Below are 144,179 nucleotides of genomic sequence, written 5' to 3' on the forward strand. Positions count from 1 at the left end.
TTTTTCGCTCGGGAAAGTTTTTTAAAATTTACGTGAAGTAACGTAATTGCGCGCGCCTGATAATGTTTTGCTCCACCTTCATAAAAACCTGCAAAGGAGTTAACCCTTCCCACTGACAGCTGTTTAAGTTCACCAAGCAACAACTTTAGTATGAAATTTAAAGATATTGGACATTATTAAATTTAAGTTTCTTAATTTTAAGTTAATATTTCCCCACAGTGACAGAAGGAAAATTATGATTTGAGAAATTAACCCCTTGGGCTCTAAGCAGAGTCACAATGGATTCTCTTCTTTCTTTTGTTATATGGAAGTTACCTTGTAAACTAATTGTGGCACTTCTATCTCTAATGTTAAAACACTGTGCGAGCTACCTAGCCTGAGAATTACTTGTTTCTGAAATTGGAAATGGAGGATAAATTGATAGAAATGAAATTGAACATTGTCAGTTCAATAATACTACTGTTTGGATTTTGGGATAATTTTGAAATGACAAAATGAACTCAGGCACTATATATTTGGTTACTTTTGGGAAAATAAAAGATCCTCTAAAATAATGATAAATAAAAAAGTGTTAATAACTTGGATCAAGTGAGAACATTTGATCTATGTTTTCTATCTTAAATATTGTACTGGACAGTAAAGTTTTTCCAGGACTCATGAATGAGATATGAATGGTAATTAAAGGAAAGTGATTGAGAGTGTAAGATTGAAACAGGAGAATTACACTACTGAATGGGAATTTTCAACATTTTCTAGTGAAAGTCAGGAAAATGTAGTTAAGAATAGTAAATTGATTGCTTTCTCTTGGAGACATTTGTGTCCCTGCCTTTAATGAACTTTTAAGAAAACTGAATTTGATAGTCTGGCCACTATCCAAGACATCGGGACCATGCAGAGGAAGATGAGCAAAGATCTCCAGGCGACTACAATCTTTCGATAAGATACCTGAAAGCCCGAGAAAGGCTTGTATCGGATGGCACGTGTGGCATGATATTGAGATACCGGTATGAGTGTGCAAATGTGATTCGTTACGTATGAAGCAATTACCATCCAGGAATGTATGTTGAGTTTGCTCTGAAGAACGGGTTTCAGACATGCTCAGTTACTTGACAACAGCAAGACATGAAATGGTTAATGTGGCTCAGGAGAGCGAGACAACTTTTAAAGCATTGACACATACTCCATCGAGAAACTATCTAATTAATGAAACAATCAGAATAGAGTTAAACACACTGGTACCTGTTAGAGGGATTGAAGTTGAAGTGGAGAGTTACATGGAATCTGGATTGGTATAATCGAGGGCTAAGGAGAAATCATGATTAGTAAGAATTATCCACAAGATGGATACGAGCAAAAGAGAGATCTGGAGAATCTTTTAAGTCCATGATTTGTTGATTAGATGTTAAACTGTAATGTTGCTTGAAATGATTGTAAGACTGAATTTAACTGTGACTGTAATAATTGTGTTTTGTAGGTAACAGAGCGTGGGAAAAACCAGTACGAATCCAGTATGAAGTGATTTTAGTGGTGCCTCCTGTGTCACTACTACTGCAATTACCATGCTTTACGGGTCTAACAGGACCTGTCCCATCAAACAACACGTTTTTAAGTATGAGCTACACAATTATGTGGCACAATTCGGATACTCAGATACGACATTCCCCTGTTGTTTGTGGGTTTCAGTGAGCTCATAATGCGACTAAACTCCTCCCTAAAGCATTTTTATGTTTTGGAGCAAGACAACTCGAGAATAGATATTGAAATTGACAGCATAGGGGACAACTCACACTGGTGGGGTATTAGGCTTAATACATCAGCACACCATTAGGTTCGTATTATTTCACATGCCCTGGTAGTTATCCAACTTGTAATGATAGTGTATTTGATATATGTAATATATATACATAAGCCAATTGGGTACTCATGCCCATGACTAACCAGCACTAACAAATTAATTGAGCACACCGAAAGAGAAGATCCGAAGCAATGTAGAGGAGACCCCAGGCGAGGTAACATCAGGAAAGATAGAAGAAACAGAGGAAAGCCCCAGGCGGGGCAGAATTGGAAGACCGGAACAGTGAATTGAATTTGAGTAAGGGGTCAGAGGTTGCTCCTTCTCCTCAAAGGAATGGACTGTAAGGATGGGGGTAATCTTCATTTTCAAGACTCCCTACTAACTAACGCCCAAGTTGAGAGAGCAATAAGAGCTGGCTAGATTAGTCAAGAGCCGATTGTGAGAAGTCAATAAAGATATTTCCTTCTTAAAGAAGGGAATTGTAAGAAATAGCTGTTAGATTCAAAGATGGGTTTTAATTCTTAGAACAGAGGCTGACAACAGGCAAGTGGAAAAAGACAGCATAAATGTCAGCAAGGTTCAATATCAAGCATCAAAAGACAAATAGAAGTGATAAGGGAATTGTAAAATGCAAGGAAACAGGGAGGATAGCACCTGCTAGATAACAAGGAGCCACGAAGCCATAAAATGCCCTTGAAGAAACTTGACAAAACATTCCTCAGAAAGATAAGAGGGAGGCCTCGTCAGTCATGCAGAAAGGGACGGCGAGCGTTGCCTTCCCGCTTCACAATTGGACAATAGGTTGGGGGATCAAATGAGTGACACCAGGTGATTACCAGCCCACCGAAATAACTATAAATATAGACGACCGAGAGGGGAAATCAGGCAGTCAGGGGCGAAGGCTTCCCCGAGGTGGCTACGGCCTAACACCTTGGTTAAGAGCCTCTGAGGTGGCTGATGGCCTAACACTTCCAGCAGCTTGAGAGATGACCCAACGGAAGTGACCACTGCAGCAGACTGCAGGAATCCACCCAATCCGAGACCACCCTACTGCCTCCCCGTCCGTCTGGTCATGTCATTCCGCTTCGGGGAGTCGTAGATCGCTCCTACTGTCACGGGTTATATGTCTATTATACTCAGCTTAAACCATATGTAATATCTGATTGTGCTTTAAAGCTGTAGCTCTTTAATAAAAGCCTTGCAACTTCTAAAACCCTGTTGGGTAATCTGTGTGAGCCTGTGATCCTAAATCTTACTCTCTAAATCCTATTCTCTATAATATACACGGGCTGCTATTTTCTATAATATACACAAGGGCTGTTATTCTCTATAATATACACAGGGGCTGCTTTTCTATATAATATACACAGGGGCTGCTATTCTCTATAATATACACAGGGGCTGTTATTCTCTATAATATACACAGGGGCTGCTATTCTCTATAATATACACAGGGGCTGCTATTCTCTATAATATACACAGGGGCTGCTATTCCCTATAATATACGCAGGGGCTGCTATTCCCTATAATATACACAGGGGCTGCTATTCTCTATAATATACACAGGGGCTGCTATTCTCTGTAATATACACAGAGGCTGCTATTCCCTATAATATACACGGGCTGCTATTCTCTATAATATACACAGGGGCTGCTATTCCCTATAATATATGCAGGGGCTGCTATTCTCTATAGTATACACAGGGGCTGCTATTCCCTATAATATATGCAGGGGCTGCTATTCTCTATAATATACACAGGGGCTGCTATTCTCTATAATGTACACAGGAGCTGCTATTCTCTGTAATATACACAGGGGCTGCTATTCCCTATAATATACGCAGGGGCTGCTATTCCCTATAATATACACAGGGGCTGCTATTCTCTATAGTATACACAGGAACTGCTATTCTCTGTAATATACACAGGGGCTGCTATTCCCTGTAATATACACAGGGGCTGCTATTCTCTATAATATACACAGGGGCTGCTATTCCCTATAATCTACACAGTGGCTGCTATTCTCTATAATATAGACAGGGGATGCTATTCACTGTAATCAGGTTTACTAGTTTTCACTGACTGAATAGGTCATGTGTATTGTAATGGATTGCAGGATTTTTACTATTCTTTTGAGGATTGCAGCCTGCGATTCTCTCTGTCTTTCACCGAAAAACCAAAAACGGCGAGCAAAGAAGCTGCTTGTACCGATTCTTGTATCTGATTACCAGTGAAAGCTGACCTGAATCGTCCTGTTGGGAAGAGTCTAGCGTTTAAAGGTCACTGCTGCTCAAAGGCAAACATCTGTTTCTGAGAAGAACCTTTCTGAAGCAGAATTAGCAGCCACATTTTCGGCCTCTACCTTGTTTTACCACGAGCCACAATAAAAGAGTCAACAAGAATGAGCACGGCCTAGTTTCTGGTTTGAGAAACTCCTTAAGACGACTCTCTCTCCACCCTCCCCCTCCCTCAGCAAACATCTGTTCTTTTTATTTATTCATTTATGGGATGTGGGCATCGCTGGCAAGGCCAGCATTTATTGCCCATCCCTCGTTGCCCCTTGAGAAGGTGGTGGTGAGCCGCCTTCTTGAACCACTGCAGTCCGTGTGGTGAAGGTGCTCCCACAGTGCTGTTAGGGAGGGAGTTCCAGGATTTTGACCCAGCGACGATGGAAGGAACGGCCGATATATTTCCAAGTCAGGATGGTGTGTGACCTGAAGGGGAACTTGGAGGTGGTGGTGTTCCCATGCGCCAGCTGCCCTTGTCCTTTTAGGTGGAAACGGTCACGGGTTTGGGAGATGCTGCCGAAGAAGCCTTGGCGAGTTGCTGCATTGCATCGTGTAGATGGTACACACTGCAGCCACGGTACGCCAGTGGTGGAGGGAGTGAATGTTTAAGGTGGTGGTTTGGAGGCGTGCGCAACAGTCTTACCCTGAATGACCTACATTCATCACGCAGACCGACCCGTACATTATGCATTGCTGCTCACTGTGAAGGCACTAATAACTAATGCTAATGCTTTACAATCCCCCATCACCAGGTCAGGCGCCTGCTCCTCAACTTCTGCTGTGTGATCAATTTGAAACATCACCAACTGAATAAAATAGAGACCTGGGCTCGCTCTTAAAATGTAGGCCGGGAATGTTAGGCTGTGGTAAAGTTGGGTGACCGTACGTCCCCGTTTTCCAGTGACAGACCCTGGGACGAGGTCCTGTGTCCCTGGGCAAACAATGTGCTCGGAAGAGTCCCCGGTTCACGAAACTTGTCCCCGAATAGACTGGAGCCATAGTCATTGGAATATGTGCCTATCACACCGTTAGACAGAATCACAGTCTCAGGTCAATGGACCGAAGAGTGTGATTGTATTATTTATAACGGCGTTTGAATGCGCTTCAATAGGGTGACGTCACATCCGCAGTAATTATACCCACATTTGTTTTGTATTTGTAGTGTGTCTGCGCAACTGTTAAAATACAGGCTGCTAAAAAAAATTTGCCTCGCTACGCTGCGCAACTTTCCGTCCTGGCTACTTGCTGTGCTCCCACCCTGTGTGTCCCCGGGTTCGGGTTAGAAAATATGGTCAGCCTACGGTAAAATGCGGATTTTTTTTGGCTAGGTTCGTCGAAAGAAAAATTCCTCTCCCTCCCCTGACTGCATTGGAACAATGACGGACAGGTAAAGACCCTCTGGCCCATCCAGCCTGTCCCCCACAACTGCGATACCTCGTGTATCACAATAGATACTCTCCTCACCCCACCCGAAACCATGGGATCTCCTGGAAGGGGCGAAAATACAGATAATAAAAACCCAGGAAAAAATTCTGGGAAACTGCTCTCCGACCCATCTAGGCGATCGAAACTAGTCCGGGGGATCGCTCTAGCCCTGAATTTCTTGCAGTACCTGCCTTCTGTAAGAGGTGATCTCCGCCCCGGCCAGAAACAGGTCCAGCTCTCGCTCGAAGAAGCTCAGCGAGTCCGCGTCCACCACCAGAGCTTAGGGTTTCAGCAGCTGAAGGCACGGCCGCCAGTGGTCGGGCGAAGGAATTGGGGGATGCGCGAGAGGCTGGAATTGGAGGAACGAAGGGCTAGAAATTCAGTGCATTTGCCCCCAGGGGTCGCTAACGGGGTGCAAACGGCTTTTCGCCTGGGCGGTAACCAGTAGCGCCCCGCTCCGCTGTGCGGGCGAAGACGGCGTCGTCACCGTGCGCAGCGCCCCCTGTTTTCGCTCCGCCTGCAAAATTGGGCCTGCGCCCCCCCCCCCCGAATCTGCGCCGGGCGATGACAGCAGCCAATTCAGGGGGCGGGAACGGAGCAGCAGGTGGCTCACGGGGCACACAGTAAAGTGGAGGTGGCGGGCGAGGGGAAAAAAAAGCGACTGACTTACTTGAACGCGGGGTCCGTGCCGCGATCTGGCAGCCCGGCGCTCCTCTTGTGTGCCCGGTGCCCCCGCTCCCCTGTGGTCCAGGTGGGGCCCCGCAGAGTTGTGGGCTTTGGACCCTCCCCTTCAATGAGTGAGGAGAGCCCTTCCACGCGGCAGCACTACGCGGGCCAGTGCACAGCGCTGCAGAACGCACCACCCGATATACGGGGTTGGCGCTCTAAGAAAGAAGCGGAGCGCTTGAATTAACACTCCGCCTCCCTCTTGGGGGCGCTAAAACTGAAGTTGCCGATCGCCGGCGCTATTAGCGCCCCAGGCGATGTTAGCGGCCCAAATTGGTCGCTAACGAATGTTTCCCTTCGCAGAGATTTCGAAGAGCGGTCATGATGTGTGATGAACCTTAGCAATGTGTTTGTAAAGGATTCCTCTGTCAAGTGTTTCTGGAGAGATTGTTCCTTATAGATCTGGTGATGCTGATGCTAAAGACACTGAACTCTTCTCAAACCTCGTTACAATGTCACCCCACATAGCAACCGGGCAATCCCTTCACTCTTATTTTTCCTGTTTATCAAGTTGACGGACATTGGTGCTGGGAAAGGGAACACTTTCCATTTCAGCCAGCTAATATCAGTATCGACCACTTCCAGGTCAGATATAGCAATGTTTCAACGTAAAGTCCCTTTATACTGTCCCATCAAGCAAACCCAGGTCAAATATAGCACAGAGTTTATGTATGGAGTAATGGTCCCTTTACTCTGCCACATAGGCACTGCCAGGTTAAGTATAGAATGATTAAATACAGAATAAAGCTCCCTCTACACTGTCCCATCAAACATTCCCAGGGCAGGTACAGCACGGGTTAGATACAGAGTAAAGCTCCCTCTGTCCCATCAAACACTCCCAGGGCAGGTATAGCACGGGTTAGATACAGAGTAAAGCTCCCTCTACATTGCCCCATCAAACACTCCCGGGGCAGATACTGCACGGGTTAGATACAAAGTAAAGCTCCCTCTGCACTGTCCCATCAAACACTCCCAGGGCAGGTACAGCACGGGTTAGATACAGAGTAAAGCTCCCTCTACACTGTCCCATCAAACACTCTCAGGGCAGGTACAGCACGGGTTAGATACAGAGTAAAGCTCCCTCTACACTGTCCCATCAAACACGCCCAGGGCAGGTACAACACAGGTTAGATACAGAGTAAAGCTCCCTCTACATTGTCCCATCAAACACTCCCAGGGCAGGTACAGCGCCGGTTAGATACAGAGTAAAGCTCCTTCTACACTGTCCCATCAAACACTCCCAGGGCAGGTACAGCACGGGGTAGATACAGAGTAAATCTCCCTCTACACTGTCCCATCAAACACTCCCAGGGCAGGTACAGCACGGGTTAGATACAGAGTAAAGCTCCCTCTACACTGTCCCATCAAACACTCCCAGGGCAGGTACAGCACGGGTTAGATACAGAGTAAAGCTCCCTCTACACTGTCTCGTCAAACACTCCCAGGGCAGGTACAGCATGAGTTAGATACAGAGTAAAGCTCCCTCTACATGTCCCATCAAACACTCCCGGGACAGGGACAGTTAGATACAGAAGGTAGCATTCACCCTTCAGTGAACACAATCAAAACCAGATGAACAAGTCTTTCAACACATTACAGTTGCTGAGATTATGCTGTGTTATATTGTTGCCCTCATTACAACAACCATCTCACTTCAATATAATTCATCGCATGTAAAGTACTGAGAGACATGACAGGCCTCTGGATAAATGGAAATCTTTTCCCGTTCTTTTGTTTGAGGATTGCCTGGGACGTGCTAATGCAGCTTGACGATGACAGCCTGCTCTCACAGGCTCCCTTGGGCCTAGCGTGACGCCAAGCCTGACTGAACTTAAAAGGCAGCGGGTTGGAGAATGGGAAACAATGAATAAATAAAATCGGGAGGATGGAGAGAGCCGCATGAATAAAACATCAGGGGCGTCGACAGGGTTTGCCCTGTTCTGTTGGTTCCTCTGGATTCAGGAAGTTGTTTAAAGGTGAGTTGCTTTGAATTATATTGTGTGCGAAGATCAGAGCAACAACAGCAACTTCAGCGGAGAGGTTATAACTATCGGGAAAGGCTGAACGGGCTGGAGCTCTTTTCCCCTCGAAGAGAGAAGGCTGAGGGGTGACCCGATAGAGGTCTTTAAGATTAGGAAGTGCGTACAACAGGGTAGACGTAGAGAAGATGTTTTCACTTGTGGGGGAAACTGGAACAAGGGGCCATTGATATCAGATAGTCACTAATAAATCCACTAGGGGATTCAGGAGAAACTTCTTCACCCAGAGAGTGGTGAGAATGTGGAACTCGTTGCCACAGGGAGTGGTTGAGGTGAATAGCACAGATGCATTTAAGGGGAAACTAGATAGGTACATAAGTCCACAGATCCCTGAAGGTAGCAGGCCAGGTAGATAAGGTGGTTAAGAAGGCATACGGAATGCTTGCCTTTATTAGCCGAGGCATAGAATACAAGAGCAGGGAGGTTATGCTTCAACTGTATAAAACACTAGTTAGGCCTCAGCTAGAGTACTGCGTGCAGTTCTGGTCACCACATTACAGGAAAGATGTGATTGCACTAGAGAGGGTACAGAGGAGATTTACAAGGATGTTGCCAGGAGTAGAGAATCTTAGTTATGAGGAAAGACTGGATAGGCTGGGTCTGTTTTCCTTGGAACAGAGGAGGCTGAGGGGAGACCTTATTGAGGTGTATAAACTTATGAGGGACATAGATAAAGTGGATAGAAAGGACCTATTTCCCTTAGCAGAGGGGTCAAAAACCAGGGGGCACAGATTTAAAGTAATTCGTGGAAGGTTTAGAGGGGATTCGAGGGGAAATTTCTTCACCCAGAGGGCGGTGGGGGTCTGGAACTCACTGCCTGAAAGGGTGGTAGAGGTAGAAACTCTCGACACATTTAACAAGTACTTGGATGTGCACTTGAAGTGCCGTAACCTGCAGGGCTACGGACCAAGAGCTGGGAAGTGGGATTAGGGTGGAGAGCTCTTTGTTGGCTGGAGCGGACATGATGGGTCGAAATGGCCTCCTTCCGTGCTGTAACTTTCTATGATTCTATGATTCTACGATACATGAGGGAGAAAGGAATAGAAGGACAAAAAGAAAATACTGCAGGTGCTGGAAATCTGAAATAAAAACAGAAAATATTGGAGATACTCAGCAGGTCAGGCAGCATCTGTGGAGAGAGAAACAGAGTTAACGGGCTCAATTGTAACTCAGCCGTCAGGCAGGCTTTGAGGCGTGTGGGGGGTTAAAATTGCAAAACCTGGGTGTCAGGACCCCCCCCCGCCTGTTTCCCGACACCTAGCCATTTTAACCCAGGCGTGTCTGATGGTCCCGCATCAGTCCCGCCTGCAACAGGCGGGACTGGTCTTTAGAGCCCTTAAACAGCACTAATTGGCCTTTATAATCCCATTTTAACAGGCCTTTGCCTGTTTAACCCTTTTCCCACATAGAAACATAGACGATAGGAGCAGGAGTAGGCCATTCAGCTCCTCGAGCCTGCTCCGCCATTCAATGCGATCATAGCTTATCATCCAAATTCAGTACCCTGTCCCTGCTTTCTCCCCATATCCCTTGATCCCTTTAGCCTTAAGAATTATATCCAACTCCTTCTTGAATATATTTAATGTATTGGCCTCTACTGCCTTCTGTGGTAGAGAATTCCACAGGTTCACCACTCTCTGGGTGAAGAAATTCCTCCTCATTTCTGTCCTAAATGGCCTACCCCTTATCCTTAGACTGTGACCCCTAGTTCTGGACTCCCCGACGATCGGGAACATCCTTCCTGCATCTAGTCTGTCCAGTCCTGTCAGAATTTTATAAGTTTCAATGAGATCCCCTCTCATTCTTCTAAACTCCAGTGAGTATAAGCCCAATCGACCCAATCTCTCCTCATACGTCATTCCTGCCATCCCAGGTATCAGCCTGGTGAATCTTCGCTGGACTCCTTCCATGGCAAGAACATCCTTCCTCAGATAAGGCGACCAAAACTGCACACAATACTCAAGATGTGGTCTCACCAAGGCCCTGTATAACTGCAGCAAGACATCCTTGCTCTTGTACTCAAACCCTCTCGCTACGAAGGCCAAATGCCATTTGCCTTCTTAACTGCCTGCTGCACCTGCATGCTTACCTTCAGCGACTGGTGCACAAGGACACCCAGGTCTCGTTGCACTTCCCCTTCTCCCAATCTATTGCTATTCAGATAATAATCTGCCTTCCTGTTTTTGCCACCAAAGTGGATAACCTCGCATTTATCCACGTTATATTGCATCTGCCATGCTTTTGCCCAATCACCCAACCTATCCAAATCATCCTGGAGTTTCTCGGCATCCTCCTCACAGCACACACGCCCACCCAGCTTTGTGTCGTCTGCAAATTTGGAGATATTACATCTAGTTCCCTTGTCTAGATCATTAATATATATTGTGAATAGCTGGGTTCCAAGGACCGATCCCTGCGGTACCCCACTAGTCACTGCCTGCCACTCGGAAAAGGACTCGTTTATTCCAACTCTTTGCTTTCTGTCTGCCAACGAGTTCTCTATCCAAGTCAATACCTTGCCCCCCAATTCCATGTGTCTTAACTTTACACGCTAATCTCTTAGGCGGGACCTTATCGAAAGCCTTCTGAAAGTCCAAATACACCACATCCACTGGTTCTCCCTTATCTATTCTACCAGTTACATCCTCAAAAAATTCCAGTAGATTAGTCAAGCATGATTTACCTTTTGTAAATACATGTTGACTTTGTCCGATCCTGTCACTGTTTTCCAAGTGCACTGCTATTACATCTTTTATAATGGACTCTAGCATTTTCCCCACTACCGATGTCAGGCTTACCGGTCTGTAATTCCCCGTTTTCTCTCTACCACCTTTTTTGAATAGTGGGGTACCATTAGCTACCCTCCAATCCATGGGTACTGTTCCAGATTCCATCGAATGCTGGAAGATGATCAGCAAACATCAACTATTTCTAGGGCCACTTCCTTAAGTACCCTAGGATATAGATTATCAGGCCCTGGGGATTTATCGGCCTTCAATCCCATCAATTTCCCTAACACCATTTCCCTACAAATACTGATTTCTTTCAGTTCCTCCCTTTCATCAGACCCTATGTTCCCTGACATCTCTGGGAGGTTATTTGTGTCATCCTTTGTGAAGACAGAACCAAAATATGTATTTAATTGGTCTGCCATTTCTTTGTTCCCCATTATTATAAATTCCCCTGATTCTGACTGCAAGGGACCTACACTTGACTTCACCAATCTTTTTCTCTTCACATATCTATAAAAGCTTTTACAGTCAGTTTTTATGTTCCCTGCAAGCTTTCTCTCATATTCTATTTTCCCTTTCTTAATTAATCCCTTTGTCCTCCTTTGTTGAATCCTAAACTGCTCCCAATCCTCAGGTTTACTGCTTTTTCTGGCCAATTTATATGTCCTCTCCTTGGATCTTATGTTATCCCTAATTTCCCTTGTTAGCCACAGTTGAGTCACCTTTTTTGTTTTATTTTTATGCCAAACTGGGATGAACAAATTCTGTAGTTCATCCATGCGGTCTTTGAATGTTTGCCATTGTCTATCCACCATCAACCCTTTGAATGACATTCCCCAATCAATCCTACCCAACTCGCGCCTCAGACCATCGTAGTTTCCTTTATTTAAATTTAGGACCCTAGTCTCTAAGTCGACTACTTCATTCTCCATCTTAATGAAGAATTTGATCATATTATGGTCGCTCCGACCCAAGGGGCCTCGTACAACAAGATTGCTAATTAATCCTTTCTCGTTACATAATACCCAGTCTAAGATGGCCTGATCTCTGGTTGGTTCCTCGACATATTGGTCCAGGAAACCATCCCTTAAAAACTCCAGGAATTCCTCCTCCACAGTATTGTTACTAATTTGGTTAGCCCAATCTATATGTAGATTAAAGTCACCCATGATGACTGCTGTGCCTTTATTGCACACTTCTCTAATTTCCCTTTTAATGCCATCCCCAACCTCCGCATTACTGTTTGGGGGTCTATATACCACTCCCACTAAAGTTTTCTGCCCCTTGGTATTTCTCAGTTCTACCCATACAGATTCCACATCATCAGAGCTAATATCCTTCCTTACAATTGTGTTAATCCCTTCTTTAACCAGCAATGTTACCCCACCTCCCTTTCCTTTTTGCCTATCTTTCCTGAATATTGAATACCCCTGGATGTTGAGTTCCCAGCCTTGACCACCCTGGAGCCATGTTTCCGTAATCCCAATCAAAATACACCTGGTGGGGATCACGCCTGTGAAACCTGGCATGAGCACTATTGGCTTGCTGACTATCAGCTGCAGGTCAACCATTAAAGAGGAGATTTGATCAGTCATCATTTGCAGGTGGCAGGACTTTGTTGTCTCAGGTCTGGGGCAACTTTTACCAGGCTTAACCACACCTGTGGAAGGTTGGAGCCTCACACACTTCTCCAGTGTGACCTCCTGCAAAACCCCTCTCGCCATCCTCACTCAGCGCTTCCTCAACTGAGGCATGTACCAGAAGCATGGGAGGCCTTTTTTTCCTTCCCTTCTTGACATTAGAGGACATCCAGCACCAGGCACGGCAGCAGCAGAACCAGGAACAACAGCAGCACCAGCAACAGCAGCAGGAGCATGATCGACAGGCTGCTGTTCACCCACCTGAGGCAGCACAGGCCAGAAGGGGTCAGCGCATGGAAGCCCGTCGGCGCAGGAGATACCCTCCAAACAGGGTCTACAGACACAGGGTCAGCTACCTCAACATGACTGAGCAACAGTGCCAAAGGCGGCTCCGACTTTCGCGACAGGTAGTGACTGACATCTGTGCAATGATACAGCAAGACCTGCTGCCCAGAGGACCAGGTGGACACTCCTTACCAGTGGCCATCAAAGTCACCACCGCACTCAACTTTTTTGCCTCAGGCTCATTCCAGGGATCATCAGCAGACATCAGCGGCATCTCCCAGTCGGCCGCACACACTTGCATCATGCAGGTAACCGATGCCCTCTTTGCCCTCGCACACAATCACATCCATTTCACCAGGGATCGCGCAAATGTGACGGCGCGAGCGGTTGGATTAGCTCATCTGGCAGACTTTCCAAGGGTGCAGGGCATCATTGACTGCACACATGTGGCCCTTAGGGCACCCCATCGCAATCCAGGTATTTTTGTCAACCGCAAGGGCTTCCACTCCCTTAACGTTCAGCTGGTGTGTGACCACAAGAAGGAGATTTTGCATGTTTGTGCCAAGTAACCTGGCAGTTGCCATGACTCCTTCATACTACCTCCGCTATTCAGGCTGCCAGACAAAATTCACGGATGGCTACTTGGAGACAAGAGCTATCCCCTGAGCACTTGGCTAATGACGCCATTGAGGAGACCAGCCAACGAAGTGGAGTAGCGCTACAACTCCAGCCACATTTTGAGTAAATCGAGCAAACCATCGGCTTGCTGAAGATGCGCTTCAGATGCCTAGATAGATCAGGTGGAGCCCTACAATACTCAGCAGCCAGGGTCTCCAGAATCGGGGGGGAGGAGGAGGAGGAGGAGGAGGTGGTGGAGGAGGAGGAGGAGGAGGAAGGAGTTGAGACGTCTATCTCAGTTGGGTGTGGACTCCGGCGGGGCTCTGACCGAGGGCTCTGCAGTGGCATGGAAGTGTGAGCGCTTGGAGAGGAGCCCCCACTTCCTTGAGGTCTGCCACCAACCTCCCTCTCATGGGTCAGGTCCCCTTCAGTGCCTGCAAGTGGCTTGAGAGCAGCTTGTTGCACATCAGGGGGACCTTGGGGACCCGTATCTGCACCGGCAGTCCTACTCAGAAGGACTTCCATGAAGGTCTGGTTTCTCTGTTCAATAGATGCCCATCGCTCCTCAAGAGATGTCATTCTATTCTGAACACTCACCATGTTTTCCATGCCCTGGCGACTAACCTCCTTCATGGCCGTAGTCCTCCTCTCCTCTACTATAGCCCTTCTCTCCTCTACCGTAGTCAACCTCTCCTGTACGGTAGCCAGCCTTACCACGGAGGCAGCAATCATTTCCACGTAGGTAGCCATCCTTTCCGTGTTGATGCGTTCATGCGCCAATGACTCCACAAAGGCTCTGCTCATGTTCGCTATGGACTCCTCCATTCGCTCCACACTCGCAGCAACCCTGGAGACAAAACCTGCCAGAGACTCCTGCATCTGTGCATGGAGTTCCATCACCTCTGATCTTATGGATGGACCCAGAGGCAGAGGGTCGACATGCAGCTGAGCCGAGCTGGCAGAGTCCTGCGCCCTCCGACGAGGACTCTCCACTGCTGTCCCTGTCTCCACAATCTGCTGATGCTCACTTGTGAGCTGTGATACACCAGGTGACAACTCTACTCTATGTCCCGAAGGTCCCACTGAGGTGTGAATATCTGCGCTGGTGCTGGGTGCGCTTATTTCTGCTGACGCTGCGCCCTCAGAGGTTGCAGATTCCTCTGAGGAGTCTGGCATCTCAGGCTCTTCCTCCTGCACACTGGGGATGGGGGCTCTCAATGGTCCTGTGGGGGAGTCAAGGAAAAAGTTAGAGATGTGATGCCAAGGTTACATGCACATTGCATTTTGCAGATGATCATAAGTCCATATGATGTAGCTTCAGAATCATTATCAGCGACTCATGCAATGCCAATGAGAGAGATGGAAAACTATTCTGTCACCAGCTTGCGGGGATGCACCTGTCTGTCCTTCCCCAACTTCCGCATCTCTGTCAGCCCCGACAACCTCCAGGACGGCTTCCTCCCAGGGGGTGAGCTGGGCTAATGAGGGTGGCCCTCCTCCTGTCCTGGCTCGCTCCCTCCTGTTGTGAGCTCTCTTCTCCTGCAATGAGGGAGACAAGTGGAGGTTGAGTGAGAATGAAGGAGTGAGTGTAGAGATTGCATAGCATAGATACTTAGAAGGAGACAAAGATGGAGTGAGGTTGCAAGACCAAGGGCCCTCCCTGTGTGTTGTCAGTTGTGTTCAAAGCATCAGAGTGTTAGGGAGTGTGAGGGCTGCATGGTGGAATAGTTATGTGAATGTGAGCATAGAGAGAGGGAATGGGTAAGGGTGCATGGATATCAGTGTCAAGTGGGATGTGGAGGAAGAGATTGCTAAAGCTGAGTGCTGGTGAGGAAAGGCAATGGGGATCAGATTGAGGGTGATGGAAACTTCATACTTAGTTTTCCAGTGCGATGAAGGTCATGGAATCTTTTCCTGCACTGTATCCAGGTGCGCCGTGTGAGCCCCAAGGAGGTGACTTCCCCAGCCACCTGTAGCCACACAGCCTTGGTCTGACTGGGAGGCCTCTTCCTCCCTGAAGAAGGGAACAGGACCTCCCTGTGGGCCCTAGCACCATCCAGCAATGCCTGGAGTGAAGCCTCATCAAATTTGGGGGCAGCTCTTGCCCTCCCGCTGGCCATTGCTCCTGCAGGCTCCTGTGACAGCTGAATGGTAAAGTTTGGAAGCCTGCAGAAGATGCAAGGCTTGCTGTGGACCTTAAAAGCAGCAGCAATGATGACGTCATATTCTGCGACTTTCTGATTGGAAATACTCAATTGCCAAGGGTTCCCACACGTTGGAAATCAATTGGCCAATTGAGTTAAAATTGCATCAATCTCACAGACCCATTTAGATTCGTGTGGGAAACACTAAATTCGGGGAACCCGCCAATTCCCCGCACCTGAGATAAAATTGACCCCAACGTTTCAGGTCGATGACCTTTAGCCAGAACTGGAATAAAAGCAGGAAATGGAACAGATTTTTAAGCAAGTGTAGGGGCTGGGAAAGGGGGAGGGGGTGAAAGAACAAAAGGGAAGGTCTGTGATAGGATAGAAGGCAGAAGAGGTTAAGAGACATTAAGAGATATTCAAGGCAAGAGGAGATGGTAATGGGACAGGTTAGGAAACAAAGGATGGCTCTAGATGAAGTATAGATTGCGCTGGCAGAATGAAAGACAGCTGCCATGTGGGAGAGAAGAGAAAAAAGTGTGGAAAAGAAATATCTATATATGATAGGGATAGAAGGATATGCTGATAGGATGAGATGAAGAGGGGTGGGAGGAGACTCGAGTGGAGCAGAAACGCCGGCACGGACTGGTTGGGCCGAATGGCCTGTTTCTGTGCCGTAGATTCGATGTAATTATACACTGCCTTGAACGTAGGAACACTGGAACATAGGGAGAGGAGTAGGCTCTTCAGTCCCAGACAGCAGGATGTGAAAGTAGACCCGGCTCGCTGCAGGGGGCGGGGCGCAGGGAGCCGGCGGCACAATGGCGGAGCTGGAGCTCGGTGAGAGGTGCAGCACTGCCGACAGCTCGGTAGGAAGCTGGGAGGGGGCAGCTGCAGTCACTCTCGGGCCTTCGCAAACCTTTTACTGTGTCCTGTAAACCGCGACGGGAATATCGAGGGGCATAAAATTATGAGGGGCCTGGATAGAGTGGATAGGAAGGACCGATTTCCCTCATCAGAGAGGGTCAATAACCAGGGGGCATAGATTGAAAGTAATTGGTAGAAGGATTAGAGGGGAGTTGAGGAGAACTTATTTTCACCCAGAGGGTGGTGGGGGTCTGGAACTCACTGCCTGCATTTAAAAAGTACTTGGATATGCACTTGAAGTGCCGTAACCTACAGGGCTACGGACCAAGAGCTGGGTAGTGGGATTAGGCTGGATCGCTCTTTTTCAGCCGGCACGGACACGATGGGCCAAATGGCCTCCTTCTGTGCCGTAAATTTCTATGATTCTATGATTCTCTCACGCACGATAAAACCTGTAAAGTCAGTAGCAAAATACTGCAGATGCTGGAAATCTGAAAGAACAACAGAAAACGCTGGAAAAACTCTGCAGGCCAGGCAACATCCGCGAAGAGAGAAACAGAGTCAACTTTTCAGGTCGATGACCTTTCGTCACAACTGTTCTGACGAAGGGTCATCGACCTGAAACGTTAACTCTGTTTCTCTCTTCACGGATGCTGCCTGGCCTGCTGAGTGTTTCCAGCGTTTTCTGTTGTTATTGCTTGTAAAGTCAGTGCCTGAGGGAGTCAGGACCAACGTTCCCTGCTAGCCGCGTGGCCGCGTGGCGCTCCAGGGGACCAGCGCAGCCGGCTTGCCGGCTCTTCGACGCTTAAAGGGGCCGCGCGGCGCCAAACAAAACTAGAGGGGACATAGGTTCAAGACCCTTCGTTTTCTCAAACAGCGGAGAAGCCCCACAACAAAGGTTGTTGGAAGCACTGTCCTTCAGATGACCAATGAGACTGAGGCCCCCTCAGCCTGTTCCAGTGGGTCAGGTGGATGTTAAAGATCCCAAACACTGTTCACAGGCAGCGAGGAAGAAGAGCAGCGATATCTCTTGGGGCTGGATGTTGCCAATGGGGAGCTTTTGGAGGCGGGACTCCCACTTTGTCAGGTTTCAATCCCGCCTCCATCGACTTCTGGCCAACCCCACGCTATTTTCCCTTGATTGACCTTTTTTAAGCACGCCCAGCGGGCTTAGCAGGCCAATTAAGGGAAAGCCGGTTACAGAGCATGTCAGTGTATGACGTTTCATCTGTCAAAAAATGGATTGTCATCGTTTGACAGCTCCGTGAAGCTGTCAAACACTGACATTCTCTGTAGTTTGATGAGTTCTTGTACTCAAGACTCATCAAACTTTTTTCTTTAGCAGAAATTAGATGGTTGTTGCATTGGAGAATGCAGCGGCCATCTGTCATCTCTGCCGCGGGGGTGCGAGACTCTCCGCATACCCACCGACTGAAGCCTGCAGGGAGAAACAAAGGTAAGTAAACTTTTTCTAACACTTTGCACTTACCTCAGATACTCACCTCTCCACACTTGCACCCATCACTCACCTTCACAGCGCACTCTTGCACCCCTCCGACCCACGCAGACCCACGACTGGCCTCGGTGACCCTGGCGGGGTTCGGAGCCTTCGGGAAGCCCGTACTTGTGTGGGCAAAATGGGGATAATCCTCTTATTTGCCTGTTAACTACCTGTTAACAGGCAGTTAGAAACATAGAAGATAGGAGCAGGAGTAGGCCATTCGGCCCATCGAGCCTTCTCCACCATTCAATGAGATCATGGCTGATCATCCAAATTCAGTACCCTGTCCCTGCCTTCTCCCCATATCCCTTGATCCCCTTAGCCTTAAGAAATATATCTAACTCCTTCTTGAATATATTTAATGAATTGGCCTCAACTGTCTTCTGTGGTAGAGAATTCCACAGGTTCACCACTCTCTGGGTGAAGAAATTCCTCCTCATTTCTGTCCTAAATGGCTTACCCCTTATCCTTAGACTGTGACCCCTGGTTCTGGACTCCCCCGCCATCGGGAACTGCCTTCCTGCATCTAGTCTGTCCAGTCCTGTTAGAATTTTATAAGTTTCAATGAGATCCCCTCTCATTCTTCTAAACTCTAGCGAATACAAGCCTAATCGACCCAATCTCTCCTCATACGTCATTCCTGCCATCCCAGGTATCAGTCTGTTGAATCTTCGCTGCACTCCCTCCATGGCAAGAACATCCTTCCTCAGATAAGGTGACCAAAACTGCACACAATACTCAAGGTGTGGTCTCACCAAGGCCCTGTACAACTGCAGCAAGACATCCTTGCCCCTGTACTCGAACCCTCTCGCTACGAAGGCCAACATACCATTTGCCTTCTTAACCGCCTGCTGCACCTGCATGCTTACCTTCAGTTAAGTGGCTGTAATCCCCTTCCCGCCTCCAGGAGACGGGACCCAGCGCGGGTCGGCTACCTGCCTCCTGGGAAGATGGCATGTAGGCGGGTTGTGGGGGGGGGAATGGGTACCCGCCCCCAGATTCTGCCATTTTCCCGGCAGTCCCGCCTCCAAACCCGCCTCCCCAGGGCTGGCAAGACCGCGCCCGTAGTGTCCTGGTCAACACCAAAGATGTGCGGGTTAGGTTGATTGGCTATGATAAATTGACCCTTAGTGTTAGGGGTTTAAATACGTGGGGTTACGGGGATAGGGTGGGATATGTGTTGGTGTTGGTGTAGGGTGTAGGGGTTACGGGGATCGGGTGGGTTATGTGTCGGTGCAGGCTCGATGGGCCGAAATGGCCTCTATCTGCACTGTGGGGTTTCTGTGATCTGTTTCTGTGAACTAACGCCAGCCAAAACTTTTTATCCGGCCATTCATCTCATTCCTGTTTGCGGGATCTTGCCATGCACAAAATTCAAGTGGAAATCAATGCACTTCAAAGCAATTGATTGTACGGCACTGCAGCAACTCGCCAAGGCTTCTTCAACAGCATCTCCCAAACTCGCGACCTCTACCACCTAGAAGGACAAGGGCAGCGGGCGCATGGGAACACCACCACCTCCAAGTTCCCCTCCAAGTCACACACACCATCCTGGCTTGGAAATATGTCGGCCGATTCTTCATCGTCGCTGGGTCAAAATCCTGGGACTCCCTCCCTAACAGCACTGTGGGAGTACCTTCACCACACGGACTGCAGCGGTTCAAGAAGGCGGCTCACCACCACCTTCTCAAGGGGCAATTAGAGATGGACAATAAATGCTGGCATTGCCAGCGACGCCCACATCCCAGGAACGAATGTTTTGTGAAGCCCATGAGGCCTTGCGAATGTTATATAAATGCAAGCCTTGCTTGCTTTTATATCGAAATATTTTTCGAATGTTACTTAGTTCTCGTGCACCCTGTCCCTCTCCAATTCCGCTCAGTTCTAAGAGAATGCACAAATTGTTCTTTTGACCCTAACCTTTTCGATTCTGCAGACACTGCAACTCCTGTCGGTTGCCCAGCAACCAAACACACAACCAATGAGATTGAGTGTGTGCTTGTGAATGGAGACCTCAATGACATCCCTATCACAGGAACAGCTCTTGTTTCTGATCAGTAAAATGTGGGGCTCATTTATAAATCACCTTCTGCTGATTGTTGCAGGCTGTTTTACTGCTCCCTCTCCCTCTCTGTCGGCCTCTCTTTATCCATCTCTACCGTTTCCCATTCTTCTGTAATCTGAAACTATTTGTTTGCCTCTGCCTTAACTCTCTCTACTTAGCTCTGCCCCCTCTTCCTCTTCCTCCTTCTCTCTCCCCTCCTTCCCTCTTCCTACCTCTCTCCCCATCCCTTCTTCCCTCTCTCTCCCCTCTTCCATCTTCCTCCCTCTTTCTCCCCTCCCTTCCTCCCCCCTCACTCCTCTCCCTCCCTCTCTCTCAGCTCCCTTCCTCCCCCTCTCTCTCCTCTCCCTCCCCTCTTCCTCTCCCTCCCTCTCCCTCCCCTCCCTTCCTCCCCCTCTCTCTCCTCTCCCTCCCTCTCTCTCAGCTCCCTTTCTCCCCCTCTCTCTCCTCTCCCTCCCTCTGTCTCAACTCCCTTCCTCCCCCTCTCTCCTCTCACTCCCCTCTTTCTCTTCCTCCTTCTCTCTCCCGTCCCTTAATCCCTCTCTCTCCCCTCTTCCTCTCCCTCTCCCCCTCCCTTCCTCCCTCTTTCTCCTCTTCCTCCCTCTCTCCCCCTCCATTTCTCTTTCTTTCACTCTCTCAGCCTGACTGCCTCCCTCTCCCCTTGCTCTTTCTTTCTCCTCACCTTTTCTCCTCACCTCTCTGTGTTAACAATGACCTTGGTTGTCGTGGTGGATTCTAACCTCTAATATTCCAGTAACATCCTCTGCCTTTGTCCATATCGGTTCCTCAGTCAATGTTTCCCTAAGGGTACAGGTGTCAGCCTTGGCTCAGTGGGTGGCACTCTTGCCTCTTGTGGGTTCAAGTCCCACTCCAGAGACTTAAGCACTAAACCTAGGCTAAACCCAGTGCCGTGCTGAAGGAGCGCTGCACTGTCGGAGGTGCCATCTTTCGGGTGAGATGTTAAACCGAGGCCCCATCTGCCCTCTCAGGTGGACATAAAAGATCCCTTAGCACAATTTGAAGAAGAGCAGGAGAGTTCTCCCCGGTGTCCTGGCCAATATTTATCCCTGAACCAACATCATTAAAACAGATTATCTGGTCACATTGCTGTTTGTGGGAGCTTGCTGTGCACAAATTGGCTGCCGCGTTTCCTACATTACAACAGTGACTGCACTTCAAAAAGTATTTCATTGTCTGTAATGCGCTTTGAGGCATCCGGAGATCATGAACGGTGCTGTATAAATGTCTTTCTAGTAGTGGATAGCTGTAGAAATGACCTGGGGCTAAAAATTGAGTAGCGCTAGTGCCCCGGAAAAATTAGCACCCCCGCGCCAGAAATTGAGTGGTTGCGCCCCAAGAGGGAAGCGGGGCGCTACTGGAGGCGCTCCCCCTCCCTCTTGGGGCGCTGTGAGTCAGTATTGCGGCATTATGTGCTGCAGCACCACACGCTGCAGCATGTCGCGCCGCAGTATTGCAGGCCTTCCTCCCCTTCTTAAAGGGGAGGGGCCTTGTGCAGCGCGACCTGAGGCCCAGCTGGGCCCCTGGGGATCGGGAGTGCAGGCAAAAGAGCCCGGCACTCAAGAGAGGTGCCGGGCTCTTGGAGCGCAGCCAGCACTCCGCGCCGGGGGCGGGGCATTTCAGGAGGTCTGGGACGGGAGCGCAGGCAGGTGCTGGCAGGCGGCCAGCAACAAAAATGGCTGCCCCGCACCTCGCCTTTAAATTGCGCCTCCCCGGCCGCAGGTACGTTCCCCCTGACCCCGTCAGACATAGCGTCTGGCGGTAAGTCAGGGGGCGCTCCCGAAGTTCGTGGCCGGGGCATGAGCGGGGCGCTGCGCACACCAATGACGTCATCGCCAGCGGCGCAGCGCCGCAGAGCGCTACCAGTTAGCACCACCACTAACCTCCCGCTGAATTTTGCGGGAGGCGTGGGCAGTGCCACGCCCGGGCGCTAGTTGCATTGCGTCCCATTAGCACCCTCTTAAGGCGCTAACAGGAGGCGTAACCAACTGAATTTTTCCCCCTCTGTAGTTTTCAGTAGGCTTGCTGTACATCACCCAGCCATTGAGTTAACAATGTACCTTTAGTAAACGCAGTGATGTTTCCACTTTGCTGGGCCTCACCGTTTAAGCTTCTGGTCTTCGATTCAGCTGCTAATTGCTGCCTCTCTCCTTCTGAAATGACATCACAGTATCGATCGCCTCACCACGGATCCTTCTCACCTCCACGGCAGCACCACTCGATCATTAACCCTTTCGCTACAAAGAATCTGAAGCACCGGTGCTTGCTGGACACTGAATGATCCAAAGGGGCTGTTGAACTGCCTGTTCATTCCGTATGGATTAATTTGCACAGGGGCGGCTGATCTCCCACCCATCATCGAGGCGAGACCCTTCATACCGTATTTATTGCTTGTGCCCCATAAAGAATATGACCCCAGCCGTCTAGTCCATAAGCTCTGGAAATCCCTCCCCAAACCTCTCCACCTCTTTCTCTCCTCCCTTTAATTCTCATTATCGCGTTCCAATCCCTCCATGGCCTCGCCCCTCCCTATCTCTGTATCCTCCTCCAGCCCTACAACCCTCCGAGATCTCTGCATTCCTCCGATTCTGGCCTCTTGCACATCCCCTACTTCCACTAGATTGTGAAAGGGGTTTGATAGGGTAGACGTAGATGTTTCCACTTGTGGAGGAGTCCAGAACTAGGGGCCATCAATATAAGATGGTCACTAATAAATCCAATAGGGAATTCAGGAGAAACTTCTTTACCCAGAGAGTGGTGAGAATGTGGAACTCGCTACCACAGCGAGTGGTTGAGGCGAATAGCAGAGATGCATTTAAGGGAAAGCTGGATAAACACATGAGGGAGAAAGGAATAGAAGGATATGCTGATGGGGTGAGATGAAGAGGGGTGGGAGGAGGCTCGTGTGGAGCACAAACACCGGCACGGACCAGTTGGGCTGAATGGCCTGTTTCTGTGCTGTACATTATATGTAATATATGTAATATGTAAAAACGTAGGGATCCCAACCCTCCAGCATTGCCTCGGAGTTCCCAGGAATTGGTGACGGATCTCCAGGACACTGTTGGGAGCAAAACCCCAGGAGAAAAATCATAGGGGCATTAAAAAAAAATTATTTTACTTATTAGTTATAGAAATGTTGGCGTTGGGAAAGAAAAGGCTGTTTTGATCGACAGACAAGAAACATCCAATCGGGTAATGACAAGTCTATTCGCTTTCTGATTGGTCGTGGGACGGCATTGCGCCGCGAGGGTGGACGTGTTGGGCGACCAATGGCGGGAGAATGAGGGCGGGGCAGTTGGAGGGAGGAGGTCATGTGACGAAAGCTCCAGGAATGCGTCCAACCAGAGTTGGCCATCCTATCTCAGACTCACCTTTCCTAACGTCCCATCCTGGCCCGTTGGTAACTGGTAGACACTTCCACTGGTCACCTTGGGGAAGCAGAGCTGGCAAAGCTTAGGGACTACCTCTCAGCCAGCCTAGCCAGGTCTTCATCGCAAAACAGAAGGGATTGCAAGATGTTGTATAAATCTTAGCATCATAAAAATTTATGACTATTCGGCCCATCATGTTTGCGCCAGCCGAAGAAGAGCTATCTGGCCTAATCCAGCTCTTGGTCCGTAGCCCTGTAGGTTACGGCACTTCAAGAACATATCCAAGTATTTTTTAAATATGGTGAGGGTTTCTGCCTCTACCACCCTTTCAGGCGGTGAGTTCCAGACCCCCACCACCCTCTGGGTGAAGAAAGTTCTCCTCAACTCCCCTCTAATCCTTCCACCAATTACTTTAAGGGGGAGAAATTCGGTATCGCCCTGTTTGGGATGCAATTATCGGCCAGGCGCAAAGTTTAGCGCCTGCCGCTAATTATTGCCTCCGACTGCAAACTTGGCCCCTATCGTCCCTGGAGGTGATTGGAGCGCTAAATCAGGTGCTTCACACCTGTCTTAAGGCGCAAAGGCTGAGGAGCGAGGCGCTACCTCAGAGCGCTGGCGAAGCTCATGTGGTGTCAGTCAGCAATGGAACACAGACACACTGGCACCGGCCAGTTCGTAAAGGGGAGGGTCGATCTTGCTGTCCATCCACACCCTGCTCATTGCAGCCTTGAATCTCGGCCTGGAGAGACCTGTACATCAAATCTGCTGGAAAGAACAATGGAGAGACCCAGGGAAAGAGCTCAGAGTGCTGCCCCCACAGTCTCTTCTAAATCGATACAAGGAAGGTCAAATCAAAATGAACCTGCAAAGTGCTGCTCAGTACCCAAAACTCCTTCACACAGCGTTGAATCTCTCCAGAAGTCTCTCTCTCTCTCTCTCAGAATGCGTGGTGCAAAAATGTCACCGACAAAAAAAGGCAGGAAGCGGTCGCCTTTAAATAGCGCCCCCCCAGTCCCTTCCTGACAGCATAACGCTCCCCTCAACCTGTCGTTGCTAGCGGCAGGCGGTAAGGCAGGGGGCGACACTCAATATCCGGTCCGGGGTGCTACTGGGGTGTTGCAGGCTTGACTGACGTCACAGTCTGTCGGCGCAGGAGATCGTGGCAGTAGTGTTTAGCGCCGCCGCAAAATGTCTAGTTAATTTCCTGAACGGCGCAAACATCGCTGCGCCCGGGCGCTAGTTGCTTTGCCCCCCTTTAGCGCCCTCTTAAGGCGCTAACGGGAGGTGCAAAGCAACCAAATTTTTCCCTCTAAATCTCTGCCCCCTGGTTATTGACCTCTCTGCTAAGGGAAATCGGTCCTTCCTATCCACTCTATCTCGGCCCCTCATAATTTTATACACCTCAATTAAATCTCCCCTCGGCCTCCTCTGTTCCAAAGAAAACAACCGCAGCCGATCCAATCTTTCCTCATCGCTAAAATTCTCCAGCCCAGGCAACATCCTGGTAAATCTCCTCTGCACCCTGTTTTGGTCCATTTCTGGTATTTTGGGGGGATGGGGGCAGGAGGGAAGGGGTAGTAGGAACTGTGGTAAACCACTGTTTGTATTCCACTGTGTACATGCCTGGACATGCCTCGGCTGACTCCTCCCACAAGTCCTAGTATAAAGGAGACGTCCCCAGGGCCGGTCCTACTGAGAAGACACGTGAGGACCCATAAAACGGACCCCCTGGTCGAGAGGGTCGACCTCCTCCACGCCAACCCCCAGTATGCTTACATTGCATACCCGGACGGGCGGGAGGACACAGTCTCCATAAGAGACCTTGCACCCTCGGGGGCCGCAGTAACCCACTACTCACTACCACCCCCCCCCAACGACCCGATATCCAGCCCCAGCAGACGGCAGGCCTGGGCCCCGCGACCCGCTCGACATCTACGAGGACGACACGCCTGTGCCACAGCCTATGCAGGACTCGACGCCGGAAGCTCCACTACCCCTGCCGTCGCCACGCTGATCACAGCGGCAGACAAGACCTCCGGAGAGACTCCAATACACTAACTTCTAATACACTTCACCCCGCCGGACTCAATTTTAAACAAGGGGTGAATGTGGTAAACCACTGTTTGTATTCCACTGTGTACATGCCTGGACATGCCTCGGCTGACTCCTCCCACAAGTCCTAGTATAAAGGTGACTGCTCCCCAGCCCTTTGTATTCTGGACCGGTCGACCACTCGAGGCAGACCTTCATTCTTTTGTTAATAAAAGCCTTTAGTTACTCTCTTAACTCTCAGTCTTTTATGAGTAATTGATTGCGCATCAGGAACACAGCTAATTAAGAAGCTGGCAGATTCAGGCTGAACATTGGGAAAACCTCACAGATGGATGTGTCTCCGCAAACGTAAGATAATTGATAAAATATTCCAGTGGTGAGATGAGGAGAATTTTAAAAAATGCAGCGAGTCTTTATGATCTAGAACACGCTGCCCAAAAGGGCGGTGGAAGCAGATTCAATAGTAACTTTCAAAAGGGGAATTGGATAAATACATGAAGGTGGGGGGGATATCACAGGGCTATGGGGAAAGAGTGAGCGGAGTGGAACTAATTGGAGAGCTCTTTCAAAGAGCCAGCACAGGCACGATGGGCCGAATGGCCTCCTTCTGTGCTGTGGGATTCTAGGATTTTATGTCGAGTGATTGTTCTGGTAACTGGGAGATGCCCGATCCTGTCGGACTAACTGCATCGATGGAGAATGAGTGTTCCTTCCAGAAGGGATTATAAATCTGCATAACAGAAGTGGCTTTAGAGGGTAGACCCTGGATTAACGCATTCTAATCTGATTACTTTCCTGAACACATTACTTACTGGACGTTTGAGCAGAACATTGTGGTCAGAAAAAAAACCAGAAAGAGAAAGACTCACACCCACAGAGTGAGACGCAGAAAGAGAGCGAGAGAGAACACATTGAAAGTGTTTGCAATCTGCTTTTATTGGTAAATAACTGCAAGCAAAGGTCACAAAGCACATCACAATCGGGAGTTTTACACTTACATTAATTGGTCATTCCCATTGCCACAATATGAATGAAATAGCACCAAGTGTGGTGTGTCTGGCACAATCAACACAAAAACTATCGGTGTGTCAGCAACAGTGTCTGGGCCACGTGGCATCGAGGAGAATCTTCCCATCATGTCGAGAGACCGTCGGGAGGAATGTACGATCGTTGTACACTTTCCACCGTCGCTGTGGTTACAGGGAATGTCAGTGAAGAGGGGAAGCGGGCGACAAAGTGTGGGTGTGCACGGGTGCTTACACGCTCCCGTGCACATACGTGTTCACACGTGCGCAGATACTTGCGTGCGTGTCGTGTGCGCGCGCTCTCACACACACATGCACGGGCTTGTGCACGAGTGAGCGTGCTCGTGTGTATGTGTGTGTGCCCATCGAACACAACCTACGAGAAAGCCAGATATAAACTGGGGAATGCGCACGTTCTCTAGTCAATGCTCAGTAAAGCCTTCAATGGCCGGGGGGGGTTGGGGGTGTGGGGGGGAAATGGGGGGGTGGTTGTGGGGGTACATCCAGGACATATCCTAAGTAAAGCTACCTCTCCCCAGCAGCCATTTGGAGCAGGGTCCTCACCGGGAAGGTTTCTTTTTGAATGTGCTGTTGAATAGTAAACTGGGTCACAAAAGGGTGATTTTGCAAATAGGAATTCATTCCGTCCCTGATCCCACACCCTCCCAGCCCCCAGCCCACTCCTATCCTGCCCCGTCTGCTTTCTGGAGTTGGTAGAAAGTGCTAAGCCTAAGTTACACTGTTAAACGAAGAAGTTGGACAATAAATAGGGAGCTATAAAAAGACCTGACGAGACTCCCTTCTATCTTTCGTTGGTCCCTGTCCCTTTTACTCCCACTCACCGTGCAGGCAGGCAAGTGTCTCTTGTGTCGCTTAGGTTGGGGTGAGGAGGGTGATATCTGGGGGATTTGAATGAGGGCAATTGTTCATTATAATGCCTGTGACAAATTGTACCTTAAGGGCACAGGTGGGGGTTGGCTAATCTTTAGAACACTGTACATGGAACGTAGAGAATAACAGGTACCCGGGAGAGAGTTACAGGCTGGAATCTAATTGAGGAGTTCGGGGGGGTTTATATATAGAATAATAACAGATACCCGGGAGTGAGTTACAGGCTGGAATCTGATTGAGGAGTTCGGGGGGGTTTATATATAGAATAATAAGATACCCGGGAGTGAGTTACAGGCTGGAATCTAATCGAGGGGTTCGGGTGGTTTATATGTAGAATAACGGATACCCGGGAGTGAGTTACAGACTGGAATCTAATCGAGGGGTTCAGATGGCTATGTGTAGAATAATGGGATTTAAATGATCAGTTGGGATGACATTGCACTCTGTGGGAACAGGAGTTCAAGCGGTTTATCGCTGGACCCATGAGAAGAGATTCATGGACCTGAAACCACTCCTTGGACATCTGCTACACTCTTGTAATGTTGACTGTGTGCCGAATACGGTTGCCTGCTTCTGTTCCGGCAGCAGCGGGGAGTGGTGACAGTAATTGCCAATCCACCAGCGTCATCGCTGCTGTTGGGCCACTGACTGCAGATACGCTAATGCAGGATTCCACACACAGAAACACAGAAACACAGAAGATAGGAGCAGGAGTAGGCCATTCGGCCCTTCGAGCCTGCTCCGCCATTCAACGAGATCATGGCTGATCATCCAAACCCTAGCACCCGGTCCCTACACCGACAGCCATCCCACCCAAGCCCTATCCCCGTAACCCCACGTATTTAACCCCCCCTAACACTAAGGGTCAATTAAAAAAAAAAATGTTTTTAATTTTTTTATCATGGCCAATCAACCTAACCCGCACATCTTTGGACTGTGGGAGGAAACCGGAGCACCTGGAGGAAACCCACGCAAACACGAGGTGTATAAGCTGCATTCGGTTACTGGGGTAGTGGGGGTGGGGGATCCTGTATCTTGTACATGATAAGCAGGTGAAAGGGTTATTGTAGTTCTGAGGGGTTGTTGACCTGACTAAGGCATGACCTGTGACCTGTGCGCGACCTAGCGGTGCCCTTGTCTGATGAGAAAGGTCTGATCGGTTTTCCACTGGCCCCCCTGGTTACCAAAGTGTGGCGACGTCACTCTTTAGCTTCGGCTAGTTTGTTGTTGATCTCCTGGCTCTTGCCTCCTTCCTCCGGCTTGGGGGCAGGGAGGTTTTCCGCCGCCTTTTTCTTCACGGCCCGTCCTGACGTGATTTGTTTCTCTTTGGCCTTTTTCGGAGGTTTATGGCTCGATGGCTTTTTTGGTTTCGAACTCTGGGCGCTGGGCTTATCCGGCTGAGGAGAAGGAGGGGAGGAGAAAAAGATCAATTCACTCACATGTGTCACATGCAGCAAAAGTTAGAATCTTACAGCACAGAAGGAGGCCATTCGGCCCATCGTGCCTGTGCCGGCTCTTTGAAAGAGCTCTCCAATTACTTGTCTAGTAACATAACCACTATGTTACTGTTCCCACTCCCCCCTGCTCTTTCCCCAGAACCTTGCAAATTTTTCTTTTTAAGTCTATATCCAATTCCCTTTTGAAAGTTATTATTGAATCTGCTTCCACCGCCCTTTCAGGCAGCGCATTCCAGATCACAACAACTCGCTGCGTAAAAACAATTCTCCTCATCTCCCCCTCTGGATCTTTTGCCAATTATCTTCAATCTGTGTCCTCTGGTTACCGACCCTCCTGCCACTGGAAACAGGTTCTCCTTATTTATTCTGTCAAAACCCTTGATGATTTTGAACGCCTCGATTAAATCTCCCCTTAACCTTTGCTGCTCTAAAGAGAACAAGCCCAGCTTCTCCAGCCTCGCCAAAAGTTAGAGGTAACATTTATTTCTTCGTACAGTAACGCGTGTGAGAATATGCACGTGTTCCTGTGTGTTTTTGTGCTCTGGTGAATGTGTGTGTGTATACATGTGTGCGTTACAGTACAACAATAACTTGCGTTCTTCAGCACCTTTTCAAGTAGAAGAAACATGGGCCCAGAAATTCGGGTCAGAGGCTTCCCGCGGGTGCAAGCCCCCGACCTGCACTTACCTAGCGCGCCGGCCGTTGAGCTGTGGGCCCCCGTGGGATTCCGATCCTGGGCCTCCTCCAACTGCCGGCGCGCAGTGCTTGCGTATCCCAGGGGCGCAGTTAGTTCGAAGCATCCCCTGGGATCACGTGGGCCATGGAGAGCCAATGGTAGCAGGGAATCTGTATTCATAGATTGGACAGGAAGAGCTGTCCAATCTATGAATAGAGTTCAGCCCCAAAACATCACTAAAACTTCAAATAATATTTTTTAATAAATCACATTTTGAAAATAACTATAAATTACATAAAATAACTATTTTAAACAATAATTTAAATTTTTGAAAAAGTTAATTACAGTTTCTAACGGGGCTAAAAATAAACTTACCTTTCTTTAAAGTATTTAAAAATAATAAACCTGTGGAAAAAATGTTTTAATTTAACTTAATTCACCTCTTACCTTGTTAAAAGCAGGCCTTGCGCCTGCTTTTTACAAGTGTAACTCCTGGAGACTTACCCTCCCGGAGAAACCTGCAAAAAAAACAGAAGTTCCAGGCGTACGCGCTGCCTCTCCGGCGTATGCGTTCGACCTGTGAACCCCTTCCTTTAAGGGAACGGAAGTTCCGGTTTCCCGCGCATGCGCAGTGCATGCACGAAACCGGCACTTTCAATTCAATTCAATTCAATTCAATTTTTATTTGTCATATATGCAGCAGACGTGTGTACTGCACAATGAAATGTTGATTTTTACGAGTCCTCCCAACATTGGAATAAATATGGCATAACAATGATAAAATACTAATAGAAATACAGTAATAATAAATAAGACAACAGTAATAAATAATAATAAATTATTCGTTCATGAGTCTTATGGCCTGGGGGTAGAAGCTGTTTCGAAACCTGTTGGTACAAGACCGTATACTTCGGTATCTCTTACCGGACGGGAGCAGGGCGAAGAGGTTGTGGCTGGGGTGGCTCGCGTCTTTGATGATTCTCAGGGCCTTCCCCCGGCACCTCTCGGGGTAGATATCGTGCACAGCAGGTAGTTTAATTCCTATAGTGTGTTGTGCAGCTTTCACCACCATCTGTGGAGCCTTGCGGTCTGTGACGGTGCAGTTGCCATACCAGGTAGTGATGCAGCCGGACAGAATACTCTCGATGGTGCACCGGTAGGGCCTATGTGCGAGTACCCAGCACGTACTCACCCGTGGGGACCCGAAGTTCTGGCCCCTTAAGCTTAAGGTGCTCCAAAGAGGTGAAAGGAGAACAGGTGTTGAGCCAAACAAGGGGATTAGGAGGGGTGATTAAAAGCTTAGTCAAAGAGGTGGATTTTGGGAAGTGTCTTAAAAGAGGAGAGGGAGGTGGAGAGATTTACATAGGAACATCGGAACAGGAGGAGGCCATTCAGCCCCTCAAACCTGTTCCGCCATTCAATTAGATCATAACCGGTCTGCATCTCAACTCCATTTGCCCGCCTTTGCTCCATAGCCCTTGATACCCCCTTACCCTACAAAAGTCTATCAATCTCAGTCTTGAAAGCTCCAATTGTCCCCCCAGCATCCATACGTTTTGGGGGAGAGAGTTCCAGATTTCCACCACCCTTTGTGTGAAGAAGTGCTTCCTGACATCACCCCTGAACGGCCTGGCTCTAATTTTAAGGTTCTGCCCCCTTGTTCTGGACTCGCCCACCAGAGGAAATAGTTTCTCTGTATTTACCCTTTTGAATTCCTTTATCATTTTAAACACCTCAATTGGATCACCCCTCAAACATCTCAACTCAAGGGATTACAGGCCCAGTCTGTGCAACCTGTCCTCGTAATTGAACCTTGTAAGCCCCAGTATCGCTCTGGTGAATCTGCGCTACTACCACTCCAAGGCTTTCCTTCTTGAGGTGCGGATCCAGAACTAAACGCGAATTAAGAAAATATCCCTCTGAATAAAAATATTGACCAATTTTTAATTTTTTTTCTTGATGTTACGAACATAAGAAACAGGAGCAGGAGTCGGCCATTCGGCCCCTCGAGCCTGCTCCGCCATTCAATAAGATCATGGCTGATCTTCGACCTCAACTCCACTCTCCCGCCTGATCCCCATATCCCTCGATTCCCCTAGAGTCCAAAAATCTATCGATCTCAGTCTTGAATATACTCAATGATTCAGCATTCACAGCCCTCTGGGACAGGGAATTCCAAAGATTCACCACCCTCTGAGTGAAGAAATTCCTCCTCATCTCAGTCCTGTAGGATCCATTCCTCCCCCCACAACGGTAAAAATTGGACTATGAAATATAAAAACCCAGAACTGCCGAGCCCGCAAAAAGGGTTCGGCAATAAAGGGTTAATTCAAACATTGCAGACGAACCATCAGGAGACTGGATAACAATGATCACAATCTAAAATACGAATGCTTCTGAACAAGAACATTTGCATATTAATTTACCTTAAGGGGTTATATTGTTAAAGAAGACCATGGCCCCAGAATAACTAGTATCGTTGAAACATATAAAATTCTAACAGGACTAGACAGACTAGATGCAGGAAGGTTGTTCCCAATGGTCGGGGAGTCCAGAACCAGGGGTCACAGTCTAAAGATAAGGGGTAAGCCATTTAGGACTGAGATGAGGAGGAATTTCTTCACCCAGAGAGTGGTGAATCTGTGGAATTCTCTACCACAGAAGGCAGTTGAGGCCAATTCATTAAATATATTCAAGAAGGAGTTAGATATATTTCTTAAGGCTAAAGGGATCAAGGGATATGGGGAGAAAGCAGGGACAGAGTACTGAATTTGGATGATCAGCCATGATCTCATTGAATGGTGGAGCAGGCTCGAGGGGCTGAATGGCCTACTCCTGCCCCTACCTTCTGTGTTTCTATGTAGGCCTAGACAATGGGCCGGGCCTTGAACCAAATGCTAACAGAAACCAACAACTAGCATTGGGAAGGCTGCATTGTCAGAAAGTTATCTCTAATCAATGGACAATACAAGGGACAATTAGCCATCAAGAGTTCTCTGCTAGAGACATTCACACATTTTTGAAACGGCCATCGTATGCTCAGGAGGGGGACAGGAAATGTGTTTCAAGATTGCAAGTTGGTTTTGGTTTAAAGTAAGACACACTTCGAAGAGTCGGTGTGGGAAGCCATCGGAAAAACAGCGAGCAGAAAGATTCGGGCCTACAATCAACAGGAGACAGCCGATCGGGAGTGGTGATTGTATGTTTCAGTCAAATCATAGAGGGGGCTTTTGTGATCGAGTCTGAGTAAGTTTGTGAGTTTCAGTCAGATCACAATAAGGGTTTTGTGATTGAGTCTGGGTGACTTTATATGTAAGAGTCGAATCGCGGACGGGTTTAACTGTGTCATATTGTGTCGATGCAAATGACCCTTGCGTAGGGGTTTGTATTTTGGGGTTGTTAGCCTGATATAAATCGTAGGGATTTATACTGGGGAGGTAATTGTGTGCGTGTGTTCAATAAACGAACCAATCAAAGGTTGAGCCAAAACCCTGGGCCGTGTGTATTTTGATCTTATAAATCCTGACGTCCAAGAACTGTGTGTAACGGGGAACCAGTATCGGAGAAAACCCCTTACAGTCCAAAATGACCGACCCCTTATCCTGAGACTATATCCCCTAGTTCTAGACACTCCAGCCAGGGAAAACCGCCTCTCAGCATTTACCCTGTCAAGCCCTCAGAATTTTATACGTTTCAATGAGATCACCTCTCCTTGTTCTAAACTCCAGAGAGTACAGGCCCAATCTACTCAATCTTTCCTCACAGGACAACCCTTGAACCCCTTCTACATTCTGGTAACCTTATTGGAGGAGTGAGGTAAGGCTGTGGGATCTCAGCCTTACCTTGGCAGGTTCCTTGTAGACTTCACTGTAGAGGCTGCGCATCTTCCTGCGCTCGGAAACCTTGGTGTCTGCTGTCCCCGGCCTGATGATTTCGGCCCGCTTGCTAAACTGCCCTTTGAAGGTGGTGTTGTAACTGGTTTCGTGGGCAACCTTGGCCTCTGGTGGGTGGTACAGCTGCTTCGCTTTGATAACCTTCGTTGGTTTGACGTCTGCTGTCCAGGGCCTGAACTCATTCCTGCGGGAACAGAAAATATTCACCTGTTACACTTGAGATTAATGAAAGACCGCTTCCAAGGACACTGCTGGGAAAGACATCATCGCAAAGTAAAGACTTGCATTTATATAACGCCGTTTACCATCTCATGTCATCCCAAAGTACTTTACAGCCAATGATAATTGGTAATCCAGGAAACGCGACAGCCAATTTGCGCACAGCAAGCTCGCACGAAAAGCAATGAGACAATCTGGGGGAAAAATTCAGTTGGTTTGCGCCTCCTGTTAGCACCTTAAGAGGGCGCTAATGTGACGCAAAGCAACTAGCGCCCGGGCGCGGCGATGTTTGCGCCGCTCGCAAAATTAACTAGACATTTTGCGGCGGCGCTAAACACTACCGCCACGATCTCCTGCGCCGGCAGATTGTGACGTCAGTTGAGTGCGCAACGCCCCGGTAGCGCCCCGGACCGGATATTGAGTGGCGCCCCCGCCTTACCGCCTGCTGCTAGCAACGACAGGTTGAGGGGAGCGGTTTGCTGTCAGAAAGGGACTGGGGGAGCGCTATTTAAAGGCGACCGCTTCCTGCCTTTTTTTGTCGGTGACATTTTTGCACCACGCATTCTGAGAGAGAGAGAGAGAGAGACTTCTGGAGAGATTCAACGCTGTGTGAAGGAGTTTTGAGTACTGAGCAGCACTTTGCAGGTTCATTTTGATTTGCCCTTCCTTGCTTCGCCAGCGCTCTGAGGCAGCGCCTCGCTCCACGGCCTTTGCGCCTTAAGACAGGTGTGAAGCGCCTGATTTAGCGCTCCAATCACCTGCAGGGGCGATAAAAGCCAAGTTTGCTGTCGGAGGCGATAATTAGCGCCAGGCGCTAAACTTTGCGCACGGCCGATAATGGCGCCCCAAGCGGGGCAAGACTGAATTTTTCCCCCTCTGTCTTTTCAGTGATGTTGGTGGAGAGATAAATATTGCCCCTGCTTTTTGAAATAGTTGCCATGGGATCTTTGGCGTCCATCCGAGAGGGAAGACAGAGCTGCGGTTTAACGTCTGATCTGAAATATGGCACCGACTGACAGTGCAGCACTCCCTCAGTGCTGGCACGGGGAATGTCAGTCTGGATTATGGGCTCAGGTCTACTGGGGTGGGACTTGAACCCACAACCTTCTGATTCAGCGGCGAGAGTGCGACCCACTGCGCCACGGCTGACCCACTCTGCAATGCTATTCTGTTACAGTACACGAAGAAAGAATGGAATGCGAAAAAGCCATTGGCCCATGAAGCATATTCCTTCCGTAAATAACAGCAGAAAATGCGGGAAACACTCAGCAGGTCGGGCAGCACCGAGGAGAGAGAAACAGGGTCAACATTTCGGGTCAAGGACCCTTCCATGGATGGCACCCAACTTAATATTTAGGGCAGGTTTTCAACAATGTGTTAGCTTGGGGCCTCGTGGGACCTCTACCCGATGTAGAGAGCATGGCTGTTGCCACCTGAACCTTTGGCTCTGACCCTCATGAAGTGGTCATAGCAACCTCCCGCCCACACAGTGGGTGACCCCCCTGGGAGCTCACATGCAGCGAGCTAGGGCTGGATTTTGTCATTGGGGAGCTTTTGGAGGCGGGACTCCCACTTGTCGGGTTTCAGTCCCGCCTCCATCAACTTCTGGCCAACCCACGCTATTATCCCCTTGATTGACCTTGCGGGCTTAGCAGGCCAATTAAGGGAAAGCCCGCAGAAAACACTTACAATTCTTACGCCTGGTAAGGCCTGCTTTTCCCAGGATGAGAGTTCAAAAAAGTAAAAAAAAATCTTTTTCACTGATTTATCATTTAAAAATACTTTTAAAAAGGTAAGTTTATTTTTAGCCCCGTAAAATACTTAATTTATTGTAATTTCAAGTCATTTTAAAAATGTGATTAAAAAAAAAAATTATTTAAAGTTTTACTATGTTTTCAGGGTGATCTCCATTTATTTGACAGGTATGAAAGGAGATTCCCTTCTGTGATTGGCTCCCCGTGGCCCACGTGATCCCAGGGACGCTGCGAACTACCTGCGCCTCTGGGATAGAAACATAGAAACATAGAAGATAGGAGCAGGAGTAGGCCATTCGGCCCTTCGAGCCTGCTCCGCCATTCAACGAGATCATGGCTGATCACCCAAACCCTAGCACCCGGTCCCTACACCGACAGCCATCCCACACAAGCCCTATCCCCGTAACCCTGTAACCCCATGTATTTAATCCCCCTAACACTAAGGGCCAATTATTTATCATGGCCAAACAACCTAACCCGCACATCTTTGGATACGTGGGCCCTGCGCACTTCAAGTTTGGAGAGGCCCAGGAGTGGAAGGGCGTGTGTCCCGGGAGCCCTCAGGTAAAGGCGCAGGTTTTTCCAGATCGCAGGCCTCCGCCCGCGGGAGGTCTGCAATCGGAAAATATGGGCCAATAAAATTAGGCAGAGTCAACAGAGGAAATCGTGTTTGACAAATTTATTAGAGTTTTTTGAGGATGTAACTAGCAGGGTAGATAAAGGGGAACCAGTGGATGTAGTATATTTGGATTTCCAAAAGGCATTCGATAAGGTGCCACATAAAAGGTTATTACACAAGATAAGGGCTTATGAGGTTGGGGGTAATATAATAGCATGGATAGAGGATTAGTTAACGGACAGAAAACAGAGAGTAGAGATAAACGGGTCTTTTTCAGGTTGGCAGGCTGTAACTAGTGGGGTGCCGCAAGGATCAGTGCTGGGGCCTCAGCTATTTACAATCTATATTAATGACCTAGATGAAGGGACCGAGTGTAATGGCCCAGAACTTGGTGTCGGGGGCTTGCCGTGCGTGCAAGCCCCCGATCTGCACTCACCCTGCGCGCTGACACCTGAAGCCCGGGCCTGCTTGCATTTCCTGTCACAGGCCCGGTTCAGATGTCAGCGCGCAGTGCTTACCTGATCCAGCGGCGTAGTTAGTGCGATGTGCCGGCTGGGATCAGGTGAGCACTGTGCAGCCAATCAGGGGAGGGGAAACTCATTCATGAGTTTGAGAGTAAGAACTGTCAAACTCATGAAAACTACGGGGGCCCAAAACACTATTTAAACTTTAAATAAAAATTGAAAAAACATCCCAATCATTAAATTAAGTATAAATAAGTTTAAAAAAATAATTTAAACAATAATTTTTTTTTTAATAAAAAGGGTCTAAAACTAAACTTACCTTATTGTAGATTCTTTAAAATAATAAACCTGTGGGAAAAAAATTCTAAATTGCACTAAAACACCACTTACCTGTAAAAATAAATACTTGCGTGTGCTTTTTACAAGCGTAAAGACCGGAGGCCTTTAGACATGCGCAAATCCCCCAAAACAGAGGAAATCCAAGACGCACGCGCTGCCCCCTGCAGCGCACGCGCTAGCCTCTTCACCTCTTGGGTTAGAGGAGAGGAAATGCCGGTTTTCAGCGCATACGCTGTGCATGCTGAAAACCGGCATTTCCTCCGGCCAGACGCGTGAGTACCCCTTCCGTACTCACGCGTTTGGGGAGGAATTACTGCCCCAATGTGTCCAAGTTTGTTGATGATACAAAGCTAGGTGGGACAGTAAGCTGCGTGGAGAACACAAAGGGGGAAAAAATTGGGTCGAGCCCCCTTTGGGGCACTAACTTCGCGCCTACTTTTAGCGCCCTGAAAAAGTTAGCGCCCCATGCCGGAAATTGAATGGTAGCGGCCCAAGCAGGAGGCGGGGCGCTACTGAAAGTGCTCCCCCTCCCTCTTGGGGCACTACCATTCAATATCGCAGTGCTACGTGCAACAGCGCCACGCACGTCGGCACGTAGTGCGCGGTATTACAGGCCTCCCTCCACCGCACCGGGGACCCTGCTGGACCACCGGGGAGCGGGGTGCCGGCAAAAGTACCCGGCACGTGAAGAGGCACCCTGACTCTGTCGGACATAGCGTCCGGCAGTAGGTCGGGGAGCGCGAGTGAAGTTTGCGGCCGGGGCACGAGCAGGGTGCTGCGCACGGTGATGATGTCATCGCCAGAGGCGCAGCACCGCAGGACGCTACTGGTTACCACTGCTGAATTTCGCAGGAGGCGTTAGCCGCGCTGCGCCCGGGCGCTAGGTGCTTTGCGCCCCATTAGCACAACCCAATTTTTCCCCAAAGAGTCTGCGAAGGGATATCGACAGACTAAGTGAGTGGGCAGTAAGGTCACAGATGGAGTATAATGTAGTGAAATGTGAGGTTATTCACTTTGGTAGGAAGAATAGAAAAACAGAATATTTTTTAAATGGTGAGAAACTTTCAAATGTTGGTGTTCAGCGAGATTTGGGTGTCCTCGTGCAAGAAACACAGAAAGCTAGCGTGCAGGTACAGCAAGCAATAAGGAAGGCAAATGGCATGTTGGCCTTTATTGCAAGGGGGTTGGAGTATAAGAGTAAGGAAGTCTTGCTACAATTGTACAGGGCCTTGGTGAGACCACACCTGGAGTACTGGGCACAGTTTTGGTCTCCTTATCTAAGGAAAGATATACTTGCCTTGGAGGCGGTGCAGCGAAGGTTCACTAGATTGATTCCTGGGATGAGAGGGCTGTCCTATGATGAGAGATTGTGTAGAATGGGCCGATACTCTCTGGAGTTTAGGAGAATGAGAGGTGATCTCATTGAAACATACAAGATTCTGAAGGGGATTGACAGGGTCGATGCTGAGAGGTTGTTTCCCCTGGCTGGAGAGTCTAGGACTAGGAGGCATAGTCTCAGGATAAGGAGTCCGCCATTTAAGACCGAGATGAGGAGGAATTTCTTCACTCAGAGGGTTGTGACTCTTTGGAATTCTCTGCCCAAGAGGGCTGTGAATGCTGAGTCTTTGAGTATATTCATGGCTGAGATCGATAGATTTTTGGATTCTAGGGGAATCAAGGGATATGGGGATCAGGCGGGAAAGTGGAGTTGAGGTCGATGATCAGCCATGATCTTACTGAATGGCGGAGCAGGCTCGAGGGGCCGAGTGTCCAACTCCTGCTCCTATTTCTTATGCGCTTTTGTTTTATTCGTTTATGGGATTGGGGTGTCGCTGGCAATGCCAGCATTTATTGCCCATCCCCAATTGCCCTTGAGAAGATGGTGGTGAGCCGCCTCCTTGAACCGCTCCAGTCCGTGTGATGAAGGTGCTCCCACAGTGCTGTTAGGAAGGGAGTTCCAGGATTTTGACCCAGCGATGATGAAGAATTGGCGATCTACTTCTAAGTTAGGATGGTGTGTGACTTGGAGGGGAACTTGGAGGTGGTGATTTTCCCATGCGCCAGCTGCCCTTGTCCTTCTAGCTGGCGCGGGTTTGGGAGGTGCTGCCGAAGAAGCTGACTATGTCAGGCTGTTGCTCTTATGCACACTCATACTCCAGCAGGACATACATTCAAGCTGCAACTTATAGCTGGGACTCTAATCCGCCAACAACTTGATTTTAAAATTCTCATCCTTGTTTTCAAATCCCTCCATGGCCTCGCCCCCTCCCTATCTCTGCAATCTCCTCCAGCCCTACAACCCTCCGAGATCTCTGCGCTCCTCCAATTCTGGCCTCTTGAGTATCACCAATTTTCATCACTCCACCATTGGCGGCCGTGCCTTCAGCTGCCAAGGCCCTGAGCACTGGAATTCCATCATTAAATCTCTCCGCCTCTCTCTCCTCCTTTGACGCTTCTTAAATACTACCACTTTGACCAAGCTCTTGGTCACCTGCCCTAATATCTCCTTATGTGGCTCCGTGTCAAATTTTGTCCGATTGCACTCCTGTGAAGCGCCTTGGGAGGCTTTACTACGTTAAAGGCGCTATATAAATGCAAGTTGTTGTTACACTGGCATCTTAAAAGGAATTCATACAATCAATCCTTCGAACACAACCTCGCTGCATGAGGCATGGTCACTTACCGACTCACATTGAGATGCCGGAGGAGCACTTGGGTGCGGTGTATGTGCCCTTGAAACTTTCAACATCTCAACGCTTCTTACCTGTTTCCAGGCAGGAACACGTGCAGATGGGAGGATGACAAGCAACTTCCTGCCTTCGCACACCGTTTGAGAGGGCCGTTATTGTTAACGGCAGCATAGAGAGAGTTGGGGGGGGGGTAGGCGGGTGGAGGGAAAGTCAGAGGGCTAGAAATTCATTACAGCCAAGGAATGGGCGGTAAAATTAGAAAAGTTGGAGAATTAGCTCCAGGCGCTAATGCTTTAGACTGCACGCAAAGTTCATTCTCACCGCTCAAAGAAATAATTGGGGCACTAAATCAAGTCTTAAAGGCCTAGCTCAGTGGCGTTACACTCAAAGGGTGGACCAATATCAGGTGCAGTCTAATCTCAACTCGTCATTGCCACAGGTTTTTCCCAATACTTAAAGGGGAGGTTCATTGATGCTGCAGCACCTCATTCTCAGCATTGCTGGCTGTGCAGCTGCCTCAGCAAGGAGAAGCACAACAAGGAGAAGGAACTGGAGGACTGAAGCAGATGTGCTCGTGGCAGATCCACCTTAGTCGGGTGGTCAGAGTGATTGAATGCTTCAACAAATGCTACATACCACCATCTGTACCACAAGCTTCACACACTGCCCAAAACACCACACCCCCAGCGCTCACCCACCAACAATCTCTACAGACCAACACTCACACCCACATCTCACACCTTGCACACAATGACAGCTATTCAACTATGGCAGGCGCAAGAGTCATTAGTTATTAGAATGAATGTGGTATGTGTGATATGTTTATGCATAAATTTATTAATGGAGTTTGCAATATTTTGTGGTCTCTCTCATAGCACTTTTGCGCTGTGATATAGCACGACACAGGGATGGTATGATGGGCATGTGGTGAGGAAAAGGGATCTGGGGTTTAAGTCATCCTGGTGTGAGGCTGGAGGTCTGTTTGCAGGAGGTGGCCGAGTTCGGTGACCACCACCTTGATGATGCAGAGCCATCTAATGCACTGCTCCTCGCTTAATTGGAGGTAGGCGAAGAGCTCTCAGAATACCCTCGGAGGGTAAGGCCTCCTGTTGAGAGCCCTGATGGCCCTCCGCCTCCCTCAGGCCACATGTTCCAGTCTTTCTCACTGTCTCCGCTCCCTCCACCGTAGATCATGGAGGGCCAGGTAGACTGCCAGTACAGCCCCCATTAATGTAAGCCAAGTGTAGCACTTTGATATTTTTTACAAATAAATGTTTTTAGCTACTACAACACTCCTGATGCAAAAGCACCTTTAAATTACTGAATTAAACTGTTGCACAATGTCAAACTGACAAGCAAGCACTGAAACTCCACTAACCCGACAGCTGTGACTCATTACTCATGATCCCTTTGAATAACGTCCCTGGAGTCAGCTTCCGCCTGCTTGACGCCAGCTCTCCCTGTCGCTGTCTGGTCGAGGCACTAAGGTAGGTGCCGAAAATCAATTTTGCAGGTCGGGTGCCCAGTGGGCTTTGCACACTCACTGACATCACGATATTGCCTGGCTTTGAAGTCTCTGGTGGTACCTCGTACCGGCGACATAACGGGGAAATGGGATTTGCCGTGCGTCGCTGGGTTCACCTCGCCCCGGCGCTACTGCATCAGCGTCCCGTTAGTGCCAGCTGCTGCCGCTAACGGGAGGCGCTAAGCAACTGAATTTTTCCCTCGGAGGCTTCCCCAAAGCTGAGGCCAAGTACCATCCCTTTCAACAACAACAACTTGTATTTACATGGTATGTAGCGCCTTTAATGTAGTAAAACGTCCCAAGGAGCGATTGACATGAATCAGTCATTCATGAAAGAAAGACTTATCACAGAATCACAGAAACCTCACAGTACAGATAGAGGCCATTTCGGCCCATTGAGCCTGCACCGACACATATCCCACCCGATCCCCGTAACCCCTACACCAACACATATCCCACCCTATCCCCGTAACCCCACGTATTTAATCCCCCCACGTATTATGAAATAATACTGAGCAGCCTACGGGTGGCGCTGTCCAGGGAGAGTATAAATACTCGGGCACGGGCCCAGCTTGCGCAGGACATTCTTAACAGGAACTAGTGAAGGGCACAACTAGCCCTTCATGTTGTAAAACAGTTGATTAAAACTTTGTTTAACGCTTAGACCAAGTGCCTAGTAGTTTTCTTACGTCAGCGATTATCATACAAAATTTGACACCGAGCCACATAAGGAGCTATTAGGACAGAGGTCGGTTTTAAGGAGCGTCTTAAAGGAGGAAAGTGAGGTAGAGAGGCGGAGAGGTTTAGGGAGGGAATTCCAGAGCTTAGGACCTCGGCAGTGAAGGCACGGCCGCCAATGGTGGAGCGATTAAAATCAGGGATGCTCAAGAGGTCAGAATTGGAGGAGCGCAGAGATCGCGGAGGGTTGTGGGGCTGGAGGAGATTACAGAGATAGGGAGGGGCGAGGAGGCCATGGAAGGATTTGAAAACGAGGATGAGAATTTTTAAATCGAGGCGTTGCCGGACCGGGAGCCAATGTAGGTCAGCGAGCACAGGGGGTGATGGGTGAACGGGACTTGGTGCGAGTTATGTGGCTCGGTGTCAAATTTTGTCTGATAACCGTTCCTGTGAAGCACCTTGGTACGTTTTACTGCGCCAAAGGTGCCGTATAAATGCAAGTTGTTGTTGTTGTTGAAGGATGTAGGTGTCACAGTGTATGGATGAGGAGCAGCAAAGTTCACCAGAATAATACCGGGGCTTAGAGGGGTAAACTTGGCTTGTATTCCCTTGAGTTTAGAGGGTTGAGAAGTGGCCTAATCGAGGTGTTTAAAATGATTTGAGATGCCAGTGTCCTACCAATTCAGTTGATCGGATAGAGGCCTATAAAATAATGAAAGGGCTGGATAGTGGGCCTATCGATAGATTCTTCCAGTTTAACAGACTGGGGAGGACCAGGGGGACAGGAGTTTAAACTACACAAGAGTCGGAATAGGCTGGATGCTGGGCAATTCTTTCTTTTCCCAGAGAGTAGGAGGCCTCTGGGATGTGTGCTTGTACACCAGTCACTGAAAGCAAACATGCAGGTGCAGCAAGCAGTTAGGAAGGCAAATGGTATGTTGGCCTTCATTGCAAGAGGATTTGAGTACAGGAGCAAGGGTGTCTTACTACAGTTATACAGGGCCTTGGTGAGACCACACCTGGAGTACTGTGTGCAGTTATACAGGCCTTGGTGAGACCACACCTGGAGTACTGTGTGCAGTTTTGGTCTCCTTACCTAAGAAAGGATATACTTGCCATAGAGGGAGTGCAGCGAAGGTTCACTAGACTGATTCCTGGGATGGCAGGACTGTCGTATGAGGAGAGGTTGGGTCGACTAGGCCTGTGTTCACTAGAGTTTAGAAGAATGAGAGGGGATCTCATTGAAACGTATTAAAATTCTGACAGGGTTAGACAGACTGGATGCAGGGAGGATGTTTCCCCTGGCTGGGAGGTCGCGGACGAGGGGTCACAGTCTCAGGATACGGGGGTAAGACATTTAGGACTGAGATGAGGAGAAACTTCTTCACTCAGAGAGTGGTGAACCTGTGGAATTCTCTGCCACAGAGGGCTGTGGAGGCCAAGTCACTGAATATATTTGAGAAGGAGATAGATAGATTTCTAGACACAAAAGGCATCAAGGGGTATGGGGAGAGAGCGGGAATATGGTATTGAGATAGAGGATCAGCCATGATCATATTGAATGGCGGAGCAGGCTCGAAGGGCCGAATGGCCGGCTCCTGCTCCTATTGTTCTATGTTTCTATGTGTTGCGGGCTGGTGCGGTGGGTGCTGACTCTCTCTGCCTTCAAGAGGGAGCTGGACCGGTTCCTGACTGGAGCAGGGATCGCATCATATAGAAGGTAAGTGTCTTTACAGACAACACTTGGTCCGTGGGATCTCCAGGACTGGTTTCCATCGCCTGAGGGGGTCGAAGAGGAATTTCCCAGAGTATTTTTTCCCCCTTATTGGCCCTGGGTTTTTTCGCTGTGTTTTTGCCTTGCCCAGGTGATTACATGGGGGAGGGTGTGGTAGCGGGAGGTGGGGGAGGGGGTCGGTGGCAGGAGGGGTGAGTGGGGGTAGGAAGTGTTTAGTTACGATGCTCCGGCCATCATGGTGTTGGACGGGCTTGATGGACCAGCTGGTCTTTTCCTGCCCGTCAATTTTGTACGTTTGTATGACCCCAGATGACACTCAGAAGCAGCTGACTGTCAAGTCTATGGGCCCTGACACTATCCTGACTTTTTATTATTCATTCGCAGGATGTGGGCGTCGCTGGCAGGGCCAGCATTTATTGCCCATCCCTAGTTGCCCCTTGAGAAGTTGGTGGTGAGCCGCCTTCGTGAACCGCTGCAGTCCTTGTGGTGAAGGTGCTCCCACAGCGCTGTTAGGGAGGGAGTTCCTTTGTCATGTCCGAAGCCGGTGCCGAGGTCGATGCCGGGTGATCCATCTGGTTTTATTCTTATTATTGTTTCTCATAGCGTTTTGTTACAACTGAGTGGCTTCCTAGGCCATTTCAGAGGGCAGTTAAGTGTCAATCACATTGCTGTGGGACTGGAGTCACATTGATTCCTGGGATGAGAGGGCTGTCCTATGAGGAGAGATTGTGTAGAATGGGCCGATACTCTCTGGAGTTTAGAAGAATGAGAGGTGATCTCATTGAAACATATAAGATTCTGAGGGGGATTGACCGGGTAGATGCTGAGAGGATGTTTCCCCTGGCTGGAGAGTCTAGAACCAGGGGTCACAGTCTCAGGATAAGGGGTCGGCCATTTAAGACTGAGATGAGGAGGAATTTCTTCACTCAGAGGGTGGTGAATCTTTGGAATTCTCTGCCCCAGAGGGCTATGAATGCTGAGTCTTTGGGCTGGATTTTCATTGAGGAGGCGGGACTACAACTTTCAGGGTTGTAGTCCCGCCTCCATCGAGTTGTAGCCAACCCACACGATTTTGACTTGATTGACCTTGTTGAGCCTGCCCAGCGGGCTCAGCAGGCCAATTAAGGGCCACCCGGCAACAGGTGATGTCACAGATTGATATTTCATCTGTCAAGAGCTTTTGACAGATGAAATATCAGCGTTCGACAGCTGTTTGAAGCTGTCAAACACTGACAATCTGTACTCTAAGTTAATTCCTTCCTCTCAGGATGATTTAGAGATCTCTCCGGAACAGAAAGCTGAATGCTGGAACTTTTGACAGCTCGCGGCCATTCTGCTTTCTGTGCCGGTGAGATGAGGGACTCCCAAGACCTGAAGGAAGGAAGGCTGTAAAGGTAAGTAAAACTTCTTTAAACACTTTAAACACACCAAACACACTTACCTCTGCACTCATGCACCCATCACTCACCTGAACACCGAACATCTCGAAGCCTCCAAGCCCGTCATCCCGACGGTCCACCTCGCTAACTTGGCGTGGTTTGGAGCTGTCGGGAATCCCACACTTCAAGAATGAAAATAGGGATTAGGCTAAAAACTGCCTGTTAACTACCTGTTAACAGGCAGTTAATTGGCACTAATCCCCTTCCCGCCTCGGGGAGGGTGGTCCCTGTGCGGGTCGGGTACCCGCCTCCTTTGAAACTGGCATGGAGGCGGGTTGGGGGCGGGATGGGTTCGTGCCCCCCGATTTCAAGATTTTAACCCCCCACACGCCTCCAATCCCGCCTCCACGGCCCAATCAAAATCCTGCCCTTTGAGTATATTCAAGGTTGGGATGGGTCGATTTTTGGACTCATGGGGAATCAAGTGATATGGAGATCGTGCGGGAAAGTGGAGTTGAGGTCGATGATCAGCCACGATTTTATTGAATGGCGGAGCAGGCTCGAGGGGCCGTACGGCCTACTCCTGCTCCTATTTCTTATGTTATGTTCTTATAGGCCAGACTGGGTAAGGACGGCAGGTTTCCTTCCCTAAAGGGCATTAGTGAATATCGGGACTGTAGTTCTGAAAGCCCGTGCACCAGAGTAAGCCGCCCCCTGACCAAGCTGTTCCAGTACAGCGATAGCACTGGCATCTACCCAACAATGTGAAAAACTGGCCAAGTATGTCCTACCACAAAAATAAAAGAGGATAAATCTAACCTGGCCAATTACCACCCTATCAGCCTCCTCCCAAATCATCAAAGTGATGGATGGAGTTATCTGCAGTACCATTACACTCACCAATAATCTGCTCACCAAAGCTCAGTTCGGGTTGCACCAGGACCAGTCGGCTCCAGGCCTCAATCATAGCCTTGACCCAGACCGCTGAGATCAGCTGCTCTCAACACAAAGGCGGCATTTGATCGAGTACGGCACCAAGAATCACAGAAACCTACAGCACAGGAGGCGGCCATTCGGCCCGTCGTGCCTGTGCCGGCTCTGTGAAAGAGCCGTCGTGCTCAGTCCCACTCCCCCCGCTGTGTGTCCGTAACCCTGTCCGTTCCTCATCCTCCAGAACCCGTCCAACTCCCTTTTACAATTATTGATGGAATCAGCTTCCGCCACCTTTCCAGGTCGAGCGTTCCCGATCCCCACAACTCTCGGAGTGAAAACATTTCTCCTCCTCTCCCCTCGAGATCTTTTGCAAATGATTTTGAATCAATGACCTCTGGTTATTGATCCACTCGCCCGAGGGAAGAGTTTTTCTCTCTCTACTCGATCAAAACCTCTCAGTACCTAGAAAACCTGAGACTAAAAGGGAGAAAGAAAAAATTTGGTTGGAATGAAGCCTGACACAAAGGAAGGTGGATGTTGTTAGGGAAGCTATGCTAAGTGCCCCTCCCTATCTCTGTAAACTCCTCCAGCCCTACAACCCTCCGAGATCTCTGCGCTCCTCTAATTCTGGACTTTTGAACATGCCTGATTTTAAATCGCTCCACCATTGGCGGCCGTGCCATCAGCTGCCGGGGCCCCGAGCTCTGGAATTCCCTCCCTAAACCTCTCCGCCTCTCTCTCCTCCTTTAAGACGCTCCTTAAAACCGACCTCTTTGACCAAGCTTTTGGTCACCTGTCCTAATATCTCCTTTTGTGGCTCGGTGTCAAATTTTGTTTGGTAATCGCTCCTGTGAAGCACCTTGGGACGTTTTACTACGTTAAAGGTGCTATGTAAATGCAAGTTGTTGTTGTTGTTAAGATTGTGTCCCCTTGTTCTGGACTCCCTCACCACCAGAGGAAATAGTTTCTCTCTATCTAGCTTGTTGAATCCATTAATCATTGTAAAGACCTCGATTAGATCACCCCTTAATCTTCTAAACTGAAGGGAGTACAAGCCAACTTTATGCAACCTGCCCTCATAATTTAACCCTTTTAGCCCCGTTATCACACTGGCTGAATCGGCGCTGCTCCCTCTCCGAGGCCAATATATCCTTCCTGAGGTGCGGGGCCCGGAACTGAACCCAGTGACTCCAGGTGGGGTCTGACCAGAGCTCGGTACAACTGAAGCATCACTGCCTCCCCTGCGTATTCCAGCCCCCTCGAGGTAAAGGCCAACATTCCATTAGGCTTCTTAATTACGTTTTGTACCTGTGCACCAGCTTTTAGTGATCTGCACACCTGGACACCCGAATTCCAGGTGAAACAGCGATTTACTTGTACTTCTTGCAATCTAGTATACTGTATTCGCTGCTCACGATGCGGTCTCCTCTACATTGGGGAGACCAAATGCAGATTGGGTGACCGCTTTGCGGAACACCTCCGTTCAGTCCGTAAGGGTGACCCCGAGATTCCAGTCGCCTGTCACTTTAATTCTCTGCCCCACTCCCACTCTGACCTCTCCGTCCTCGGGCTATTACACTGTTCCAATGAAGCTCGAGGAACAGCACCTCCTCTTTCAATTAGGCACTTTACAGCCTTCTGGACTCAACATCGAGTTCAACAATTTCAGACTATAACCAGCACGGTGGCATAGTGGTTAGCAATGTTGCCTCACAGCGCCAGGGACCCGAGTTCGAATCCGGCCTCGTTTCTGTGAACCTCTGCCCTTATCTTTTTTTTCTCTCTCTCACATGGCAGCTGTCGATCATTCTGCTGTGTGGAGTTTGCACATTCTCCCCGTGTTTGCGTGGGTTTACTCCGGGTGCTCCGGTTTCCTCCCACAGTCCAAAGATGTGCGGGTTAGGTTGATTGGCTATGATAAATTGACCCTTAGTGTTAGGGGGATTAAATACATGGGGTTACGGGGATAGGGTGGGATATGTGTTGGTGTAGGCTCGATGGGCCGAAATGGCCTCTATCTGCACTGTGGGGTTTCTGTGATTCTGTGAACCTCTGCCCTTATCTTTTTTTTCTCTCTCTCACATGGCAGCTGTTGATCATTCTGCCATCACCATTTACACTTCATCTAGACTCATCTTTTGTTTCTTAACTTGTCCCATTACCATCTCCTTTTGTCTTGCACCATCATCCCTGCTGTCATTTAATCTCTCCTGCCTTCCATCCTATCACAGACCTTCCCTTTTGTTCTTTCCTCCCCTCCCCCCTTTCCCTGCCCCTACACTTGCTTAAAAATCTGTTCCATCTCCAACTTTTGTCCAGTTCTAACGAAAGGTCATCGACCTGAAACGTTAACTCTGTTTCTCTCTCCACAGATGCTGCCTGACCTGCTGAGTGTTTCCAGCATTTTCTGTTTTTATACCCGAATCCCTTTGTTCCTTCACAACTCCTAGTCCCTCACCGTTCAGTAAATATTCCAGGTTTGTCTTTCTCGGATGCAAAGTTGCTGACCTCACGCTTCCACACGTTGAATTCCATCTGCCAGTTCTTCCGACTCAGTTAGTCTGTCGCTGTCGCTTTGTAAGCTCTTGCAGCCACTGTTGCTCTGCTGATAGCCGCGCTCCCCCACACTGTCAGGATCAGTAGCTCCTATGCAAGAGAGCTGCCAACTGAGCCAAGCTGGCACGAGCAGCACTCATGTGTTTAACATCTCATCCACTACACCTCATCACTGAGCCAACAGCAGAGGTCCCTGGCTTCGACCTCCCTCGAGGTCAGTGGGCAGCGCTCAACCCAATCCACACAGGGCAGGGACGATGCGGCCCCTGCTCCACAAGTGGAAGAGGAGGGACAACTCGAAATACGACTGTGACCGTGAGTCCCAGACCATGGAACACATCACATCCACCTGCCTACCAAGATCTGTTGCGGGAGGCACCTCATTTCTCCACTCGGCATCTCAGGAGGCCATCGAATGGAGAGCCAAACTAGACATCCCATTATAAGCCTTTCCTCGTCATACGGAAGTAGTAGTAGTATTGCTTCAACGGCATCTCCTAGTCCCACAACCTCTACCAGCAAGAAGCTGGAGAACAGCAATACCATAGGAAAACCATAGATCCAAGTCATGCACCATCCTGTCCGTAACTCATAGCAACCAGCTAACACTGTCAGCTGTGGCTCAGTGGGCAGCACCCTCGCCTCTGAGTCAGAAGGTTGTGGGTTCCTGTCCCCAATCCAGAGACTTGAGCACAAAAATCTAGGCTGACACTCCCAGTGCAGTACTGAGGGAGCGCCGCACTGTCGGAGGTGCCGTCTTTTGGATAAGATATTAAACCGCGGCTCCGTCTGCTCTCTCAGCTGGGTGCAAAAGATCCCATGGTACCAATTGCTGCTCTAAGCCGCTCGTGTGCGCAGTAATCGGCAAGGTCCCGCGCAAACTGCTCCCAAGCTTTCAGATTGAGAATACTGCACATGAATGGAAATTTAAAGGGGACGGCGCATTGAAAGAAACAAAGTGCAGCTTACAGGGAACATCCAATGGCACTATTTGGATGAAGAGCAGGGGAGTTCTCCCCGGTGTCCTGGGGCCCAATATTTATCCCTCAATCAACATCACTAAAACAGATTATCTGGTCATCATCACATTGCTGTTTGTGGGAGCTTGCTGTGCGCAAATTGGCTGCCGCGTTTCCCACATTAGGTAGGAAAAATAATGGAAACCCTACTAAAGGAGAAAATAGAAGAACATCTAGAAACCAAAAATATAATAATGAATAGGAATTGGGGGTAATATATTAGCCTGGATAGAGAATTGGCTAACTAACAGAAAGCAGAGAGTCGGGATAAATGGGTCCTTTTCTGGTTGGCAAATGGTAACTAGTGGGGTGCCACAAGGATCGGTGCTGGGGCCTCAACTATTTACAATCTACATTAATGACTTGGATGAAGGGACCGAGTGTAATGTAGCCAAGTTTGCGGATGATACAAAGATGGGTGGGAAAGTAAGTTGTGCAGAGGACTCAAAGAACCTGCAAAGGGATATAGACAGGCTAAGTGAGTGAGCAAGCATTTGGCAGATGGAGTATAATGTGGGAAAGTGCAAGGTTATACACTTTGGCAGGAAAAATAAAAAAGCAAATGATTATTTAAATGGCGAGAGATTACAAAATGCTACAGTTCAGAGGGAACTGGGGGTCCTTGTGCATGAAACACAAAAAGTTAGCATGCAGGTACAGCAAGTAATCAAAAAGGCAAATGGAATGTTGGCCTTTATTTCAAAGGGGTTGGAGTATAAAAGCAGGGAAGACCTGCTACAACTGTACAGGGTATTGGTGAGACCACACCTGGAGTACTGCGTACAGTTTTGGTCTCCTTATTTAAGGAAGGATATACTTGCATTGGAGGCAGTTCAGAGACGATTCACTAGATTAATTCCAGAGATGAGGGGGTTGACTTATGAGGAAAGGTTGAACAGGCTGGGCCTATACTCATTGGAATTTAGAAGAATGAGAGGTGATCTTATCGAAACATATAAGATACTGAGGGGGCTCGACAGGGTAGATACAGAGAGGATGTTTCCCCTCGTGGGGAAATCTAGAACTCGGGGGCACAGTTTTAGAATAAAGGGTCGCCCTTTTAGAACTGAGAGGAGGAGGAATTTCTTCTCTCTGAGGGTGGTAAATCTGTGGAATTCTCTGCCCCAGAGAGCCGTGGAGGCTGGGTCATTAAATACATTTAAGGTGGAGGTAGACAGATTTTTGCAAGATAAGGGAGTGAAGGGTTATGGGGAGCGGGCAGGGAAGTGGCTTTGAGCCCAAGATCAGCCATGATCTTCTTGAATGGCGGAGCAGGCTCGAGGGGCCAAGTGGCCTATTCCTGCTCCTAGTTCTTATGTTATGTTCAACATGGATTTCAAAAGGGAAAGTCTTGCTTGACCAACCTCATTGAATTTTTTGAAGAGGTAACAGAGAGAGTAGACAAGGGTAATGCTGTAGATGTAATTTATCTGGATTTTCAAAAGGCCTTCGATAAGGTACCCCATAATAAGACTGATGAACAACGTCAGAGAATGCGGAGTCAGGGGACAAGTAGCAGAATGGATTGCTGGCTGGCTTCAGGACAGAAAGCAGAGAGTAGGGGTAAAGGGTAGCTATTCACAGTGGCAGAAGGTGGGTAGTGGTGTTCCACAAGGATCAGTGCTGGGACCACTGCTGTTCACAATTTATATTAACAATTTAGACTTTGGAATCAAAAACACAATTTCTAAATTTGCGGATGACACCAAATTGGGGGGGGGTGGTGGGGGGGATAGTCAATACTGAGGAGGACTGCAACAAATTACAGGAGGACATTAATAAACTTGCAGAATGGGCATATAATTGGCAAATGAAGTTCAACACAGATAAATGTGAGGTACAGGGTATTACATTTTGGTAGGAAGAATAGGGAGGTCACTTATCACTTGGCGGGTGCGAGTCTAGGTGGGGTAGAGGAACAAAGGGATCTGGGAGTACAAATACACAAATCGCTAAACGTTGCGACACAGGTTAACAAGGCCATAAAAAAAGCAAACCAAGCACTAAGGTTTATTTCTAGAGGGATAGAATTGAAAAGTAGGGAAGTTATGTTAAACCTGTATCGAACCTTGTTTAGACCACACTTGGAGTACTGCGTACAGTTCTGGTCGCCATATTATAAAAAGGATATAGAGGCACTGGAGAGGGTGCAGGGAAGATTTACAAGGATGGTACCAGAAATGCGAGGGTATACATATCAGGAAAGGATGAACAGGCTGGGTCTCTTTTCTCTTGAAAGAAGGCTGAGGGGTGACCTAATAGAGGTCTTTAAAATTATGAAAAATTTTGAAAAAGTAGATAGAGAGAGAATGTTTCCACTTGTGGCGAAGAGCATAACTAGAGGCCATCAATATAAGATAGTCACCGAGAAATCCAATGGGGAATTCAGAAGAAACTTCTTTACCCAGAGAGTGGTGAGAATGTGGAACTCGCTGCCACAGGGAGTGGTTGAGGCGAATAGTATCGATGCATTTAAGGGGAGGCTGGACAAGCACATGAGGGAGAAGGGAATAGAGGGTTACGCTGATAGAGTTAGATGAGGAAAGACGGGGGGAGGCTCGAGTGGAGCATAAACGCCGGCACTGACTCGTTGGGCCGAATGGCCTGTTTCTGTGCTGTATATCCTATGTAATTACAACAGTGACTACACTTCAAAAAGTACTTCATTGGCTGTAAAGCGCTTTGGGACGTCCTGAGGTTGTAGAAGGCGCTATAGAAATGCAAGTCTTTCTTTTCACACAAATTGTACCTCTCGCTAACAGTTACAGCACTGCCATTTTTGCTGAAGCACATTCCCGCTAACGAATATTTACATCTTGTCGGATGAGCCTAAAGCAGCATCATCGTTGCGGAGCTCCGCAGGGAGCACAGCGCCTAGTGGGAGCTGGTCGGCAGCCACTCGTCTTAACACTGGGCCTCCGACAAATTGGGGCAAAGCTCCCAGCAAGTGCCAGACTGGTGCGGAGTGACACCGGGAATCACAACAATAACACAATGTGGCGAGGGTGATTAATCATTCAGCGAGAGCGAGAGAGAATTGTAACAGGAAACAAAAAAAAAGAACTTGCATTTCTCCAGCACCTTTCCTCAGCACGTCCCTGACATGAATCAGTCATTCATGAAAGAAAGACTTATGAAATAATACTGAGTGGCCTGCGGGTGGCGCTGTCCAGGGAGACTATAAATACACAAGAATAACAACAGAAAATGCTGGAAAAACTCAGCAGGCCAGGCAACATCCGTGGAGAGAAAATAGAGTCAACGTTTCGGGTCAAAACCTTTATCAAGACTAAAGAGGCACAGGGAATGAAATAGATTAAGAGGCCAGGCTGGGAGAGAACAAAAGTGAAGAGACATTAAGAGGTATTCAAAACGAGACGAGATGGTGGTAGGACTAGTGGAGACAAAAGGCGGCTCCAGATTAGGTGTGAAATGCGCTGGCAGATTGGGAGACAGCTGCCATGTGGGAGAGAGAAAAAAAAAGGAAAAGGGGGGGAAACCAAAACAAAGGTGTGGATAAAAAATATAAGTAAAAATGTAATAGTGGCTGAGGTTATGATCTGAAATTGTTGAACTCGATATTGAGTCTGGAAGGCTGTAAAGTGCCTAATCGGAAGATGAGGTGCTGTTCCTCGAGCTTACGTTGAGCTTCCGTGGAACAATGCAAGAGGCCGAGGACAGTGAGGTCTGAGTGGGAGTGGGGCGGTGAATTAAAATGACAGGCGACCGGAAGCTCGGGGTCACCCTTACGGACTGAACGGAGGTGTTCCGCAAAGCGGTCGCCCAATCTGCGTTTGGTCTCCCCAATGTAGAGGAGACCACATCGTGAGCAGCGAATACAGTATACTAGATTGCAAGAAGTACAAGTAAATCGCTGTTTCATCTGGAAGGGGTGTTTGGGGCCCTGGACAGTGGGAAGGGGGGAGGTATAAAGGCAGGTGTTACATCTCCTGCGCTTGCATGGGAAGGTGCCAGGCGAAGGGGAAGGGGTGCTGGGGGTGATAGAGGAGTGGACTAGGGTGTCTCGGAGGGAGCGGTTCCTACGGAATGCTGAAAGGGGAGGGGAGGGGAAGATGCGTTTGGTGGTGGGATCACTTTGGAGGTGGTGGAAATGGCGGAGGATGATCCGTTGAATGTGGAGGCTGGTGGGGTGAAAGGTGAGGACAAGGGGAACCCTATCGTGGTTCCGGGAGGGAGGGGCAGGGGTGAGGGCAGAAGTGCGGGAGATATGCGGACACGGTCGAGGGCCGTGTCAACCATGGTAGAGGGGAATCCTCGGTTGAGGAAAAAGGAAGACATGTCGGAAGCACTGGTGTGGAAGGTGGCATCATCGGGGCAGAGACGGAGAAACTGGGAGAATGGAATAGAGTCCTTACAGGAGGCGGGGTAGGAGGAAGTGTAGTCCAGGTAGCTGTGGGAGTCAGTGGGCTTGTAGTGAATATTGGTCAATAACCTATCCCCAGAGATGGAGATGGAGAAGTCGAGGAAGGGAAGGGAAGAGTCAGAGATGGACCATGTGAAGGTGTGGGTGGAAATTGAAGGCAAAGTGAATGAAATTGTCTAGTTCAGGGCGAGAGCAGGAAACGGCACCGATACAGTCATCAATGTATCGGAAAAAGAGGTGAGGGACCTGAGTAGGACTGGAACAAAGAGTGTTCCACATATCCCACGAAAAGGCAGGCATAGCTAGGACCCATGCGGGTACCCATGGCAACACCTTTGATTTGGAGGAAATTAGTGGAGTTAAAGGAGAAGCTGTTCAATGTGAAAACAAGTTCAGCAAGGCGGAGGAGGGTAGTGGTGGATGGGGACTGCTCGGGCCTCTGTTCAAGGAAGAAGCGGAGCGCCCTCAGGCCATCCTGGTGGGGGATGGAGGTGTAGAGGGATTGTACGTCCATGGTGAAAAGGAAGCGGTTGGGGCCAGGAAACTGGAAACTGTTAAAGTGGCGGAGGGCGTCCGAAGAGTCGCAGAAGCAGGTGGGAAGAGACATTCCCACTCGGACCTCACCGTCCTTGGCCTCTTGCATTGTTCCACGGAAGCTCAACATAAACTCGAGGAACAGCACCTCATCTTCCGATTAGGCACTTTACAGCCTTCCGGACTCAATATCGAGTTCAACAATTTCAGACCATAACCTCGGCCCCTATTACATTTTTACTTATAATTTTTATCCACCCCTTTGTTTTGGTTTCCCCCCCCCCCCTTTCCTTTTTTTTCTCCCTCCCACATGGCAGCTGTCTCCCATTCTGCCAGAACATTTCACACCTAATCTAGAGCCGTCTTTTGTCTCCACTAGTCCTATCACCATCTCGTCTCGTTTTGAATACCTCTTAATGTCTCTTCTCTTTTGTTCTCTCCCAGCCTGGCCTCTTAATCTATTTCATTACCTGTGCCTCTTTAGTCTTGATAAAGGGTTTTGACCCGAAACGTTGACTCTAATTTCTCTCCACGGATGTTGCCTGGCCTGCTGAGTTTTTCCAGCATTTTCTGTTGTTATTTCGGATTTCCAGCATCTGTAGTATTTTGCTATAAATACTCGGGCATGGGCCAGCTTGCGCAGGACAGTCTTAACAGGAACTAGTGAAGGACACAACTAGACCTCCATGTTGGAAAACAGTTGATTAAAGCTTTGTTTAACGTTTAGACCAAGTGCCTAGTAGTTTTCTTACGTCAGTCCCAAAGCACTTCACAGCCAATGAAGTACTTTTTGAAGTGTAGTCACTGTTGTAATTTGGGAAACGCGGCAGCCAATTTGCGCACAGCAAGCTCCCACAAACAGCAATGTGATAATGACCAGATAATCTGTTTTTTGGTGATGTTGGTTGAGGGATAAATATTGGCCACAGGACACCGGGGAGAACTCCCCCTACACTTCTTCGAAAGAGTGCCACGGGATCTTTTATGTCCACCTGAGAGGGCACACGGAGGCCTTGGTTTAACGTCTCATCCGAAAGACGGCACCTCCGACAGTGCAGCACTTCCTCAGTACTGCCCCTCCGACAGTGCAGCACTCCCTCAGTACTTCACCTCCGACAGTGCGGCACACCCTCAGTACTGCCCCTCCGACAGTGCGGCACTCCCTCAGTACTGCCCCTCCGACAGTGCGGCGCTCCCTCAGTACTGACCCTCCGACAGTGCAGCGCTCCCTCAGTACTGCCCCTCCGACAGTGCAGCATTCCCTCAGTATTGCCCCTCCCCTCAGTATTGCCCCTCCGACAGTGCGGCGCTCCCTCAGTACTGCCCCTCTGACAGTGCAGCGCTCACTCAGTACTGCCCCTCCGACAGTGCATCACTCCCTCAGTACTGCCCCTCCGACAGTGCCGCACTCCCTCAGTACTGCCCCTCCGACAGTGCGGCGCTCCCTCAGTACTGACCCTCCGACAGTGCAGCGCTCCCTCAGTACTGACCCTCCGACAGTGCGGCACTCCCTCAGTACTGCCCCTCCGACAGTGCGGCGCTCCCTCAGTACTGACCCTCCGACAGTGCAGCGCTCCCTCAGTACTGCCCCTCCGACAGTGCAGCATTCCCTCAGTATTGCCCCTCCCCTCAGTATTGCCCCTCCGACAGTGCGGCGCTCCCTCAGTACTGCCCCTCTGACAGTGCAGCGCTCACTCAGTACTGCCAATCCGACAGTGCGGCGCTCCCTCAGTACTGACCCTCCGACAGTGCGGCGCTCCCTCAGTACTGCCCCTCCGACAGTGCGGCGCTCCCTCAGTACTGCCCCTCCGACAGTGCAGCACTCCCTCAGTACTGCCCCTCTGACAGTGCAGCGCTCCCTCAGTACTGCCCCTCCGACAGTGCAGCATTCCCTCAGTATTGCCCCTCCCCTCAGTATTGCCCCTCCGACAGTGCGGCGCTCCCTCAGTACTGCCCCTCTGACAGTGCAGCGCTCACTCAGTACTGCCCCTCCGACAGTGTGGCGCTCCCTCAGTACTGACCCTCCGACAGTGCGGCGCTCCCTCAGTACTGCCCCTCCGACAGTGCGGCGCTCCCTCAGTACTGCCCCTCCGACAGTGCAGCATTCCCTCAGTATTGCCCCTCCCCTCAGTACTGCCCCTCCGACAGTGCGGCGCTCCCTCAGTACTGCCCCTCTGACAGTGCAGCGCTCACTCAGTACTGCCCCTCCGACAGTGCGGCGCTCCCTCAGTACTGACCCTCCGACAGTGCGGCGCTCCCTCAGTACTGCCCCTCCGACAGTGCGGCGCTCCCTCAGTACTGCCCCTCCGACAGTGCCGCGCTCCCTCAGTACTGCCCCTCTGACAGTGCAGCGCTCACTCAGTATTGCCCCTCCCCTCAGTATTGCCCCTCCGACAGTGCGGCGCTCCCTCAGTACTGCCCCTCTGACAGTGCAGCGCTCACTCAGTACTGCCCCTCCGACAGTGCATCACTCCCTCAGTACTGCCCCTCCGACAGTGCAGCGCTCCCTCAGTATTGCCCCTCCGACAGTGCGGCGCTCCCTCAGTACTGCCCCTCCGACAGTGCGGCGCTCCCTCAGTACTGCCCCTCCGACAGTGCCGCGCTCCCTCAGTACTGCCCCTCCGACAGTGCGGCGCTCCCTCAGTACTGCCCCTCCGACAGTGCGGCGCTCCCTCAGTACTGCCCCTCCGACAATGCGGCGCTCCCTTACTGGAACCACACTGGGATTGTCAACCTGGATTATGTACTCAACGTCGCTGGAGTGGGACCTGAACCCACAACCTTCTGCACTGCCAGCACAAGAGTGCTGCCAGCACTGAGCTGTCGGCTGACGCCATGCCAGACCTTCCAAACCAACCTGTTCCCAGCTATGAGCTCACATCTGTGAAGCCCTGGAAACTCTCGCCCAGTCCCCGCGCAGGTTCGGACCTGCTACGTTGCCAGGCGGGTGCTCGAGATGTGCCCCAGGTGACGCTGGCATCGCCCAGCTCTGCGCAAGGTAGATGCCCGACTGCTGACTTTGCAAACTCCATTGGGGTTAGTGCCAGAGGGCACCAGTGGGCACAATCCCACGGTCAGAGCTGAAACCGTGGCACATGGAATCGCGTATGTGAAATGTTTATGGCAGATATGATAACACGCTCTCTAAATGCAAGTCCTTCATTAATAATGTGCAGTATTATTGTTAATATAATGCAGACTATTGAAAATTAATGGAAAATGTAGGGTATGGTAGCACAGTTATAAGAAATAGGAGCAGGAGTCGGCCATTCGGCCCCTCGAGCCTGCTCCACCATTCAATAAGATCGTGGCTGATCTTCGACCTCAACTCCACTTTCCTGCCCGATCTCCATATCCCTCGATTCCCCCTAGAGTCCAAAAATCTATCGATCTCTGTCTTGAATATACTCAACGACTGAGCCTCCACAGCCCTCTGGGATAGACACAGCTCAGGATTACCTCCGTGTTTCTGCTTTACCAGAAACAACTCCAGGTGCTGGTGGTCCCTCCACCTCAGTGTAACTCATAGAAACATAGAAGATAGGAGCAGGAGTAGGCCATTCGGCCCCTCGAGCCTGCTCCGCCATTCAATGCGATCATGGCTGATCATCCAAATGCAGTACCCTGTCCCTGCCTTCTCCCCATACCCCTTGGTCCCTTTAGCCTTAAGAAATATATCCAACTCCTTCTTGAATATATTTAATGAATTGGCCTCAACTGCCCTGTGTGGCAGAGAATTCCACAGGTTCACCACTCTCGGTGAAGAAATTCCTCCTCATCTCTGTCCTAAATTAGTATCTCTAGGGATATGGTGTTGGGTAAGTTGAGGGGACTGAAGGCCGACAAATCCCCGGGGCCTGATAAACTACATCCGAGGGTACTTAAGGAGGTGGCCCTGGAGATAGCAGATGCTCTAAGGATCATCTTCCGGAACTCCATTGACTCGGGAACAGTACCCGTGGATTGGAGGGTAGCTAATGTTACCCCAATATTTAAAAAGGGGGGTAGAGAGAAAGCAGGGAATTATAGACCAGTAAGCCTTACATCGGTTGTGGGCAGAATGCTAGAGTCCATTATTAAGGATAAAATAGCGGAGCACTTGACAAATGGGGAAAGGATCGGACAGAGTCAACATGGATTTACAAAGGGTAAATCGTGTTTGACTAATCTGCTGGAATTTTTTGAGGAAGTAACTGGTAAAATAGATGGGGGAGAGCCAGTGGATGTGGTGTACCTTGACTTCCAGAAAGCCTTCGATAAGGTTCCACACAAAAGATTATCATACAAAATTAAGGCTCATGGGATTGGGGGCAAAGTATTAACGTGGATAGAGAACTGGCTGGCGGATAGAAAACAAAGAGTTGGAATAAACGGCTCGTTTTCGGAGTGGCAGGCAGTGACCAGCGGGGTGCCGCAAGGATCTGTCCTGGGACCCCAGCTGTTCACAATATATATAAATGATCTGGATCAGGGAATTGGATGCAATATTTCCAAATTCGCTGACGACACTAAACTAGGAGGAGGGGTGGGCTCTGATGAGGATGTCAGGAGGCTACAGTGCGATTTGGACAGGTTGGGGGAATGGGCGGATACGTGGCAGATGCACTATAATGTGGATAAATGCGAGGTTATCCACTTTGGGGGTAAAAACAGGAGGGTAGATTATTATCTAAATGGCAATAGATTGGGAGATGGGGAAGTGCAGAGGGACCTGGGTGTTCTTGTGCACCAGTCACTGAAGGAGAGCATGCAGGTGCAACAGGCGATTAAGAAGGCAAATGGTATGTTGGCCTTCATATCAAGGGGGTTCGAGTATAGGAATAGGGATACCTTACTACAGCTGTACAAGGTGCTGGTGAGACCGCATCTGGAGTATTGTGTACAGTTTTGGTCGCCCCATCTGCGGAAGGATGTTCTTGCCATGGAAAGAGTGCAACGGCGATTCACCAGGCTGATACCTGGAATGGCGGGAATGACCTACGAAGAGAGATTAAATAGTTTGGGCCTGTACTCACTGGAGTTTAGAAGATTGAGAGGGGATCTCATCGAAACATATAAAATTATGGCAGGCCTGGACAGGCTGAATTCAGAGAGAATGTTTCCAATGGCCGGGGAGCACAGAACCAGGGGCCACAGTCTAAAAATAGCGGGCAAATCATTTAAAACAGAGATGAGGAAGAATTTCTTCACTCAAAGAGTGGTGAGCCTGTGGAATTCCCTGCCACAGAGGGCTGCGAAGGCTAATTCAATAAATATTTTCAAGAGAGAATTGGATATATTTCTGAAGGCTAAGGGGATTAAGGGTTACGGAGAAAAGGCGGGGACGGGGTACTGAACTGGGAAGATCAGCTATGATCTCATTGAATGGCGGAGCAGGCTCGAAGGGCCGAATGGCCTACTCCTGTTCCTATCTCTATGTTTCTATGTTTCTAAATGGCCGACCCCTTATTTTCTGAGACTGTGACCCCTGGTTCTGGATGACCCCAGCCAGGGGGAAACATCCTCCCTGCATCTACCCTGTCAAGCCCTGCAACAATTTTATTTTGTTACTGGACCAGTAATCGAGAGGCCTGGACTAATAATCCAGTCGAACGCGAGTTCAAATCCCACCATGACAGTTTGAGAATTTGAATTCAGTTTAAAACAAATCTGGAAAGATACTTGTTGAGTCTGTGTTTACAAATGCAGTTATACTGAATAACAGGACACAGACAACAGAAGTAAGTAAACAGGTCTTTAGTGATTGAGGGTCAGGGCGGAACTGAGGTACACTTTGCTCCGCCGGTACTACAATGTACAGGAGCTGTTAAAAAATAGTCCATCACCTTAAGGTATCCTCTTAAGGTAGTACAGGTTACATACACTACAATTCCTCCCCTTTTAGCTTAACAGTGGACACCCCCAATTAATACACTACATGGATAACATATATACAATTTACACACAAGAACTGTTCAAAGATTCAGTCTCTGAGGAGGCCTCCTGATCCGGCCCGGATAACGCCTTTCAGGGATCTCTGGTTCCCGTTGCTGGGGTGACTCATCCACTTGATCTCCTATGGATTCAACATCATCCAATACGTTCGAGTCTGAGGTAGATGCTACAGGCTCAATAAGTTCTTCAACTGGTGTCTCTGCCGTAGACATGGGGTCGACCCTTGTTCTCGATTCCACAAGTTGGTCAGCATGACGTCGTATTACGTTCTCTCCAACGTCTACCGCGTACATCAAGGGTCCCTGTCATGCACAAATTGTCCCAGGTTGCCATTTATCATCCCTATAGTCCCTGGCCAACACTGGTTGTCCTATTTCAAAACTACGAGTGGCCTTTTTATTTACATGCTGGAATTGCTTGTGTTCGACTTCCCGTCGCACATTGGGTTTTAACAAATCCAACCGGGACCGCAACCTTCTGTTATAGAACATTATGGCAGGGCTTTGATTTGTCACTGCATGCGTGGCGTTTCGATACGCCATTAGGAAATTGTCCAGTTTGTGTTGTAGTGGAATATGATCTTCACTCATGGCCTTTATCGCCTTTTTGAACGTTTGTACAAATCTCTCGGCCAACCCATTTGTAGCCGGATGATATGGGGCAGATGTATAGTGTTTCACGCCATTCTTTTTCATGAATTTCTGGAATTCTTCTGACACGAACTGTGGTCCGTTGTCTGAACATATTTGCTCCGGCAATCCATTCCTTGCAAATATGGTTCTTAGAACTGCAATCGTCTTCTCAGAGGTAGTGGTCGACATCTTAATCACTTCTGGCCATTTAGAATGTGCGTCTACTGCTATCAAAAACATGGAATCCATGAATGGACCTGCAAAGTCGATATGCACACGTTGCCATGGGGCTGAAGGCCATTCCCACGGATGCAGCGGTGCAATTGGAGGTGCGTTCTGAACTTTTTGTCACCCTGAGCAGCTTTTAGTCAGATCCTCTATTTGTTTGTCGATACCTGGCCACCACACATAAGCCCTAGCAAGGCTTTTCATCTTGACTCCCCCCAGATGACCTTCGTGCAATTCTTTTAGAACTCTCTCCTTTAATTTAGGAGGAATAATCACCCTTGTTCCATACATCAATGTTCCTTGACATACGGACAGCTGTTCTCGTCTGGCTGAGAATGCTGGTAACAGTGGTTCGCCATGTGCTGGCCATCCCTTCACTGTCAAGTTGTAGACCCGAGACAGTGTCGGGTCATTTCGGGTCTCTCTCTCAATACCCGCATTGGTGACTGGTAAGCATTCGATGATGGTCGAGTGAAATATCTCGACAGGGTCAACTGCCGGTGCCTCTTCCGCTGTAGGTAGTGGCAGGTGCGACAGCCCATCAGCATTACCATGTTGCTTGGTACCTTTGAACTCAATATCATATTGATGTGCCCCTAGGAAAAGGGACCATCTCTGAAGCCTCTGCGCCATCATTACCGGAACACCCTTATTAGGGTTGAAAATGGAAACCAACGGCTGGTGATCTGTCAGCAGCGTAAACTTTTGGCCTTGCAGGTAATGGTTAAATTTCTTAACTCCCCACACGAGGCTGAGAGCCTCCCTATCTATCTGAGCATAGTTGCGCTCAGCGGAGGTCAATGATCTGGATGCGAAAGCGACTGGCCTTTCCGAGCCATCTGGAAACTTATGTGAGAGCACTGCCCCGATACCATATGGAGAAGCATCACAAGCTAAGCGAATAGGCAGCGTTGGGTTAAAGTGAGCCAACACTTCCTTAGAGGTGATCAGTGCCTTGCTCTTTTGAAAAGCCCGCTTACAATCATCGCTCCACTTCCATGGTATTCCCGTTTGCAAAAGAGTGTTTAGCGGGTGTAACACCGTGGATAAATTTGGAAGAAACTTGTGGTAATAGTTAACCAACCCGAGGAACGACCTCAACTGGGATACATTTTCCGGTGCTGGAGCTTTGACAACAGCTTCGATCTTGTCAGGTGACTTATGGAGCCCCTCCTGGTCAATGACGTGGCCGCAGTACGAGATTCGCTTTTGAAAGAACTCGCATTTCTGGCGATTAGCTCTTAGCCCATATTCTTTCAATCTGATGAGCACCTGCTCCAAATTCACAAGGTGATCATTATCGTTATCTCCTGTAATCAGGATGTCATCCAGGTAGCATTGTGTGCCTGGGATTCCCTGCAATACCTGCTCCATGGCCCTTTGCCAAATCGCTGGAGCCGATGCCACTCCAAAAACCAGCCTATTATACCGATATAAGCCCTTATGTGTGTTGATCGTGAGATACTGTCGTGACGCTTCATCAACTTCCATCTGTAGGTACGCCTGCGCCAGGTCTATCTTGGTGAAGTGCTTTCCGCCAGACAGTGAAGCGAAGATATCTTCAATCCGCGGAAGCGGATATTGCATCGTGTGAAGAACTGGATTAACAGTGATCTTGAAATCGCCACAGATGCGAACCTTCCCAGGTTCCCCCGGCTTGTTGCTCAACGAACGCTTCATGACAGGAACAATGGGTGTAGCCCATTCGCTCCAGTCCACCTTGGACAGTACCCCTGAACGTTCTAGCCCTTCCAGCTCTGCTTCCACAGCAGGTCGTATCGCATAAGGCACCGGTCTGGCTTTGAAAAATTTTGGGTTTGCATGTTCTTCAACCTTGATGGTTGCCGTAATTCCTTTCAGTGTTCCAAGTCCCTGTTGGAACACCTCCTTAGCATCGTCTAAGATTTTGGACAGTCGTTTAGGTTTGACGTCGTCCTCCTTACAGGCATCCACAGTCAGTGCTTGTATGGAATGCCAGTCCAAATTTATTTTCCGGATCCATTCCCGTCCCAGTAGTGGCGGACCTCCATCAGGTAACACGTACAAGTCAATTTTCTGACTTTCTTTACCATTGTAGACCACATTTACTTTTATCTTTCCTTTGGGGTATACTATTTGCCCCGTGTATGTTTTCAATACAATCTCCGTATCCCTCAGGGGAATGTGCGAGAATAACCTTTTGTAATCTTGCTTATTCATGACCGTTAATGCCGACCCTGTGTCCAATTCCATCTTCACTTGGACTCCTGCTATCTGGAGCATGACCCAGATAGTTTGGTGGTCTGCTGTGTTACCCACATTATGTATTTTCAGACAACCCAGTTCCTTACTGCTGGAGTCCGAATCCGTCTTCTGTTCATCCGAACTGTTCTCTGTCACCTTGTGTACTTTTTTGTACTTCTCCTGCGGTGACTTTTTGCTGCTGGTCTTCTTTCCTGACCGACATACTCTCGCTATGTGACCAAGTTTGCCACATTGCCTGCATTCTTTGTCTTTGAACCAGCACTGGTTCTGGTCATGCGTTGTCCTTCCGCAACGATAGCACTTTACTGCGTCCAATGCCATTTCATTGGTGCTGAATTCCAGTGGCCTTTGCTGTATCTCTGCAGCGCCCCGTGCTGCTGCCTCGTGGGATGCTGCAATGCTGAAAGCTTTGTCCAGCGTAAGATCCTTTTCCGCTAGCAGTCGCTTCTGGGTTCCTTCCCTTAGGAGCCCACACACAAACTTATCTCTCAGTGCGTCTGCTAGTCCTGTTCCGAACTGGCAGTACTTTGATAACTTGCGCAGCTCTGTTAGGAATTCAGCGTTGCTTTCTTCTTTAAGTTGAATTCTTTTGTAGAATTTAGATCGTTCCGCTATCAGCAGCGGTGTGGGGTTTAAATGCTCTTGCAGGATAGTAACAATATCCGCGAAACTCTTCCCTACCGGTTTGTCTGGGGTTACCAGGTTCCTTAATAACCCGTACGTCTTCGCACCCATCGAGTTTAATAGGGTTAGTGCTTTCTTATCATCCGGCACATCATTCGTTCTACAGTAAACTTCGATGCGTTCCACATAAGTGGCCCAATCGTCCACATCATTGTCGAAGGCAGTGATGTTACCCGTTTTCGGCATCCTTGCTGAGTTTCTCCTTTCCCTTCGGATATTCTTTAATATGATGACTTTTTTTTAAGATGGCGGCTTTTCCCGCGCTTGTCTTCTTCCCCCGCCGACTCAAGATGGCGATTCCCACGCTGTTGCTGCCCACGCCTCCCAGCGGTCCTTCCTGCCTTTATTTTCCCGTGTATATGCTTCCTTGCGCTGCTGCTCTTGTTGCCCCACCGCTCCCGCGGTCCTTGTGGCAATAAAGCGCTTTTCTGGCTGCTGCGCGTCTCTGCCCCGATTGCAGTCCGGCCCCTGACACCGGCTGCGGTAATGTTCTCCGCCCTTTTTCTTCGTTTTTCCTCCCCTTCTCCCACTGACAACTCGGCCGACTTCCCCCCCGTGCCGCTCGATCGGGCTTACCCGCCGCTGTCGTAGAAGGGATGATCACTGCCTGTTGCTGATGTTGGACTTCGTGGCCAGAAAACCAACCCAGGTTCCCGATGGCCTCCCGTGTGATGCAGTGCTCAGCAGGATGTTGAGGGCGGATGCCCTTTTCCGACGCCCGTTTCTGAGGACGAAGCTTCCTTGGAATGGGCACCAGAATCAGTACTGGGGGAAGTGATGCAAAACTGCTGCTAGGTACGATCAGACTCGCCGCCACTGTTGAGTCTGTGTTTACAAGTGCAGTTATATAAATAACAGGACACAGACAACAGAAGTAAGTAAACAGGTCTTTAGTGATTGAGGGTCAGGGCGGAACTGAGGTGCACTTTGCTCCGCAGGGTTTATATACCGGTGTGGTCACCACCGGTACTACAATGTACAGGAGCCGTTAAAAAGTAGTCCATCACCTTAAGGTATCCTCTTAAGGTAGTACAGGTTACATACACTACAATACTAAAAGGCTGCTCTCAGTAAAAGTGATCATGAAGCTGTCGGATTGTCATAAAAGCCCAACTGGTTCACGAATGTCCCCTTAGGGAAGGAAACCTGCCGTCCGGATCCGGTCTGGGCCTAACTGTGACTCCAGTCCCCACACCAACATTGTCGTGCATCAGCTGTGGCTCAGTGGGCAGAACTCCTTCCTCGGAGTCAGAAGGTCGTGGGTTCAAGTCCCCACTCCAGAGACTTGTGCACAGAAATCTGAACAAACACTGTTGGAGGTGCCGTCTTTTGGTTCAGACATTAAACCGAGGCCCCGTCTGCTCTCTCAGGTGGACATAAAAGATCCCACGGCACTATTTCAAAGAAGAGCAGGGGGAGTTCTCCCCAGTGTCCTGGGGCCAATGTTTATCCCTCAATCAACATCACTAAAAAACAGATGATCTGGTCATTATCATCTTGCTGTTTGTGGGAGCTTGCTGTGTGTAAATTGGCTGCTGCTTTTCCCACATTACAACAGTGACTACACTCCAGAAAGTACTTCATTGGCTGTAAAGCGCTTTGCGACGTCCTGAGGTCGTGAACGGCGCCGTAGAAATACAAGTCTTTCTTTCTTTTGATGTGATTGACTCTTATAGAATCATAGAAATTTAAGGCACAGAAGGAGGCCATTCGGCCCATCGTGTCTGTACCGGTCGACAAACAGCCTAACCCAGCCTAATCCCACTTCCCAGCTCTTGGTCCGTAGCCCTGTGGGTTACGGCACTTCAAGTACATATCCAAGTACTTTTTAAATGTGATGAGGGTTTCTGCCTCTCCCACCCTTTCAGGCAGTGAGTTCCAGACCCCCACCACCCTCTGGGTGAAGAAATTTCTCTTCTAATCCTTCTCCCAATTACTTTAAATCTGTGCCCCCTGGTTGTTGACCTCTCTCTTAAGGGAAATTGGTCCTTCCGAAACGTACCTAGCAAGTCCCCCAGTTGTGACAACCAGGGATGGGCAGCAAATGCCGGCCTTGCCAGCGACACCCACCTCCCGAGAATGAATATAAAGGCAGACGCACTCTGACCCTTACTGAGTTAGTAGGAAAAATGCTGACAGACCCACTCACTGTGTGTTTGCAGTTCTTCTCTGTGTCTCGGAATACTTGCTCTGCACACGCTGTCGCCAAGCCCCAGTGTCTGCTGACCTTCAACGCCAGGATTGGCAACCCTCCCCTCCCCTCCCCCCCTCGCTGTCCTCCCAGACCGCTGGAGCCCGTCTGATCGGAGAATCAAGGGCTTTTTTAATTACCCACCAGAGGTAAAATAATAACAACAAGTCGCTGGGCTGACGGAGCAAGATCACTAATTAAACCCATGGGGTCTGATTGGATAATGAGCAGGTTGCGAAACCGCCTATTTAGTTGAGTGGAGCCTGCTCCCATCTGCGTGCGCACATCTGTGATGGCCTGAAAACATTCAGCAAGTCCCTGAATAGATTCAGGCACCGCGGCGCGCTAAACATCTGGGGGGAAAAATTCAGTTGGTTTGTGCCTCCCGTTAGCGCCTTAAGAGGGCGCTAATTGGGCGCAAAGCAACTCGCGCCCGGGCGCGGCGATGTTTGCGCCGTTCGCAAAATTAACTAGACATTTTGCGTCGGCGCTAAACAATACCGCCATGATCTCCTGCGCCGACAGATCGTGACGGCAGTCGAGCGCGCAACGCCCCGGACTGGATATTGAGTGGCGCCCCCTGCATTACCGCCTGCCGCTAACAACGACAGGTTGAGGGGAGCGTTTTGCTGTCAGGAAGGGACCGGGGGAGCGCTATTTAAAGGCGACCGCTTCCTGCCTTTTTTTGTTGGTGACATTTTTGCACCACGCATTCTGAGAGAGAGAGAGAGAGAGAGAGACTTCTGGAGAGATTCAACGCTGTGTGAAGGAGTTTTGGGTACTGAGCAGCACTTTGCAGGTTCATTTTGATTTGCCCTTCCTTGCTTCGCCAGCGCTCTGAGGGAGCGCCTCGCTCCTCGGCCATTGCGCCTTAAGACAGGTGTGAAGTGCCTGATTTAGCGCTCCAATCACCTCCAGGGGCGATAAAAGCCAAGTTTGCCGTCGGAGGCGATAATTAGCGCCAGGCGCTAAACTTTGCGCACGGCCGATAATGGCGCCCCAAATGGGGCGATACTGAATTTCTCCCCCCTGTTACGTTGCAACATTTCTCCTGTCTGAACTGCTACTAGCGTATAATTTTGTGAATTAATTTTTTTTTACTCTATATTCGATGAGGGGAACATAGGAGCAGGAGGAGGCCATTCAGCCCCTCGAGCTTGTCCCGCCATTCAATCAGATCATGGCTGATCTGTTGGGCCGAATGGCCTGTTTCTGTGCTGTGTAGATTTGACGTAATTCTATTTAAGTTTCAGCAATTTGTGGTCCTATAATCGGTCTAAGCCCCATTGGCTGCAGCAAAAGGGGAACACAAGAACTAGGAGCAGGAGTCGGCCATTCGGCCCTTCGAGCCTGCTCCGTCATTCAATAAGATCATGGCTGAACTTCGAACTCAACTCCACTTTCCCGCCCGATCCCCATATCCCTTAATTCCCTTAATATCCAAAAAAATCTATCGATCTCTGTCTTGAATATACTCAACGACTGAGCCTCCACAGCCCTCTGGGGTAGAGAATTCCTAAGATACACCACCCTCTGAGTGAAGAAATTTCTCCTCATCTCAATCCTAAATGGCCGACCCCTTATTCTGAGACTGTGATCCCGTGTTCTAGATTCCCCAGCCAGGGGAAACATTTTCCTAGCATTAACCCTGTCCCCTTAAGAACTTTATATGTTTCAATTAGATCATCTCTCATTCTTCTAAACTCAAGGAAATATAGGCCTAGTCTACTCAATCTCTCCTCATAGGGCAATCCCCCCATCCCAGGAATCAGTCTGGTGAACCTTTGTTGCACTCCCTCTAAGGCAAGTATGTCTTTCATTAGATAAGGAGACCAGAACTGTACACAGTACTCCAGGTGTGGCCACACCAATGCCCTGTATAATTGTAGTAAGACATCTTGGGGGAAAAATGGAGTCGTGCCCACTTAGTGCCCCGAAAAATTAGCGCCCCAGTGGCCAAAATTCATCGGTAGCGCCCCAAGAGGGAAGTGGGGTGCTACTGGAGGTGCCCTGCCTCCCCCTTGGGGTGCTGCGAGTGAAGACCACACGCTGCGGCACGTCGCGCCGCGGTACGGCAGGCCTTCCTCCCCCTTCTTAAAGGGGAGGGGCTTTGTACAGCGCGACCCGGGGGCCCAGTGTCAGCGAAAGAGAAGTGCTGAGCTCATGGAGCGCAGCCAGCACTCCGCGGGTGGAGGGGGGGGGGGGCCCTTCAGAGGAGGCCAGGGATGGCAGAGGAGGCAGGTGCTGACAGGCGGCCAGCAACAAAAATGGCCGCCCAGCACGTTCCCTTTAATTAGCACCGCCACAGCTGCAGGTAGGGCCCCCCTGACCCCGTTGGACATAGGGTCCGGCGGTAAGTCAGGGGGCGCTACTGAAGATCGTGGCTGAGGTGCTGCACACGGCAATGACGTTATCACTGGCGGCGCGGGGCTGCGGGGCGCTAACGGTTACCACTGCCGCTAACCTCCCGCTGAATTTCGCCGGAGGCGTTGGTAGTGCTGCGCCCGAGTGCTAGTTGCTTTGCGCCCCATTAGCTCCCTCTTAGGGCGCTAATGGGAGGCGCAAAGCAACCGAATTTTTAGGCCCTTTACTCTTATACTTTAATCCCTTTGTAACAAAAGCTAACATACCATTTGCTTTCCTAATTGCTTGCTGTACCTGCATGTTAACTTTCTGTGATTCATGTACAAGGACACCCAGGTCCCTCTGAATGCAAACATTTCCCAGTCTCTCACCATTCAAAAAATATTCTGCTTTTCTGTTTTTCCTACCAAAGTGGATAACTTCCCACTTCCCCACATTGTATTCCATCTGCCATGTTCTTGCCCACTCAGTCAACCTGTCTATATCGCTCTGCAGCCTCTTTGCCTCCTCCTCACAGCTTACAGGGAAGAAAATTAGCCAGCTTTCCTCGCTATCCAGCGACTCTGCTGGAAGAAGTGGGCGTGTAGATAACAACTGCATGAATTTATACGGAGTCTCGTGGCACTTCACAAAGGGGTAAGAAATATAATTAGATAAGAGAATGGGCGGCAGGGTCATGGAGAGAGACATCGACATCGCCGCCCTAAGTGAGACCCGGCGGGCAGGAGAAGGCCAGCTCAAGGAGCAAGGCGATGACTACACCTTCTTCTGGAAAGGCAAACCTAAAGAAGAACGCCGCCTCCATGGAGTAGGCTGCGCCATAAAAATTGAGCTAGTTGAACATCTCAGAGACTCCCTTTGTGGAATAAACGAACACTTCATGACACTACAGCTCACCCTAGCCCAGAACCAGTGCGCTGCGGTCATCAGTGCGTACGCCCCAACACTGGAAGCCACAGACGAGACCAAAGAGGAATTCTACTCCAGCCTCGAACAATCCCTGTCCCGAGTCCCAACGGGCGACGAGCTGATCCTCCTTGGCGACTTCAATGCCAGAGATGGAAAGGACACAGACCTCTGGGGAGGTGTGATCGGCAGAGAGGGGATGGGAAAGTCAACTCCAACGGTACCCTCCTCCTGACGAAATGATTAGAACATGGCCTTGTCATCTTTTGCACTATGTCATCGTCCGAGCGAGGAACCGCAAGGACGCCCGCATCACCCGCGCCATGACAGGAGCTGACGACTGCTGGACAGACCACCGCCTAATCCGCTCTGTCATCTCCATCAACGTAGCCCCAAAATAGCGGCGGCAACAGAAGCAATGCCACAGGAAAATCAACGCTGGAGCACTGAAAGACCCTGCTAAGAAAGCCCGATTCAGCCTGTGCCTCACAACCAACCAGACGACTCCCAGTGATTCACAGACACAGAGTGTCTACAGCGCCTGATCTGCACTCAAGGCCTCCATAATCAGCACCTGTGAAGAGACGCTCGGTCACTCGGCCAGGAAACACCAAGACTTGTTCGACGAGAACGATCAGGAGATCCAGGAGCTAATAAGTTGCAAGTGCAAGGCATTCCTGATCTGGAAACAGCAACAAAACTCGAGAGCAAGAAAGCAGCTTTACAGACGCCTGAAGGCTGAGGTCCAACAAAAAGCTTGCGACCTAAAGAACAGATGGTGGGTGGAGAAAGCACAGGAGATCCAGCAGTTAACCGACAACCACGACATGCGTGGATTCTTTAGCGCAGTCAAGACCATCTACGGTTCAAGCACCCAAGGTCCTACCTCACTGTGGGTAAAGAACAGAGAGGTACTCATCAAGGACAGAGAGGCAGTCAGTGCCGCTGGAAGGAGCAATTCGAAGATCTCCTTAATCGAGACTGTCTTCAACGCGAGTGTCCTCAACTCCATCCCACAGCATGCTACCCGCCACCACCTCAGCACAACCCCAGCCCAGCATGAGGTTGAAAAGGCCATCCGACAACTGAAGAACAACAAGGCCTCAGGAGCAGATGGAATCCCCGCCAAGGCACTAAAGCATTGCAGAGAAGCACTATTAGCGCGAATACATGAACTAATTTCTCTTATTTGAAAGGAGGAGAGCATGTCAGGAGATCTCAGAGACGCCGTAATCGTGACCATCTTCAAGAAAGGTGACAAGTCCAATTGCGGTAATTACAGAGGAGTCTCCCTGCGGTCTGCCACAGGGAAAGTCATCGCAAGAATCCTCCTCAATCGCCTTCTCCCAGTGGCCGAAGAGCTCCTCCCAGAGTCGCAATGTGATTCCGCCCACTAAGGGGCACAATGGACACGATCTTCACCGCGCGTCAACTACAAGAGAAATGCAGGGAACAGCACCAACCGCTGTACATGGCCTTCTTTGACCTCACAAAGGCCTTCGACACCGTCAACCATGAGGGATTATGGCGTGTCCTCCTCAAATTCGGCTGCCCTCAAAGGTTTGTCACCATCCTCCGCCTGCTTCACGATGACATGCAAGCCGTGATCCTGACCAATGGATCCACCACAGACCCAATTCACGTACGGACCGGGGTCAAGCAAGGCTGTGTCATCACACCAACGCTCTTCTCGATCTTCCTAGCTGCATTGTTCCATCTTACCCTCAGTAAGCTCCCCGCTAATCTACAAAACAAACGGGAAACTGTTCAACCTCCATCGCCTCCAGTCCAGATCCAAGGTCGTCCCATCCTCTGTCATTGAATTACAGTATGCAGACGACGCTTGCCTCTGTGCACACTCTGAGGTCGAACTCCAAACCATCGTCAACACCTTCACCAAAGCGTACGAGACCATAGGCCTTACACTAAACATCCGTAGGACAAAGGTCCTCTACCAACCTGCCCCCGCCACACTGTACTGCCCCCTGATTATCAAAATCCACGACGAGGCCTTGGACAACGTGGACCACTTTTCATACCTCGGGAGCCTACTGCCAACAAGAGAAGATGTCGATGACGAAGTCCAACACCGCCTTCAGTGTGCCAGTGCAGCCTTTGGTCGCCTGAGGAAGAGAGTGTTTGAAGACCAGGACCTCAAACCCAGCACCAAGCTCATGGTCTACAGAGCAGCAGTGATACCCGCCCTCCTGTATGCTTCAGAGACATGGACCATGTACAACAGGCACCTCAAAGCACTGGAGGTACCACCAACGCTGCCTCCGCAAGATCCTGCAAATCCATTGGCAGGATAGGCACACCAACGTCAGTGTTCTCACTCAGGCCAACATCCCCAGCATCGAAGCTTTGACCACGCTCGATCAGCTCCGATGGACAGGCCACATCGTCCACATGCGCTCTACTCGGAGCTCTGACACGGCAAGAGAGCCCCAGGTGGGCAGAGGAAACGCTTCAAGGACACCCTCAAAGCCTCCTTGAAAAAGTGCAACATCCCCACCGACACTTGGGAATTCCTGGCCCAAGACCGCACAAAGTGGAGGAGAAGCATCCGGGAAGGTGCCAAACACCTCGAGTCTCTTCGCCGGGAGCAAGCGGAAGCCAAGCGCAAGCAACGCAAGGAGCGCACGTCAACCCAAGCACCCCACCCACCCGCCCCTTCAATCACCGTCTGCCCCACCTGTGACAGAGGCTGTCGGTCCCGCATTGGACTCATCAGTCACCTGAAAACTCAGCTTTAGTGTGGAAGCAAGTCATCCTCGGTTCCAAGGGACTGCCTAAGAAGAAGAGAAGAGAAGCAGATGGAGAGAGAGAGACAGCGAGAGGTGATGACGGGATTGTGGGAGGTGGTGGAGAGGTAGAGCTGGGGGTGATCAGCATGCACATGGAGCCTGACCCCACATGTGTGGTTAATGTCACCCAGGGCAGCGTGTAGATGAACAGGAGGTTGGGAGTGAGGACTTGTCTTGGCTGTAATGTCCTCCAGGGGCACAGAGCCTGTTGACATTCGCAGTCTGAGCTCCCAGAGAGCAGTGAGCCTCTGGAACACATTGCCGACTGGTGCAGCGTGTGTTGACTCTCTGACCACCTTCCAGAGGTTCCTGACTGGGGCCAAGATCGCCTCTTATAGAGGGCAAGTGTCTTGATAGATAACACTGGGTCCCTGTGATCTCCTGGACTGGTTTCAATCGCCTGACAGTTTCGAAGAGGAATTTTCCAGACGATTTTTTCACTTATCCCAGTGTCAGCTGTGTCTCAGTGGGCAGCACTCTCTCTCGCCTCTGTGTCAGAAGGTTGTGGGTTCAAGTCCCACTCTAGGCTGACGCTCCAGTGCAGTACTGAGGGAGTGCCGCACTGTTGGAGGTGCCGTCTTTCGGTTGAGACGTTAAACCGAGGCCCCGTCTGCTCTCTTGGGTGGATGTGAAAGATCCCACGGCCACTATTTCGAAGAAGAGCAGGGGAGTTATCCCCGGTGTCCTGGGGCCAATATTTATCCCTCAATCAACATCACTAAAACAGATGGTCAGGTCATTATCACATTGCTGTTTGTGGGAGCTTGCTGTGCGCAAATTGTCTGCTGCATTTCCTACATTACAACAGTGACTACACTTCAAAAAGTACTTCATTGGCTGTAAAGCGCTTTGGGATGCCCGGTGGCCGTGAAAGGCGCCATAGAAATGCAAGTCCTTCTTTATTGGCTCTGGGTTTTCTTTGCCTCTCCCAGGAGATGACATGGCTCCGGGGGGAGGGGGTCATGATGCTCCAGCCATGAGATTGGGCCAGGCTTGATCAACCAGTTGCACTTTTTTCCTGCCATCAATATCATACGTTCGCACACCTTAAGAATGGCCCTTTTGGCAGGAGCCCAATGTACCCGAGTGATGAGTGTGGTTAGGGTGCAGGTTCGATGGGCATGGGCAGGTAAAATGTCAACCGGAATCCTTCTGGTCTTCGGAGCAGCCTTTTAGTATCATATCCCATTTCTATTGCGCCTTTCACAGCCTCAGGACGTCCCAAAGCGCTTTACAACCAATGAAGTACTTTTTGAAGTGTAGTCACTGTTGGAATGTAGGAAACGCAGCAGCCAATCTGCGCACAGCAAGCTCCCACAAACAGCAATGCGATATTGACCAGTTTTAGTGACGTTGGATGAGGTATAAATACTGGCCCAGGACACCGGGGAGACCTCCCCTGCTCTTCTTCGAAATAGTGCCATGGGATCTTTTACGTCCACCTGAGAGAGCAGACGGGGCATCGGTTTAACGTCTCATCTGAAAGACGGCCCCTCCGACAGTGCGGCGCTCCCTCAGTACTGCCCCTCCAACAGTGCAGCGCTCCGTCAGTACTGCCCCTCCTACAGTGCGGCACTCCCTCAGCACCGCCCCTCCGACAGTGCAGCGCTCCCTCAGTACTGCCCCTCCGACAGTGCGGCGCTCCCTCAGTACTGCACCTCCGGCACTGCGGCGCTCCCTCAGTACTGCAGCTCCGGCAGTGCGGCGCTCCCTCAGTACTGCCCCTCCGACAGTGCGGCGCTCCGTCAGTACTGCCCCTCCGACAGTGCGGCGCTCCCTCAGTACTGCCCCTCCGACAGTGCGGCGCTCCCTCGGTACTGCCCCTCCGACAGTGCAGCGTTCCCTCGGTACTGCCCCTCCGACAGTGCGGCGCTCCCTCAGTACTGCCCCTCCTACAGTGCGGCACTCCCTCAGTACTGCCCCTCCGACAGTGCGGCGCTCCCTCAGTACTGCCCCTCCGACAGTGCAGCGCTCCCTCAGCACTGCCCCTCCTACAGTGCAGCACTCCCTCAGTACTGCCCCTCCGTCAGTGCGGCGCTCCCTCAGTACTGCCCCTCCGACAGTGCGGCGCTCCCTCAGTACTGCCCCTCTGACAGTGCGGCGCTCCCTCAGTACTGCCCCTCCGACAGTGCGGCGCTCCCTCAGTACTGCCCCTCCTACAGTGCGGCACTCCCTCAGTACTGCCCCTCCGACAGTGCGGCGCTCCCTCAGTACTGCCCCTCTGACAGTGCGGCACTCCCTTAGTACTGCCCCTCCGACAGTGCAGCGCTCCCTCAGTACTGCCCCTCTGACAGTGAGGCACTCCCTTAGTACTGCCCCTCCGACAGTGCAGCGCTCCCTCAGTACTGCACCGGGAGTGTCAGCCTGGATTTTTGTGCTCAAGTGTCTGGAGTGGGACTTTGAACCCACAACCTTCTGACTCAGAGGCGAGAGAGCTGCCCACTGAGTCCCGGCCAACACAATCAGTGCCACATCCTTTGTTCTTACATAAGAACGAACTGGCCAGTGTCAGCACACCAGCAGTCTCTCTTAAGCCAATACAAGCAGCACAAAATGTCATTTGCAAAGGGCCATCTGTCACTGAGACCTTATTTATCCCTTTGTGTTTGTCATTCCAGCTAATACCTCAGTAATTAAAGAGGGAACGTTGGCACCAGGCTCTTTTCAAACAGCCATCAAATACACATAGAATCATCGTATAGTACAGCACAGAGGGAGGCCATTCGGCCCATCGTGCCTGTGCCGGCTCTTTGAAAGAGCTCTCCAATTAATCCCACTCCCCCCTGCTCTTTCCCCCATAGCCCGTCAAATTTTTCCATTTCAAATATTTCTCCAATTCCCCTTTTGAAAGTTATTATTGAATCTGCTCCCACCGCCCTTTCAGGCAACGCATTCCAGATCATAAATAAATTCTCCTCATCTCCCCTCTGGTTCTTTTGCCAATTATCTTCAATCTGTGTCCTCTGGTTACCGACCCTCCCGCCAGTTTCTCCTTCGTGATTTTGAACACCTCTATTAAACCTCCCCTTAACCTTCTCCGCTCTAAGGAGAGCAATCCCAGCTTCCCTCGTCTCTCCAGAATTAAATTCATTTTAACATTCTTCAGCGGTTGGTTGAAAATAAATACATATTTTCGTTTGAACGGTGACTGTTGATGAGATTGTGTGTGGGAAGGGGGGCTGACAAAGGAGTTATTGAGACTGGCAATGTGAGGGAACTTCTACTCTCTGTTAATGCAGTTTGTTCATCCATTCTTGGGATGTGGGCGTCGCTGGCAAGGCCAGCATTTATTGTCCATCCCCAGTTGCCCTTGAGAAGGTGGTGGTGAGCCGCCTTCTTGAACCGCTGCAGTCCGTGTGGTGAAGGTGCTCCCACAGTGCTGTTAGGGAGGGAGTTCCAGGATTTTGACCCAGCGACGATGGAAGGAACGGCCGATATATTTCCAAGTCAGGATGGTGTGTGACTTGGAGGGGAACTTGGAGGTGGTGGTGTTCCCATGTGTCTGCTGAACCTTGTCCTTCTAGGTGGAAGAGGTCGCGGGTTTGGGAGGTGCTGCCGAAGAAGCCTTGGCGAGTTGCTGCAGTGCATCTTGTAGATGGTCCACGCTGCAGCCACGGTACGCCGGTGGTGGAGGGAGTCCTGGCCAATATTTATCCCTCAATCAACATTATTAAAAACAGATCATCACATTGCTGTTTGTGGGAGCTTGCTGTGTGCAAATTAGCTGCTGCGTTTCCTACATTACAACAGTGACTACACTTCAAATGTTCTTCATTGGCTGTAAAGCGCTTTGGGATGTCCTATGGTCGTGAAAGGCGCTATATAAATGCAAGTCTTTTTTTATGAAACTATGGGTGAAAAATTGAGTCGCGTCCCCTTTGGGGCGCTAACTTCGCCGGACCGCTACTTTTAGCGCCCCGGAAAAATGAGCACCCCCGCGACCGAAATTGAGTGGTAGCGCCCCAAGAGGGAAGCGGGGCACTACTGGAAGCGCCCCGTCTCCCTCTTGGGGCGCTGCAAGTGCACATCGCGCCACGGTATTACAGGCCTTCCTCCCCTTCTTAAAGGGGAGGGGCTTGCGCAGCCCGGGGCCCAGCTGGGCTCCCGGGGTTCAGGAGTGCCAGCAAAAGAGCCCGGCACTCAAGAGAAGTGCCGGGCTCAGGGAGCGCAGCCGGCACTCCGCGGGGTGGCGGGCAGGTCAGGAGGCCGGGGATGGGAGCGCAGACAGGTGGCCTGCAACAAAAATGACCGCCCGGCACCTCACCTTTAAATAGCGCCGCCCCGGCAGCAGGTAGGCCCCCCTGACCCCGTCGGACATGGCGTCCAGCGGTAAGTCAGGGGGTGCTACCGAAGATCGCGGCCGGGGCGCTGTGCATCCCAATGACGTCATCACTGGCGGCGCAGCGCCGCAGGGCGCTAACGGTTAGCGACGCCGCTAACCTCCCGCTGAATTCACCAGCTTACCAACAGGGTCCACGCCACTCAGGGATCATGTCTGTGAAGCTAGGCTGGAGTTGAATGGTCATGGAATCATCTCATTACTTGACAGCTTAAAATGTGCTATAAAAGCTCCCATCTCGCAGCTGTTCACTTTCCAAGCTCAGAAGCTGTTGCTTACTGCATTTGGAAGACAGATTGAGCTTTATGCAGGTTGCATGTGTTTGGAGCAAACTCTCTATCCAGTGTCACCTCATTGGAACACCCTCTCTCACCACTGACAGATCACTTCTGTCATCTCAAGTTCACCTGTCATCTATTCCATCAGCATGGGTTCGGTTTATACTCTCTCACCTTGGTCCTCAGAATCTGACCATGATCAGCCGCAACACCAGCAGCACCAGGCACACCAGCAGCACCAACACCACCAACCTTCTCCGCAATCACCTGAAGCTACACAGGACAGAGGGCATCAGCACCCGACCACATTGCTGCCCGGGAGGCCAGGGATGGCCTCACCATGGCCAGATTTACTTCACCTGATGCTGTACACCCTGGCACCACCCCACACCAACAACATAAAACATCCCTACAATGCCCAAGCCATTCCTTTCACATGCGTCACCATTATGGGGAGTACCGTTATGTCTCACCATTCACTGCAATTCACTAAGCCACTTCCAAAGTTACACACAAATCTGTCCAAGAACGCAAAGTGTTGAAAATAAAGGTTTCAATGTTTGACAGCACATTAACAGAAACTTCACATGAACATTGGCTAAAACACCCAAGTGCCTACCCTTGTGTGTTGTTAGTTGGTATGATTGGACTAGGATGAGGGTGCGTGTGAGGGGTGGCTAGTGAGTTGGGGATGTGATAATGTAGATAGAGAGGGATGGGTGGAGGTGCAAGGTAGGTTGGTGTGAGTAAGGATGTGCAGGAGTAGGGTAGGGAAGGCAGAGTGATGGGGATATGATGAGAGGCACAGCAGGATAAGGTTGAGTGTGGCTTGGCAGTAACGTTTCATGATCTACTGAGATCATTGAAAGGTTTGCAGCACTGCACCCAGCCCTGTTCCTGGGACTAGGGACAGGGTCACTGGCAAGGCTTGGAAGCTAAGCTAGAGCCAGGCCTGGTTAGTACCTGGAGGGGTGACCATCAGGGAAGACCAGGTGCAGAAGGTCACGGAAGGAGCCCCGAGGAGGGGCGGTTGGTGGGAAGGTCACGGAAGGAGCCACGGGAGGAGCGGCTGGTGAGCAGGCCCGGGCGGTGGGCTGAAGATTGTCGGACAGGAGGAATGGTGGAAATGGAATGGCGGCGCGCACCGACGCAGCGGCTTTGCTTCTCCCAGTCATGGGAGCTTGCAAGATCACATTTCGTTGTTCATGTACTTGTGCAATGGCAATAAAGTTGAATTATTATTATTAGATGACATCCCTGCTTGTGCCCTCCTCTGCAATGCACAACCAGGCTGTGTTGATCTCCTGGGGAGGTCTCTTCCACCCATGGGAAGGGAAGAGAACCTCCCTGCGTGCTGTGACTCCCTCCATCAGCATATAGAGGGAGTCATGGGAGAACCTGGGTGAGGCCTTGCACCTCCGTGCAGTGCTTGTCAGTGTTTGCAGCACCTCAATGCTGTAGAACACTGACAGCACAACGGTCAAAACAAATTTGCGCACGGTCCCTTTAAGGAAACCGGCTGATGACGCGTCATCAAATGACGCCATCAGACCGGCTTCCTTCAATTGGACCGAGAAACGCGCTGGGCGGGCTTAACAAGCCCAATCAACGTCGAATCATCGCACAGAGTGGGCAGGAGCCGGCAGCGGGGTCGGGACCCGCCACTGACGTCGCCCGCCACGGACCCGCCGAGGTAGGAGAAAGCGCAGCCTGTGATTCTGTGAAGTGATGGTCCAGTGGAGAACGGCACTGCCTGGTGAGATACTGAGCCACACAAGACCATAAGGCCCTAATTTCAGTCCTTGGTCTCTGTGAGCCAGGGCAACAGGGGATGAAATTGGACAGTGGGGAGGAGGGGGCGGGGACCTAAAAGCAGGCGGATTGGCATTGGCTGACTATCTTACCACACGCCCAATATTCAGTTCTATTGAATCAGTGGGTCTGAATATCGGGTGAAGTGTATAGCGGGCGTGCGATGCGATGCCGCCTGTTGTGCATCCCCGCTGCGAGTCCAATTTCACGCCCGCTGAGCGCTGGCACATTGTCTGCTGGTGGGTATGTTCCAGTAAGGCAGTGATCAGCGGAGGTGACTGATTCCCCCTCTCCTTAACCAAGGGACGCAGAGTTCAATAGCCCCACCTCTTGAGGCCAGCTCACTCAGCGCAGGCCGGGGATCCAATCTTAGACTTTCTAGGTCGCATGAGTGAGTCAGCTTTATAAAAATCCATGGCCGGGATACGGGCGTCGCTGGCAAGGGTGGCATTTATTGCCAATCCCTAGTTGCCGTGAGAAGGTGGTGATGCACCATTCAGACAATCAACTCAGTTGTGAGACTGGGAGTCATAGAATTATACAGCACAGAAAGAGGCCCTTCGGCCCATCGTGTCCGCGCCGGCCATCAAGCCCTGTCTATTCTAATCCCATTTTCCAGCACTTGGTCCATAGCCTTGTATGCTATGGAGTTTCAAGAGCTCATGCAAATGCTTCTTGAATGTTGTGAGGGTTCCTGCCTCTACCACCCTTTCAGGCAGTGAGTTCCAGATTCCAACCACCCTCTGGGTGAAAAAGTTTTTCCTCAAATCCCCTCTAAACCTCCTGGCCTTTACCTTGAAACTATGCCCCCTGGTTATTGACCCCTCTACTAAGGGGAAAAGCTCCTTTCTATCTACCCTATCTATGCCCCTCATAATTTTGTACACCTCAATCAGGTCCCCCCTCAGCCTTCTCTGCTCTAAGGAAAACAACCCCAGCCTGTCTAGTCTCTCTTCATAGCTGAGGCGCTCCAGCCCAGGTAACATCCTGGTGAATCTCCTCTGCACCCTCTCCAATGCAATCACATCCTTCCTATAGTGTGGCGACCAGAACTGCACACAGTATTCCAGCTGTGGCCTAACTAGCTGTGGAGGAGCGTAGGAATTTAGAGGACAACGTACACAAATCACTAAAAGTAATCAAAAAGGCTAGAAAGGAATGTTGGCCTTCATTTCAAGGTGGCTGGAATACCAAGGGGAGGACATTATGCTTCAGTTATATGGAGCCCATTTACAACACTGCCTTCAGTTCTGGGCACCGTACCTCAGGAAGGATATATTGGCCTTGGAGGGGGTGCAGCGCAGATTCACCCGACTGATACCGGGGGGGGTGGTTAGAGGGTTAAGTTAACTTGGTTGTACCCCCTTGAGTTGTGAGGGTTGAGGGGTGATCTAACTGAGGTGTTTAAAATGGAAAAAGGATTCAAAAGGGTAGATACAGAAAAACGATTTCTTCTGCTGGGAGAGTCCAGCACAAAGGGGACATAACCTTAAAATGAGAGCCAGGCCATTCAGGGGTGATGTCAGGAAGCACTTCTTCACACAAAGGGTAGTGGAAATCTGGAACTCTCTCCCCCAGAAAGCTGCAGATACTGGGGGTCAACTGAAAATTTTCAAGATTGAGGTTGACAGATATTTATTAGGTAAGGGTATCGAGGCGGGCAAATGGAGTGGAGGTACAGTTCAACCATGATCTAGCGGAATTGTGGAACAGGCTCGAGAGGCTGAATGGACTATTCCCATTACACACACTTTCAAAGCCTGCACATGAGGATTAGCCACTCGGGGTTAGTCCCAAAGGCCACCAGTTGCCTGTGCAAGTCATACCCCCAAGGAGTCAGCTGCTTTAGCGGAAAAGGAGAGGCAGGATTCATAGAATGATACAACATAGGAGGGGGCCATTCGGCCCATCGAGCCTGTGCTGGCTCTTTGAAAGAGCTCTCCAATTAGTCCCACTCCCCCCCCCCCCCGCCCCCGCTCTTTCCCCACAGCCCTGCAAATTTATCTTTTTCAAGTAAAGTGATTGGCAAAAGAACCAGAGGCGACATGAGGAAAAATGTTTTTATGCAACGAGTGGTTAGGAGTTTTTTTTATTCATTCATGTGATGTGGGCATCGCTGACAAGGCTGGCATTTATTACCCATTCCTAACTGCCCTTGAGAAGGACGGTGGTGAGCCACTTCCTTGGATCACTGCAGTTTTCCCAAGCGGTTTAATACAACTGAGTGTCTTGCTGGGCCATTTCAGAGGGACAGTTTAAGAGTCAACCACATTGCTGGGGGTCTGGAGTCACATATCAGCCAGACCGGGTAAAGGTGGCAGATTTCCTTCCCTCAAGGACATCAGTGAACCAGATGGGTTTTTATGACAATCTGGTAGTTTCATGGTCACCATTACTGACACCAGCTTTTTATCCAAGATTTATTTAATTAACTGAATTTATATTCCCCAGCTGCCGTGGTGGGATTTGAACTCATGTCTCGCGGATCATTAGTCCAGGCCTCTGGATTGCTAGTCCGGTAACATAACCACTCTGCTACGGTTCCCGTTTGCAATGCGCTGCCTGATAGGGTGATGGAAGCAGATTCAATAGCAGCCTTCAAAAGGGGATTGGATAAATACTTGAAGGAGAAAAAATTGCAGGGATATGGGGAAAGAGCGGGGGAGTGGGACTAACTGGATTGCTCCTCGAAAGAGCTGGCGCAGACTCGATGGGCCGAATGGCCTCCTTCTGTGCTGTACTATTCTATGATTCTATGATGTTATATATCCAACTCCCTGTTGAAAGTTACTATTGAATATAGACACAAAAGGCATCAAGGGGTACGGGGAAAGAGCAGGAATATGGTATTGAGATAGAGGATCAGCCATGATCATATTGAATGGCGGAGCAGGCTCGAAGGGCCAAATGACCGACTCCTGCTCCTTTTTTTCTATGTTTCTATGAATCTGCTTCCACCACCTCTTCAGGCAGCGTATTCCAGATCAGGACAACTCGCTGCGTAAAGCAAATTCTCCTCCTCTGGTTCTTTTGGCAATGATCTTAACTCTGTGTCCTCTGGTTACTGACCCTCCACCAGTGGGAACAGTTTCTCCTTATTTACTCGATCAAAACCCTTCAAAATTTTGAACACCTCTATTAAATCTCCCCTTATCCTTCACTGCTCTAAGGAGAACAATCCCAGCTTCTCCAGTCTATCCACATAACTGAAGTCCCTCATCCCTGGTACCATTCTAGTAAATCTCAGAGATTGACAGACAGTTGAACTACAAGGGAATCGAGGGATATGGAGATCGGGCGGGAAAGTGGAGTTGAGGTCGATGATCAGCCATGATCTTATTGAATGGCGGAGCAGGCTCGAGGGGCCAATTGGCCTACTCCTGCTTCCTATGTTCTTAAAGCTCCTCTGCATCCTCTCCAGAGGAATATAGAAGGTTAAGGGATGATTTGATTGAGGTTTTTAGGATTTTGAAAGGAACTGATAGGATAGAGAGAGAGAAACTCAGGGAGTCTAGGACAAGGGGACAGCACCTTAAAATCAGAGCCAGGCCTTTCAGGAGAGAAATTAGGAAACACTTCTTCAAGCAAAGGGTGGTAGCAGTGTGGAACTCTCTCCCACAAAGAGCAATAGATGCCAGGTCAGTTAATCATTTTAAATCTGAGATTGATAGACCTTTGCTCGCCAAGGGTATAAAATGATATGGCGCCAAGGTGGGTGGATGGAATTAAGATACAGATCAGCCACGATCTCACTGAATGGCGGGATAGGCTCGAGGGGCTGAATGGCCTCCTCCTGTTCCTATGTTCCAAGGCCTTGACATCTTTCCTAAAGTGTGGTGGCCCAGAATTGGACACAGTACTCCAGCTGAGGCTTAACCAGTGATTTAATAAAGGTCTAGCAATAAGGTCCTTGCTTCTTTGGGATTCGAAGTGAACTTAGTGATGTTATTGAAGGGAAACCCACCATGGGTTAGTCCGTTACCTGTAAGAGGAGCCGGTCCCTCTCTCCTCTTTGATCTGCCGGTTTAAAGCATCTGCCACTTTGCCCTTTGCCGGATCGTGACCCGCCGCTGGCAGTGCCGCCGGCGTCGCCGCAGGAACCGATGGCTCCTCTCCACCAGGCACTGGGGTCTGGCTCCCCCTCTCCCCCTTGGGTATCCAGGGGTGGTAGTCGCTCCTCTTGGAGATGGGCCAGGCCTTGAAATCCTTCTTGTACTGTGTCTCTTTCTCCAAGGGCGTGTCCGTCGGCGTGTACTCTTGCTTGGGCTTACAGCTGGGCTCCGGGCGCACCTTCCAGGGCCGATAGTCCTGCCTCATGACCGACTCCCGCCGCGATCCGGGCCTGGCGCTTCCTGATGCCAACACTACTTCCGCTGCTGCTTCAGATGCCTGAACATCCCAGAATATAAAAACACATCACAAAATGTATCATCTCTTATGTGTAATCCAACATCAATACAACAACAACATCTTGCATTTATATAGTGCCTATATTTCACCAGAATGATACTGGGCTAAAAGGGTTAAATTATGAGGACAGGTTGCATAGACCAGGCTTCGAATGTAGAAGATTAAGGGGTGATCTGATCGAGGTGTTTAAGATGATTAAAGGATTTGACAGGGTAGAGAGAGAGACTATTTCCTCTGGTGGGGGGAGAGTCCAGAACAAGGGGGGGCATAACCTTAAAATTAGAGCCAGGCCGTTCAGGGGTGATGTCAGGAAGCACTTCTTCACACAAAGGGTGGTGGAAATCTGGAACTCTCTCCCCCAGAAAGCTGTAGAGGCTGGGGGGGGGGGGGGGGGGGTCAATTGGAAATTTCAATACTGAGGTTGATAGATTTTTGTTAGGCAAGGGTATTAAAGGTTACGGAACCAAGGCGGGTGGATGGAGTCAAGATACAGATCAGCCGTGATCTCATTGAACGGCGGGACAGGCTCGAGGGGCTGAATGGCCTCCTACTGGTCCTGTGTCCTTTTAACATAGTGAAACAGCCAAGGTGGTGCTGTAATGTTCTCTGAAACTATGAGGCCTGGATTTTAATTGAGGAGTCGGGACTACAACTTTCGGGGTTGTAGTCCCGCCTCCATCGAGTTCTAGCCAACCCACGCGATTTTGACTTGATTGACCTTGTTGAGCCCGCCCAGCGGGCTCAGCAGGCCAATTAAGGGCCACCCGGCAACAGGTGACGTCACAGATTGATATTTCATCTGTCAAGACCTTTTGACAGATGAAATATCAGCGTTCGACAGCTGTTTGAAGCTGTCAAACACTGACAATCTGTACTCCAAGTTAATTCCTTCCTCTCAGGATGATTTAGAGATCTCCCCGGAACAGAAAGCTGAATGCTGGAACTTTTAACAGCTGGCGGCCATTCTGCTTTCTGTGCTGGTGAGATGAGGGACTCCCGAGACCTGAGGGAAGGAAGGCTGTAAAGGTAAGTAAAACTTCTTTAAACACTTTAAACACACTTACCTCTGCACTCATGCACCCATCACTCACCTGAACACCGGACATCTCGACCCCTCCAAGCCTTTCATCCCGACGGCCCGCCTCGCTAACTTGGTGTGGTTTGGAGCCGTCGGGAATCCCACATTTCAACAATGAAAATAGGGATTAGGCTAAAAACTGCCTGTTAACTACCTGTTAACAGGCAGTTAATTGGCAAAATCCCCTTCCCGCCTCGAGGAGGCGGGTCCCAGTGCGGGTCGGGTACCTGCCTCCTTTGAAACTGGCATGGAGGTGGGTTGGGGGCAGGATGGGTTCGTGCCCCCCAATTTTGGGATTTTAACCTCCCACACGCCGCCTCCAAGGCCCAATGAAAATTCTGCCCAGAGTGTTTTTCCAGGATTCAAGTGATAGTCGACCCAAGATCGAGCCCCAGGCTGGAATGTAATCGAGGGGTTCAGATGGTTTATATATCAGATGATCGATTCGTGGGAGTGAATTACAAGCTGGAATCTAATGGAGGGGTTCGACCAGCTTGCACAGTGGATAATGAATACCTGGGAGTAAATTAAAGGCTGGAATCTAATCAGAAAGTTCTGCTCTAGGTGGGTACAGAGGAGTCCAGTGCTCATTGAACTGAACCCATATATGGTTCAGTGGCTTTATGATAGCAGGGGAGGAAAAATATAAACTATCTAGCAAGAATAAATTTTCAGACATCCTGTATTTCTTGGAAATTCTTTCCGAGGAGCCTGTACGTTAATTATTTCCTACCAATAGAAACATAGAAGATAGGAGCAGGAGTAGGCCATTCGGCCCTTCGAGCCTGCTCCGCCATTCAACGAGATCATGGCTGATCATCCAAACCCTAGCACCCGGTCCCTACGCCGACAGCCATCCCACCCAAGCCCTATCCCCGTAACCCCACGTATTTAATCCCCCCTAACACTAAGGGCCAATTTTTTATCATGGCCAATCAACCTAACCCGCACATCTTTTGGACTGTGGGAGGAAACCGGAGCACCCGGAGGAAACCCACGCAAACACAGGGAGAATGTACAAACTTCACACAGACAGTCACCCGAGGCCGGATTTGAACCCGGGTTCCTGGCGCTGTGAGGCAACAGTGCTAACCACTATGCCACCGTTCTGCCCTTAATTGTGGAGTGTTTGATGCTGATCACTGACAATAAGATTATCGATGAAATGCCGTACCGGAAACAGAACTATAGATTTCAGCAAATCAGGACCGATGGTCAAATTTATCAATGACTTTCTACTCCCATAAACCGGGAGTGTGTGAGGGGTTCAGGAACAAGGATGTGTTGCTGCAGTTGTACAGGGCCTTGGTGAGACCACACCTTGAGTATTGTGTGCAGTTTTGGTCGCCTTATCTGAGGAAGGATGTTCTTGCCATGGAAGGAGTTCAGCGAAGATTCACCAGGCTGATACCTGGGATGGCAGGAATGACGTATGAGGAGAGATTGGGTCGATTGGGCTTGTAGTTGCTGCAGTTTAGAAGAATGAGAGGGGATCTCATTGAAACTTGTAAAATTCTAACAGGACTAGACAGACTAGATGCAGGAAGGATGTTCCCGATGGTCGGGGAGTCCAGAACCAGGGGTCACAGTCTAAGGATAAGGGGTAAGCCATTTAGGACTGAGATGAGGAGGAATTTCTTCACCCAGAGAGTGATGAACCTGTGGAATTCTCTACCACAGAAGGCAGTAGAGGCCAATTCATTAAATGTATTCAAGAAGGAGTTGGATATATTTCTCAAGGCTAAAGGGATCAAGGGGTATGGGGAGAAAGCAGAGTCCGGGTACTGAACTTGGATGATCAGCCATGATCACATTGAATGGCAGAGCAGGCTCGAGGGGCCGAATGGCCGACTCCTGCTCCTGTCTTCTATGTTCCCAGGGGCCCATGAGGACATGGGAGGGGAATTCTTCTCTGCAATCCCAAGTGAAATAGGACAGAGAATGTCGACTCCTCCAGCCCGACAAACCCTCCGAGGTCTCCGCGCTCCTCCAATTCTGGCCTCTTGCGCATCCCCCGATTTCAATCGCTCCACCGTTGGCGGCCGTGCCTTCAACTGCCGCGGCCCTAAGCTCTGGAATTCCCTCCCTAAACCTCTCTACCTCTCTTTCCTCCTCTAAGGAGCTCCTTAAAACCTACCTCTTTGACCAAGCTTTTGGTCACCTGTTCTAATATTTTATTATGTGGCTCGGTGTCAAATTGTGTTTGATAATCGCTCCTGTAAAGTGCCCTGGGACGCTAAAGACGCTATATAAATACACAAGTTGTTGTTGTGATGACTCTACCTCCTTCTCACCAGCCCCCAGACGGCATTTTCACGCTTTACGTATTTGATACGTCTCAGCTACGAGCTGGCATTAGATTATCTTTAGTATGGTTAGCCCTCATTTTATCATATGCCTCCCTCTTAAGCTTCAGTTGAACTTTACTTTTGTGTTCTTTGATTCATCCCCTATTCACCTTATAGCAATTTCTTCATTCTGTAGTTTACCCACCTTTACCCATATTTGAAGGTTTGCACACACTGCTAATCTGTTTGCTAACTGTTCTGTTATGCTTATTTTGGCTGGATTCCTTTTTAATCTCACAAACTTTCATTCTTTTCCAGTCCAGCACCCTTATACAAAGTGCCTTGCACAACTTCAGGACATCCAGAAGTGCTTCACAGCCAAGTACATTTTGTTGATTGAGGGATAAATATTGTCCAGGACACCGGGGAGAACTCCTCTGCTCTTCTTCGAAATAGTGCTGTGGGATCTTTGCCATCCTCCTGATAGAGCAGACGGGGCCTCGGTTTAACATCCCATCTGAAAAACGGCACCTCCGACAGTGCAGCACTCCCTCAGCACTGCACTGGAGTGTCAGCCTGGATTTTTGTGCTCAAGTCTCTGGAGTGGGACTTGAACCCATGACTTTCTGACTCAGAGGTGCGAGAGCATGCTGCCCACTGAGCCACGGCTGACACCCATTATATATTTTGTTATATGATAATGTATGCAGGAATGTCTAACCTAGACTGTATTATATAATAACATTCACAAGTGTTAAATCTCCATAAATGGGCTGAATGATCTCCTTCTGTGCCGTAAATTTCCGTGATTCTATAATACAGATTATATTATATTCTATGTACAGAGGTATTACGCCTCTGTAGCAATCTACGCTATCTAATAGTGTTGGCCCAGTGGATAGCATTCTTACATCCGGGTCAGAAGGTCGTGGGTTCAAGCCCCACTCCATGAGACTTGAGCCCAAAAATCTAGGCTGACACTCCAATGCAGTACTTTGAAGAAGAGCAGGGGGAGTTCATCCTGGGGCTAATATTTATCTGAGGAAGGATGTCCTTATCTGAGGAAGGATGTTCTTGCCATGGAGGGAGTGCAGCGAAGATTCACCAGGCTGATACCTGGGATGGCAGGAATGACGTATGAGGAGAGATTGGGTCGATTGGGCTTATACTCGTTGGAGTTTAGAAGAATGAGAGGGGATCTCATTGAAACTTATAAAATTCTAACAGGACTAGACAGACTAGGTGCAGGAAGGATGTTCCCGATGGTCGGGGAGTCCAGAACCAGGGGTCACAGTCTAAGGATAAGGGGTAAGCCATTTAGGACTGAGATGAGGAGGAATTTCTTCACCCAGAGAGTGGTGAACCTGTGGAATTCTCTACCACAAAAGGCAGTTGAGGCCAATTCATTAAATATATTCAAGAAGGAGTTAGATATATTTCTTAAGGTTAAAGGGATCAAGGGATATGGGGAGAAGGCAGGGACAGGGTACTGAGTTTGGATGATCAGTCATGATCTCATTGAATGGCGGAGCAGGCTTGAGGGGCCGAATGGCCTACTCCTGCTCCTATCTTCTATGTTTCTATGTATTTATCCCTCAATCAACATAACAAAAACAGATGATCTGGTCATGATCACATTGCTGTTTTGTCTTGTCAGCACATTGTGAAGTTTTACTTGGAGCTGGTGTATTTGGTCACCGCCTTTGTCCCTTCCGACACGGCGTGCTTGGCCAGCTCCCCGGGCAGTAGCGGGCGCATGGTGGTCTGGATCTCCCGGGAGCTGATGGTGCTGCCGCTTGTTTTAATGGGCCAGGTGGGAAGCCTCACCCGCGATGCCCTCGAAAATATCATTCAGAAACGAGTTTGTGACGCTCATGGCCTTGGAGGAGATGCCGGTGTCGGGGTGAACCTGCTTCATCACTTTGTAGCCGTAGATGGAGTAACTCTCCTTCCTCGACTGCCTCCGCTTCTTGCTGCCCTTTGCTGGCGCTTTGGCCAAGCTTTTCTTGGCACCTTTCTTGGGAGCTGGTTTCTTCCCCTCCGCCATTCTCAAACTCCATTTCAGACACAAAATCCCCGGTGTCCTGGGGCCAATATTTATCCCTCAACCAACATCACTAAGGACAGATTATCTGGCCATTATCACATTGCTGTTTGTGGGAGCTTGCTGTGCGCAAATTGGCTGCCACGTATCCTACATTACAACAGGGACTCCACTTCAAAAAGTACTTCATTGGCTGTAAAGCACTTTGGGACGTCCTGAGGTCGTGTAAGGCTCTGTAGAAATGCAAGACTTTCTTTTCTTTAATAGATGCAGGAGTCTTAAATCTCTATAATAAACGGGATAGTGTCCGACAATGTACAAAGGAGTGTTATAACTCTGTGATATAGTATTTCATAATAATTCAAGTGTAAACCAACTCTTGCTGTCAGTTATCACTGTCTATAACTCAGGTATGGCATCATCATGTTGTAGAACATCTCCCCTACTCTTGTCACATGACCCAAAGCCAAGCAACAAACCACAGGTCCCATCACTGGCTAGTTGACACCAATAATAGACAACGCTTGCATCTCATGATAAGATCCTAAGACAATGGCCTGTAAAGGCTAAAAGTACAAATCTGAAGGTATGAAAAATAAGAATCATAGAATCATACAGCACAGAAGGAGGCCATTCGGCCCATCGTGCCTGTGCCGGCTCTTTGAAAGAGCTCTCCAATTAGTCCCACTCTCTCCCTCGCTCTTTCCCTATACCCCTGCAAATTTTTCCTTTTTAAGTATTTATCCAATTCTCCTTTTGAAAGTTATTATTGAATCTGCTTCCACCGCCCTTTCAGGCAGCGCGTTCCAGATCACAGCAACTCAACAACTCACTTCATAAACAAAATTCTCCTCATCCCGCCCCCCACCCTCCACCCCCACCCCCACCCCAGCCTTTTTTCCAATTATCTTAAATCTGTGTCCTCTGGTTACCGACCCTCCTGCCAATGGAAACAGTTTCTCCTTATGTACTCTATCCAAACCCCTCATGATTTTGAAGACACTCTATTAAATCTCCTCTCTGCTATCTCTTCCCTAGATTCTTTTTAAATGTGTGGTTGCAATCCATCCGGGCCAGAGGTTTTATCCTCTGAGTTTGATTAGTTTATTTAATATATCCCCTCTTTTTATTTTAAATGCACTTATCTCATTACTATTCTCATCATCCAATGTCATGTCCACCTGTTCTATCTCACTGGTAAATACTGAAGCAAAATAATTATTTAATATTTCTGCCATCTCTCTATCGTTACCTGTGGTATTTTCCTGTCTATCCCTTAATGGCCTTATTCCCATCCCAACTTTCCTTTTTTATTGATGTGCCTGTAAAATATTTTACTATTTTGTTTTATGTACCTTGATAATTTAATTTCATAGCTCCTCTTCGCCTTCCTAATTGTTTTTTTGACTTCTCTCCTAATCTCTTTGTATTCTCCCTTATCATGTACTCCCCTGCTGTCTATGTACTTAATGTATGCTTCTTTCCTTATCCTCAATTGTTCCCTTATGGCTTTATTCATCCATGGAGTCTCATTAGTATTTAGTTTGTTTTTTCCTTTTAGCGGAATATATTGTTCCTGCACTCTGTTGAACACCATTTTAAATGTTTCCCATTGCTGTTCTACGTTGTTGTTTGCCAATATTGTTGCCCATTTTATTTTCCCAAGTTCTATTCTCAGCCCCTCAAAATCAGCTTTTCTCCAATCTATTAACCTGGTTTTCATCATACTTATGTCCTTCTCAATTATCATCTTAAAGTGTATTATATTATGGTCACTATTGCCTAGATGTTCCCCTACTTTTACTTCTCTTGTCTGCTCTGGTTCATTCCCCATTACTAGATCCAATAGTGAATCCTCCCTTGTTGGGCTTTTTACATATTGGTTTAGAAAGGAGTCCTGTACACACTGTAGGAACTCTAATCCCTTATCCCCTTTACCTACCTCTTCTGTCCAATTAATATCTGGGTAGTTGAAATCTCCCATGATTATTATTCTATGTTTTTTACTAATTTCTCTAATTTGTCTGCATATTTCTTCCTCCACCTCCCTTCCACTATTAGGTGGTCTGTAGACTCTGCCTATTAGTGTGATTGATCCTTTATTATCTTTTATCTCTATCTATATGGATTCTATTTCTGCCTTGCTAATAGCTGCATCACTTTTTGCTACTGCCATTATGTTATCCCTAATAAGTACAGATATTCCCTTTTATCCCCTCTATCTTTTCTAAATATGTTATACCCTGCGATGTTTAATTCCCAGTCCAGATGTTTCTGTAGCCATGTCTCAGTAATCCCTACTATATCTTGTTCCTCGCAATGCATGGTTGCCTCCAGCTCCCCTGTTTTATTACGGACAATGTGTGCATTGCTGTACATACGGTTTAACTCATTTTAATAGGATTTCCTCTCACTTTATGTTTAACCATCTTTTTAGACTCCTGTTCCATAACTCTATTTATTCCCTTGTCATCAATGTCCTCCCTTACTTTATTCCTCCCTACGCTTGTTGTTCCTGTTTTGTTTATATTTAGGTTAATTACGTTTCTTGTAGATTCCTCCCCCCAACTTACTAATTTAAAGCCATTGTTGTTGTTGTTGTTTCTGTCTTTCATGAACATGATTATTTCTATGCTGGGAGTAGCGACCTTACACCTAGCCTTCTTTGACATGAGAGATAGGTACATAGGAACGTGAGGAGGCCATTCAGCCCCTCGAGCATGTTCCGCCTTGCAATGAGATCATGGCTGATCTGTGACCTAACTCCATCTACCCGCCTTTGCCCCATAAGAACATAAGAAATAGGAGCAGGAGTAGAAACTTAACTGGACCAGCCACATAAATACTGTGGCAACAAGAGCAGGTCAGAGGCTGGGTATTCTGCGGCGAGTGTCTCACCTCCTGACTCCCCAAAGCCTTTCCACCAACTACAAGGAACAAGTAAGGAGTGTGATGGAATACTCTCCACTTGCCTGGACGAGTGCAGCTCCAAGAAGTTTGATACCATCCAGGACAAAGCAGTCCGCTTGATTGGCACCCCATCCGCCACCTTAAACATTCACTCCCTCCACCACCAGCGCATCATGGCTGCAGTGTGTACCATCTACAAGATGCACTGCAGCAACTCGCCAAGGCTTCTTCAGCAGCACCTCCCAAACCTGTGACCTCTTCCACCTAGAAGGACAAGGGCAGCAGGCGCATGGGAACTCCACCACCTCCAAGTTCCCCTCCAAGTCACACACCATCCTGACTTAGAAGTATATCGCCGATCCTTCATTGTCGCTGGGTCAAAATCCTGGAACTCCCTCCCTAACGGCACTGTGGGAGTAACCTCACCACACTGACTGCAGCGGTTCAAGAAGGTGGCTTACCACCACCTTCTCAAGGGCAACTAGGGATGGGCAATAAATGCCGGCCTTGCCAGCGACGATAAAAATGAATTAAAATTTTTTTTTTTTTTTTTTTTTTAATTTGGCCCTTCGAGCCTGCTCTGCCATGCAATGAGATCATGGCTGATCTTCTACCTCATCTCCACTTTCCTGCACTATCCCCATATTCCTTGATTCCCTTAATATTCAAAAATCTATCGATCTCTGTCTTGAATATACTCAACGACTGAGCCTCCACAGTCCTCTGGGGTAGAGAATTCCAAAGATTCACCACCCTCGGAGTGAAGAAATTTCTCCTCATCTCAGTCCTAAATGGCCGACCCCTTATTCTGAGACTGTGACCCCTGGTTCTAGACACCCCAGCCAGGGGAAACATCCTCCCTGCATCTACCCTGTCAAGCCCTGTAAGAATTTTGTATGTTTCAATGAGATCACCTCTCATTCTTCTAAACTCTAGAGAATATAGGCCTAGTCTACTCAATCTCTCCTCATAGGACAATCCCCCCATCCCAGGAATCAGTCTGGTGAACCTTCGTTGCACTCCCTCTATGGCAAGTATATCCTTCCTTAGGTAAGGAAACCAAAACTGTACACAATACTCCAGGTGTGGTCTCACCAGGGCGCTATATAATTGCAGTAAGAAGTCTTTACTCTTATACTCAAATCCTCTTGTAATAAAGGCCAACATACCATTTGCTTTCCTAATTGCTTGCTGTACCTGCATATTAACTTTCAGTGATTCGTGTACAAGGACACCCAGGTCCCTCTGTACACCAACATTTCCCAATCTCTCACCATTTAAAAAATACTCTGCTTTTCTATTTTTCCTACCAAAGTGGATAACTTCACATTTCTCCACAAATATCCCTTAATTCCTTTGGTTAACAAAAAGCTATCAATCTCAGATTTAAAATTAACATCTGACCCAGCATCAACTGCTGTTTGCGGAAGAGAGTTCCAAACTTCTACCACCCTTTGTGTGTAGAAGTGTTTCCTAACGTCACTCCTGAAAGGTCTGGCTCTCATTTTTAGACGATGCCCCCTAGTCCGAGAATCCCCAACCAGCGGAAATAGTTTCTGTCTATCTATCCTATCAGTTCCCCTTAATATCTAGAAAACTTCGATCAGATCGCTCCTTAATCTTGTAAATTCCAGAGATGTTTCCATGGTCACAACACCTCAAGGACCATCATGTTCCACACAGCATTTTATCAGAGGTCTGAGGGAGAGATGGAAAAAGGGCCTTACTCCCGTTCGGGGAAGTCGTGGGCAGGTCTTCCGTCCGCCCCTCCCCGCGTCGTCAAGTAGACACGTCGGGCAGAGTTCCCTGGCTTCCCCAGGAAATTGCTCCCTTTACACCCTGGAAAAGCCTCAGTAATATCCCACAAGTGAAGACTTGGGCTGTGTCCCAATGGCCTCAAACCTTCACTAGATGTAATGCGGTTGATTCTGGGGGGGGGGGGGGGGGGGGGGGAGCGATTGCCTCCACTCGTCAGAGTGACTCCAATGGGAGCTGAAGAATTAAAAAATACATTTTCTTCTGCCCCATTTGGGCATCAGGAGAACTTCACTCAACCTTGGAGGGGCAGATCGCCTTGCGTAGGTTTGGCTCTCACTGATGTGCCCTTGTTAAATAGTAGAAACTTTCCCCTCTGGTGGGGGGAATCCAGAACAAAAAGGCCTTATCCCACGCGCCCGCCCCGTTCTTAAATTATAATGGGTTTTGATAGAGCAAATATTTTGCTTGATATCGCTCCTGATAAACACCTTGGGATGTTTTACCACGTTAAAGACACTGTATAAATGCAAGTTGTGGTATTAACTCTATCCCTAACCTGCTCTAACCCTTCTTCCAGTTCTTTTATTGAAACCAGGGGCTGTCCTTGTCCCGAATTCCACTTAGTAAAGCCGCGTACCATTTCTCTTAATGATGTGTGATTTAAAAACTCTACACACCTACCATTACATCAATCGGACAGGCAAAAACACAGAATTTTTTTTTAAACAGAGAGGGAATATTCTCGAATTGCAAATCATGACAAAACAGCTTCACGTGCTCGCGTCACCACAAGTTCGTTAACTGGTCCTTCATAAACGTGGGCGCGCACAATTGGCATCGCTCCCTGCGCCTCCCATCTCGGAGCATTATTTACATCAGTCTCCATTTTGAGATCAAGTCCACACTGTCTGCACGCGGAGGGAATGGAAAGTTCAAAGTTCCTCAAGGCCCACGTCGCACACCAGCGTACCCTCACCGGGAATGCCAACCTTGCCAAGGTGTCGGACCGTGTTCTTTTCACAGCCTTCCTTAAAGAATGCCCCCTCCAGATTTGAAATGGGCCTCCTCATTCTTAACAGAGCGGGTCCTGATAGAGTAACTAGCGAGAAACTGCTGCCGGTGGCAGGAGGGTCGGTAACCAGAGGACACGGCTTGAAGGTAATTGGCAAAAGAAGGGGAGATGAGGAGAATTCTTTTTCAACGCAGCGAGTTGTTGTGATCTGGAACGCGCTGCCTTGAAAGGGCGGTGGAAGCGGATTCAACAGTAACTTTCAAAAGGGAATTGGATAAATGGTGCAGGCTCGACGGGCCGAATGGCCGCCTCCTGTGCTGTAGGTTTCTGTGATTCTTGGTGCCGTACTCGGTCAAATGCTGCCTTTGTGTTGAGAGCAGCTGATCTCAGCTGTCTGGATCAAGGCTATGATTGAGGTCTGGAGCCGACTGATCCTGGTGCAACCCGAACTGAGCTTTGGTGAGCAGATTATTGGTGAGTGTAATGGTACTGCAGATAACTCCATCCATCACTTTGATGATTTGGGAGGAGGCTGATAGGGCGGTAATTGGCCAGGTTACTGTTTTATTTTTGCGGTAGGCCATACTTGGGCAGTTTTTCCACATTGTCGGGTAGATGCTGTACTGGAGCAGCTTGGCCAGGGGACGGCTTACTCTGGTGCACGGGCTTTCAGAACTACAGTCCCAATATTCACTAATGTCCTTTAGGGAAGGAAATCCTGGGACTAGGGACAGGGTCACTGGCAAGGCTTGGAAGCTAAGCAGAGCTAGGCCTGGTTAGTACCTGGAGGGGGGAAGACCAGGTGCAGAAGGTCACGGAAGGAGCCCCGAGGAGGGGTGGTTGGTGAGAAGGTCACAGAAGGAGGAGCGGCTGGTGAGCAGGCCTGGGCATTGGGCTGAAGATTGTCGGACAGGAGGAATGGTGGAAATGGAATGGCGGCGCGCACCGACGCAGCGGCTTTGCTTCTCCCAGTCATGGGAGCTTGCAAGATCACATTTTGTTGTTCATGTACTTGTGCAGTGACAATAAAGTTGAATTATTATTATTATTATTAACTTGCATTTATATAGCGCCTTTAACCTAGAAGAAAGTTCCAGGTGCTTCGCCGAAGAGGAATCAGACAAAGATCGACACCGACCCAAAGAAGGAACTATTATTAGGGGTGACTACAAACTTGGTTAAAGAGGTGGGTTTTAAAGAGGATCTTAAAGGAGGAAAGGGAGGTGGTGAGATTAAGGGAGGGAATTCCAGAACTTAAGGCCTAGAAGGCTGAAGGCACAGCCGACAATGGTGGGGCAAAGGGAGTGCAGGATGTATAAGAGACCAGTTGGAAGAATGCAGCGATCTCTGTAGAGCTGGAGGAGGTTACAGAGATAGGGAGGACCAAGGTCACGAAGGGAATTTGAACACTAGGTTAAGAATTTTAATTTAGAGTCCTTGGGGGACCAGGAGCCAATGCAGGTCAATGAGCACGGGGGTGATGGGTGAGGATAGGATACCGGCAGCAGAGTTTGGATGAACTGAAGTTGATGGGGGATGGCAGATAGGATAGTCTGAACGTGAGAGATGCATGGATGAGTGCTTCAGCAGCAGATGGGCTGAGGCAGGAGCAGAGACGGGCGATATTACAGAGGCCGAAGCAGACAGTCTTTGCACTGGAGAAGACATGGGGTTGGAAACTCAGCGCAGAGTCAAAATAGGACGGCGAGGTTGCAAACAATTGGCTCAAAACTGAAACAATGGCTGGGGGGAGTGACGGGAATCGGTGGCTTGGAATATAGCTTGTGCCGGGGGGTGAAGACAATGGCTTTGGTCTTCCCGATGTTTAACTGGAGGAAATTATGGTTCATCCAGGCCTTTTGTTTATTCGTTCCTGGGATGTGGGCATCACTGGCAAGGCCAGCATTTATTGCCCATCCCTAACTAGATGTCGGACAACACAGAGGCAGTGGAGGTGTTGAGAGAATTGGTGAAGAGGTAGAGCTAGGTGTCGTCAGCGGACATGTGGAAGCTGACCCCGTGTCTTTATCTGACGTCTCTGACAGGCAGCGCCTAGATGATAAAATACAGCATTTAAAAAAAAAAATTGCCATGGTTGGCAAAGCCCAATCTGTATCTCTTTGCACCGTGAAAAACAACCGTCAGTAAATTATAGATTTTGTCCTAACTCTCTAGTTTTCAGCCGTGGCTCAGTGGGCAGCACTCTCTCGCCTCTGGAGTCAGCAGGTTGTGGATTCATCGTCCCTCTCCACAGACATGAGCACAAAAATCTAGGCTGACACTTTTATGCCTTGTTCACCCTCTACAATGGTGTGGAGATGCCGGTGTTGGACTGGGGTGGACAAATGTAAGAAGTCACACAACACCAGGTTATAGTCCAACAGCTTTATTTGAAATCACAAGCTTTCGGAGCGCTGCTCCTTCGTCAGGTGAAGTGGAGAAATGCATAAAGACACAGCTTATATAGTCAGAGATAATGTCAGATGTTTACAGGTAATCTTGCCAACTGCCATTTATCACCCTCTACAATCACAGGTGTACAAACTTCCCAAACAAAGATCACACACGTTATATTACCAGATGGGAGATGAGGAGAAATTCTTTTTACGCAGCGAGTTGTTGTGATCTGGAATGCGCTGCCTGAAGCAGATTCAATAGTAACTTTCAAAAGGGGAATTGGATAAATACTTGAAAAGCAAAAAACGCAAGGCTGTGGGGAAAGAGCAGGGGGGAGCGGGACTAATCGAAGAGCTCTTTCAAAGAGCCGGCACAGGCACGATGGGCCAAATGGCCTCCTTCTGTGCTGTGTGATTCTATGATATTACAAGACAAATTTTTTGACGGCATCTGCTGCAGCCAGCATTCTAACGTTTGCTCCTGTTCTGCCATTGCAGACCTGAAAGAACAGTTTAGCAATATCCTGAGCGAGGAAGGTCACATGAATGTCACCAGCATTTGCCCTGTACCTTGAAGAAACCTGACACACTGTAAAAATGCAGCGCCCTGTCGGATTGCTTTCCATGGAGAAAATAATCAGTGGGTTAGCCCTGGCAAGCAAAGCATCTGTCGCCTGCGTTATGCACCAGAGCACCGCTGTTATGAAATCTGCCAGCTTTGCACTGCAGTTGCTTGGAAGGAACCAGTTGCATAGAAGGTCAACCACTGGCGACAGCCACTGGCAAAACCAACCATGTCCTGAAACCTGTCTGAACGCATGGCTCTACCAGAAAGCTCGAGATCACGATTTCTGATCTGGTGGGAATGCCATCAAGCCAGTCGGAGGATGGGCTTTGTGCATTGATCCTGACAGATGTCCCAGAGACAGCCTCAGCTCCAGCAGAATTCGTACCACCCTCAGGCTGCCTACCTCAGACAGGTGAGAGGCGAGGGAAGCAACTGCAGCACCTGCCGTGGCACAGCCTACCAGGTACAGAATGAATTGAAAGTTTTGTTTCCGTCACTCTGCCCTTGAAATTTTAAATCGCACCTTTGCCACCTTAGCAACTTTGTCAATCCCCTTTAAAGTGTCGGCCGTGGCTCAGTGGGTAGCGCTCTCTCGCCTCTGAGTCAGAAGGTTGTGGGTTCAAGTCCCACTCCAGAGACTAGAGCACAAAATCTAAACTGACACTCCAGTGCAGTACTGAGGGAGCGCCGCACTGTCGGAGGGGCAGTACTGAGGGAGCGCCGCACTGTCGGAGGGGCAGTACTGAGGGAGCGCCGCACTGTCGGAGGGGCAGTCCTGAGGGAGCGCCGCACTGTCGGAGGGGCAGTACTGAGGGAGCGCCGCACTGTCGGAGGGGCAGTACTGAGGGAGCGCCGCACTGTCGGAGGGGCAGTACTGAGGGAGCGCCGCACTGTCGGAGGGGCAGTCCTGAGGGAGCGCCGCACTGTCGGAGGGGCAGTACTGAGGGAGCGCCGCACTGTCGGAGGGGCAGTCCTGAGGGAGCGCCGCACTGTCGGAGGGGCAGTACTGAGGGAGCGCCGCACTGTCGGAGGGGCAGTACTGAGGGAGCGCCGCACTGTCGGAGGGGCAGTACTGAGGGAGCGCCGCACTGTCGAAGGGGCAGTACTGAGGGAGCGCCGCACTGTCGGAGGGGCAGTACTGAGGGAGCGCCGCACTGTCGGAGGGGCAGTCCTGAGGGAGCGCCGCACTGTCGGAGGGGCAGTCCTGAGGGAGCGCCGCACTGTCGGAGGGGCAGTACTGAGGGAGCGCCGCACTGTCGGAGGGGCAGTCCTGAGGGAGCGCCGCACTTTCGGAGGGGCAGTCCTGAGGGAGTGCTGCACTGTCGGAGGCGCCGTCTTTCGGATTAGACGTTAAGCCGAGGCCCCGTCTGCCCTCTTCAGGTGGATGTTAAAGTTCGCATGGCACTATTTCTAGGAAGAGCGGGGGAGTTCTCCCCGGTGTCCTGACCAATATTTATCCCTCAACCAACATCACCAAAACAGATTATCGGGTCATTATCACGTTGCTGTTTGTGGGAGCTTGCTGTGCACAAATTGGCTGCCACGTTTCCCACATGACAAAAGTGACTACATTTCAAAAATACTTTATTGGCTGCAAAGCACTTTGGGACGTCCTGAGGTTGTGAAAGGCGCTATAGAAAATGCAAGTTCCTTCCTTCATTGTCATGAGAACCTCAATTGGTTCACCATGAAGTATTTTTTGCATAAACAAGTCTGTCCTTCATGTTTCCTCATAATTTAAATACCTGATATCTGGAATAATCTGGGTTGCATGCCTAAAGGACCGCAGGGAAGCAGAACATTGAGATTTCACACCATAAATTGGAATAAACAGAGGAGTGTCATTGTGGAGACCACAGCAGAGTGGTTCTAATGGCAGGACCTGTGCACTGAACGGATCTGGGAGTTGCTCTACAGCCCCCTGAGCTCGGGAATCCTTGCCATGGTCTGAGAGTGGATTGGCGGTTCTGGATTGGCTCGGAGGCCAATCTGAAACTGCTCCTCCCTCCCCCTCTGCCTGCAATGGAGCATCTGGACCTGATGCCAGAGGACCAGTCTGGCAAGGAGGGAGTCACCTACCTCAAGGGTTCCAGGTCAGTGTAAAATATACGCTTTCGAAAAACCATCCCAGTAATTCATGTTCGGTATAGTATTTCATTCCTAGAAATTCCCCTTTTATTCATTACCTCAACCCAAGTTTGTTAGAAAGAAAGAAAAAGAAAAGAAGGAAAGGAAAGAAAGAAGGAAGGAAAGAAGGAAGGAAAGAAGGGAGGAAGGAAGGGAGGAAGGAAGGGAGGAAGGAAGGGAGGAAGGAAGGAAAAGAAAAACCTGCATTTCTATAGCGCCTTTCACGACCACTGGACATCCCAAAGCGCTTTACAGCCAATGAAGTACTTCTGGAGTGTAGTCACTGTTGTAATGTGGGAAACGCGGCAGCCAATTTGTGCACAGCAAGCTCCCACAAACAGCAATGTGATAATGACCAGATCATCTGTTTTTTAGTGATGTTGGTTGACGGTACATATTGGACACCGGGGAGAACTCCCCTGCTCTTCATCGAGATAGTGTCGTGGGATCTTTTACGTCCACCTGAGAGAGCAAACGGGGCCTTGCTTTACCGTCTCATCCGAAATACAGCACCTCCGACAGTGCAGCACTCCCTCGGTACTGCACCGTAGTGTCAGCCTAGATTTTTGTGCTCATGTCTGTGGAGTGGGACGATGAATCCACAACCTGCTGACTCCAGAGGCGAGAGAGTGCTGCCCACTGAGCCACGGCTGAAAACTAGAGAGTTAGGACAAAATCTATAATTTACTGGCGGTTGTTTTTTCACGGTGTAAAGAGATACAGATTGGGCTTTGCCAACCATGGCAATTTTTTTTTTTAATGCTGTATTTTAATAGTTAGATTCAAAGCTGATAAATCATCGCATAACCCTGATGTGGGAGAATACCAAAGGTCCATTTATTCCACTGGGATTGTATCAATACTGATAATAAATGATTTATCTGAACTGGATTCTATCTGAAAAGATTTTGTGTTCACTGCAGTGCTGATGACAGCTTCCCTATATTACCAGACTCTATGATGGCACTGCATAGAGGCGCTGCACTTCAGGTGGCGTGACGCAGTTTGCGAGGGTCTTGGCCAGACAAGGGGTGTGGGAGCTTGATCAGAAATAAAATGAGGTCTCCACGGGCTCCACAACATAAAGGATCCCCAGCCCAACCGATATGATGTGCGTGAGAGGTCAATAGGGATACTGGGCTGGGGCGGAGGTCAGCAATGTTGGAACGGGAACAGGGTGTGTGTCTGACTCTGTCTACGTGTGTCTGTGTGTTTTTTTCATCCCATTGGGTGACTCTGCAAAGTCACTGGATTGTTGAAAATCAATTCTGGAAGATAGACGGCAGAATCTGGGATATTGGATCAGACAGGATTGCATTACATTCCCACATAAATTCAATTAAGGTGAATAAATGTGTGCATCTATTTTCAAGGGGGATTTTAAATCGATCTTCACCTTTACGCTGATATTTTACAACTAATTTGCGCCCAAGTCATTTATTGATGTGTATATGGTTGAAAAAGGTAGATATAATACCTAGAATTGGTGACTTTTGTCTGACTATCTATCTATCTATCTACCTACCTATCTACCTACCTACCTCTCTCTTTCTCTCTCTCTCTATCTACCTATCTGTCTGAATATCTATCTCTCTCTATATATATATTATTTATGTTTCCATTGGCCAGTTTTTAATTCAGTTTCACTGACTGGCGTCCTTTCTCCATTGACTGCAAGCTGTGTATTAAATGAATATTAAAAAGCTCTTTTAAAGGAAGGAAAGGGGGTCACTGGGTCGCACATCCAGAATGTAAAGAACACCAGGGTGGAAAAAAAACACAGCGAGCAAGAACTTGCAAGGACACGACAACAAGGGAGGGAGGGAGGGAGGGGTGGAGAGCTACAGACAGCAGTTAGAAAGGGCCCCACATCTGCTGACTGGAGACTATATGGCCGGGGAGATGGAGGAGCGCATTAGCAGATGACGGGTATTCTCAGACACCTTACATTGTACAGCCAAGGGTTGCATGCAGTGCTGAAACACACAATCTTAGTCTGGGATCGGTGCTGTTAATCCCATGTAAAATCTGATGCTGACTTTAGCCCTGCAACATAGATAACGTTTCCAGAATTAGTGATTTGTCTGTCTCTCTGTCTATCCATGTGTCTATCTCTCTATCTATCTATCTGTCTATCTCGCTATCTATCTGTGTCTATCTTTCACTCTGTCTATCTTGCTATCTATGTGTCTATCTCTCTCTCTATCTCTCTCTCTATGTCGCTCCCTCTCTCTCTCTATGTGTCTATCTCTATCTCTCTATCTCTCTGTGTGTCTCTCTGTCTATCTCTCTATCTATCTGTATCTGTCTCTCTCTCTCTCTCTCTGTCTCTCTCTCACTCTCTATGTGTCTATCTCTCTCCCTCTCTCTGTCTATCTCTCTCTATCTGTATCTCTCTCTTTCTCTATCTGTATCTCTCTCTCTGTGTCTGTCTCTCTCTATATAGAGGGATGTGAATTGTAGTGGAGAGAATAACGAAATGTACCCATCAAAAGGCTGGCATTTATTTATTTATTTTTTAAAAATATGCATAAAAAGAATAAAATTTGGAAATGGTACCTCGGTCGTCTTGGCAACAGAATCCTGGTCGCCCCCGGAAGGCTGTGCGTCGATGCCGGGGGCTCGGAATTGATGCTGGGGTGTCGCCCCATCGGTGACCTCGGAATATTTGGTGAAAACCAGGGGCACGGCGATGTCAGCCTTGTCCAGCTGGTTCCAGAAGCGAGCGATGCAGCAAGCCCGGCTAATGCACGGCCAAGCCATCGCTGTCCAGGGTGCTGAAACCCCTCCGGGCTCTCCCACCGAGCAGACCTCAACAAACCCACCAAGACACCTCCACGCTCCAACGTCCTAGGATTTGATTATTTCGATATATATTTGTAATTTTTTTTTTTACTAAGCTCTTTGCTGTGAGATGCTTGCCACCTACAAAAAAGAGATGTGATAAACCTGAAAGAAAGCACTCAAAGGATAGTTTGGGTCCTATCACCAGCAGAGGCAAAAAGCAGACATGCCCATTTGCAAGGACCACACCCTCCCTGTTTCCAGCATCCTCGGTCTCAGGATGTTCAAGCGGGAACTGGAGCCAAGAAAAAAAAACCTTTTCCTCCCCGTCGTCAGCACACGGCGTGTGGCTGCAGAGATGGAGGGGGGAGGGAAGGGGAAAAAGAGCCAAGCCCTTTTAACTGTTTGGTGCCCGGATTTCCATATAAGTCATTAACAAGGGCTTAGGATCTCATCGTGAAATGTGGTTCTCTTTTTAAAAAAAAACACAATTGCATTAAAACAGAACAGGCTGGAAACCTACAGCAGGCTGGGATTGTTTTGGTTAATAGGGTGGTAGATGCAACCACTCCTTGACCGATCAGGTGGAAGAATCCTCACCGGAGCGGTGCCGAGCCTGAACCAGGAAGTGTAAGCAGGAGTATTCATTCAATGCCAAATCAGGTACAGAAAGCCAAATAAAGAGAGGGAAAGGAAGATTGGATTATAAGAGAGAGATAAAAGAAACAGAAAGAAAAAGTAAAAATCAAACATTTTATTTAAAAATCTCCAACAATAATTAAAATCTGAAGGAATGAGACTCCACACTTGTAAAGGTTAATTTTCAGTGCCAGAAAGGTTGTTTGGCAGTAATTAAGTCTTACCAACGTGTTAAAAATTTACTTACACTGGAATGGACCAGCCCTATCTTTTTCTGGTGTGTTTAGTGGGTATATACACATCCGGTAAGTGCCGCAACTTCACACCCTCAATCTCGAGTCTCGGTGAGAAACTGTTATAGTGCAGCTGGCGGAGGAGCAGGGCAACTTGGACAGCAACTTCCTGATTTCCGCTTTTAACAGCGCAGGTGCGGATGCCGGAGGTTGCTGTCCGATTGTCTCCTTAATAATGGTGGGTGTTGACAGCCGCACCATTATTCCGACCCATTATTCCGACCACAGAATCTGGGCCATTATTACACTGGATAGTGCCATCACCCAATAGGCTGTGGGAAGGGGTCTGCAGTGTTTAATCTCAATAATCTATATTTATTTACAAGAGATTCTTTTATAACATCCCATATTGGCTTACATTTAAATTGAGCCTTGATGTATTATCACTTTGCTGCAAATCAATTTTGTCCCAAAATGAAATGGAGTTGCCATTGATGAGATCAGGGATGCAAATTGCATTAAATAATAAAAATAGAGGGAAGCATTTCATACGGTGTAATCATGAAATGTATATTTTTTTCAAATTAATTTGTTGTTTGAAAGAAAGAAAGAAGGATTTACATTTATATAACGCCTTTCACGACCACCGGACGTCCCAAAGTGTTTTACAGCCAATGAAGTACATTTTGAAGTGTAGTCACTGTTGTAATGTAGGAAGTGCAACGAGTCCTGGGTGTCCTTGTGCACCAGTCGCTGAAGGTAAGCATGCAGGTGCGGCAGGCGGTTAAGAAGGCAAATGGTATGTGTTAGATCCGGGTATCTTAATGTTGTGTCCTTCAATAATCAGACAAAAGACTGCAGGGAACAATCAACAGGTGTTTACTGAATGAGGGTTCAAACTGCAACTGACTGTACAGATCACTACTCAGGGTTTATATACAGGTGTGGTCACTGCCGGTACTACAGGATACAGGAGCTGTAAAAAGTAGTTCTCCCCCTTAAAGGTACATACATTACAATTCCTCCCCTTTTAGATTAACAGTACCATAACACTCATTTAACAATTAAATATCAAACTAATTACAATTAACACTTTTAACATGCAACATTAACTGAAAATAGTCTATTTATAAATTCAGTCTTGGGGAGGCTTCCTGATTCTTTCTGGATAACGCCTTTCCCGAGTGTCTCGCTCTTGGTGCGGAGGCGATTCTAACACCCTGTCGTCAGTTGATTCATCAACTTCCAATGCTATTGTTTCTGAGGTAGATGCGACCTGTACTTCGGGTTCCTCACCAGGTACGTATGGCCGAGACATGGGGTTGACTCATTCCTGTGACTCTAGGATCTGGTCAGCATGGCATCTCACAATGTTCTCCCCAACATCCACTGTGTACATTAGTGGCCCCTGCCATGTGCATATCGTTCCTGGTTGCCATTTCTCTGTTCGGTAGTCGCGGGCCAAGACTGGTTGCCCTACATTGAAGCTCCTTGTCGGCTTCTCATTGATGTGCTGGAATTGCTTATTCTCAACATCTCTTCGTACATTTGGTCTGAGCAAATCCAGATGAGATCTCAACCTTCAGTTAAAGAACATCATGGCCGGGGCCTGGTTGGTGACTGCATGTGTCGCATTTCTGTAGGCTAACAGGAAATTGTCCACCTTATGCTGCAGTGGAATGTCGTCATCGCACATGGCCTTTACTGCTTTTTTAAAGGTTTGTACAAACCTCTCAGCCAATCCATTTGTGGCTGGATGATACCCCATTCCTTTTCATAAATCTTTGAAACTCTTCGGACACAAACTGTGGTCCGTTATCAGAGCAAATCTGCACTGGCAAGCCGTTTCTGGCAAAAATGGTCCGTAGGACTGCAATAGTTTTCTCCGTGGTGGTGGAGGGCATTTTGATCACCTCAGGCCATTTCGAGTGCGCATCCACGGCTATTAAAAACATTGAGTCCATGAATGGACCAGCAAAATCAATATGCACCCGTTGCCATGGAGATGAGGGCCACTCCCATGGGTGTAGAGGGGCATGTGGTGTGCATTTTGGACCTTCTGGCATCCTGAGCAGCTCTTTGTCAGGTCCTCGATTTGCTGATCGATCCCCGGCCACCACACATAAGCCCTAGCAAGGCTTTTCATTTTCACCCCTCCCAGATGACCTTCGTGAAGCTCATTGAGCACTCTCTCCCTTAACTTGGGTGGAATTACCACTCGGGATCCATACATCAAGGTCCCCTGGCATACTGACAGCTGTTCTCTTCTGGATGAGAATGCTGGCAACAGTGAGTCACCATGTGCTGGCCATCCCTTCACCATCAAATCATATACCCGAGACAGCATCGGGTCATTTCGGGTCTCCTTCTCTATACCAGCGTTAGTTACTGGCAAGCATTCAATTATAGTCGAATGAAATATTTCGACAGGATCCACTGCTGGTGCTTCCTCCACAGTAGGCAGTGGCAGGCGTGATAGCCCATCAGCGTTTCCATGCTGTTTCGTGCCCTTATACTCGATTTCATATTGGTGCGCCCCTAGAAAAAGGGACCATCTTTGTAGCCGTTGCGCAGTCATCACCGGAACGCCCTTCTTTGGATTAAAGATGGGGACAAGTGGTTGGTGGTCAGTCAGCAAGGTGAACTTCTGCCCGTGCAGATAGTGATTGAACTTTTTCACTCCCCACACTAGGCTGAGGGCCTCCCTGTCAATCTGGGCGTAGTTACGCTCGGCTGATGTTAGTGACTGAGATGCAAAGGCTACTGGCCTCTCCGAGCCGTCCGGGAATTTGTGCGACAGCGCCGCTCCAATGCCATAGGGTGATGCATCACACACCAACCGAATTGGTAGTGCTGGGTTGAAATGAGCCAACACCTCTTTTGATGTGATCAATGCTTTGCTCTTCTGGAAAGCTCGTTTACATTCGTCACTCCACTTCCATGGTACCCCCATTTGCAGTAGGGTGTTCAGTGGGTGTAGTACGGTAGACAAATTCGGCAAGAATTTATGGTAGTAGTTCACCAGCCCAAGGAACGACCTCAGTTGTGACACATTTTCCGGTGCTGGAGCCTTGACTACTGCCTCAATCTTTTCAGGGGACTTATGTAACCCCTCTTTATCAATAACATGGCCACAATGCGAGATCTGCTTCTGGAAAAACTCGCATTTGTGTCGATTAGCTCAGAGCCCATATTCCTTCAATCTAGTGAGCACCTGCTCCAGGTTGGTGAGGTGATCACTGTCATTTTCGCCCGTGACCAGGATGTCATCCAAATAACACTGGGTCCCTGGAATCCCTTGCAGGACTTGTTCCATTGCCCTTTGCCAAAAAGCCGGAGCTGATGCTACCCCGAACACCAGCCGGTTGTATTGGTAGAGACCTTTATGAGTGTTGATCGTGAGATACTGTTTCGAGGCTTCTTCTACCTCCATTTGCAGGTACGCCTGGGCCAGATCAATCTTAGTGAAGCGTTTCCCTCCAGACAGCGAGGCGAAAATATCTTCAATCCACGGATAAGGACTGGGTTCACTGTCACCTTAAAGTCCCCACAGATGCGAACCTTCTTTGGTTCCCCAGGCGTATTACTCAAAGACCTCTTCATTACAGGAACGATGGGTGTAGCCCACTCGCTCCAGTCCACTTTGGACAGTACTCCTGAAAGTTCCAAACCTTCCAGCTCTGCTTCGACGGCTGGGCAGATCGCATAAGGTACCGGTCTGGCCTTAAAAAACTTTGGGCTTGCATTTTCCTCTATTTTGATCGTCGCTGTTATACCTTTTAGTGTTCCGAGTCCCTGCTGGAACACTTCTTGTGCGTCAGTTAGCATTTTTGACAGTCGTCCAGGTGTGACGTCGTCATCCTTTTTGGCATCTACAGTCGGTACTTGTATGGAATGCCAATCTAGCTGTATCTTCCGGATCCATTCACGTCCTAGTAGTGGTGGTCCTCCATCTGGCAATACATATAGGTCCATTTTGGGTGTTTCCTTGCCGTTATATATAACGTTCACCCTTATTTTTCCTTTGGGGTAGACTTTTTGCCCCGTGTACGTCTTCAAGACAATCTTTGTATCTCTCAAGGGTATATGTGAGAATAGCCGCTTGTAGTCCCTTCGGTTTATGACTGTTAGAGCTGATCCTGTGTCCAATTCCATTTTCACTTGGACTCCTGCTATCTTGAGCGTGACCCAGATAGTTTGGTGATCCTCCGTTTTGATCACATTATGTAGTTTCAGACAACCCAGCTCCTTGCTTCCGGAGTCTGTATCACTCTTCTGTTTGTCTGAACTACTCTCCGTCACCTTATGTACCTTCTTGTACTTCCCCTGTGGAGATTTCTTGCTGCTGGTTTTCTTTCCCGACCTGCAGACTCTTGCTATGTGTCCTACTTTTCCACACTGTCTGCACACTTTGTCCTTGAACCAGCAATCATTATGGTCGTGTGTTGTTCTGCCGCAGCGATAGCATGTCACTGTTCCGTATGACATTTCATTTGTGCCATATTCTTGCGGTCTCCATTGTATCTCTGCAGTGCCCCGTGCGGCTGCTTCGTGTGATACTGCAATGCTGAAAGCCTTGTCCAGCGTAAGATCCTTTTCTGATAGAAGCCGTTTCTGGGTTCCTTCACTTTGAAGCCCACACACAAACTTGTCCCTTAAAGTATCTGCTAGTCCCGTTCCAAACTGGCAGTGTTTCGATAGCTTGCGCAGTTCCGTTAAATACTCAGCATTACTTTCATCTTTATGCTGATTCCTTTTGTGAAACTTAAATCTTTCTGCTATCAGCAGCAGTGTGGGGTTTAAGTGGTCCTGTAGGATTGACACTATGTTTTCAAAATCCTTTTCTACTGGCTTCTCTGGGGTTACTAGGTTTCGTAGTAAGCCATACATTTTTGCACCCATTGGATTCAACAATACCAGCGCTTTCTTGTCATCTGGCACTTCATTCGCCTTGCAGTATACTTCTATGCGTTCGACATATGTCGTCCAATCTTCGACTTCATTGTCGAACGCTGTGATACTGCCACTCTTCGGCATTTTTGGGTGTGTTTAGACTGGCTTAAAATAGCGTCTCCCGTGCTTTCCTTTCTTCCCTGCTGCGGCTTAAAATGGCATCTCCCGTGCTTTCCTTTCTTCCCCGCTGCGGCTTAAAATGGCATCTCCCACGCTTTCCTTCCCTGCTGCGGCTTAAAATGGCGTCTCCAGCGCTGCTGCCAACGCCGCTCTCGGCGGTCCTTGTGGCAATGGCAGCGCCTCGCGTTTTCCTGCGCGCCTCTCTCCCCCGTTGACGTTGCTCGGCCCTTGAACACCGGCTGCGCTCTGCTCTCTCTCGCCTCTCTCCCCCGTTGACGCTGCTTGGCCCTTGAACACCGGCTGCGCTCTGCTCTCTCTCGCCTCTCTCCCCCGTTGACGCCGCTCGGTCCTGAACACCGGCTGCGCCCTTTGTGCTCTGCCCTCTCTCTCTCCCCCATCGACGCTGCTCGGCCTTTTTCTGTGCCGCTCAGTCGGCTCTAGCCATCGCTGTCCGGGAAGGGTCTGCACAGTACCTGTTGCCAGCCCGTTTCGCTGGACCTCCGTGACTGTAAAGCCAAGCCTGGCTCTCAACAGCTTCCCCTGCGATGCTCAAATCTCCGCTTGATGACTGGGCGGTTGTCCATGGTCGGCGCCCGTGCTGCTGGACTCGACCTCCTTCCACTGTTCTCCAGGAGCGAATCCCTGGGAGGTGATGCAGAGTTGCAGGTAGGTTTGAATCTGCGTCGTCGCCAATGTTAGATCCGTGTATCTTAATGTTGTGTCCTTCAATAATCAGACAAAAGACTGCAGGGAACGATTCAACAGGTGTTTACTGAATGAGGGTTCAAACTGCAACTGACTGCACAGATCACTACTCAGGGTTTATATACAGGTGTGGTCACTGCCGGTACTACAGGATACAGGGGCTGTAAAAAGTAGTTCTCCCCCTTAAAGGTACATACATTACAGTATGTTGGCCTTCATAGCGAGAGGATTCGAGTTCAGGAGCAAGGATGTCTTGCTGCAGTTGTACAAGGCCTTGGTGAGACCACACCTTGAGTATTGTGTGCAGTTTTCGTCACCTTATCTGAGGAAGGATGTTCTTGCCATGGAGAGAGTGCAGCAAAGATTCACCAGACTGATACCTGGGATGGCAGGAATGACGTATGAGGAGAGATTGGGTCGATTAGGCTTATATTCGCTAGAGTTTAGAAGAATGAGAGGGGATCTCATTGAAACTTATAAAATTCTAACAGGACTAGACAGACTAGATGCAGGATGGATGTTCCTGATGGCGGGGGAGTCCAGAACCAGGGGTCACAGTCTAAGGATAAGGGGTAGGCCATTTAGGACTGAGATGAGGAGGAATTTCTTCACCCAGAGTGGTGAACCTGTGGAATTCTCTACCACACAAGGCAGTTGAGGCCAATTCATTAAATATATTCAAGAAGGAGTTGGATATATTTCTTAAGGTTAAGAGGATCAAGGGCTATGGGGAGAAGGCAGGGACAGGGTACTGAATTTGAATGATCAGCCATGATCTCATTAAATGGCGGAACAGGCTTGAGGGGCCGAATGGCCTACTCCTGCTCCTATCTTCGATGTTTCTATGTTTCTATGAAACCCGGCAGACAATTTGCACACAGCAAGCTCCCACAGACAGCAATGCTTCTACAGTCATGACAGAGTGAACCTTTCGTAACTTGTTGAAGATTTTGTTGCTTGTGGTCAGTAGGAATTGCTATTTTTCTTTTTGTTATTTCTTTTGCCAGTTTTGTCCCCTCCTCTCCTCAAGTTGCTGCGCCTGCTAAGTTCCTGGCCTGGTCTTTATGTACGAGCCAAGAGAGTGAACGTCAGGAGGCTCTTTGGCACATGGGAGGCATCACAACTGATGCCAGTCCTGTCCCCACCCACCAATCATGCACACACACACACACACACACGTACTTTCCAATGATCAGGAGGGGCGACCTTAATCCGTCCCTCCCTGGTCGAGGGTACTGAGGCCAATGTTTGCACCCCAACTGTTGAGCTGGCTGAAATCAACTAATTCATTACCCAACCGGGAATCAAACATGCCTGCAGGAACATAGGAACAGGAGTAGGCCATTTAGCCCCTCCATTCTATCTGTTCTGTCAGTTGCCCTTCATATCTTGTATGGCTTTGTGCTATAGCAGGTGGTACCTTTTGCCACCAGACCATCCGGGGAGATGAGAATCTTTTTATTCATTATTTCTCGGGATGCGGGCGTCGCTGGCAAGGCCAGCATTTATTATCCATCCCATTTAGCCTGTTCTGCCATTCAATGAGATCATGACTGATCTGTGAACCAACTCCATATACCCGCCTTTGCCCCATGTCCCTTAATAGCTTTGGTTAACAAAAATCTATTAATCTCAGATTTAAAATTAACCCCCAGCATCTACTGTTTGTGGAAGAGAGTTCCAACTTTCCACCACTCTTTGTGTGTAGCAGTGTCTCCTAACTTCACTCCTGAAAGGCCTGGCTCTGATTTTTAGATTTTGTCCCCTAGTCCGAGACTCTCCAACCAGCAGAAATAGTTTCTTTCTAGCTACCCTATCAGTTACGCTTCATATCCTGTATGGCTTATCGCTATAGCAGGTGGTACCTTTTGCAACCGGACCATCCAGGGGAGATGAGAATTTTTTAATACATTATTTCCCAGGATGTGGGCAAGGCCAGCATTTATTGCCCATCCCTAGTTGCCCTCGAGAAGGTGGTGGTGAGCCGCCTTCTTGAACCGCTGCAGTCTGTATGGTGAAGGTACTCCCACAGTGCTGTTAGGGAGGGAGTTCCAGGATTTTGACACAGCGACGATGAAGGATCGGCGGTGCGTGACTTGGTGGGGAACTTACAGGTGCTGGTGTTCCCATGCAGTTGCTGCCCTTGTCCTTCTAGGTGGAAGAGGTCGCGGGTTTGGGAGGTGCTGCCGAAGAAGCCTTGGTGAGTTGCTGCAGTGCATCTTGTAGATGGTACACACTGCAGCCACGGTACGCTGGTGGTGGAGGGAGTGAATGTTTAAGGTGGTGGATGGGGTGCCAATCAACCGGGCTGCTTTGTCCTGGATGGTGTCGAGCTTCTTGAGTGTTGTTGGAGCTGCACTCATCCAGGCAAGTGGAGAGTATTCCACCACACTCCTGACTTGTGCCTTGTAGATGGTGGAAATGCTTTGGGGAGTCAGGAGGTGAGACACTCACCACAGAATACCCAGCCTCTGACCTGCTCTTGTTGCCACAGTATTTATGTGGCTGGTCCAGTTAAGGTTCTGGTCAATGGTGACCCCCAAGATGTTGATGGTGGGGGGATTCGGCGATGGTAATCCCATCGAATGTCAAGGGGAGATGGCTAGACTCTCTCTTGTTCGTCATTGTCTGGCACTTGTGTGGCACGAATGTTATTTGCCACTTATCAGCCCAAGCTAAAGAAATAATAGCTGAGGAAACGAGGTTAAGAGTTGGTGAGATGTAGCTAAATTGAGTTTGTTGATTGAAGGGCTTTTTAGATTCTCAGTCAGACACAATCAATTCAGCTCATGTTTGTTTCACGGAAATGACTGGTCTTGAGGAAGACCGTTATATGAATGAAATATCACTCAAGTAATCAATTATTCAAACAGATTGATCCCTATTTACAGCTATTCTTAAAGGGGCAGTGCCCTGATTTTTAAAAAAATCTTTCCAATATCTCAGCATCCTGCCTGCATTTTTAAAATTATAAAAGTTGATTTTCTGGGTTTGAGTCATTGGTGGAGAGCCTCGCCCACCAACAGCACGTTTCAGAAAATTGCATTTTGCCAAAATGTACAGCTGTGGGTGAGGCTCCAACATTGGGTGTGCAAATTTAGAAAATAACCAAAATATTTTTATCTTAATGAACAACTTTGATAAAGACTCCAGTTTCCACAGGTTGTCCCTTATCCAGCGCCTTTAACATAGTAAAACATCCCAAGGCGCTTCACAGGAGCATCATCAGACAACATTTGACACCGAGTCACAGAAGGAGATATTAGGACAGGTGAGGAGTGTCTGAAAGGAGGACAGAGAAGTAATGAGGTAGAGAGGTTTAAGGAGGGAATTCTAGGCAGCTGAAAGCACAGCTTTATATAAACTAGCATTTATATAATGTCTTTCACAGCCTCAGAACATCCCAAAGTGCTTCACAGGGAGATAGAACATGTCCAGGGACCAGTCAGCTTATCATCGGTGGTAGGAAAAATAATGGAATCCCTACTAAAGGAAAAAATAGCAGAACATCTAGAAACCAAAAATTTAATAATGAATAGTCAGCATGGATTTCAAACGCCAAAGTCTTGCTTGACCAACCTCACTGAATTCTTTGAAAAGATAACAGAGAGAGTAGACAAGGGTAATGCAGTAGATGTAATGTATCTAGGTTTCCAAAAGGCATTCGATAAGGTACTACATAATAGACTAATGACTAAGTTCAGAGAATGCGGAGTCAGGGGACAAGTAGCAGAATAGATAACTAGCTGGCTTCAAGACAGAAAGCCGAGAGATGGGGTAATGGGTAGCAATTCACGGTGGCAGAAGGTGGAAAGTGGGGTCCCACAGGGATCAGTGCTGGGACCACTGTTGTTCACAATTTATATTAATGATTTAGGCTTTGGAATCAAAAGTACAATTTCTAAATTTGTGGATGACACCAAATTGGGGTGGATAGTCAATACTGAGGAGGACTGCAGCAAATTACAGGAGGACATTAATAAACTTGCAGAATGGGCATATAATTGGCAAATGAAGTTCAACACAGATAAATGTGAGGTATTATATTTTGGTAAGAAAAATAAGGAGGTCACATATTACTTGGAAAATAAGAATCTAAATGGGGTTATTGGAGTAAATTACATAAATCATTAAAAGTAGTGGCGTGGGTTAACAAGGACATAAAAAAAGCAAACCAAGCACTAGGGTTTATTTCTGGAGGGATAGAATTGAAAAGTAGGGAAGTTATGCTAAACCTGTATCGAACCTTGGTTAGATCACACTTGGAGTACTGCGTACAGTTCTGGTCGCCATATTATAAAAAGGATATAGAGGCACTGGAGAGGGTGCGGAGAAGATTTACAAGGATGATACCAGAAATACAAGGATATACATATCAAGAAAGGATGAACAGGCTGGGTCTCTTTTCTCTTGAAAAAAGAAGGCTGAGGGGGGACCGAATAGAGGTCTTTAAAATTATGAAAGGTTTTGATAGAGTGGATACAGAGAGAATGTTTCCACTTGTGGGGAAGAGCAAAACTAGAGGCCATCAATATAAGATAGTCACCAAGAAATCAAATAGGGAATTCAGAAGAAACTTCTTTACCCAGAGAGTGGTGAGAATGTGGAACTCGCTACCACAGGGAGTGGTTGAAGCGAATAGTATCGATGCATTTAAGGGGAGGCTGGACAAGCACATGAGGGAGAAGGGAATAGAGGGCTTTGCTGATAGAGTTAGACGAGGAAAGACGGGAGGAGGCTCGAGTGGATCATAAATGCTGGCATGGACTGGTTGGGCCGAATGGCCTGTTTCTGTGACGTATATCCTATGTAATTCTATGTAAATTACTTCAGAACTTCATTCAATGTTGTCATGCGGCCAATTTGGGCACAGCAAGGTCCCACAAACAGGAAATGAGATCAATGATGGTGCTGATTGGGGGATGAATATTGGCCGGGACACCAGGACAATTCCTCTGCTGTTCTTCGAATTATGCCGTGGGAGCTTCTACATCCGCCTGAAGAGGCAGACAGAGCCTCGGTTTAGCAGCTCATCTGAAAGACGGCACCTCTTGACAGTGCAGCACTCCCTCAGTACTGCCCCTCCGACAGTGCGGCGCTCCCTCAGTACTGACCCTCCGACAGTGCGGCGCTCCCTCAGTACTGCCCCTCCGACAGTGCGGCGCTCCCTCAGTACTGCCCCTCCGACAGTGCGGCGCTCCCTCAGTACTGCCCCTCCGACATTGCGGCACTCCCTCAGTACTGCCCCTCTGACAGTGCGGCGCTCCCTCAGTACTGCCCCTCCGACAGTGCGGCGCTCCCTCAGTACTGCCCCTCCGACAGTGCGGCGCTCCCGCAGTACTGCCCCTCCGACAGTGCGGCGCTCCCTCAGTACTGCCCCTCCGACAGTGCGACGCTCCCTCAGTACTGCCCCTCCGACAGTGCGGCGCTCACTCAGTACTGCCCCGCCAACAGTGCGACGCTCCCTCAGTACTGCCCCTCCGACAGTGCGACGCTCCCTCAGTACTGCCCCTCCGACAGTGCGACGCTCCCTCAGTACTGCCCCTCCGACAGTGCAGCGCTCCCTCAGCACTTGGCCCTTGTATTTCCAAAAGTAGGCTTAGCTCAAGGTCGGATGGTGTCTGTGCACAACCCTGGGATTCTTACGGAAAGGCATTTTGTGGGAAAACGTGACTATCTTCAGAAACAAAGAAAGCAGCTCTCCAATTGGCTAGGCTCGTCCTTTTCTGCCCGCTTCGAGCAGACAACTTGACCAATGCCATGGAGAAGAAGCCCAGGAGTTAAAATACCCCTCCCCCAAAGCCTCAAATATACGCCAGCAAGTCAGTTTCATAATTCGCCTGACCGCCCAAAACCAGCTGTTAAAATTTACCCCACCCCAGTCTCGGCATCAAGCACTTTCAGGTCAGGAATATTACGGTTAGGCCCAGAGGAAAATTCTCCCTACTTGGACCGATAATGCACCTGAACTCCAAACAACACCCCTACTGTTTCTGTGCTGAAACTCATTATATGTATTTTAATATATATATATATTTTTCAGGTTGTGGGCATCACAGGCAAGGTTGGCCTTTATTGCCCATCCCTACTTGCCCTGGATGGAACTGAGAGCTCTCAATCCAGAGGCAATCACATGTTGCTGAGAGACTGGAGTCACATACAAACCCAGATTGGCTAATGATGGCAGGTTCCCTAAAGGACATTAGTCTTTTCACTGTTAGCCAGTGGCTCAGTGGGCAGCACTCTTGCCTCTGAGTCAGAAGGTTGTGGGTTCGAGTCCCCACTCCAGAGACTTGGGGCTGGATTTTCATTCAGAAGTCGGGAAGGAGGCGGGACTACAACTTTCGGGTTGTAGCCCCGCCTCCATCGAGGTGCGGCCAATCCACGCGATTTTCACTTGATTGACCTTGTTGAGCCCGCCCAGCGGGCTCAGCAGGCCAATTAAGGGCCACCTGGCAACAGGTGATGTCACAGACTGAAATTTCATCTGTCAAGACGTGTTGACAGATGAAATAGTGTTTCACAGCTGTTTGAAGCTGTCAAACACTGACAGTCTTACTTCTAACCTGAGTCCTTCTACACAGACTCAGTTAGAAATCTCACCGGCACAGAAAGCTGCAGGCTGTCACTTTTGACAGTTCGCAGCCATTCTGCTTTCTGTGCCGGCTGAATGATGGACTCCTGAAGCCTCAAGGAAGGAAGGCTGTAAAGGTAAGTACAGGTAATTTAAACTTCTTTACACACTTTAGACACACCAAACACACTTACCTTTGCACTCATGCACCCATCACTCACCTGAACACCGACATCTCGACACCTCCAAGTCCTTCAATCCGACGGCCCGACTCTTCTAACCTGGCGTGGTTTGGAGCCGTCGAGAATCCCACATGACAACCTTCAAAATAGGGATAAGGCTAAAAACTGCCTGTTAACTACCTGTTAACAGGCAGTTAATTGGCACTAATACCTTCCTGACTCGGGTCGGCGGGTCCCAATGTGGGGCGGGTACCCGCCTCCTTTGAAACTTACATGGAGGCGGGTTTTGGGCGGGATGGTGTCGGGACCACCGAATTCAGGATTTTAGCCGCCCGCACGCCTAAAAGCCCACCTCACGGCACACGGAAAATCAACCCCTTGAGCACCAAAATCTAGGTTGACACTCCCAGTGCAGTGCTGAGGGAGCGCCGCACTGTCGGAGGGGCAGTACTGAGGGAGCGTTGCACTGTCGGAGGGGCGGAACTGAGGGAGCGCCGCACTGTCGGAGGGGCGGTACTGAGGGAGCGCCGCACTGTCGGAGGGGCGGTACTGAGGGAGCGCCGCACTGTCGGAGGGGCGGTACTGAGGGAGCGCCGCACTGTCGGAGGGGCGGCACTGAGGGAGTGCCGCACTGTCAGAGGGGCAGTACTGAGGGAGCGCCGCACTATCGGAGGGGCAGTACTGAGGGAGCGCCGCACTGTCGGAGGGGCAGTACTGAGGGAGTGCCGCACTGTCGGAGGGGCAGTACTGAGGGAGCGCTGCACTGTTGGAGGGGCAGTGCTGAGGGAGCGCCGCACTGTCGGAGGGGCAATAATGAGGGAGTGCTGCACTGTCGGAGGGTCAGTACTGAGGGAGCGCCGCACTGTCGGAGGGGCAGTACTGAGGGAGTGCAGCACTGTCGGAGGGTCAGTACTGAGGGAGTGCCGCACTGTCGGAGGGGCAGTACTGAGGGAGTGCCGCACTGTCGGAGGGGCAGTACTGAGGGAGCGCCGCACTGTCGGAGGGGCGGTACTGAGGGAGCGCTGCACTGTCGGAAGGGCAGTACTGAGGGAGCGCTGCACTGTCGGAGGGTCAGTACTGAGGGAGCGCCGCACTGTCGGAGGGGCAGTACTGAGGGAGCGCTGCACTGTGGGAGGGTCAGTACTGAGGGAATGCTGCACTGTCGGAGGGGCAGTACTGAGGGAGCGCTGCACTGTTTGTGGGGCAGTACTGAGGGTGCACTGCACTGTCGGAGGGGCAGTACTGAGGGAGCGCTGCACTGTTGGAGGCGCCGTCTTTTGGATGAAACGTTGAACCGAGGCCCCGCCTGCTCTCTCAGGTGGACGTAAAAGATCCCATGGCACTATTTTGAAGAAGAGCAGGGGAGCAGTCTCCTGGGCAATATTTATCCCTCAATCAACATCAATAAAAAAATAGATTATCTGGTCATTATCACGTTGCTGTATGTGGGAGCTTGCTGTGCACAAATTGGCTGCCACGTTTCCTGCATTGCAACAGTGACTACACTTCAAAAAGTACTTCATTGGGTGTAAAGCGCTGTGGGACATCCTGAGGATGTGAAAGGCGCTATAGAAATGCGAGTCTTTCTTTTTACTGGGACCCAAGAGCAAATTTCTTAAACCCAAGTCACTGATACAATGGGAATATAAAGCGGGAGAGGTGAGTAACCTGCCTGCCCTTTACATTGTCATCTGAAGTCAAATGTAGTGACTGCAATGAGAATCTGACATACACCCGTATACCCTTAACCAGCTCCAACAAGACAGCAGCATAAAGGAGTGCCAGATGTGGTTACTTTTTTTTTACAAAAAATCTAAATTGGGTACATCTAGTTGACGGCCCGTTCTCAGCTGGTAATATGCGAAGTCATCTCTCCGCTCGGCCGCATTCTTCATTTAGTTTTAGCTCTCCTGTAAAGATCAGATATTGATCAGATTAGCAAAAGAACAGACTGCTGCATGTAAGCAACAAAGGCAATAGCAGTCTTAGACGAAAAGTTAGCCTGTCCCAGCGGTAGCAAGGTCTGTGACGTAAGAAAACTACTAGGCACTTGGTCTAAGCGTTAAACAAAGCTTTAATCAACTGTTTTACAACATGGAGGTCTAGTTGTGTCCTTCACTAGTTCCTGTTAAGAATGTCCTGCGCAAGCTGGGCCCATGCCTGAGTATTTATACTCTCCCTGGACAGCGCCACCTGTAGGCCGCTCAGTGTTATTTCAGAAGTATTTCTTTCACGAATGACCGATTCATGTCAATCTGTTTAGAAACGAGCAATAGTCAAACAGCACGCCTCCCAAAAATTACAGTGGAGGAACTTGCATTTAACGACCTCAGGACGTCCCAAAGCACTGTACAACCAATGAAGTACATTTTGGAGTGTGGTCACTGTTGTAATATAGGAAACATGGCAGCCAGTAATATAACCTCTGCATTACCCTACTATACCAGGCAAATACTTTCATCCATCACATTTTTCAGATGGAAGGTTAGTGTCTCACACACTATTTGCGCACAGCAAGCTCCCACAAACACCAATGCAACAATAACCAGATAGTCATTTTTTGTGATGTTGTTTGACAGATAAATATTGGCCAGGACACCAGGGAGAGCTCCCCTTCTCTTCTTCGATATAGTGCCCTAAGATCTTTTACGTCTACCTGAGAGAGGAGACAGGGCCTCGGTTTAACATCTCATCTGAAAGACGGCCCCTCTGACAGTGCGGCGCTCCCTCAGTACTGCCCCTCCGACAGTGCGGCGCTCCCCCAGTACTGCCCCTCCACCAGTGCAGCATTCCCTCAGTACTACCCCTCCGACAGTGCGTCGCTCCCTCAGTACTGCTCCTCCGACAGTGCGGCGCTCCCTCAGTACTGCCCCTCTGACAGTGCGGTGCTCCCTCAGTACTGCCCCTCCGACAGTGCAGCACTCCCTCAGTACTGCCCCTCTGACAGTGCAGCGCTCCCTCAGTACTGCCCCTCCGACAGTGCAGCACTCCCTCAGTACTGCCCCTCCGACAGTGCAGTGCCCCCTCAGTACAGTCCCTCCGACAGTGCAGTGCTCCCTCAGTACTGCCCCTCCAACAGTGCGGTGCTCCCTCAGTACTGCCCCTCCGGCAGTGCAGCGCTCCCTCAGTACAGTCCTTCCGACAGTGCAGTGCTCGCTCAGTACTGCCCCTCCAACAGTGCAGCACTCCCTCAGTACTGCCCCTCCGACAGTGCAGTGCCCCCTCAGTACAGTCCCTCCGACAGTGCAGTGCTCCCTCAGTACTGCCCCTCCGACAGTGCAGCACTCCCTCAGTACTGCCCCTCTGACAGTGCGGCGCTCCCTCAGTACTGCCCCTCCGACAGTGCGGCGCTCCCCCAGTACTGCCCCTCCACCAGTGCAGCACTCCCTCAGTACTGCCCCTCCGACAGTGCGTCGCTCACTCAGTACTGCTCCTCCGACAGTGCGGCGCTCCCTCAGTACTGCCCCTCCGACAGTGCGTCGCTCACTCAGTACTGCTCCTCCGACAGTGCGGCGCTCCCTCAGTACTGCCCCTCTGACAGTGCGGTGCTCCCTCAGTACTGCCCCTCCGACAGTGCAGCACTCCCTCAGTACTGCCCCTCCGACAGTGCAGCACTCCCTCAGTACTGCCCCTCCGACAGTGCAGCACTCCCTCAGTACTGCCCCTCCGACAGTGCAGTGCCCCCTCAGTACAGTCCCTCCGACAGTGCAGTGCTCCCTCAGTACAGTCCCTCCGACAGTGCAGCACTCCCTCAGTACTGCCCCTCCGACAGTGCAGCGCTCCCTCAGTACTGCCCCTCCGACAGTGCAGCACTCCCTCAGTACTGCCCCTCCGACAGTGCAGCGCCCCCTCAGTACAGTCCCTCCGACAGTGCAGTGCTCCCTCAGTACTGCCCCTCCGACAGTGCGGTGCTCCCTCAGTACTGCCCCTCCGACAGTGCAGCGCTCCCTCAGTACAGTCCCTCCGACAGTGCGGTGCTCTCTCAGTACTGCCCCTCCAACAGTGCAGTGCTCCCTCAGTACTGCCCCTCCGACAGTGCAGCACTCCCTCAGTACTGCCGCTCCGACAGTGCAGCACTCCCTCAGTACTGCCCCTCCGACAGTGCGGCGCTCCCTCAGTACTGCCCCTCCGACAGTGCAGCACTCCCTCAGTACTGCCGCTCCGATAGTGCGGCGCTCCCTCAGTACTGCACTGGGAGTGTCGACCTAAATTTTGTGCTCAAGTCTCTGGAGTGAGACTCGAACCCACAACCGTCTGACTCAAAGGCAAGAGTGCTGCTACCCACTGAGCTACCTCTCACACCTGGTGACCAAGTTACACATAAACACTTGCTTTCAATTTTCCAATGCTTGGTATTTCAGTTCTTTATTTCCTGGGTTGAATTTTCTCACTGGCAGCTTCCTTTTTGTGAGCTGGACCAGGGATAGTCTTCCCTCAGGTTAGTGGGGTAGAAGATCCTCGGGAATTCTCCCAATCTCCCACCGTAACTCTGGCATAACAGCGACAGAGACGACACAAGCAGCTATTGTTCACTTCGCATTTTGGGGTCAGTGATAAGTTGCTAAAGGTCACGAGTTGCCTCCTCATTTCTTCAGTCACGAACACCAGTGTCATGCTTTCCATTTTGCAAGTGAGGGCGGCAATTAAAGCAGAACTATTAGGTGTAATATCTAATTATTAGCTTAGATAAAGAAAGGAATCTGGCCAAAGGTTTGACCAATAGGTGTCAGCTGTGGCTCAGTGGGCAGCGCTCTTGCCTCTGAGTCAGAAGGATGTGGGTTCAAGTTCCACTCCAGAGACTTGAGTCCATAATCCAGTCTGACACTCCCAGTGCTGTACTGAGGGAGTGCTGCACTGTCGGAGGTGCTGCCTTTCAGATGAGACGTTAAACCGAGGCCCCGTCTGCTCTCTCAGGTGAATGGAAAAGATCTCATGACACTAGCTCAAAGAAGAGCAGGGGAGTTCTTCTTGATCAATATTTATCCCTCAACCAACAGATTACCTGCTCACATTGCTGTTTGTGGGAGCGTTTCTGACATTGCAACAGAGACTCCACTTCAAAAAGTACTTCATTGGCTGTAAAGCGCTTTGGGACGTCCTGAGGTTGTGAAAGGCGCTATAGAAATGCAAGTCTTTCTTTTCTTTTCCAACCAAATTGAAATTGAAACTTATAAAATTCTAACAGGACTAGACAGACTAGATGCAGGAAGGATGTTCCCGATGGCGGGGGAGTCCAGAACCAGGGGTCACAGTCTAACGATAAGGCGTAAGCCATTTAGGACAGAGATGAGGAGGAATTTCTTCACCCAGAGAGTGGTGAACCTGTGGAATTCTCTACCACAGAAGGCAGTTGAGACCAATTCATTAAATATATTCCAGAAGGAGTTGGATATATTTCTTAAGGCTAAAGGCATCAAGGGATACGGGGAGAAGGCAGGGACCGGGTACTGAATTTGGATGATCAGCCATGATCTCATTAAATGGCGAAGCAGACTCGAGGGGCCGAATGGCCGACTCCTGCTCCTATCTTCTATGTTTCTATGTTTCTATGAAAAGATCTCACGACACTAGCTCAAAGAACAGCAAGGGGAGTTCTCCCCGGTGTCCTGGGGCCAATATTTATCCCTCAACCAACATCACTAAGACAGATTATCTGCTCACATTGCTGTTTGTGGGAGTGTTTCCCACATTACAACAGAGACTCCACTTCAAAAAATACTTCATTGGCTGTAAAGCGCTTTGGGACGTCCTGAGGTTGTGAAAGGCACTATAGGAATGCAAGTCTTTCGTTCATTTTTTCTTACAGTGGCCTCCTCCTTCTGTGCTGTAAGTTTTTCGAAGAATGAGTTGGAACTGCTGAGAGTCCAAGTCAATGAACTGGAGATGTCAGAAGCCTGTTTGGAAAAAACAAAAAGAATTAGATCTGAAAAATGACTTGACAAAGCTGAGGTCATTTCCAGTTATGTTGGCAGATGAGAGGACTGCAGGAGAAAAATTAAATCAGGAAGGACGTAAAGTTAATGATCTGGTAAATTGTAGCTAGAACAAAGCAGAACCACAGAACAAGCGAGGAGCGGGGAGTTGACAAGCAAGACTTTGCTCTGGATGAAATTGGAAATGGAAAAAAAAAATATCGATATATTTAATCTCAATGAAAGGGATAAACTGAAGAAGAGAAATTGTGATTAAATCCTACAGGGCCATGCCAGCACAGGACCAGAACACTGAGAAAAGGTGCTTCAAAATCTGTATAGGTGCAGAAAAACCCCCTTTTAGAGGGCGTTCTTTATTAGGAGGACAAGTTGCACAGACTAGGCTTGTATGCCCTGGAGTATAGAAGATTAAGGGAGAAGATGAGGAGTTTAAGATGATTATAGGATTTGAAAGGGCAGTTAGAGAGAAACTATTTCCTCTGGTGAGGTGAGTCCAGAACAAGGGGGCATTGTTGTGCCCGTGTATAATAAGACACAGACTGCGGAGAACGGTACAACAGGTGTTTACTCAACGTGGCTCACACTGGAACTGACCTGTACAGATTACTACTCAGTGCTATATACAGGTGTGGTCACTGCCGGTACTGCAGTATACATGAGCTGTAAAAGATAGTCCCCCCCTTAAAGGTATATACATTACAATTCCTCCCCTTTTAGATTAACAGTACCATAACACTCATTTAACAATTAAATATCAAACTAATTACAATTAACACTTTTAACATGCAACATTAGCTGAAAATAGTCTATTTATATATTCAGTCTTTGGGGAGGCTTCCTGATCCTTTCTGGATAGCGCCTTTCCCGAGTGTCTTGTTCTTGGTGCGGAGGCGATTCTGGCCCCCTGTCGTCGGTTGGTTCATCAGCTTCCGATGCTACCGTTTCTGGGGTAGATGCGACCTGTACGTCGGGTTCATCACCAGGTACGTATGGGCGAGGCATGGGGTTGACTTGTTCCTGTGACTCTAGGATCTGGTCAGCATGGCGTCTCACGATGCTCTCCCCAACGTTCACTGTGTACATTAGTGGGCCCTGCCGTGTGCATATCGTTCCTGGCTGCCATTTTTCTGTTCGGTAGTCGCGGGCCAAGACTGGTTGCCCTACATTGAAGCTCCTTGTTGGCTTCTCATGGATGTGCTGGAATTGCTTACTCTCAACATCTCTTTGTACGTTTGGTCTGAGCAAATCCAGATGAGATCTCAACCTTCGGTTAAAGAACATCATGGCTGGGGCCTGGTTGGTGACTGCATGTGTCGCATTCCGGTAGGCGAACAGGAAATTGTTCACCTTGTGCTGCAGCGGAATGTTGTCATTGTACATAGCCTTTATTGCCTTTTTAAAGGTTTGTACGAACCTCTCAGCCAATCCATTTGTGGCTGGATGATACGGGGCGGATGTGTAATGCCTTACCCTATTCTTTTTCAAGAACCTCCGGAACTCTTCGGACACAAACTGTGGTCCGTTGTCGGAGCAAATCTGTTCTGGCAAGCCATTCCTGGCAAAAATAGTCCGTAGGACTGCAATAGTTTTCTCCGTGGTAGTGGAGGACATTTTGATGACCTCAGGCCATTTCGAGTGCGCATCCATGGCTATTAAAAACATTGAGTCCATGAATGGACCAGCAAAATCAATATGCACCCGTTGCCATGGAGATGAGGGCCACTCCCATGGGTGTAGAGGGGCCTGTGGTGTTGCATTTTGGACTTTCTGGCATCCTGAGCAGCTCTTGGTCAGGTCCTCGATTCGTTTATCGATTCCCGGCCACCACACATAAGCCCTGGCTAGGCTTTTCATTTTTACCCCTCCCAGATGACCCTCATGAAGCTCATTGAGCACTTTATCCCTTAACTTGGGTGGAATTACCACTCGGGATCCACACATCAAGCTCCCCTGGCACACTGACAGCTGTTCTCTCCTTGTCGAGAATGCTGGCAACAGTGAGTCACCATGTGCTGGCCATCCCTTCACCGTCAAATCATATACCCGAGACAGTGTCGGGTCATTTCGGGTTTCCTTTTCGATACAAGCGTTAGTTATCGGTAGGTATTTGTAGTGTATGCACCTTTAAGAGAGAACTACTTTTACAGCTCCTGTATACTGTAGTACCAGCAGTGACCACACCTGTATATAAGCCTTGAGCATGCCTCTGTACCCCCAGTCTTGAGACTACCCTACTCCAGTAAACACCTGTTGATTGTTAAGTTACAGCATCCGTATAGTTATTTGGAAACATCATACTCTCAGAATCACGGATCTAACAGTGGCGACGAGTGTCAATTCGAATCTACCTGCAACTCTGCATTTCCCTTCAAGGATTCGCTCCGGGAGGGCGGTGGAAGAAAGTCGGGGCCAGAAGCACGGGCGTCGACCACGAGCAACCGCCCAGTCGTCCTGCAGAGAGTGAACATTGCAGGGGAGGCTGTTGAGAGCCGGGCTTGGTTCCCCAGCCACGACGATCCAGCAACAGACTGACAACAGGTACAGCGCAGACCCTTCCCAGACAGCGGCGGCTGGAGCTGACCGATGGCAGAGAAAAAGCCGAGCAGCGTCGACGGGTAAGAGAGAGGGTGAAGCGCACAGGGCGCAGCCGGGGGTAGAAAACCGAGCGGCGTCGAGGAAAAAAATTATAAAAACAAAAACAGAGAGAGGGTAAAGCAGCAGCCGGGTTCAGGACCGAGCGGTGGAAATGGGAAAGGCGCACAGGAGAAGGCGCAGAGCACAGCCAGGGCTCAAGGGCTGAACAGCGTCCACGGGGAGAAGAAGGGAGAGCGCGGGAGACGCCATTGAGCTGCGGAGAAGAAGGGAGAGCACGGGAGACGCCATTTTTAGAAGCCGCAGCGGAGAAGAAGGGCGAGCGTGGGAAGAAAGGAAAGTGCGGGAGACGCCATTTTGTGCCAGCGGATAAGAAGGGAGAGCGCGGGAGATGCCATTTTTGACAGTTAAATCACACCCAGGGATGCCAAAGAGTGGCAGTATCTCTGCGTTCGACAATGAAGTCGAAGATTGGGCGACATATGTGGAACGCATTGAGGTGTACTGCAGGGCGAATGAAGTGCCAGATGCTAGGAAAGCACTGGTTTTGTTAAATTCCATGGGTGCAAAAATGTATGGCTTACTGCGAAACCTAATAACCCCAGAGAAGCCCGTGGATAAGAATTTCGGAAGCATACTGGAAATCCTACAGGACCACTTAAACCCCACACCGCTGCTGATAGCAGAAAGATTTAAGTTCCACAAACGGAACCAGCATAAAGACGAAAGTAATGCTGAGTACTTAACGGAACTGCGCAAGCTATCGAAACACTGCCAGTTTGGAGTGGGACTAGCAGATACGTTAAGGGGCAAGTTTGTGTGTGGGCTTCAAAGTGAAGGAACCCAGAAACGGCTTCTATCAGAAAAGGATCTTACGCTGGACAAGGCTTTCAGCATGGCAGTATCACATGAAGCAGCTGCAAGGGGCGCTGCAGAGATACAATGGAGACCACAAGAATATGGCACCAATGAAATGTCATATGGAACAGGGAAGTGTTATCACTGCGGCAGAGCAACACACGACCAGAAGGATTGTTGGTTCAAGGACCAAGTGTGCAGACAGTGTGGAAAAGCAGGACACATAGCAAGAGTCTGCAGGTCAGGGAAGAAAACCAACAGCAAGAAATCTCCACGGGAGAAGTACAAGAAGGTACATAAGGTGATGGACAGTAGTTCAGACGAACAGAAAAGTGATACAGACTCTGGAAGCAAGGAGCTGGGTTGTCTGAAACTACATAAGGTAACCAAAATGGAGGATCACCAGACTATCTGGGTCACACTCAAGATAGACGGAGTCCAAGTGAAAATGGAATTGGACACAGGATCAGCCCTAACAGTCATAAACCAAAGGGACTACAAGCGGCTATTTTCACACATACCCTTGAAAGCTACAGGGATTGTCTTGAAGACGTACACGGGGCAAAAAGTCTACCCCAAAGGAAAAATAAGGGTGAAAGTTGTTAAGTCTGTGAGTTGTTCAAGTAATTAATACTCAGACTTAATCAGTAACAATAAAACAGGTCTTTACTGGTTGGAGGTAGGGACTACACGTAGCTCTTTACTTCATGCCCACAGGCGGGAACTGAGGGGAGATCAGTACCCACAGTACTATTTATACCCCTAAGGCCAGGAGTGGTACTGCGTATCACTACGCCCTACAAGTAGTGCAGTCCTGTCCATAGGTTCAAAGTAGCACACATATTACATACACAACATTCCTCCCTTCCTAGCTTTACAGTCATCTCCCCATTTAACATAACGTAATAACATATATACATATATAACTTCAGGTTTACATAACAGAATAACATAGATACATAGATAACTTCATGTCAAAACAGATCACAGATTCAGTCTCTGCGGAAAACAGTTCACAGATTCAATCTCTGTGGTGTAGTCGGTTCACGTTGCTGGAGTGACTCATTCAATAGTCCTTCCATGGATTTAACAGTTTGAACTTCCGAACTGAATTGGCTCCGTTCGGAGGGACCACGTGTGTGATCTGGTAGAGGTAATAATGGTTCAGATGGGTCATCTTCTGTTTCGACTTTTCCTTTTCTGCTTCTTGGAGACTCTCTGGGCTCCACTGTCAGCTGCCAGCTGCATGCGCAGTTCCTCCTTCTCTTCCTCCTTTTTCCGTAGTAGAGCCACCTTCTCCCGATGTTCCGTAGACTTTCGGTGCTCCTCCATGATTTCTGTATGGTGGGAGTCGAAGTTACAAGTTGGGCAGGACAGGACATAGTAATATTCGGTGTCGTCCTGACCTAGGCCAGCGAGAGGGTCTTCTATTTCCTCCATACCCAGCTGGGCGTTAGCCAGCTTTTGTTCCAAGTCCAGACATCTTTCCTGAAGAGACTTCTTCATGCGTACCTCTTCATCCAACTTTTTCTGGGCTTTCAGCAAGTCGTTTACTAATGACCTCATTTGAGATTTTACTACTTCAACTTCTTTTGGAGATTGATTGATCGGACTATTCAATCCCTCTACCGGAGCAGCTGTTTCAGCGGTCTGTTGTTCTACGTTGACGGGAGTCAGCGTACTTTTGGCATCCAAGGGCTGCTCTGTTGCAGTCATCTCAGTCTGTGTTGCCAGCTCAGCTCTTCCAATAACCTTTGAGAGCTCCGAACCCCTTTCGTTTGAATATTGAAGTTCGTGTTCAAGTTTTTCCCATTTCAGAGTCCTGTCCTTCAGCATATGCAGGAGTTGGCTGACCGTTAACTCCTCTGACATCAGACGTTTTGTGTGCTCCTGCTCCATTTTCTCCATCAGCTGCTTCTGTTGTCTTTCCAGATTCTCCAACTCTATATCAAAGAACTCTTTCGTTGCATTCAACTCTTGCTCAAAACGGCGAAGCATTTGTTCTAATTGCTGTTGTAGTTTGAAATGGAGTTGAGTTCGAGCCCGGTGTCCCTCAGAAATGGGCACATCAGTAGACTTGCCAGACTCAGAATCCACAGTTAAACTATGTTGTTGTTGCTCAGTGGAATTCTGTGCTGAAACTTTGTCTTTTGCACCTGAGTTGGGCTTACCATCATCCGTTCCAGAGTCTGGGCCGACTATCTTCACCGAGTTCTCACTCGTTATTGTTTGTAGGAAATGCCAGTCCATATTCATTTTCCTAATCCACTCCCGTCCTAGTAGTGGAGGACCTCCTTCAGATATCACATATAAGTCCATTATTTGACTGTCTTCGCCCTTGTGGACCACTGCAACCTCTATTTTCCCGATGGGGTACACTCTTTGCCCCGTGTATGTTTTCAATATAATCCCCGTATCCTGTAGGGGAATATGTTGGAATAACTTTCCGTAATCTTTCTTATTTATGACCGTCAATGCCGATCCAGTGTCCAATTCCAGTTTTACTTGGACTCCTTCTATCTGAAGAGTGACCCAAATTGTCTGGAGGTCTGCACCCTTACCAGCGTTGAGTACTCTTAAGCTAGCCAGTTCATTACAGCTAGCGTCTGAATCGGACTCCTGTTCGGCCACCTTGTGTACCTTTGCGTATTTTCCTTGCGGTGACTTCTTGTTGCTGGTCTTCTTCCCTGACCTGCATACTCTAGCTATATGTCCAAGCCTACCACAAGTTCTACATTCTTGGTTTTTAAACCAACACTGGTTCTGATCATGCGTTGTCTTTCCACAACGATAACATTTGCCAGAACTCACACCCAATTTGTGTGCACTGAGCTCCGGTGACCGTAGCTGCATTACTGCCGTGCCTCTCGCTGCGGCTTCGTGTGCTGCTGCCATAGTGGCCGCCTTCTCAAGCGTCAGCTCATTCTCCTCGAGCAGTCGCTTTTGTGTATCCTGTTTAAATAAACCACACACAAATTTGTCTCGAAGTGCCTCTGTCAGTCCCGTTCCAAACTGGCAATATTTCGCTAATTTACGCAATTCCAGCAAATATTCAGCATTGCTTTCATGCTGTAGCTGCCTTCTGTCATAAAATTTAAATCGTTCCGCTAGCATCAGCGGCGTGGGGTTTAGATGATCTTTCAGGACAGTAACAATCTCATCGAACGTCTTATCCGCCGGTTCATCTGGTGATAACAGGTGTTTCAATTGCCCGTATGTTTTCGCACCCATTAAATTTAATAATGTTAGAGCTTTATCTTGGTCACGAATTTTATTGGCCTTACAATAATTTTTTACTCTTTCAACATATATGGCCCAATCTTCGAGGTCACTATCAAAGGTGCTAATATTCCCGTGTTTAGGCATTGTAGATTTGCAATTTCTCAGATTTTATTTTCTTTACTTGTTATCAAAGATGGCGGCTTCCCGCTCTTGCCGTCGTCCTCCGCCCACAAAATGGCGGTTTTCCCGCGCTTGGCGGTCTTCACCCGTCCCCCGACGCCGTCTCCCTTCAGCCCTCGAGTGCGGCCCTTATCTTTGCCGCGATCGCCCGAGTGCTGCCCTTATCAGCGGATGCGATCGCTGGATCGCGAAGTGGCTCCCGACCGAAGCGGCTCTTGCTCGCTCCCTCCCGGGCTCTGGCTTACCCGCTCGCGCGTTTCACCACGGCTCTTATCAGGGATTGCGATCGCCCTTATCTTCTCCAACTTCCCCAGCCCTGTCTTTGCAGCCAACACTGCACGGCTTACCCCACCACCTAGGTTGAACAAGGAAACTGCAGAAAGACTTCTGTCAGTCGCTGGAAGCTGTCAGTCGCTGATGGAGGCTTCAGAGTCCTAAAGCCTGTCGCTTCTAGTGGGGTGGTGATGTTTGAAACCTCTCTTCAACTGCCGCAGGGTAAGAACCTGACTCGTCGCCAGTGTTAAGTCTGTGAGTTGTTCAAGTAATTAATACTCAGACTTAATCAGTAACAATAAAACAGGTCTTTACTGGTTGGAGGTAGGGACTACACGTAGCTCTTTACTTCATGCCCACAGGCGGGAACTGAGGGGAGATCAGTACCCACAGTACTATTTATACCCCTAAGGCCAGGAGTGGTACTGCGTATCACTACGCCCTACAAGTAGTGCAGTCCTGTCCATAGGTTCAAAGTAGCACACATATTACATACACAACAAAAGTGATATACAAAGACCAGGAAATACCTAAAATGGACCTATATGTATTGCCAGATGGAGGACAACCACTACTAGGACGTGAATGTATCCGGAAGATACAATTAGATTGGCATTCCATACAGGCACCGAAGGTGGAGGCTAAAAAGGATGACGACGTCACACCTGGACGACTGTCAAAAATGCTAACTGATGCAAAAGAAGTGTTCCAGGAGGGACTCGGAACACTAAAAGGCATAACAGCAACGATTAAAATAGAGGAAAATGCAAGCCCAAAGTTTCTTAAGGCCAGACCGGTGCCTTATGTGATCAGACCAGCCGTCGAAGCAGAGCTGGAAGGGTTGGAACATTCAGGAGTACTGTCCAAAGTAGACTGGAGCGAGTGGGCTACACCCATCGTTCCTGTAATGAAGAGGTCGTTGAGTAATACGCCTGGGGAACCAAAGAAGGTCCGCATCTGTGGGGATTTTAAGGTGACAGTGAACCCAGTCCTTCACACGGTACAATATCCGCTTCCACGAATTGAGGATATTTTCGCCTCACTATCTGGAGGTAAACGCTTCACCAAAATTGATCTAGCCCAGGCGTACCTGCAAATGGAGGTAGAAGAAGCCTCGAAACAATACCTCACGATCAACACTCGTAAAGGTCTCTACCAATACAACCGGCTGGTGTTCGAGGTAGCATTGGCTCCGGCTATTTGGCAAAGGGCGATGGATCAAGTCCTGCAAGGGATTCCAGGGACCCAGTGTTATTTGGACGACATCCTGGTCACGGGCGAAAATGACAGTGATCACCTCGCCAACCTGGAGAAGGTGCTCACTAGATTAAAGGAATATGGGCTACGAGCTAATCGCCACAAGTGCGAGTTTTTCCAGAAGCAGATCTTGTATTGTGGTCACGTTATTGATGAAGAGGGGTTACATAAGTCCCCTGAAAGGATTGAGGCAGTAGGCAAGGCTCCAGCACTGGAAAATGTGTCACAACTGAGGTTGTTCCTCGGGCTGGTAAACTACTACCATAAATTCTTGCCAAATTTGTCTACGGTATTACACCCACTGAACACCCTACTGCAAACAGGGGTACCATGGAAGTGGAATGACGAACGTAAACGAGCTTTCCAGAAGTGCAAAGAATTGATCACATCAAAAGAGGTGTTGGCCCATTTCAACCCAGCACTACCAATTCGTTTGGCATGTGATGCATCACCCTACGGTATTGGAGCGTTGCTGTCGCACAAATTCCCAGACGGGTTGGAGAGGCCAGTAGCCTTTGCATCTCAGTCACTAACCTCAGCCGAGCACAACTACACCCAGATTGACAGGGAGGCCCTCAGCCTAGTATGGGGAGTAAAAAAATTCAACCACTATCTGCATGGGCAGAAGTTCACCTTGCTGACTGACCACCAATCACTTGTCTCCATCTTTAATCCAAAGAAGGGCGTTCCGGTGATGACTGCACAACGGTTACAAAGATGGTCCCTGTTTCTAGGGGCGAACCAATATGAAATAGAATATAAAGGCACGAAACAGCATGGGAACGCTGATGGGCTATCACGCTTGCCACTGCCTACTGTGGAGGAAGCACCAGCAGTGGACCCTATCGAGATATTTTATTCGTCAATAATTGAACGATTGCCAGTAACTAACACGGATATAGAGAAGGAGACCCGCAATGATCCGACACTGTCTCGGGTATATGAATTGACGGTGAGGGGATGGCCAACACATGGCGACTCACTGTTACCAGCATTCTCAACCAGAAGAGAACAGCTGTCAGTATGCCAGGGGACAGTGATGTGTGGATCCCGAGTGGTGATTGCACCCAAGTTAAGGGAGAGGGTGCTAAATGAGCTTCATGTAGGTCATCTGGGAGGGGTGAAAATGAAAAGCCTTGCTAGGGCTTATGTGTGGTGGCCGGGGATTGATCAACAAATCGAGGACCTAACCAAGAGCTGCTCAGGATGCCAGAAGGTCCAAAATGCACCACCACACGCCCCTCTACACCCATGGGAGTGGCCCTCCTCTCCATGGCAACAGGTGCACATTGATTTTGCTGGTCCATTCTTTGACTCAATGTTCTTAATAGCAGTGGATGCTCACTCGAAATGGCCTGAGGTGATAAAAATGTCCTCAACCACTACAGAGAAAACGATTGCAGTCCTACGGACCATATTTGCCAGGAACGGCTTGCCAGAGCAGATTTGCTCTGATAATGGACCACAGTTTGTGTCCGAAGAGTTTCGGAAATTTATGAGAAGGAATGGGGTAAGGCATTACACATCCGCCCCGTATCATCCAGCCACAAATGGATTGGCTGAGAGGTTCGTACAAACCTTTAAAAAGGCGATAAAGGCCATGTGCGACGATGAAATTCCACTGCAGCATAAGATGGACAATTTCCTATTAGCCTACAGAAATGCGACACATGCAGTCACCAACCAGACCCCGGCCATGATGTTCTTTAACCGAAGGTTGAGATCTCGTCTGGATTTGCTCAGACCAAATGTGCGAAGAAATGTTGAGGATAAACAATTCCAGCACAGAAGCCGACAAGGAGCTTCAATGCAGGACAACCAGTCTTGGCCCGTGACTACCGAACAGAGAAATGGCAACCCGGAATGATATGCACAAGGCAGGGGCCATTAATGTACACAGTGGATGTCGGGGAGAACATTGTGAGATGCCACGTCGATCAGATCTTAGCGTCACAGGAACGAGTCAACCCCATGTCTCGAGTACCTGGGGATGAACCCGACAGACCAGTAGCATCTACCTCAGAACCAGTAGCAGTGGAAACTGATGAACTAACCGACAAAAAGGGGCCAGAATCACCTCCGCACCAAGAACAAGAACCTCAGGAAAGGCACTATCCAGAAAGGATCAGGAAGCCGCCCCAAAGACTGAATCTATAAATGGACTATTTTTGTTTAATGTGCATGTTAAAGTGTTAATTGTTATTTGAATACTATGGGTACTGCTAATCTAAAAGGGGAGGAAATGTAGTGTATGCACCTTTAAGAGAGAACTACTTTTACAGCTCCTGTATACTGTAGTACCGACAGTGACCACACCTGTATATAAGCCTTGAGCATGCCTCTGTACCCCCAGTCTTGAGACTACCCTATTCCAGTAAACACCTGTTGATTGTTAAGTTACAGCATCCGTGTGGTTATTTGAAAACATCATACTCTCAGAATAACGGATCTAACAGTATTCAACTATAGTCGAATGGAATATTTCGACAGGATCCACTGCTGGTGCTTCCTCCGCAGTAGGCAGTGGCAGGCATGATAGCCCATCAGCGTTTCCATGCTGTTTCGTGCCCTTATATTCAATCTCATAGTGGTGCGCCCCTAGAAAAAGTGACCATCTTTGTAGTCATTGCGCAGTCATCACCGGAATGCCCTTCTTCGGATTAAAAATGGAGACAAGAGGCTGGTGATCAGTCAGCAAGGTGAATTTCTGCCCGTGCAGATAGTGATTGAACTTTTTCACTCCCCACACTAGGCTGAGGGCCTCCCTGTCAATCTGGGCGTAGTTACGCTTGGCTGAGGTTAGTGATGATGACGCAAAGGCTATTGGCCTCTCTGAGCCATCTGAGAATTTGTGCGACAGCACCGCTCCAATGCCGTAGGGTGACGCATCACATGCCAACCGAATTGGTAATGCTGGGTTGTAATGGGCCAATACCTCTTTCGATGTGATTAGTGTTTTGCTCTTCTGGAAAGCTCATCTACATTCGTCACTCCACTTCCATGGCACCCCAGTTTGCAGTAGGGTGTTCAGTGGGTGTAGTATTGCAGACAAATTTGGCAAAAACTTATGGTAGTAGTTTACCAGCCCGAGGAACGACCTCAGTTGTGACACATTTTCCGGTGCTGGAGCCTTGACTACTGCCTCAATCTTCTCTGGGGACTTATGTAACCCCTCTTTATCGACAACGTGGCCACAATACGAGATCTGTTTTCTAAAAAACTCGCATTTGGGGCGGTTAGCTCGGAGCCCATATTCCTGCAATCTAGTGAGCACCTGCTCCAGGTTGGCAAGGTGATCACTGTCATTTTCGCCCGTGACCAGGATGTCGTCCAAATAACACTGGGTCCCTGGGATCCCTTGCAGGACTTGTTCCATTGCCCTCTGCCAAATAGCCGGAGCTGATGCTACCCCGAATACCAGCCAGTTGTATTGGTAGAGACCTTTATGGGTGTTGATTGTGAGGTATTTTTTTGATGCTTCTTCTACCTCCATTTGCAGATACGCCTGGGCCAGATCAATCTAAGTGAAGCGTTTCCCTCCAGATAGCGAGGCGAAAATATCTTCAATCCGCGGAAGTGAAGGACTGGGTTCACTGTTACCTTACAGTCCCCACAGATGCGAACCTTCCTTGGTTCCCCAGGCGTGCTGCTCAACGACTTTTTCATCACAGGGATGATGGGTGTAGCCCACTCACTCCAGTCTACCTTGAACAGTACACCTGAACGTTCCAGACTCTCCAGCTCTGCTTCGACAGCTGGGCGGATCGCATAAGGTACCGGTCTGGCCTTAAAAAATTTTGGTCTTGCGTTTTCTTCAATTTTAATCATCGCTGTCATGCCTTTTAGTGTTCCGAGTCCTTGATGGAACACTTCTTTCGCATCAGTTAGGATCTTTGACAGTCGCCCAGGTGTGACGTCGTCATCCTTTTTGTCAGCCACAGTCAGTGCCTGTATGGAATGCCAATCCAGTTGTATTTTCCGGATCCATTCACGTCCCAGTAATGGTGGTCCTCCATCTTGCAATACATACAGGTCTAGTTTTGATGTTTTCTTACCGTTATATATAATGGTCACCCTTATTTTTCCTTTGGGGTAGACTTTTTGCCCCGTGTACGTCTTCAAAATAATTTTTGTGCCTCTCAAGGGTATGTGTGAGAATAGCCGCTCGTAGTCCCGTCGGTTTATGACTGTTAGGGCTGATCCTGTGTCCAATTCCATCTTTACCTGGACTCCTGCTATCTTGAGAGTGACCCAAATGGTTCGGTGATCCTCCGTTGTGATCACATTATGTAGTTTCAGACAACTCAGTTCCCTGCTTTCGGAGTCGTTATCACTCTTTTGTTCGTTGAACTATTCTCCGTCATCTTATGTACCTTCTTGTACTTTCCTTTGGTAGGTTTCTTATTGCTGGTTTCCTTTCCCGACCTGCAGACTCGTGCTATGTGTCCTACTTTTCCACACTGTCTGCACACTTTGTCTTTGAACCAGCAATCATTCTGGTCGTGTGTTGTTCTGCCGCAGCGATAGCACTTCTCTGTTCCATATGACATTTTGTTTGTGCCATATTCTTGCGGTCTCTGTTGTATCTCTGCAGCGCCCCGTGCTGCTGCTTCATATGATACCGCAATGCTGAAGGCCTTTTCCAGCGTAAGGTCCTTTTCAGATAAAAGCCGTTTCTGGGTTCCTTCACTTTGAAGCCCACACACAAACTTGTCTCTTAAGGTATCTGCCAGTCCCGCTCCAAACTGGCAGTGTTTCGATAGTTTGCGCAGTTCTGTTAAATAATCAGCATTGCTTTCATCCTTAAGCTGGTTCCATTTGTGAAACTTGAATCTTTCTGCTATCAGCAGCGGTGTGGGGTTTAAATGTTCCTGTAGTATCGTTACTATGTCTTCAAAACTCTTTTCCATTGGCTTCGTTGGGGTTACTAGATTTCGTAATAAACCATACGTCTTTGCATCCATTAAATTTAACAATACCGACGCTTTCTTGTCATCTGACACCTCATTTGCCTTGCAGTATACCTCTATTCGTTCGACATATGTAGTCCAATCTTCGACTTCATTGTCAAATGCGGTGATACTGCCACTCTTCGGCATTTTGGGTGTGGTTTAAAATGGCATCTCCCAATGACTTAAAATGGCGTCTCCTGCGCTTTCCTTCCTCCCCCGCTGCTGCCAACGCTGCTCCCGGCGGTTCTCGTGGCAATGGCGGCGCCCTGTAGGTTTCACGCGCTTCTCCTGCGCTGCTGCCAACGCTGCTCTCGGCGGTCCTCGTGGCAATGGCGGTGCCTCGCGGGTTTCTGTGCGTCTCTTTCTCCCTCTCTCCGACGCTGCTCGGCCCCTGAACACCGGCTGCGCCCTGTGCGCTCTGCCCTCTCTCTCTCTCCCCCGTTGACGCTGCTCGGCCCTTTGCTGTGCCGCTCGGTCGGGCTCTAGCCCGCCGTTGTCCGGGAAGGGTCTGCACACTACCTGTTGCCAGCCCGTTTCGCTGGACCACCTCGACTGGAAAGCCAAGCCTGGCTCTCGACAGCCTCCCCCGCAATTCTCGAGTCTCTGCTGGATGACTGGGCGGTTGCCCGTGGTCGACGCCCGAGTCTCTGGCCTTGACCTCCAATCCACTGATCTCCAGGAACGAATCCCCGGGAGGTGATGCAGAGTTGCAGGTAGGTTCGAACTTGCCTTGTCGCCAATGTTGTGTCCGTGTATAATAAGACACAGACTGCAGGAGAACGGTACAACAGGTGTTTACTAAACGTGGCTCACACTGGAACTGATCTGTGGTGTGGTCACTGCCGGTATTGCAGTATACATGAGCTGCAAAAGATAGTCCCCCCCTTAAAGGTATATACATTACAGGCATCACCTTAAAATTAGAGCCAGGCCGTACAGAAAGAAAGACTTGCATTTCTACAGCGCCTTTCACGACCACCAGACGTCCCAAAGCGCTTTACAGCCAATGAAGTACTTTTTGAAGTGGAGTCGCTGTTGTAATGTAGGAAACACAGCAGCCAATTTGCGCACAGCAAGCTCCCACAAACAGCAATGTGATAATGACCAGATCATCTGTTTTAGTGATGTTGATTGAGGGATAAATATTGGCCCCAGGACACCGGGGAGAACTCCCCTGCTCTTCTTCGAAATAGTGCCTTGGGATCTTTAACGTTCACCTGAGAGGGCAGACGGGGCCGCGGTTTAACGTCTCATCTGAAAGACGGCACCTCCGACAGTGCAGCACTCCCTCAGCACTGCACTGGAGTGTCAGCCTAGATTTTGTGCTCAAGTCTCTGGAGTGGGGCTTGAACCCGTGACCTTCTGACTCCAAGGCGAGAGAGCTACCTTTTCAGGGGTATTATCAGGAAGCAGTTCTTCACACAAAGGGAACCAAAGCGGGTCAATGGAGTTAACAGATCGGCCATGATCTAATTGAATGTCGGAACAGGCTTGAGAGGCTGAATGGCCTCCTCATGTCCCAATGTCCCTATTTTCCGTTGTGGCTCAGTGGGTAGCACTCTTGCCTTTGCATCAGAAGGTTGTGGGTTCAAGTCTCACTCCAGAGACTAGAGCACAAAAGCTGGGTTGACACTCTCAGTGCAGTGCTGAGGGAGCGCCGCACTGTCGGAGGGGCAGTACTGAGGGAGCGCCGCACTGTCGGAGGGGCAGTACTGAGGGAGCGCCACACTGTCGGAGGTGCCGTCTTTCAGTTGAGACGTTAAACCGAGGCCCCGTCTGCTCTCTCAGGTGAATGGAAAAGATCTCATGACACTAGCTCAAAGAACAGCAGGGGTGTTCTTCCTGATCAATATTTATCCCTCAACCAACATCACTAAAAACAGATTACCTTGTGGCAGAACCACTGAATGACTCTGGCTAACTGTACATAATTCCCTTTAACGATGTTCTAACACCAGCCTAAACCTGTACCATTGTGTTAGGCATTACTGTGTTTTGTATATAGAGTTTGCATGTACGGGGCGTGGCCCCTTTAAGAGCGTGGGAAAACGCGGGCAAACGCGATGACGTCACGTCGCAAACCACGTGACTGCCCAGGCAGTCCTCGTGGCATCTCCGTTGAGTAAAGACCTGTTTCATTGTTCTCCTGTGTTGATCTCAGTTATTCGTAGGAATTCGTCAATTCCTACATTGGTGACCCCGTTTTTGTGAACGTTTTCACAGAAGAAGAACACAGCATGGAGGCAAACGCCATTTCGCTAAAGCTACCGCAGTTCTGGGAGCAGTAAGCGCCCTCGTGGTTTATTCAGGTCGAGGCCCAGTTCGCCCTGAGGAACATCGATGCGGATCAGGCCAAGTATCTTTACGTGGTCTCCGCACTCAACAGCTCTACCGCCTCTCGGATCGTCAGCCTCCTCGAAAACCCCCCAACGGAGCGCAAGTATGAAACCCTCAAAGCGCGGTTACTGCAAGTTTTCGGGCTCACAAAATCGGAGCGCGCCCGTCGATTACTCGCTATGCCCGGGCTTGGTGACTCCAAGCCTTCAGAGTTGATAAGCCAAATGCTCACACTCCTGGGCTCAGAACGGGAATGTTTCCTATTCCGTGAGATTTTCCTCAGCCAACTGCCTGAATAGGTACAAGCTGCCCTGGCCAGATCTGAAACTGAAGACTGCGCAACACTCGCGGCGGAGGCTGACAAAATTTTCGCTGCACCTCGGCAGTACTGCGCTGCCATGAGGCACCCATCCCCCGCAGACGCCGCCCCAGCTCGTCAGCCTGCTGGGCTGTGTTTCTACCACGCGCAGTTCGGCGCGAGGGCGAAGCGTTGCCGCCCTCCCGGCAGTTTTCCCCAAAAGAAAAACCAGCATCAACTGCCACTGCGACCACCGAGGAATGGGCCTAACAGGCACCCCACGGCCACGATGGCGTTCGGCAATGCGGGAAAATTGCTGTTCATCACCGATACTCTCTCCGGTCGTCGTTTTCTGTGCGACACCGGAGCGCAGTGCAGCATTTTACCCGCGTCCGCTCTCGATGTGTAGACAGGGAATCACGGCCCCGCCCTTGAAGCGGCCAATGGCGGAACAATTCGCACCTTCGGCAGATGGCGAGTGGAGTTGTGCCTCGGGCGGCAACATTTTCACTGGGAGTTTGTTATGGCCACAGTTTCCCAGCCCCTCCTCGGCGCGGATTTCCTGTGCGCCAACAGCCTCCTGGTCGACGTTAGGAACCGACGGCTGATCAACACAGCAACTTTTAATTCTCTTCCGTGTTACCGCAGTAACACTACGTCACGCACCGTCTCCTGTGCGTTCCCGACTCCTGATGAGTTCGCTCGCCTGCTCAGCGAATTCCCCAACCTGACAAGACCCACGTTCTCCGCCACCGCCACGAAACATGGTGTGGAAAACCACATCACCACCAACGGCCCCCCGGTCTATGCGTGAGCCCGGCGCCTGGAACCTGGCAAGCTGGCGGTCGCAAAGGCGGAGGCCACAACCATGGAACGGTTAGGGATTATTCGCCGGTCGGATAGTCCCTGGTCTTCACCCCTCCATATCGTCCCGAAGCCTGATGGCGGCCATGCGGCAACTATCGATGCCTAAACGACGCCACCACATCTGATCAATACCCGATCCCCCATATCCAAGATTTCTCTGCCCATTTGGCAGTGAACACCGTGTTCTCTAAAGTCGACCTCGTCTGGGGCTACCACCAGGTCCCAGTTCATCCAGAAGACGTCCAGAAGACTGCAGTCATCACCCCATTCAGCCTCTTCGAGTTTCTACGAATGCCGTTTGGGTTAAAGAATGCCGCCCAGGCTTTCCAACGCCTGATGGACTCCGTGCTGCGGGACCTCAAGTTCCTCTTCGTCTACCTAGATGACATTCTAATTGCCAGTCCTAATAAGGAGGAACATATCTGTCACCTACGCACCTTTTTTCGACACCTCAGCCAACACGGCCTGATTATCAACCTGGTGTAGCGGGGACTGTTGGTAAACCATACAAGTGCCCTAGTGTATATCTTTAATTGGTGGTATTGAATTAATTTAAATTAATTAAAGGGTAAGTCATGTCAGGACAGCCCAGCCCCGTATTATGCTCCACCTGCGCTATGTGGGAATTCAGGGACGCTGCCTGTGTCCCTGACAACCATGTGTGCCAGAAATGTATCCAGCTGCAGCTACTAGTAGACCGCATTGTGGCACTGGAGCTGCGGATGGATGAGTTTTGGAGCATTCATGATGCTGAGAGAGTCGTGAGTAGCACGTTTAGTGAGTTGGTCACACCGCAGGTAAGGGCGGCACAGGCTGAAGGGAAATGGGTGACCATTAGGCAGAGCAGTAGAGGCAGGCAGAGAGTGCAGGGGACCCCTGTGGCCATCCCCCTCTCAAACAGGTATACCGATTTGGATACTGTTGAGGGGGATGACTTACCAGAGGAAGGCAGCAGCAGCCAACTTCCTGGCACCAGGGGTGCTTCTGCTGCTCAGGAAGGGAGGAAAAAGAATGGGAGAGCAATAGTGGTAGGGGATTCTATCGTAAGGGGAACAGATAGGCGTTTCTGTGGCCATAGACGTGACTCCAGGATGGTTTGTTGCCTCCCTGGTGCCAGGGTCAAGGATGTCACTGAACGGCTGCAGGGCATTCTGAAGGGGGAGGGTGAACAGTCAGAGGTTGTGGTTCACATTGGGACCAATGACATGGGTAGGAAGAGGGATGAGGTCCTGCAGCAAGAATTTAGGGAGCTAGGCAGCAGACTAAACAGCAGGACCTCAAAGGTTGTAATCTCTGGATTACTCCCGGTGCCACGTGCTAGTGAGTATAGGAATAGGAGGATAGAGCAGATGAATGCATGGCTAAAGAGTTGGTGCAGGAGGGAGGGCTTTAGTTTCCTGGATCACTGGGCCTGCTTCTGGGGAAGTTGGGGCTTGTACAAGTCAGACGGGTTGCACCTGAACCAGAATGGGACAAATATCCTTGCGGGGAGGTTTGCTAGCACTGTTCGGGGGGGTTTAAACTAACTTGGCAGGGGGATGGGATACAGAGTGGAGATATAATAGGGGGTGATGTACTGCCAAATATAGAGGAAAAAATAAGTCAGACTGGAAGGCAAAGCAAATATGTAACGGCACAAGGGAGTAGGGCAAGGCTAAATGGCATTTATTTTAACGCAAGGAGTCTTACGAATAAGGTGGATGAACTAAAGTTGTTGATGAACACATGGGAGTATGATATTATTGCTATCACGGAGACATGGTTGAGGGAGGGGCAAGACTGGCAGCTCAATATTCCGGGGTATAGAATCTTCAGGCAAGACAGAGGGAGGGGGTGTCGCAATATTAATTAAGGAGCAAATTACTGCTGTAAGGAGGGATGATATATTAACAGGTTCCTCTAATGAGGCCATATGGGTTGAACTTAAAAACAAAAAGGGGGCTAGCACTTTGCTGGGAGTGTACAATAGGCCCCCAAACAGCCAGGGGGAGATAGAGGAACAGATATTTAGGCAAATCTCAGAGAAGTGTGCAAATAATAGGGTAATTATAGTGGGGGATTTCAACTTCCCCAATATTAACTGGGATAGTCAGAGTGTGAAAGGCTTAGAGGGTGCAGAATTCTTAAAGTGCATCCAGGAGAGCTTTTTGAGCCAGCATGTAGAAAGTCCTACAAGAGAGGGGGCGGTACTGGACCTAATTCTAGGGAATGTGGCCGGGCAAGTGGGATAGGGTGGGATATGTGTTGGTGCAGGCTCGATGGGCCGAAATGGCCTCTATCTGCACTGTAGATTCTGTGATTCTGTGAAGTGTTAGTAGGTGAGCACTTTGGTGACAGTGACCATAATTTGGTGAGATTTAAGGTAGTCATGGAAAAGGACAGAGATGGACCGGAAATAAAGGTTCTAAATTGGGGGAAGGCCGATTTTAATATGATAAGGCAGGATCTGGCCAATGTGGACTGGGATCAGCTACTTGAAGGAAAATCCACATCGCAGCAATGGGAGTCTTTCAGAAAGGAAATTGAGAGAGTACAATGGCAACATGTTCCCGTAAAGGTCAAGAGTGGGACCAACAAGCCCAGGGAACCTTGGATGTCAAGGGATATACGAGAATGGATTAGGAAAAAAAGGGGGGCTTTTGGCAGATACAAAGGACTAAAGACAGAGGAAGCCCTAGAGGAGTATAAAAAATGCAGGGGGATACTTAAAAAAGAAATTAGGAGAGTGAGGAGGGGCCATGAAATAACACTGGCGAGCAAAATAAAGTAAAATCCTAAGGTGTTTTATAAGTATATTAAGGGCAAGAGGATAACTAGGGAAAGAGTAGGGCCCATTAGGGACCAAAGTGGCAAACTGTGTGTAGAGCCAGAGGATGTCGGTGGGGTTTTAAATGAATTTTTTGCATCTGTGTTCACTATGGAGAAGGACGATGTGGACATAGAAATCGGGCAGGGGGACTGTGATATACTTGAACATATTAGCATCGAGAGGGAGGAGGTACTAGCGGTTTTAGCAGGCTTAAAAGTGGATAAATCTGCAGGCCCGGACGAGATGTATCCCAGGCTACTATGTGAGGCAAAGGAGGAGATTGCAGGGGCTCTGACACAAATTTTCAGTACCTCTCTGGCCACAGGGGATGTGCCAGAGGACTGGAGAACAGCTAACGTAGTACCATTATTCAAGAAGGGTAGTAGGGATAAACCAGGGAATTACAGGCCAGTGAGCCTAACATCAGTGGTAGGGAAATTATTGGAAAAAATTCTGAGGGACAGAATTGGTCTCCACTTGGAGAGGCAGGGATTAATTAGGGATAGCCAGCATGGCTTTGTCAAGGGAAGATCATGTCTGACCAATTTGATTGAATTTTTCGAGGGGGTGACTAGGTGTGTGGATGAGGGTAGTGCAGTGGATGTGGTTTACATGGATTTCAGTAAGGCTTTTGATAAAGTCCCGCATAGGAGACTGGTCAGGAAGGTAAGAGCCCATGGGATCCAGGGTGCCTTGGCACATTGGATCCAAAACTGGCTTAGTGGCAGAAGGCAGAGGGTGATGGTCGAAGGTTGTTTTTGTGACTGGAAGCCTGTGTCCAGTGGGGTACCGCAGGGATCGGTGCTGGGTCCCTTGCTGTTTGTGGTCTACATTAATGATTTGGATGTGAATGTAAAAGGTATGATCAGTAAGTTCGCAGATGACACGAAAATTGGTGGGGTGGTAAATAGCGGGTGGGAAGCCTCAGGCTACAGGACGATATAGATGGGTTGGTCAGATGGGCGGAACAGTGGCAAATGGAATTTAACCCTGAAAAGTGTGAGGTGATGCATTTTGGACAGACTAACAAGGCAAGGGAATACACAATGAATGGTAAGACCCTAGGAAAGACAGAGGATCAGAGGGACCTTGGTGTGCATGTACATAGATCCCTGAAGGCAGCAGAACAGGTGGATAAGGTGGTTAAAAAGGTATATGGGATACTTGCCTTCATTAGCCGAGGCATAGAATATAAGAGCAGGGAGGTTATGATGGAGCTGTACAAAACGCTGGTAAGGCCACAGCTGGAATACTGTGTGCAGTTCTGGTCGCCACACTATAGGAAGGATGTGATTGCTTTGGAGAGGGTGCAGAGGAGATTTACCAGGATGTTACCTGGGCTGGAGCACTTCAGCTATGAAGAGAGACTGGACAGGCTGGGGTTGTTTTCCTTGGAGCAGAGAAGGCTGAGGGGGGACCTGATTGAGGTATACAAAATTATGAGGGGCATAGATAGGGTGGATAGAAAGGAACTTTTCCCCTTAGTAGAGGGGTCAATAACAAGGGGGCATAGATTCAAGGTAAGGGGCAGGAGGTTTAGAGGGGATTTGAGGAAAAACGTTTTCACCCAGAGGGAGGTTGCAATCTGGGACTCACTGCCTGAAAGGGTGGTAGAGGCAGGAACCCTCACAACATTCAAGAAGCATTTGGATCAGCACTTGAAATGCCATAGCATACAAGGCTACGGACCAAGTGCTGGAAAATGGGATTAGATTAGACAGGGCTTGATGGCCGGCGTGGACGCGATGGGCCGAAGGTCCTCTTTCTGTGCTGTATGGCCTAGAAATTGGGTTGGTAGCGCCGGCGCTGAGCGCCTAAAGAGACCTAGAATTGGGGCGATGCCCTATGTTGGGGCGGACGCTATGAAGATAGCGACAACTCAGATATTGACTATACATTTAGCGCCTGTGCTAAGTGTTTGCGCGCGCCCGCGAGCACAAGCAGGTCATGACGTCATTTCGGTGGGCAACGCCTTTTAGGAGCGCCTGAACGCATATTGGGTGGCGCCCGGAGCCTTAGCGCCCAGCGCTATTAGTGACAGTTCGAGGGAGGGCTAACAGGCCCTTCTCGGAGTAGGGGGGGCGCTATTTAAAGGGGACAGCTCTAGTGCAGAATCTTCTGCCTCTTGGCCTGCTCATTGCGATCGTTGCTAGAGAGAGTTGGCGAGCTAATGTGGAGCGGAGTTCTGGGAATTTAGCTTTACAGTACTTGGGACCTTCAACCCTGTCCGAAGCACTTGCAGCACTGCAACTAAAAGCCTTTTGACCAACTGGCATCGGAATGAGAGCTTGTTTGGAGGGCGACGGCCTCATCGCCCAACACTGTGAAGGGGCAGAGAGACGGCGGGAGAGAGGGCCAGGATTGGCCAGAAGGAGGAGGGGCAATGGAGGTCGGCCAATCCGACGGGATGCTGCGAGGGTCTTTAGGCAGCAGGTGACAAGCCTTGACATGTCGCAGGAGTAGTGTTTGGGAAGGCTCCGATTCTGGAGGGACATTGTTACTGATCTGTGCCACGTACTTGGTCAGGATCTGCAGCCGCGTGAACGCTGCAGAACCTCTCTGTCCGTGATCGCTAAACTGGCTGATGGCCTTCATTTTTATGCCAACGGATCCTTTCAGTCAGCCATTGGGGACATTGCGACTGTCGCTCAGGTTGCAGTCCACTGTTGCATCCGGCAAGTTACAGATGCCCTTTATAGGTGAAGGCGTCAATTCATTACCTTCCCTCGGACCCTGCACAAGCAGGCGGAGGGCGCGCAGGGTGTCGGGTCTATTGCGGACTTCCCCATGGTGCAGGGGGCGAGTGACAGCACACACGTGGCTTTGAGGGCGCCATGCCATCATCCTTAGGATTTCCGCAACCGCAAGGGGTTCCACTCCCTCAACATGCAGCTGGTCTGTGACCACCGCCAAATCATCATGGCAGTCACCACGCATTTCCCAGGGTGCAGCCACGATGCCTTTATCCTGCAGCTGACCTCAGTTTGTTACCTTTTTGAGGGGCTGCCTCGAAGACGAGGCTGGCTTACTGGGGACAAGGGCTATCCTCTTTGGCCATGGCT

General features: G+C 49.2%; 1 protein-coding gene across 2 annotated transcripts; it reads right to left on the reverse strand.

Moving 5' to 3' along the window:
• Positions 1–26,478: 26,478 nt before the first annotated feature.
• On the reverse strand, positions 26,479–103,147 carry map6a (microtubule-associated protein 6a). 2 transcript variants are annotated; one of them, XM_085999724.1, is made up of 5 exons: positions 103,020–103,147; positions 101,909–102,274; positions 82,741–83,147; positions 33,461–33,695; positions 26,479–28,882 (listed from the first exon to the last, which is right to left on the reverse strand). In XM_085999724.1, exons 2-5 carry the CDS (start codon positions 102,110–102,112, stop codon positions 28,685–28,687), a joined length of 1,044 nt encoding a protein of 347 aa, XP_085855850.1. In that variant the 5' UTR covers positions 102,113–102,274; positions 103,020–103,147; the 3' UTR covers positions 26,479–28,684. The 2 variants fall into 2 exon arrangements, with proteins under 2 accessions (XP_085855850.1, XP_085855849.1); XM_085999723.1 differs by lacking the exon at positions 103,020–103,147 and having other exon boundaries at positions 101,909–102,507.
• Between the last annotated feature and the right edge of the window lie 41,032 nt (positions 103,148–144,179).

This window comes from Somniosus microcephalus, chromosome 10, assembly GCF_052327205.1.
Source record: "Somniosus microcephalus isolate GS21.2 chromosome 10, FLI_Smic_1.0, whole genome shotgun sequence".
Taxonomy (NCBI): domain Eukaryota; kingdom Metazoa; phylum Chordata; class Chondrichthyes; order Squaliformes; family Somniosidae; genus Somniosus; species Somniosus microcephalus.

Excerpts from the sequence above, each read along its gene's own strand:
- map6a (XM_085999724.1), bottom strand. The coding sequence starts at position 102,112 with ATGGCTTGGCCGTGCATTAGCCGGGCTTGCTGCATCGCTCGCTTCTGG. Across the intron at positions 83,148-101,908 it reads CTGTTGCCAAGACGACCGAG|GCATCTGAAGCAGCAGCGGA; the intron begins GTACCATTTCCA and ends TGGGATGTTCAG. Across the intron at positions 33,696-82,740 it reads GGGACCGGCTCCTCTTACAG|GAATGAGTTCAGGCCCTGGA; the intron begins GTAACGGACTAA and ends CTGTTCCCGCAG.